At 42.4% G+C, this 144,179-nt stretch overlaps 3 protein-coding genes and 1 pseudogene across 3 annotated transcripts; 1 reads left to right on the forward strand and 3 right to left on the reverse strand.

The window, feature by feature from the left end:
- Window positions 1–4,384: 4,384 nt before the first annotated feature.
- Window positions 4,385–37,962, reverse strand: LOC120804903 (annotated as a pseudogene).
- A 383-nt stretch (window positions 37,963–38,345) lies between these two features.
- Window positions 38,346–40,161, forward strand: si:dkey-1k23.3 (heat shock protein beta-1). Its single transcript, XM_040154628.1, has 4 exons — window positions 38,346–38,712; window positions 39,098–39,161; window positions 39,396–39,516; window positions 39,628–40,161. The coding sequence occupies exons 1-4, from the start codon at window positions 38,346–38,348 to the stop codon at window positions 40,159–40,161; spliced, it is 1,086 nt and encodes a 361-aa protein (XP_040010562.1).
- A 1,873-nt stretch (window positions 40,162–42,034) lies between these two features.
- hspb8 (heat shock protein b8) lies at window positions 42,035–53,798 on the reverse strand. The gene is made up of 3 exons (XM_040155777.1): window positions 53,066–53,798; window positions 48,450–48,513; window positions 42,035–42,782 (listed from the first exon to the last, which is right to left on the reverse strand). Exons 1-3 carry the CDS (start codon window positions 53,493–53,495, stop codon window positions 42,608–42,610), a joined length of 669 nt encoding a protein of 222 aa, XP_040011711.1. The 5' UTR covers window positions 53,496–53,798; the 3' UTR covers window positions 42,035–42,607.
- A 3,652-nt stretch (window positions 53,799–57,450) lies between these two features.
- srrm4 (serine/arginine repetitive matrix 4) lies at window positions 57,451–115,131 on the reverse strand. Its single transcript, XM_040154629.1, has 13 exons — window positions 114,929–115,131; window positions 75,877–76,011; window positions 68,079–68,162; window positions 67,853–67,933; window positions 67,735–67,761; window positions 67,460–67,510; window positions 65,773–65,856; window positions 64,798–64,963; window positions 60,979–61,301; window positions 60,592–60,771; window positions 59,064–59,165; window positions 58,794–58,949; window positions 57,451–57,757 (listed from the first exon to the last, which is right to left on the reverse strand). The coding sequence occupies exons 1-13, from the start codon at window positions 115,129–115,131 to the stop codon at window positions 57,451–57,453; spliced, it is 1,899 nt and encodes a 632-aa protein (XP_040010563.1).
- Window positions 115,132–144,179: the final 29,048 nt, after the last annotated feature.

The following is a 144,179-nucleotide window of genomic DNA, read 5'->3' on the forward strand; positions in this document are numbered from 1 at the left end:
TCATAAAATATAAAAAAAAAAGCAACAGAGTCCGTTTATATTCCTGCCACTGACAGGAAATTATACAGGAAACTACTAAATTCACGACATATACAGAGAAAGGTAAGGTGATCAAGTACGGTCATGGTCGGATGTGAAATAATTGCCAGCGACCATAGAACGGCACGTTTTCACCACTGGTCCCACAACAGGTGGTCTCCCTCAGTGGGATCAGGTGTAAAAGTGTCATGTGGTTACTTTAAGCTAATGCTACACAGCTATTTTGGTCAGCGGTGAAGAAGACAGCCTTAAGTGCAGCTCGTGTGACTATGTGATAAGTCACTTTGAACTTGGGCAAAGTGACATTTGTCACCGTGACATGAAATAAAAGTCCAGTTAGTCACTGTTTTTTGTAGATCTCTGGAAAAACAAAGTAACCGGGTAGACATTTTGGAGCGGGCGCGTGACTCTGGGAACAGTGTATCGTGCCCCTAGCTGTTTGAGCAGTGATAAGAGAGCGTGTCTACATGTGTAAAGAGCCAGCTGTGGGGAATTTATCAGCAGGACAAAGGGCTGACCAAGGGGACATGCCGGAGCAGGAAACAACAATAAAGGAACTGACACAAGCATGTCATGTAGCCATCACAGCTTTTAAGTTTCAGGTGGTCTGCCATCAACTCACAATGAGTCTAACTAAAACCCAAGATCAATGCCCTGTCTTCCAACAATGCCAGCAAGCAACACAAAGGATTACAAAGAACATATTATCATATATACTGGTTTGAATGCGAAAATTGCAGAAGCACTACTGATAAAGTACCACAAGACCCCATATTTCACATCCCCTAGTGCCTGATTAGAAGCTGATTTCACTACAACTGATCTTTTTTACGTAATAGTTTCAAGATCCAGCTTTCTGTTGCACAACTTTTCACCATTAAGCAAACACTTCTTCTCCGTTCCTTTTCATGCAGCCAAATTCACTTTCACAGCTACGCGAGCATGTTGGAGCTGCCGCTGGTCAACCTGGAGAGTAAATATTGAATTTTCCTGTGGGCGACTCGGCTGCTGTGCCTCTGATATGATGTGGCGTGAAGAACACAAGGTTTTAAGATCAGGACACCTACTCGACTTCATCCTCCTCTGAATCCTGAGGCAAAAAAAACAAAAACAAACACAAAAAAACAAAACAAACTTCTGTCTTTCTGCATTAAACATGTTTTCTGGTGCATTTTAATGGATGATTTCAACAGATGTTCTTAATTCTTGCTGCTTGTAATGGTGGTGATCAAACAGTTTACGCTTGTTCCACTGTTAAACACATAACAAAAGCTTTCACCAAAATGGTAAGTAGATGCCTAAAGTTCTCTTAAAATGTAATTAATTTATTCTCCTACAACATTTAAGTTTTAGTTCAGTAAAAGTAGATTCAAGAACCGTCGGAGCTACACTGTTTTTTCTCTCTTAGCTCTTCTCTTTCTACATTAAAAATCACGTGTACTTTTAAGACACTTAATCCGGACACAGTGAGGTTCAGTGAATAGCTTTCAGAGTCTTGACTCAACAGCATCTACACCTCGGATATACAGTATACATCTGGGATGGACCGCAGCATGGTCACGCTCTACTGTGTCACCACCAGACCAGTTAGCAGCTGTTTTTTTTTTGGTTTTTTTGTTTAAAAAAAAAAAAAAGAAGTCCCACACAGTTGACTCAGTGTCCGCCCACTTGTTGCTTACATCTTTCATCATTCACAGCGGTTTGGCCCCGACAGCATGATTGATGACAAAGACACACAAGCAAAAACAGAATGATAATTTCTCAACACTTTGAAGGGATACTCTTGTGACTTAGCAGGTTACTTTCATAAAGTTTGGGGCTTGTGGGAGACAGCTTAAAGAAAAAAAGAGTGGTCAAAATCAAAGCAGCAGATTTAAGTATATCCTAACCTTGAGCCCCCTATTATGAGTTGTGTGCTACATTTCCCATAATGCAACTTGATATCTTTCATTGGCCCTACCCTGTCTTTCAAACTTGACACCCCCAGTTTGTGACACAGACTTTCTATTAAAAATTTGATAGCCCTTACCCCATTTACACCTGGCATTAAAATGCGTTCTGGGTGATGACATTGCAATCAGATAGGGTTGGACCACATGAACGTACAGGTGTAAATGCACCCAAGACGCGTCGAGGAGGGACTGTGAGCCGATCGGCCAGAACCACCTCCGGAGGTGGTCGGGGACGCATTGTGACCACATTGTGAGCACAAGCGTAATGTGCGATTGCGTTGTCAACGCACACACAACAACTGTGGGCGGAAGTGCGGAATCGCACGCGACTGTTCCGGCGTCACTGGCGAGGCGGCGGCTAGGCGGCTAGGCAGCTAGCAGCCATTAGTCAGGAAAAGCAGGCCTCGACTATGGACATTAATCAAGACAGTCGTGGATGGAATGAGGACGGGACCAAGTGTCTGCTTTCAGTTTGGTCCGACGAAAGCACCGTGCGAAACTTGGCAATTCACATCGCAACCGAGCCATTTGTGAAGCAATGGCTGAGAAAATAGTGGAGATTATGGCTCTTCTGTTCTTCTTCTTTCTCGTTGTTTTTTTTTTTTTTGGACCAAACGAGGAGGAGGACGTGACGTGAACTGGACAGAGCGATCGGATTTCAAATCGGATCTCGACGTGGACACTGGAGACACATATTAATACCAGGTGTAAATGTAGTCAGGCTAAAATCATATCTGGATACAAACTTGACGTGAGACGCATTTTAAATGCCAGCTGTAAATGGAGTCCCTGGTAACATCGCTGTGACCTCATCAGGGTTATTCCCCTCAGACTCCACAGCCGCTGAAGGCCATACACAACTGTTTTTACAGGCTTTGTAGGACTAAGGGCTTATTTACGGTCTGTAAGAACTAGCTTTTGCAAGACCTGCCGCGTCGACGATGTGTTCACACCTGATCCGAACTGCCGTGCCCGAAGACGGAGCGGAAAGCTGGTCATCATAGAGAGGTGGGAGATGCAACATCATTTAAAAACGGGGGGCGCGAAGGCGCACGTTTTTCAGACAGTCTCTCCGGGAAGATGTTTATAGTGTTACACTCGGTCGTTCAGATAAAATAGTGCTAGACATAGATGTTCAAACCCAGCGTACTTTCTCCCTTTCTTCACACAGCCGACCGGCCACATCGAGAAGTGGGTGTGAACGTCCAGTCGTCAGTTACGGAAAGTTACAGAAATGACGTCTCTGTGTCCGACGTCTGACAGATGTCAGAAAGGTGTTTGGGGGGGGGTTTCTGAAGTTTCGCGACCGCCCGACAAGAAGTGCGGACGGGGTATAAAACCTGCCTAACCATGAAGTGAGTGAACTGATCTTCATGTGTAAAATTGGTGGGGTGCTCCTTTAATGTTCATGCTGCATTAGATTAGGTTTCAAATCTCCATTTTGAGGGTAAAAACCACCCCAGCCAGTCAAATGACTATAGGCTATAGCATGCAAACTTAAACTTTTGGCCAGTAAGGTGTAATCGCAACCCCTTTAATTTAGAGTGAAAAGACTCAACCGCATTCATTTAACATCTGTCTTTTGGAAAAGAAACCTTTTCGCTTTAATCAGTGCGTCGACTTACACCAGCTTGCTCGTGCTCACTGCAACTAAGACTCATTTTTCAGCCGCACACCTCATTCTACATTTTACTTATGGGCATATCATACTAGTTTAAATTCACTGACCTGCAGCTACATTTATTAATCATTTTAAACATTTATTTATTTATTTGGCTATTTGCTACTGTGTCTTCCGTTTCATTTGGTCTAGACTTTGTGCCCTGAGGCATGAGCTCTAAAACCTGAGTGAGAAGCAAATGAAAGAATACTTGTTCCCCCTCATGTTTGCCTCTGACGCCCTGCACCCCCACCCACCCCACTACCTGGTGCTAAAGCCAGGGGGGTGTGGGGGTGGGTTCAACACGGCTCCCAGACTGTGTGGCATTCCTGAAATGTGTGCTAGCTCACTGCTGCCCCTGTTCCCAGCCCCCCCCCCTCTTCCCGGCAAGAAACTTTCCCCTTTCACTCTGTGCTGCTCCACCACCACTACACACACACACACACACACACACACACACACACACACACACACACACACGCTAAAGCGGATTACAGTACATCTTATCATAAATGGATAAGGAGGACTAGAAGTTACTCAAAGTCCTTGTCAAAAACAAGGGTTAAACATTTTGGCAAAAGGTTGTTTATCATGTTTGACAAACGTTATTTTTTACTGTATAAAAATGCATCTCAGCCGCATTAACTTCATACATTCACAGTAACAAGACATGATTTCAGACAGATTCCCTTTCAATTCCTCCAAAAGGCCGATGGAGGCAATAAAAAGGGAACTAGAGTTCATCATTCTTATCTGGAAGGCAGAGAGTCATGGGTCAGGCACTTTTTATTCGCAACCCCATCAGGAGGCGGAGCGAAGTTAAAACACTGACTCGAGTTGGTCTTTCCTTACAAGAAGGGGTGGGTTAAGACCATCTCTACGTATGTTGGCTCTGTGAAAGCAAAACTATTGGCAACCAAACCAAAGTACACCATGGAGCCCCAAGCTCCCACACAACTTTTCCCCCAAACACACTCATACACCAGCCATTCTAGACATCCCCCACCAACCCCCCTAAGCCCACCCGGGTTTCCTCCTGCTAATCCAGAAATGGAAACCAAACAAGTAATCTGTGGTCTGTTTGATTCAGTACTGAGCTTCGGAGAGCGTCGCTGCCACGTACACTCCTGATGGGGAACACAGAGAGAAAACTGCCAGTGCCCAATGCACCCCATTGACCCTTTAAATCACTAGCCCCTTTTATACAGCCTGTTCAAGGCAGGAGTGTTAGCAGGTACGAACATGGAATTTGTGTTTGTGTGTGTGTGTGTGTGTGTGTGTGTGTGTGTGTGTGTGTGTGGGGGGGGCTGCCTCTAAGCCGGCAGCGGAGGCAGACACAGAACCGGATCGACGTCTGCGATATAGTCGGATCTCTGTTTAGAAGGGGCAAGTGAGCCCCTCTTTACTGTCCTCAAGTGTTATTTATCAGTCGGCTCCCTGTCATTACCGCCCTCTGTTCTCTGCTTTTGAGTCTGGCAAGGATGTATTGCCCCTCATTTCTGAACCGGTAGGGGCGTGTTTCAGAGGGTCTGGAGTCTGTTAGTTTTGGAGCAAGGCTCATCCCTAATTGACGGTTTGGTAGGAGTGACCAGGAGTTTATTGTCGGGCTTTGGTTTGGGGGGGAAGAACAGAGGAGTTACATAAAATCCCACAATCTAATCTCTTTTATTCGTTCCCAGATCCTGTGGAAATACATGGTTAGAAGATATTCATGATGGGAAAAAAAAAAAAAAAAACACAAATTTTTAATCTGTTTCCCAACTGCGGTAAGAATTTGGCATCACACATTTTGTACAGCCGTCTCATCTCTGAATCTTGAACTTGTATAAACTGCAAAACCCTGCTTTTTGCAAACATACCACAATCTTGGAAATCGGCCTTCATGACCATATCTAGAGGATCTTTGCTCAAGCTCTGACATGGATGTGACTTTACTATTTCAATAAGAAAAGGGCTATTTTAAAAATAAATACTATCTTAAGTACTATGGCCACACACAGCTCAGGCAGACATGACCCCCACCCCCATCGGGAAGAGCAGGGGTCGAACCCTGATCGTCTGCTGCTCTGCAAAACCACTCAGCTTCGGCAAGCACCTGGCTCACCGCTCGCTCCTTAGACGCCGCCGCAGGCGGGCTTGCGCCGCAGAGTGGACAGCCTGATAGAAATGACGTGGGGTCAGATCCACTGACAACCTCATGCCGCAACACACGAGAATGCGGTGTATATTAGTGGGACATACGTATACCACATGTGCACATACGGATTCACAGATGTGCGCGAGCACAGAGCTGACCTCACCCGCGCCCCGGTGAACGCTCTCATCCCCTCAACTCCACATTCCACACTTGATAATGTCTTCACCAGGCTGCATACCACGTATTGTCGCTGTGCTTTGTCTTTTATTGTTGTCGTTGTTTGGAGCCTCTGTCTCTTGGGACTTGCAGGTCACATGGTGCGGAGGGGGGTGAGATGCGGTCGTGTGACACAGGGCTGGATACCTTCGGAGACCACTGTTTAACCCCTCCCCGGATGGGAGAAGGAAACTGAATGAAAAAAAAAAAAAAAAAAAAAAGGAACTGGAAGAACATGTCACCAAGCTCGCATTCGGCATGTGTTTATATTGCATTCGCACACTGCCTGTATTTAACTTAAATGTATTAAATGTGTGTTAAGCACGCGGACTGATAAAATAGCAATAGGTTGTTATAGGACTAGCAGTAGCAGCCCGGCGGATGTTTAGGATGTTAACCCTCAGAGTCAAAGTACAGCAGATAGTGATTGGGTTAAATTCTATCAAAAATGGTAAGATCACCTCATTTGACCGCATTTTTTTGACTAATAAAAAACGCTCATCCCAAGTGATGTATAGTCAAAATCATACAGTGTGATCCAAACACGCGATAGGCTTTGCAGCCACGGGACTTTAAGCACCATCAGTTGTGACAGTGAATGAATGAAGGGTGAAACAAAAATCAAGCATCGTTTGTGAGAACAGACTGAATTCTTGTCCCCGGAGCTATCATGAGCACGTAAATGTTAAGATGAGCTGAAATACCGAATACCATACAAATATTAGTTTGTATAATAGTTAGAAATTGTAGTAGTTAAAATTTTGGAAGAAAAAAAAACCAACAGTAGTTTTATATGAAATGATGCTTCTGAGAAACTCAGCCAAGTAATCATCATGCTAATACGTGAGCGTTAGCCTGGGAAAACTAGTAGAAAAAAATACTTTTCTCGGGGCTGGATGGTTGCCGAGACCAAAGGCAGCCCTCTCAGCCCCCGCGGCGTGGAGGCCTTGCTGTTGATTGGATTGGCTGACGGTTGACGGTGGCCTGGCAGGAAAGCTGGATGTAGCAAACACAAAGATAAACCCGCATTCACCGTTAGATTTATTGTTGTGATTGTGCCTACTCCCGGCTTTTTGCAAAGTTGAAAAAGTTGTTTAGGTTCACGAGCACATGCCAGGTCACATAAAAAAAAAAAAAAAGTATTCTATAGTATTTGTGTTGACAGAATTAAGACAGTGAGGTGTTTTTTGTTGCGTTAGCTCTGGACTCCAGCTAACTAGATTTCAAATTAAACAGTGAACATCGCCAAAACAAGGGTTGTTTACATCTACTTCGGCTGAGTTGCTACGTGTAGGAACTGTAACTATTTTTACGCATGACTTTAGTGGATCAAAATTTATGGCACAGGAATCGTATTTAACATCTGGTGTCAAATCTTTTGCAGTTGCTGACCCACAGACCGCAGGGGACACTTGGCGAATTCCCTGGTGCTGCAGCCTCGTTCAATGTTTGCTCATCTCAAGGGCTCTTTGCCTTCAGCCTGGTCTTTAAATACTTACACCCTGAAAAGTAAGTTTAAACTGTGTGTATATATATATATATATATTAATATAGAGTATAAAATACTTAAAGTACTTTTGAATCCACTTCTTTAATTCCTTTAATCATGAGTGCGCAGTATGGATCCGGCACACATTCAAAAACGGATATTAACAGAATGCGATATTTTACAGTAGACTAAGAAAAGTCACAAACTGTTTGTTACTGAACTAATTCATGTACATTTTTTTTGTCCCCTGCTGTAACGTATAAGTTATGGGTTGCGGATGCAGTCGCACCATTTGGCCTGAAAACGTATTGCCTTGGACTTGGGAGTCAGTTTTGCCGTCTGCCTTCTGGTGTCGAAGATTTGTTTTGGACTCAATTGTCGTCAGACTGGAACAGAGGACGGTTATAACAAGCAAGACTCGTTTAAGGAAGAGACTGTTAAAATAGGGAAAGGTCAAATGGGGTAAAAGCCTGATGCCTAACAAAACTGAGATCTTAGTCCCAATGTAAGTCTATGGGCTGTAGTATTAGAGACACTGGTTCTAATGGCGCCATTTGTTGTTGGTTTTCTATCTGAAAATGTAGCAATTAACAGGAAACACACTTTTACACGTGTTCTAATGATCCGGGTTTTCTTTCGAATGCCTTTTATGTGAGTCTGCGCCCCAACATATCCCTCTGCGGATGAATTTCTGAAGGCTAGTTGTTAGATTTGTCGTGCTGTTTATTCCGTTACGTGCCGTTAAAATTCATGTACATTTGCTGTGTTTATATAATTGATTATATGCATTTCGGCTGCGCGAGGCAAATGAAACGCATTTCTACGTGTACTACAAATATGGTGATTTTTTTTTTTTCGTGTTACAACTTTGCACTTTTAACGTCAAAATGTTGATGAGAAGACATTTTTTGGCACAAACCTAATAATTACTGAGAGCACCACTGGCAAAGAGAAACCAGTCATATGGCACACGTTATCAGTCACTGAATGGTGGTAATCATGTGATTACACCTTTAACACCCAAGGTAATTATCAGGCAGCAGAAAGCACCAATGAAATGCGTATGATAACATTTTACGATGTGCCCTTTTGTCCCTCATCCAAAACACAATCCCCCCCGATGCGTGGCAGCAAATTCCTGACATAGCCTTCCAGATCGCTGACTTTAAAGCTGCGAATAGGCCAGAGGAGGAAGGAAGACGAAGGGGGACTAAAATTAGAAACACAAACAGAAAGGTTGTCACCGCAGAGCGGGTGACAAGAGTACAGGTTGAGCCGCCCCTGCAGCTTTCTTTTCCCTGCTCCGTTAGCACAATCAGTCCAGGGACGCACAATAATGTCCTGGCCATGACAGGTTGGACCTTTGTCCTCTTTATGATTAACCGCTGTTGATCTGGGAAATAAAGGACTTGCTACTATTCCAGTTATTGCAGAAACCTGAATCGTAGTGGGAGCCCAGCTCTGAGGAACAACAGAGGACAGGGGTAGAATTCAAGGATTTATGGCTCTAGCCTGGTGATGATACTGGGCCGTAATCTTTATTATATGTTGATCAGTTTTCACAGTGTTGTTAGGCTAGTAAAACATTGATACTGGCGAGCAGAAACTTCTTTTTTTGAATATCTGGTGGACGTGGCAGTGTGTGAAGACCTAGAGATTAAAAAAAAAAAAAGTCATTCCTTTTATCTGTTCTCTGTTTCCCCTTCTCTCGCAGCAGCGCAGGTTTTTATTAATCTCTAACCTTTTCGAGCTCTAATCTTTCAACTCGGTGTCAGGAGAATGTTTCGCACAACCTAGAGATATTATTTATCATGTGCTGCGGAGTTGAAGGGAGGCAGGAGGGACATGAGGTCACGTGTACACGCCATCATCCGGGCGAGACATCGCTGCACTTATTCCACGGGCTCCCTCGCCACAGAGCCCTTCTCCGTTGCTGAAGGGCGACCCCCGCTGCAACCCACGCCGCGCCGGCCTGCCTCCATGTACAACTCAGTGTGATGCATTTGTCAGTGTGTAACACTTATTGTTGACCGCGCCGGTCATCTTGTACTCCTGCTCTACAGAGGGTCAGTTCACACGGTTTTTACGCTCTTATTTGGTTCCCTGACAACTTGAGGTTTGCTCAAATTCTCCCTCCCTAAACAAACAGCCTTAAAACATTTCTTTTTCTGTTATATTTCATCAATGAGTATCGCATCTCTTGCAACTGAATAATTTACGCACCCTCCTGTGGGCTTGTTGTCAATTGCTATTATCATTTTCTGCTCTTCTTTCCCTTGCCTTTTTAATTTTCATCTAAAAACACAATGAGTGTGAATATAAATAAAGATTGACTTCAATTTCGCCGGATAGACTCCGTGTTCTGGGTTGTCGGGACCCCACGAATGGGGTCTGGGGATAGATCTGATGGGCTATCAAGACGATACACCTTAACCCGATTCGAGCCAAAAAACCCAAAAAACCAGTATGTCTGCAGGTTGCGGTCAGTTTCTCGTCTCCTGCACCTTCATCAGACCTATGGTTTAATGTGCCCAAGAGATTCTGATCAAATTATGACAAATATGAGAAGAAAAGCTGCATAAATGTAAGAGATTGTAGAAATTTTAATAATGGTAATATAAGTGAGCCTAACTGTGCAAAAAAAAAACCCAAAAAACCCCACAACAGATTAGTGCTTGTGCAAATATTACAGCAATACCTGTAAAGTTACTATAGGTCAGAATGACTTACTGTCAAGACTGTTTCCATATATAATCTCATAGCGCCCCCGAGTGCTCGCATGTTGTTACTACACCACGAAAAAAAAAAAAACCGCTTGAGAAAAGTTGATCATCCCAACGTGTACCCCCACGGAGGCAGCAGCTAGAGGTTTATACATAGATGTCACACACACACACACACACACACACACACAGTGATGACACAGTAAATCTTCATGAAGCTTCCCGAGAGCATAAAGCATTCATTAAAAACGTTAAATGCCAGCCTAAATGATTCAACTTCTCTATGAGCTGTGACCAAATTAATCACAGTGTGGCAAATCGGGGAGATGAGGCGCCTATTAAAATGTATAGCACGGATTTCTCGCGAGGAGCAGCTATAAAAACCTGCAGCCAAAACTGTAATAGCCAATAACTTTTGCAAATTGGCTGGCTTTAGATTGAATAAATAGCGTTCTTATTTTAATTACCCCAAATGAATGGTTCGGATTAACTATCTGCTAAAGAAACTACTCGGGGAGACATTGAAATGCAAAGATAAATCTCTTAATTATTCAGAGTTTTACAGTTGCTTTTCTTCATCAAAGAGTTTGGAAAAAACTATTTATTTATTCTCTCGAAATTAAAAAAAAACAAACTCCTCTTTCAACTTCATTTACCAGGCAAAAACAATGTAGTGTGGGCAGAGCTGCGCATCTCCGGTGGCCAATTTCTGGATTTGAGACATAACTCTGGGGATTAGCTGGAAGAGCAGTTAATTGCTTTAAACCAATGACGCCGAATTAATCCTTTGATTTTTTGGACTCCTTTTGTGATTAGAGCGAGAGTGAGGGAAGAATGGAGGGGGGGGGGTAATGGAGAGGGAGAAGAAGAAACCACCACCTGACGACGACTCCGGCAGCGACGGCTAGGCCAACAGTCTCCCCATCAGGAGGTAATGATGTGAAACCTGTAATCTACAGGGGGCGGGAAGTGCTGAGGGAGATCAGATGACTAATTACACTCCGCTCTGAAGCCTGAAGCAGTGCACTCTGGGAGAGAGTGCAGGTCAGAGGAGGGCTGAGCCCCGGCAGGGAGGCTCCGATCATCCGGCCAAGCAGCGTATCGAACAGACCCAACTTATTTTAGTTTCCATTTTCTGACTCAGCAGGTGGTGGGTAAGTGTCTGTCTGTGTGTGTGTGCGTGTGTGTTCACAAGGTTGAACAGGGATCTCGGGTCCCATCATGTTGTTTTTATCCTATAAGGCTGCCTCCATCTCTATCTGCGAGAAGAGAGTGACTTCTTAAAGGTTTTGCCATCACTGTTTCATGTCAGAGAGCTGTTTCTATGACAACGGAGCTGGGATTTCTGCGAAACAAGAAAACCTGAGAAACGAGACCGTACCCTCACAGTGAGCGTCTCTGCGAAGAGAGACTGTTTCGGCTGATTCCTTTTTTCCTCCAGGTCCAGTTCAGGGGTTGAGTCCAGATCAACGCAGCGACTAGCAGAACCCCTGAGGTCATATTTTGGACACGGAAAGTCAAGTAGACCACGTGCTTGGTGTTCTAGCGGTTTAAATCACTGCTGCTGAGTGACTGACGATAACAGTGGCTAGGGATTCTGCCTGTTCCGCAATATCGGTGTCATGCTAGGAACATGGGAGGGGAAAGATAGCAGAAGTAACTTAGAAAAAAGCGTTATGGCGTTTTTAACCCCTTAACAAATTCCCCCATTATTGTGCACAAGCCCAAAAATAACGTACCAAAAATTGAAAGGTAACTCTTTATTTTTCATAACGAAAAGGTCAAGAGTGTAAGAGATATCGAACCAACGTTACAGAGGCACTAACATAGTAAAAATAAATACATATTTATTTATCGCCTATTTTTTTTGGCATAAAAAAGGGAATACGAGGCCTGTAGACCTTTTGGGTGGAAAGCACTTTGGAGCCACAAGTCTGAACCAATTGTGTCTCAACAGCTGTTGCAGTGATTTGATCCTAAAATGCTGTGAAGAGATAGAATTTGAGAGACTTAGGTCTGTCAAACAACGTGTAATTTGCCAAGATTGTGTGAAGATGGAGTTTGGAACAGACCAAAACACAACAACCAAAGCCGAAGCATCCCACCGGGGGGTGGACGGTGTATTTCGAAAGGTTAAAAACATCGACATCTATCACAACCTGCGCATTCGGAACTTTCGGAAGCGTTGCAAATACCACACTTGGGGGGGGACTGTTCATAAAATTTCAATACGACCTGCCGCTTGCACCATGCGTCGCAAAAGGCAGGAAGGGCCCACTGTGGAAAATTTCACGCACATACCCTGAGATAATGTTTAAGATGTGGTAATTACCAGGCCAAAAACAACTCTTGCGATTGGGAGGGGTTTGGGTACAGGTCAGGGTCAGGGTTCGGGGAATGAGCCCAGTCAACGTGACAGTGCTGACGGGAAAACGGACGGGGGTCTCTTCCGTGCTCTACAACCCCGCAGCAGGGAGGAGATGTGTCGGCGCATGCGGACCCCAGCCCTGTGTGCCGCCACACAGACTGAAAAAACCCGTGTCTGCGCTTTTCGGCAAAGTATTAAAGTGTGTCTCATAGTCAGACTACATTAACATTTGTCAGCGGCGTGGCAAACTAAACATTGATTTCTGTGGCCCCTCGTCTTACAGACTAACTTTCACAATTGCGTCACTCTTTGAGCTGCGCATTCGATTTTATGAGCCCGCCCGGACTCTTTTTATGAGCTGGGACGGTCAGCTGGGTCAGTCAGTAGGGGGTCAAAATATTCACCTCTCGCGTGGCTTTTGACTCCACCCATTGATGTTTAACCCCACCACTGTGACGGTTTTATTTGTTTCCCAGCATGTACCCGTCCGAAAAACGCTTGAATGGCTAAAATGTCAACTTACGCTCGAAAGGGAGGCCGGTCTGTCCCCTCTGCCGCTCCCGGTTACTCCGTGTCCTCCTGAGGGCCCGGGACCAGACTGTTTTCCTGGGTGAGGGCCGAGAGGGAGGCCAAAGCCGTGAACCAAGTCTTCCGGTAGGCGTGGAGGTGAGCAGAGGAGCTCTGAGGAGTTCTACGAGGCCTCTGGAAGGGAAAAGGGAGAGACAAACGTTTTTGGCTTGCGCTGTGGTAAATACTCCTGCATTGTGTATGATTCAAGTGTAGATTCATAGCTTTTTTTTTTAAATATATAGAAGTGAGGTACGTGTTTAATGACCAGGAAGCAGGTGTGCACACACACACAAACACACAGGAGTGACCAGCTATTATTCGTTGAGGTCACAAATGCAACAGACTTCAGACTTTCAACCCATAGAGGTCAGTACAACAAAGCTTTTCTGCCACTGAGGATTTACTATGGAGTTGCCATACAGGAGTTACATCCTTAATCCTAACCTGATCTTTATTTCAACCTCTGAATTATCCTTCCAAAAGGGGAATCCATCCTTAGTCGGCCTTATCATGTGACACAACTCTTTGTTATGTTTGTATGCATCGTCCGTTTGTGATGTGAAACGTGAAAATTTAAAAAAATGCATCATGTACTTGGGTTAGTCAGTTCCTACATTTCCCAGGTTGCCTTTTGACGCCCCCCTGCCCCCCCAATGCTAATCGTTACAAGCTTGCTGCTTTGAAAGGTGGACATATGTCATCTAAAAACAGTATAGCCAGCTACGCAGGCATGTGTCTGTAATTGCTACCACCCCCCTCAGTCAAAACAAGCCATCTCTAATGGCTGTATTATGTTTCTGTACACCGAGGCTACTGTTGACAGAGAATTTAATCCGCTATAATTGTGTCTTTTCTCCCTGTGTAACCGCTCTCGCAGTCAGTTCTGAGGGACTGACCAAAATCTTTTGTTTTTGCAACAAGATCCATTTTTGGCCACGCCAGAAACGTAGCGTGATGCCCAGCCATCTGTGTTCGGCCAGTTATTCATAAGAAGAAATAAGAAACAAACAACATAAAGCCCAGCAAGGGTGGAATGTTCCTATATTAACTGTTTTAAAAAAAATAAGAATCAATTTTCCTTAAAGCCTAAAGCACAGTTATTCATTTATACCTGCTCCTTCTGCGGATGTTTGATCCCCATAAGCTCAGAAACATGCAAACATAGACACATGCACAGGCAGGAGAGCTGACATGCAGCAGCTTGGCACACTCCCGTAGGTAGAGCCATCTCTCAACTGAGGAGGACTCATGGGCAACAGAAAGGAGCCAGACACGTCTCTCCCCCTCCCCTCCCTCCCCCTCTCTCCCACCTGTCCGTCAGAAAAGACTCGAGCCTTAAGTGTGTGTGATGCTCCCATCAGCCTAATTACCAGGGTGGAGTGAAGCACAACACTTCAGCAACAGCTCTCCAAATGTCCTCTACTGCCACACACTGCCATCCCCTACGGGATAAATGTGTGTGTGTGTGTGTGTGTGTGTGTGTGTGTGTGTGTGTGTGTGTGTGTGTGTGTGTGTGCCAAGGTGCTCTTTGCTTATTGAGTCAGTCTGTGGGCGTAGGCATTAACGTTTGACTGTTTAAATAAGTGTGCCTGTGCATCAAAAATTAACGTTTAGAGTTTATTAAACCGCGTTAACGTTCTCTCTCTCCCCCTGTGGGGGGGGGGCTTTGAAAGATAAGTTCTGGCCAAATTCTGACCTCCTGCCAAGATCCGAATTCGTCCAGAGCTCAGGAGATCGTTAAGAAGTACGTGGACGGCTGAGCCCTACGCCCATGCGCGGACGTGGGACGTGTCCTCCCATGACCACGCGCATTAATCCGCCGCCATGACAGCCGCCACTCTTCTGGGTGGGTGTTCCACACAGTTTTTTGCAATGCAGCCTCCGGTCGCCGCGGCACGAGCCAGGCCCGGCACTGATGCTGGGTGGTGAGGCCTGGTCCTCCGATCCACTTCCGGTGCGTCCCAAAAGGTGCCGGATGGGACTGATGTCAGGGCTCTGTGCAGGCCAGTGAAGTAAGGGGCCCTGGCACGTTGAAACAGGAAAGGACCCTCCCCAGACTGTTGCAGAAATGTTGGAAGCACCCTCTTGTCTAAAATATGGAGATTTTCTTTAAAGGGATAAGGCTGGTAATATTCTATATTTTTGTTATTGCCAAAAAAGCAGAGCCAACATTTTCATCTCTCAGTACTGTCCCTTTTTAAAAAGGCAAAATATTTTTCCTTAAACAGCTGGGCACTGTAGTTTTTTTTGTTTTTTTTTAAATCAAAGGGAGTAAACAGTCCATTTGTTGGGAACTATTTTCAGCCGCAGATTAATGCACATTTGGTGCTCTATAGTGAGTATTTATAGAGCGGCAGGATGGTCTATGTGGGATTGACTAAAATAAACTACAGTGCCTGTGTTAATGCCAATGAAGAAAAATGCCACCAGGTATTAAAAAAAAATGTGTTGCCACAGTGATGTGTTGCCATAGTTTGCGGACAACAGTGGAGCTCTGTGGCAAAGAGGAACAAGAAATCTCAGGCTTTGGGCAGATACTTGTTAGCAGGACCAAGTCATTGCTGGTTTCGGACTTCTCACGGAATTTGTTAACAATAAAGAGGGGGGGGAAAAATGAAAGCCCCAGACTTATCCTTTAATTTGAATTAAAGGCCTTAGCCCAAAACATGAAAAAAACAACAGTACACAAAAGTAAAAATAAATAATTAAGGAAATAACAATAAAATGAAGTAAAAATGAAATAGAGCAAATGAGAGTGAGGGATACCTTGGCTGAGACAAACTGCTCCCATTTGTTCTCAGTGGATCTCCCCTTGTTTCCCCCCCGGCGTCTTCATCGTGGTTGTGCCTCGGCCGGGGGTCTCTGCGAATGGAAAATAACAGCCGCCTTCGTGATACATTGATCACTCCGGTGACCTTCTGCGACTCGCTGCTAGTCGAGACCGGCCTTCGAGGCAGAGACAGCCCGAGAGTCGCTCCAGCAGCCATCAAAGTCATAATTCATCCTATCATAAAAAAAAACAAAACAAAACAAAACAAAACCGTACAGTGTTTGAGATTGATGCCCGGCATCCAAGCTGCCCACCTGGTGGAGGGCCCAGCAGTGTTGAACCTTGTGATAAGGTTTCATTTCATCATCTCCTTGTCTTCCTGTACAGTAATACCTCAGCTGGATCATTTGGCCTGTAAAGCTTAAGACTTTCTGGGAAATTGGATTTGAAGCTGAGTGAAGGCCCTGGAGGCTCAAACATGACGACGTCTGGGAACAAAAAAAAAAAAAATCTTCATGTAGCTCTTTCCCCTCCCTTTCCTTTCGTTCCTGCCTTTTCTTTTTCATTTTTCCATCAATTATTCAAGGCTTACAGTGGTGTGCAATAATATTTCTGTACGACATTCTACAAGGAGCCATTGTGACTGAATGAGGACCAGTCGCCTTTCAGCTTTATGAATTCATCAGTTCTCCCGGTCCAGGTCTCCTCTGACACTTGAGGAAGCTGCAGCGCTGCAGCCCTTATACTTCCTGCCTCTATTATTACCATCAAAAGCAACGGAAAAAGGAACCTGACAGATTGAGTGTAGGAGAAAGATCGTAAAGATCATCATACATCAATATCAAGGAAAGAAAAAAAAAAAAAAAAAGAGATGTAAAGAGGGAACCTTGGCAAGAACTGCCTTTGAGGAATTACAGTAGACTACAGATGCAATGTATCAGCAGTCCTGTGGGTTGTGGGGGGGGGGGCGATGGAAGAATGCAATCTCCTCGCTAAGCCTGGACCCCCTCCGGAGCTCGGGACTTTATATTTCATCCAGCACTGTCAGCCGGCGCCCGCGGCACCCGATCACCACCACCACCACCACCACCACCACCCTTCGTCACCGGGCCCTCTAGCGCACCGATCCGTCTCCTCAGGTGGCTTCGCTCAAGAACAGTGCGGCTCTGACGGAAGTTGCTCATCGGTCAGCCCGCAGAGGTCAGCGCCGTGATGAGCCAATGGGCTGATGGACAGGTCACTCATGCTGCTGCGTTTCAGCCCCTGGACTGAGGCTCCACGGAATCACGCTTTAACAGCATATGGCAGTTCATGTGCTACGTACGGTGCTTTTTTGAGAGCATGGAAACAATCGCTGCCATAATCCTAGTGCTCCATGTGCTTTTTGCCTCTCACTGCTCACTGTGAATGAGCACTGTCTTAAATCCTTGAAGGATTATTAATTCATAAACATATATGTTACACAGGTCAGGTTCTGAGAACACCTTCTCCCTGTGTAGGATGAAAAAGAGTTAAATCTTATTTGGTCCGTAAGAGCAAATCAACAAGAGGGTCTGATTAGGTGGGTTTTTATTTATTTATTTTTTTTTTACATAGAAATCTTAGGCAGCTTGAAAAGCCAACGCCGTATCCATGTATTTGCTCTAACTGATCTCTGGTCAGTTGAGTGTGTGGGTGGTAATAACCTTTGCGACCCCAGCAGGCGGTGAGGGGGCGCCAATTCTGCCGGAGCAATCGAGGATCAAGGCCTTCGGCGGCCGATTCCGACAGCAGAGCCGGCAGTAGATGACCTCCCTGCAACAGCACACAAAGACATGAACTTCAACATCTATCTGACGTTTGTTTGCCTGGAAGAGTCCTTCAGACAAACAGACACATCTGTATCATCCCCTTTCAATCCAGGCCTCTCAAGAAAACTCTCTCTTAACATCAAATATGTATGTACAGAACATTTTTTTCAGAAGGTGTCACGATTCCCGCTATTACCTTGGCACGAGAAAGTTCGGTAACCTCTGGTCAAAATCTCTGTTACTGTGAATAGTTGAGAGCGTAAAAGATCACCCGGATTTCCAAAAAGGCGTGAAGTTAGAGATGACACTTTTTTTCTTTCATATTTTCATATTTCAAGCAATGATTTTTTTTTAGATTTCCATCTTTTTACACTTTCTCAATAACAAGAAAAGGACAAACAAAAGTGTGGGCGTCCTGCACGGTCAGTACCTTAGAAACACCCTTTTGCAGGTATCACAGCTTGTAAATGCCTTTTGCAGCAGCTAAGTCTTTCAGTTCTTGTTTCGGGGATTTTTGCCCATGTCTCCCTTGCAAAAGGCTTCTAGTTCTGAGAGATTCTCGGGCTGTCCTGCATGCACTGCTCTGTTGAGGTTTATCCACAGATTTCAGCTTGCACCTCTCGAGGTAGTCCATTGTGGATTTTGAGGCGTGTTTAGGATCATTATCCCGTGGTGGAAGCGGTGCTCTCTTTGTCTTCAGTTCCCCCCCCCCCATTCTTCCCTCTGCCAGTGAAAAGTCCCCCGTGCCACTGGCTGCAACACAAGCCCAAAGCATGATCGATCCACCCCCGTGCTAAACAGTTGGAGAGGAGTTCATTTCATGAAATTCTGCACCAGACATTGACCATTGTGGCCAGAAAGTTCTACTTTAACTTCATCGGTCCACGGGACTTGTTTCCAAAATACGTCAGGTTCGTTTAGATGTTGCAAACGTCTGAAGCTGAATTTTGTGGTGAAGGACACGGGAAAGGTTTTCGTCTGATGACTCTTCCATGAAGGTAATAGTTGTGCAGGTGTCACCACTTCAGAGTCTGCTGCATCGTCCTGAAGGTCTTTTGCAGTCAAACGGGGGGTCCGACTTGCCTTTCTGGAAATTTCATGAGCAGCTCTCTCTGTAGTTTTCTCGCTCTTCCAAGCCTCAACTTGACCTCCGCTGTTCCTGTTAACTGCCATTTCTTAATTACATTACGAACTGAGGAAACAGGTGCCTAAAAGTACTTTGCTATCTCCTTATAACCTTCTCCGGCTTTGTGGGCATCAATTACTTTAATTTTCAGAGTGCTAGGCAGCTACTTAAAGGAGCCCATGGCTGCTGATTGATGGGACAAGGTTTGAGGAGTCAGAGTATTTATAAAGCTTTGAAATTTGCATCACTTGGCCTTTCCTAACGATGACTGCGAACAAGCTATAGCCCTAACGAGCTAATTAATGCCTGAGACCTTGGTGAAAGTTTTCGGAGCTCAAATCTCTCGGGATGCCCAAACTTTTGTGTGGTGCTCCTTTCCTGTTTTTCACCCTAAAAATTGTACAAAACAAAAAATAATACACTAATTTTGCTCGAAACGGTGAAAAGAATGTTCCATCTTTAACTTTATGCCTTTTGGAGATCAGTTCATTTTCTGCTCACTTAACTATTCAGAGCAACAGAACTTTTGAGCCGGGTGGCGCCAACTTTTTTCATGCTACTGTATATGAAATTATATATTCAGAGCAATATATAATCTAGGTGAAAGAGTAAAAGATTCTCTTGAAAAAAACTACCCGATTAAATAAACATAGACCGTTTGCATTGTACGGTATGTCTTTCTGAAGCTCTGCGTCGCTGCCACCAAGATAAATTGCAGTGGAGTTATTGTGTTTTATGAAATGCCTCTGATTCTGGTCCGCCCTGCAAAACCAATTACAGCCGACATCCTTCATTTCCAGGCGAGACTTTTATTGAAGGTAAAATGAGTGGATGGAAGCACTGACAGCGGAAGGCCCAACTCTTCAAGAGACGCTGTGGCGGGAACAAATGCAAAACATGCCATCTCTCTATAAGCTTGGTTACACTGTCACCTGCAGTCAAGCGGCGCTGTCCGTCACCCCGACACTTTCACGCTGGGAGGTTTTATGACCACATCCATTCCCCTGGTCTCTCCTAACACATCAAACGCAATATGAATTCCGCCTCCTTTTCTGCCTCGCTCCCCACTCCGCACAAATGCTGCTGCCCCGGGACGCTCCGAGCTCTTTTCATTATCGACGAGGCCATTTGTCTGCCGGGCGGATAGTCTGCTAGATTAGGATCTGTCAGATGTCAGGTAACAGGCCTTTGAACGGGGGTCGCTATTTTCCACGGGTCTTGCCAGAAAACAAGGCTGCGGTCTGTTAGCGGCAATAACACAGTGTCGGAGGAAATGCATGTTGAGTAGGAGCTGGTGTGTAATGAACGCAGGCTGTAGAGAAAATTTGTCCCCGTGGAATAGTGCGCAGACAAATGTTAAGCATGGAGGATTCCTGCCTCTGTGAAGATGAGGGAACACCTGCTTGCCTGTTAAGCATGTGTTATTAGTATGTAGATTATTATTAAACGGTACCATAGCGATGGGAGGCGGACAGACGAGTGACTCCGTTGCTCTTCCAAAAATGCCCGATGAAGTGAATCAGCACCGTTTGTAAATGCACCGATCAGTTAAATGAGGACCTTACTCGTGTCTGCAATGGCTTCATGCAGACCTGTGCACATGAGACTCGAGCTCTGGACTTAAGTCTGTTGGCAAAAATGAAGGCTTGACTTGGAGCTGACTACGCTGAGACTCGCTAAAAGGCCTTGGGCTAGTGGGATCGAATATTGGTATAAACTCTTATGGCTTAGACTTTGTTTCTCTTCGTCGACTTGAAGTTTGACCATTCTTTTGGCGAGTGGGCTCCTATTTCTTCTGTATGTCGTACTCTACTAGAACACTCATGAGGGGGCACGAACACACACACACACACTCACACACACACACACACACACACACACACACACACACACACACACACACACACACACACAAACACACACACACACAAACATATAACAAAAATAGAAAGGTGGAAAAAACTAGAAAAGAACATCTGAATATCTACAATTCCATGGCAACTGGGCAAAATCCACCTGCTGATTCAGACCATGTGGTACGATTGAAATCCCCAGAACAGCTACTAAATGGACTAAATGTGGTGAGACGGTTTTCTCGACCACTGTTTCTGAGAGCGGACTGAGAGCAGCTGCAGCGAACGTCAGCACTTACTAACTATCGATACACAGGTACAAATCAATCACAGGCCGGTTGAAAGCTGTTAATTTAATGTGTGTGAAACTACTGAAGACACACCAGCAACAACACTGTACTGTGATATCAAGCATTCATGAATTGTTAACACACGTCAAGGGCAGCATTAAAGTTATAAATAAAAACCCTTATATCAGCTCACATGTACATTATGGTGTATTATAAACCATATTAAAATTTTATGTCCTATTTATAAATGCTAGTCTTGTTCTAGACCTCTGCAGTATAATGAAAATTTATACTTAGGTGACGGCCATTTAATTCAATTATTACACATGAATGCTAAATGGGACAAAATAAGTGTTACCACGTTGGGCAAAACAAGTGCAAAAGAAATCTCGTCTGTTAAAAAGACTGCACAACAGGCATCTCCTAGTGTGAGAGCTGAAACGTTCCTGCTTTGCCATTTAATCCTTTTCAACCACGTTACACTTGTCCCGGCATAATGTGTGATATGCACTTTTGAGCGCTGCACTTTTGTTCAAAAGCTGGTCCTTGTGGATTGTAGGCGGCGTTGCCACCGAATCCTCTGTGCAAGATCAAAGCAACGCAGAGCCCTCGCAGAGCAGAAAAACCCTAAATGTTGTTTTTGTGAACGTGGGTTTTGAGTGTTTTTAGTGTCAGCCAAGTCTCTAACAAGGCAGATTTGTCAGGGAAAAACTTTTTCTGACACGTTTCTCAGAAAGGTTAGCGCCGGTTCACGCGGCATCAAAGGAGCCTGGTGTATGGAAGAAATACAAAATGAAAGCATCAGGAGTATATGTCATTGTTAGATGTTTTGCATTAAATATTCAGCCATATGCCTGTTTGTTTTTCTCTGATGTTTGCTGAGCTGTAGGGACACATCTGTTTGACATGAAACACACAGATGACTGACAGAAAAGTGCAGTGATTCCTTAAAATCAAATGCTTTTCAAAAGGTCTCACCTTGTTCCTTCACTGCGACGCAGGGTGTGGCCAGTCTTTTGAAAATGACCTCAAAACCCTATGCCCTCATTTAAACAAGGAGGGAATCCAGTTTGATCGTGATGATGGGAGCAGATATGCCCATGTTATAACCACAGGACACGGAGCGTACAGTTCAGATTTTTCCAGCTTTACCTCTATACACCACAACAACCGCACCTAAAAGCTGACACATGGTTACGTACAACACAACAACTGCGCGGGCACTGCTTGTTCGAATGTTATATACTGAACCTGACGGTTTGAGGGGCAAAGCAAAAGAGCAGCTGCGTCACACACAAAGGTAACGTACAACATGCAATAATTTGTACAACATACAACAGCCTCTATCCTTGGAAGAAGAATCCCTGTAGACCTGCAAGAGGTGGTCAAAGGTAGCCGCAGCACAAAGTTTAAATTCCCGCACACTGTCAGCACCAAGTTCATTGACATTCTATGCCTGACGTGCAGTGGGTCTACGACTGAAACTTAAAAAAAATATATTTTCTGGGCCTCTAATGCCTTTATAAGAAAGCTAGTAGCAGAGAGATGACAGGAAATGAGGGGAGTGAGAGATGGAGCCAGACATAAAACAAAGATCCCAGACTAGACGCAAGCCAGGGACGTTGCAGTTCGTAGTCGGCGCCTTAAACCTCTAGGCCACCAGGCTGCTTAGTGCCGACAGGCATTTAAACTTTCTTTTGCAATATTAAGAAAAAAGTATGTAAGTAAAGTAAATAAAGTATAAAATGAGGGAATCCAAAAAGTTTAGAAAGAGTTTTCCGGCAAAGTGCAACAGAGTTTGGAGCGAGGACCCTCGTTCCTGTAGAAATCTAACTCTAGTTCTTGTTCAGAGCAAAGTGAGAGTATACAGTATACATTGTACTGTATATCCTACGTGCTGTAATGAAGCTGATAAACTAAGCCAGAGGGAGACACTGCAAGACGAAATGAAACAGGACTGATGCGAGTTGTCGCCTCACCCCTCTGAATCGCTGCCTGAGTCAGAGGAGAAACCGGGAAGTCGTGGCTCCCTTCTTGGCCTCTCCTCCTCCGCCCCTGCTCCCCCTGTTCCTCTTCCTGCAGGAGGTGGACGTAGCTCTGGCCCCGCCCATGCCAAACGCCTGCAAAGCAGACACATACAAGTGACAGTCATAAATGCGTGGCGTCACCCGAGTGCTTTAATCAAGATATATGTTCACGTTCCAACAGCCAACATGACAGAAATGAAAAAGCAAAAAACAAAAAACAAAAACATAATGCACATAAACCACAAATGTCAAGCCTGCACATCAATCTCCCGCCTTCGTCAGAGACATAAAAATACCATCAAAGCTGGTGAGTTATGGTCAGAAGTACTCACACGTCATTAAAATGATCCCTCACAACCATGCAAGCACAAACACACACACACTGTAAATCATCCAATCAGAGCAGGCCAAAGCTGCAGGCAGGCACAAATGACACCTAACTAGAGCATTATGGGAGAAACGTGTTACATCTGGTCAGATTAATGACTTCGTTGCGGGCGGTCTGGTCTTAAACCATCACCTTTCCTCAAATACTGTTTCCTTGTTTTTCCTCATAGCGTACGCGTAATTACCTTTCGCATTAAAGCCGCCCTGGAAATTTGAAGGGCGCTCGCGCAGAAGCGACTGTTGAGGTGACTCTGCCAAGAGAGCGGCTGAGCTAACCCACCTCTGTGCTTCTCCTCGGCCGTTTCATGTGCGTGGCGTTCCCTCCCGTGAGTGGAGGGGCCAGAGAAAAGCAGGCCAAAGTGCAGGCCGCCGCGAAAGCTCGACGCTGGGGCTGGAGAGTCAAGGCGGCGTAGACCGCGCCGGCGGTATCGTCCTTTATTGTGCGGGAGAGACCGGGATTCAGGGCACAATACTGAAGAGGGCTGTGTGTGCTTTAAAATGAAATGACGGTCGTGTTTCGGCTTAGATGGATGTTGGTGGTGGAGCAAGCTCAGCATTCAACAGGATTTTCAATATATGACTGTGGCTCTAAGATAAGCAGACATCAAATCACACAGACAATATCCAGGGAATAATGTGGGGATATAATTCAATATTATTGTTTATATACTTTCAGCGAAACTGTATCGAGATGATATGAAAACTGTGTTGTGTTTCCCCATATTCTGATGTCGAAATGAATGTAATTAAGATAAATATAAAAACAACAATGAGTCGTTTACAGGTGCCAAGTAAAGTTTTTTAGCATTTTTTGATGAGTGGACCCCTATTTTGTTTCTCTATTGTGCTTTGCTAGCACACTCGTGAGGACAATGAGGACACGCACTGTGCTCACATTATTAGGTACAGCCGTAAAATCTAATGCGATCCAAAAAAAAGCAAATCGGCCATTAACTCTGCCTTTTACATGGCAAACGGTGTTTAGCTTTCACTGTTAGAGAGGTATTCATTTAACTATACGTTTATTGTTAAGAAGCTTAAGAGGCTTCAACTTCCTGATTGTAAAGATTACAAGACAACGACGAGGAGAGCGAGGGTCAGAGCCGCTTGACCTTTCCTTCCCAGGCGAACGAGGTTTTTCTACCAGGGTGAAACCAGACGAGCAAAGGCACAAACGCCCGCACGTTCCAACCCTCTGCTGCCGCGGTTCTTATTTGTTATCTGGCGAGCAGCTGGCTGGTAATATTTTGCCCACAAGTGGAGCCGAGCCCTTCAGCCTACGCGGGGGGGGGGGGCAGCGAGCACTCGTGTTCCAGCATGCTAATTTGGCTCCATTCGGCGATACACTGATATTACTTTATTAATCTTCAGATGTGACATCCAAGTCCAAAATACGGCAGTCTTAATTAAAGTGTGTTTTCTACCAGCATTGCTAATGACTCGTAGCTTCAAATGTGAAAAAAAAAAAAAAAAAAAAAAAAGTTTTTCCCTGGAGTAGCTGCCGGCTGCCAAGAGTGTGGGAGGTGGCTCAGTGACCTTGCCTCAGACGTGACTAATTCTGTTAGCTCTTTGTGCCAAAGTGACGCTTTCATTTTAGTTCATCTAATGTTTTTGTTTTTTTTTAAACTGGTTAATATCTTCTAACTTGCAGGCGAGTGGGTGCCTTTCTGCCTGCGTCTGATGCACCACATGCACAACTGTGTGTGACAACAGCACCGGCTGTGCCCAGAGTGTAGCGCGCAAGCGGAACAACTGTGTGCTGAGGGGAAATTTGGTAGTGGTAGGAGAAAAAGCTGCCGAGCCAGTGACAGTCACGGCTGCAGTATTGTGGCGTAACGAGAAAATAAAAAGGCACTGAGAAGAAGCAATGTATCATCGATACGCAAACAAAGAAACTTTCGTGTTTGAAAGCCAAGCGGCCCTGAGGTGAAACTCCATAATGCCTTTTCTCATCACCACCGTCCATCCTTCCGACGAAGGACAAGTTATCCTTCTTTTGTGAGTGTGAGTCATGACCACAAATTAGAGGACGGCTCCAAAAGCCCGTTGAAGACGGCAACGCTCGGGACGAGGATCTGATGGGTGGTTAGAAATTGATTGCAATCCCAAAGAAAATTTAGGCTTTTCTGCACAGGGTGGCGGTGGAGGGGGACAGATTTTAACAGATCAGATCATGGGAGTCTTTGGATGGCAGCTTGTTGCCAGGCAACAAAAGAGATAGGGTTCGTGGTAGGTGAAGATGAGAACAACTAAAATACTGTGGCTCTACTCTGAATCTACTCATTGCCTCTATTCTCTCCCGATCATAAACTCCTATATGTGAATTTTGAATGCCCATGTTACGATAAAAAGGCATCAGCACGGTGAGTTATTCGCAGGGTGTGATACACGAGCCCCCTGCAGTGTGACGTGGACGAGTTCAAAAGCATTTGACAATCAAATCCCGATTATGAATCTAGAATAAGAATGCAACTTGGAAAGCATTGTCCGTCAGAGAAACAGGACTCGCGGTATTGTGTCGACAAGACAGAGGCGATGGCAGAGCAAGCTGGTGCGGGCATAGATGACAGAGCACTACAGGCACGGGTAAGAGCCAAAAACAACCCATTATGCTTTGCAGCATCTACTGAGACAAAGCGGGAGGGAAACGGCAGGGAACGCAAAACCAAACTGGACTCTCACGGTAGCCGCGCACCGGGTCATTTGGCGGATCATTGTGTGCCAGAGGCGGGTAACTGCACGGATGGATCGGTAAAACCCATAGAAATCAGGCCCAAGATGCAAAGGGAGTTAAACAAAAAAAATACCGCGTGTACACGTGACGTAAATAACACGATGACTGAGGTGCGGGAACCAATCGCATTTGAGTGAATATCTTTATATCTGTGTCCTAATTTCCATCTCATCTTTAAATGGAAGAAAAAGAGCCAATTACTACGTCTGTGTCTGTCCTTTGGGATTTTCTGAAATTATGTGACAAATCCCTGTTCTACAGAGGAGGATTAGGGCCTTTTGAAGTACATTATTTGACATTATGAAATATTATTATCCCATTTTTCTGATATTTTTGTGCTTTTATCTTTTTTATGAATTCTGACTTTATTTAAAGAACTCGATTTATTTTCACATAGCACTACTCTTCCTCCTAATGAAGGTCTCCAGACGTGAAATTCTCGTCTTTACTGGGACGACGCACAGGTTATTGTACCTACGTATACCTTGGCCACGTAGAGACAAGGAAAGAGATGAGCTGTGTTCAAATCATCCGATTTTTCAAAAGCTGTCTTTGCAATCAGTTTAAACTGATGCGCTGCAGCGAATAATTTGCATATGGATATGTATGAAGTGTATAGCTGTAAGGGTCAGTTCCACTGAGTCACACAAACACACACACACACACACACACACACACACACACACACACACACACACACACACACACACACACACACACACACACACACACACACACATGCACGCAAATATCTCACAAGTGCAGTTGGATACAGTTAGTCTGGAAAATTCAAAGACCTCGCTGTCAAGGGGTCTCATAGGGATCATTTCTACACTAGGGTCATTCCGTGTTGGAGCAGATAAGGCTCCATCTCCATCTCACACTTTGTGCAGAACTAGTCTATATCATGAACGGGTCCCAAAACCAAGCCCTGTAAAATATTCAAATCCTGCGTTTTCTTATTTTTTAAGCCCTCGATATGGTTTCGGTTTTATAGCCTCAAAAAGGCCTTATCTGGGAAGCCGTGTTTGGGCATTAGTATATCGACCTGTATTGTTCCTAGCTTCACCAAACGTTCCAGGATGGAAGACAGACACGCTCTCTGTATACCAAAATCAATGAAAAGCTGCACCGCATGAAATTTTATTTTTATTAAAGGCCCTAGATTTGGAAAAAAGTGCTAAAATTCCTAAACGAGGGTGATATGGAGGGTACTACAAACCCACAATTTGCACCCATATGATATATAGATCGTTTTCTTTTCTTCAAACACAATCTTATTTATTTTGTTCCAAAATTTGAAGTCTCACCACCAATGGACATGAAGATATGAATTGGTGGCATATTTTGCTCATTGTCATAATGGAAGGTGGGGTAGCTAGTAGGAACACAAGAACGTACATGGGAATTGCTTGATGTATGGTATATTAAGGGTACAAAGTGCCGATGTCCTTCACTTTTTCCTCCATAGAAAAATAGACATAGATTTGAGAGATATTTTAACCATGGCAGAAAATCGTCAATTTCACGATTACATTTTTTTAATGCCTCACTGTATCCATAACAATTGGTTTCCTGTGTGAGAGGAATTGTAAGATAAACATATTTTCAGTATGTCGACTGGAACAGAGGACATTTGAGGTGGGAACTGTGTCTCTGGATATTGAAAATAAGTGAAATATTTTGATAAAACCTCCGGTATGAGGTGATATGAGTGTTAACGTAAATGGCCCTCTCAAGCGCCAGTGGGAGTACCTAAATGTGTTCCCGCAAAAAAGTTGGATGTGTTTATACACGTAATATTACAGTGTGCGTCTTAGAAAGCTATATGTCGAAACTGTACATGTTATGCATGTTGAAGGATGACCACACAGCGAAATCATCAATAAATGCCCTTACATGTTGTCAAGAAAATGCCAAGCATGTACTAGATTCAGTCCTGTTGTTAGTAGGTAAGTTATATGGTTACAGGATAAATAGTTTTCATCACATGTAATTTCTACATAAATTCGGTTATAAAGTTTTTTGATTTTTTTTTTTATTGAGCATCACTTTAAAAAAAAAAGAAAAACATGGAATATATAAATTTAACCATTCCACTCAATATAGCATCTATCAGAGTTAATTTCTTTTTTCCATAACGAGGCCATGACATCAAAGAATATACCGTAGTTTGTATTCAGGACCAACAGTAAAGCCAGCCCACAGAAAACATGTATGTCAGAGGCTGGGACACACGTAAGTAGAGATAATAAGGAAAGACCCCGCGTCCTCATTATGGACGGTTTTTATCCAGAGGTGAAACTGCCTTTAACTATGTGTAATTTTCTGTGAAGGTAACATGGAAGGACACTGGGACCTTGTGCACTAAATGACCATACATTAAGCCATTCCCATGTACATGTTTCTATTCCTACTAGCCTCCCCACACACCATTTTGGTCCTGTGAAAATGAGCGGAAAATGCTTCCATGCCCCCCCCCTCCTTTTTTTTTTTTAAAATTCATAATATCTTCATGTCCATTGCTGGTAGAGACCTCAAGTATTGGCACAAAATAATTAAAAGATTGTATTTGAAGAAAAAAATATTATCATATGGGTGAAAAAAAAATTGGGTTTGTAGTACCCACGATATCACAGGAATTTTAGCACTTTTTTCCCCAAATCTAGGGAAAACTTTTAATGGTTCAGTCATACTAAGAACATGTTTGCCTTCCATCCTACAAAATTTGGTGAAGCTAGGAATAATTCTATTCAAGATATCAATGCCCAAACGTGGCTTCCCGGATTAAGGTGTTTTGATAGTGTTTTGATAGTGTAAGAGTTAAAAAAATATCACGGGCCAAAAAAATATAAAAACATTGGAACTGAACAAAAACATTTTACAGGACTTAATTTTGGGACCCAAACAAACCACGCAGACAAACTTTGAACAAAATCTGAGACAGTGCTGAAACTCCCTTCCAGGATTCTGTCCGATATAACAGGCAGTGACCCAAAGTACCTTGAAGGAATAATTTGACACTTTAAGAAATACACTTGACTTTCTTGCTGTTTTGTCTGTTAGAAACAGAGCTGTAGTCCATGACGTGCTTAGCCTAGCTTAGCATAAAGACTGGATGGAAACAGCTAGTCTGACTCTCTCTCCCAGCACCTCTAAAGCTCACTAACGAACACGTTCCACCCTTTTTGTTTTCTTTTTTTTAAAAACGGTAAACAAACAGAAAAGTAAAATTGACAAGCTGTGGTTTTACAGGCAGTTACACGCTTCAACTACTCATGGCTGCTTCCTGTGCTTCCTTCCTAAACTAGGCTAAATGCCCCCTGGCTCTAGCTTCATACTTTGTGGGCAGTCATTTAAGAAAAAAAAAAAAGCAAATAAACAAAAACTATTCCTTTAATGAAAGCGACCTTTAAATGATCTGCAGAAACAAGGACATTGTTTAAGGAAAAAAACATGTTACTGTTTTCAGTTTTCCAGAAGTCATTTTTTTTCTGCCATTAGCAAAAAAAACCAAAAAACCAAAAACAAATTCCATTCATTCCAGTGTCCTGGAGTAGAAGCTGAAATTTCACTGGCAGATATCTTCTCGGTAGGATATCTAGGTAAATCCAGGTAACCGCAAGACAACACTAGAAAGAATGTGTTTTGTGTGATTTGGGTGAACCGACTCTTACTTACTTTGATGTTCGGCTGACCCGAATTCCTCCAAGCTTCCACCTTCAGTCAGTAATAAACTTTCAAATTTGCGGTGAGACGTCGAGCGCCAGATATGCCAAAGGGAACTGGCATTTCGCAAATCTATGACAAGTTTGGCAAATCACCTGAAAACTGCAAGTAACAGCTTAGCCGTCTTGCAACTGCTAGAATTCCCTTTTTTCACGCTAACAAAGTGTAACAAAGTCTGAATTTTACCCCGTCCGCATTTGGCACAGCCCTACCTCGGTGAGAGATGATAATGGTGATTATCTTGGTGGTTCATATTTGCATTTAGACATCTATCATGAAATACGGTATTGCTGAAAAACAGACCTCTGCGTTTCAAATGTTTCCACCTAAGTGCCCAGGCAGGAAAAAAAAACAAAAAACAAAGCTGATTAAGTCTAAGAGGTTCGCTCTGGCCAAAGAAGCAGTGAGACGAATGAGCTTTCAACATGTGAACTGACAGAAAATGGGCTGCCATTTGGCCTAAGAGCCATCACGGCCCCAAATCATTACTACTGTATTCACTTGCTGGGATAAACAGCCAGAATTCATCTGGTGGTTAGTTTCTCCTGCGAAAATGGCAACCTTTCCCCATAAAACCTGTATGAATAATTCAGCACTCTGGGCTCTATCAGAGGCTGTCAGAAATGTCAGCCGTTTGGAAGTACCCTTGGCTGCCCCCAGAGGATGTTGTCTCTACACCCTGTGGTGGGGTTAGGGGGTTGCGCAGACACACACGCACACACGCACACACACACACACACACACACACACACACACACACACACACACACACACACACATACACAGGACCAAATGCCACAGCTTTTTCAGTGCCAGGACTCCACTGCCTGCAGGACTCAGAAGCACTGAAAGCTGAGCGTACCTGCAGTGAGCAAACTGTTGCAGGCTTCATGAGCTCTGTTATTGTTAAATGTGACTTTTTCCATAAACAGGTGCAACTGCAATCCTCATCTGTTTCAGGGGAAATAGCAGCTAGTCACCACATATTTATATCAATTCTGTCTCCTGCAAAAAGGAAAGAAAAAAAAAAGGGATTTATTTTTTCCACGTTTGCCAAACACCCACAGATGTAACTCTCACCTGGTGCGGCCCAGATGCTTCCTCAAGGAAATTATATCTTCTCTTTTTCCATCCTGGATACGACAAACTGGAAAACTCTGCATAAAAACAAAGACATTAAAACAAAAGGACGAGTAGCTATTATCTTTTTTTCTTCTGAGTTGTTCTGGAGCTCAGAGCACCTCTTCACCCATGGAAGACTCTGCCGCATCCCCATGTGACCTCTGCAGAGGCAAATTGGGCAGCAGGCCAAGAGTGAAAACTGTTTCTAATATGACATTGCTTATGGAAATGACAGATAATCCAGCAATTATCTCTATATAATTATCTTCGATAAGTAAAAAAATAAATAAATAAATAAATAAAACCTCCTGATGCAAGATAAACTGGTGTTTCCTACAGTGTAAATTAGATAACAGGGTGTGAGGGGAGTATAAATGTTGGCTTAATGATTAACAGTCACATCTTTCTTCCTCCTGTGGAATCTGGAAGATTGCTGTAAATGGACCGGTCGCTTATCTTTGGTGGGTCGTCTGTAGTGGCCTATGAATAGATCAGAGAGAAAGCAAAAGAGGCATTAGCTGGATATTCCAGAGGATTTTTTTTATCTTCAGGTTTTTCCATTTTATTTCATTTTATTCTTTTAGGCATCTAAAGCCAAGGGACACAATGTTAAAGTGAGAAGTGAGAACACTTATTTCCATCAAGATCTCAAGCTGTTAAAAACAGAGACTTAGCTAAATTAAACGATGAAAATCCTTAAAAGTTAAAGACTTTGGTTTGAGTCTTTTTTGCTTTTCCAAAACCAAAAGCACGAGAGCGAAAGTGTAAGAATGGATCACAGCCTGTTTATCTGCTCTAGCCTGTTAACTAGCTTAGTACCTAAAGTAGTCACTCTGCACTACTTCTCTGGTCAAAGAACAAGTGATTAACTAACTAGGTTACGTTAGAATGTGGGGTCACGGTTTACGTTGAAGAAAAGCCCTGTGTGCGAATAACAAAGGCTAACATGGCCAACCTTGTCCTGTTCTCTATTGGATTTTGGAGAAACTTACTCTCCAGGAACCCCAGCTAATGCTACATGAAATACGGTAACGTTTGCCAAATACATTGGGTAGTCCTTAGCCTGAAAGCCGCGGTTTGAAGATACGAAAAGGTTATATCAGGAATGGAGCAGTCTAATTTTACGTTTTTCCTTCCAATACTAGGTCTAACTAACTGTACACTGCAATACTACAATAATGCCATTTCTTTTCTTTATTTTCCATGCCTTTTAAATGGATCGTGAGCTGATGAGGATGCTGAATTTTTGACATGCAGCCTTAGACTGTCTTTTCGCAGACCGGGACTGTTTTAAAACAAGATAGCTGGAAACATTATTAGAAAAAAATAAATCAGCAAGAAGCAGTGTTTTCAAACCAACTTACGAAGCTAATGTTAGCTTAATTTGCTAACCAGCTAAAGCTGAACAACACATGCCATTACAGCCAGCAAAACAGCTGCTGACTAGAAAGAAGAAGCCTGCTTTTGTCAAGCTCTTTTTTTTTTTTTTTTTCAAAATGAGCAAGAATTTCGATTGGTTGATTGACCCCTGGTGCCCTGTTGGGGGGGGTCATTTTTCAGGTTTTGCCTTTAATTTGTCACCCGTATGTTTGTGCCACGCGAGAATTGACAGCTTGATAGGTTTAGCAACAGTAACTGGGGGAGTAGACGTGATGTCTAGAAGTCCATCTTGCTTTTTTAGAATAGAAATTCCTCAGGAAAGTGCTCCTTAATTTGCAATAAAAACTTCAATTATAGTTGAGTGGCTCTACAAGGGTATCTAAAGTGCTGGCAAGTTAAATAAATTGCTTCTGTCTTGGCAGCATTTACTGCACCATCAACAAGAACGCTATTTTGTCTACCCAAGGGAGTCTTTCTCCCCTCAAGATAACAACTGGCACAACTTTTAATCGAGGCACCGCTCAAACTCTGACCATGGATCAATGACTTAAAAGTGAGCCAAAGATCATCTGTTGTTCCAAATCAGTCTTGTGCCTGCCTCATTTTATTCAAAACTCAACAGATTCACTTTAAGCTCCAGAAACCAAATTTTATACCCGAGTAATAGCATTCACAGTACTGGTGCGAATGCCTTTGTGGACATGCAAAAAGTTAATCTCTTAACCAGAACTGACCATGTGGTAGATCCGGTATGCTGTGGAGCCAAACGTACACACATTTCACATTTCAAATCCTAATGGGAGATCCCAAAGTTTCCAAATGTACCAAAATATGTTAAGCTGAATTTTGGTGGAAATGTGTACGATTCAAAACACATCTAGAATATGTAACTGAGTTTCAGTGAGTATAAAAATGATATATCTTGTAGATGGAACAAAGCGATACAGACCTTAAAGCTGGGGGAAAAGGGGAAAACTGTATGTTAAGGGGTTTTAACCCCATCGCATCAGCAGAAAACTGAGTTCCAGAGAGTAAAGGCTGAACCGTTGGTGGTTAATATTAAAAATGCTTCTCCCCTAAATGTCATGGCTTTTTTCAGATATAGAAAAGCTATAGATGAAATGGACAAGGATCAAGCCATAGCAAAAAATCTTCAAGCTGCAACATCCAAAGGACAAGAAAAGGTGTGGGAGAGTGTGGAAATGCCACAGCCGTCATATTTCACTGTGAGGCTTCTCCGAGCAGTCCTACCTATGCTCGGCCCCCGCTCCACCCCACTGTCTCTCTTCATCTTCCTCGACACCCTCCCTCTCCTCATCATCCCCTTGTCCCCACACGCTTCTGCTGATGGATGAGCTCATTTGCTGTAAATCTCTTTCGAGTCAAACTGGGACACTGTTGTTGCCTTTCTGCTACTCCAGTGGACACAGAGAATCGAGACCTCGCTGTATGAATACGATATGTGCCCGGATGAACGCACACAGAAAATGCATGGTCCATTCATACATGTAATGGAAAAACTGATTATGTTCGAAATGGCCTCTTAGCCTGTGTACTTCCAGCAACACCCAGGAGTAACACACCAGCACTGAACGATGTTGTTAGTATTGCATTTGTCTTAATAGCACCACAGAGAGCTGAATCAAAAGCATTGTAAATGCAATAAACGCAGAGCGGGAAACTGCAGAAGATGAGATTGCCTTGTTTTCCCTCTTTGGTGATTTACAGCGTATACGGGGCTTTTCCTATTCACTGTAGTCATAGAGACAAAGGATTGGCAACAGGCATGGCTAAGCCAATTCAGCCATGCATTTCTTCAAGCCATAGCGTCGCTTTATGTTAGATCAAAGTTCAAGCGTCGCTCCGTATTATTCCTGACTCATTGCTGGCTGCAGGAACTTGTAAAACGGCTCTCCAAAAATATATTTCAGAGATAAGCCAGTCCATTCTGATGTGTCAGTTTTGATACGGACCACGTTTCTCTATTTGCCGGCCAGCCGGCCTGCCTCAGCGACTGGGCCACCCTCGCAATAACTATGATGAATGCAGTGTCCACAGGAACAAACCAGCCATTTGACACTTCATCCCCCTTGATGCATTAGCTGCTAATATCCCATGGATCCATTGCCGGCTGTTTGAAGCCCTGTGATTTTCTGCGACTGGCCTCTGCAGGGCCCTCCGCTGAGCACAGGTGACTATAATCATCTTACGAAGGCAACGTCTTACTTCAGATGTATTTGTGAGGGGAGGCAGGCTTTTGGGAGATCATCTGTGTTAGTGATTAGGAAAACCAACTCTGCAGAGCCCACCGGGCCTTCAAATCTCAGAGATCTTCTCCAACTCGAATCACACTGAGGCCTATTAAAGTAAACTGGGTCATGGGTGTGTTTCTCGTCCTTAGAATTCAAGTCCGAAATGCGTTGCTGGGCTAGAAAATTTGATTTGTGACACAGATGTGCTTGAGAGCAGAGAAGGATCAGTGTCCGTTAAAAGTAGGTGAAGTGACTGGTCTTGGAAGGGACTACTCTGTGTAGCCCAGGGGGGGTGACTGGGGTGACTGATGAGAGATAGAAATCCTGCCATGAAATGTTAGTGATCACACACACACAGAGAGATGTGAAAATATCACTTGAGAGGGGCATTAGTAGTTCAAGGGGAGGAAAAGCAAGAGGGACCATGAAGACTTTCTGATCTCCCGCAGCTGCCAGATGGGATGGGATGAATCAGAAATTGGAAAAAAAGATAGCCGAGAGGGGAACAGAGTGTTTGGCATTTTTTATTTTGGGTGAGATGAATAGACTACCTGTGATCTTTGAAGTCTATCCTGATTCAAGACATCAAAATAATTTGGTGTGTCTCCAGGGGGGGTGGGGAAACTCATCCATGAGAGTATATTCTAAAGTCTCTCGTTCTCCTTTATACTCACATGCACACACAAACAAACAAACTGTATTGAAATGGACAAAAGTCAGTAACCCAGTTACCTTCCCCATGTGTTGTTGTCCCGTATTAAGGATCACTGGTGCGGTTTCCAGATGTGACGGCCATCTGGACGCTTCACTTGATCTCCAGGGAACTTCTTGGCTGCTCTGCTTCCGGCGGTCATGATTCTACCAGGGGTCTGGCTACTCCCCCCCTGGGACATCCTGCACTGCCCTGTGCGCGACGTTTCTGGTCACAAACTGAGATAGGTGTCAGCGTACCCAGATGAAGCGGATGCAGTGAAGACGTGTTTCGGTTAATCCCAAGTCTTATCCCTTGTCTGAATTAACGTTAATAAGTTAAAGTGCGAATACATTTTTTTAAAAATTCAGCTTCACGCGACCTCTGTTTCTCAAGGCTACGGTAAATGAAGCTCAGCCCACTAGGAAGTAAAAGTTACACTATGTGGCCAAAAGTATGTGGAAACTCCTGTTCATATAATGTACTTTTATTTACAGCGAAAACCCCTAATCAGCCAAAATTTTTACTGATATGAATGTCTGAGGCCCGTTTGTGGTGAGAGCCATTTACAACCCGAGTAATTTATCATGAGAAATTGTAAGAGGTGGAGGAAAGTTTGATTATAAGTATGATGGGCAAGGCTTTTTTTAAAATTTTTCTTTTTTTATAAATTGCAGACCCTATTCACAGCAGACAGCTTGACTGGAAAAGCACAAGTGCAATTAATTAACATTTATGATGGCTCTGTTCCATTAATCCCAGTACGCCTCACCAGGCAAGACCCTCAATGTGTCGCACCTAAGCGAATGGAATATTAATCATTATCAATATTACCAATTACACCTGTTTTTTTCCTACTGTGAGTAAGTCAGAACTAAGGCTGCAGAAGGAAAAGCTCAGGTGCTGCTGATAACTTTAACAATTTCTATTCAAGTGTCCCAGTGTGACAGTGAACCAAGCATGCACAATACCAGGACCCAATGTCTGTCACGAAAAAGGCCTGTTGTCCTCTAATTGTTGTCTCACACTCGTTACCGTGTGAGTCTTACAACCTGCAAACACACTTGACTGCTGAGTGACGCGTGCAGTGAATGCTTCCGCGTGGCTACATTAACCCTGTCTTCCCCAGAGATGATATCACTCACCTCTTAGATTGCAGACGTTACGCAACCCACGGTCCCGCCGAAAATAATGGGAAGATGCCGACATTGGCTGAAGAAAGCCAGAGCGCATGTGATATTTGGCTTTGTCATAATCACTGCATGAACTCAATCCAAATGAATAAATCAAGACAATGTTGCAGAATCAATAGCAGTTTTCCCTCTGTCCATTAATCTACCTTTTCACGCTTCATCTCTTCAGTCCATGCAGATGTGAGATCAACCTGGAAAGCTCTCAACCAACTAATTGTAAAAAAACACACCCTTATCGCCTTGTGACAAATTATCTTTTTTATGATGCAGACAAAGAAGAGTCTGGAAAAGTCGGGGAAGGACAGATACCAGAGTTTACTCTGCTGAGCTGGACCGACTCGAACCTCTGACACTAACTAACAACCAGACAAGAGGAACCAATCAGTGAAATCAGCTGCTGGTGTTTGCCATGGAAAAAATGCATGGGCATAGCTCGCAAGCGTTTAAATGCCGTTGTGTGTTACCGGCAGCTGGAAACTTTCACCGGGAAATTTCACCCCACTGAGCACATAGAAAAGCTTAGATTGAAGACAGTGAGATAACTAAAAAAAATCAGATTTAAAAAAATGGTCTAGTTACCATTTAATGTGATATTATTTACTTTAGAGGACATTCAGCTTTCCTTGTATCAGAAGGTCCTTGCTTCCTGTCAACAGTCGTATATTTTGATAGTGGGAACAACTTTGAGAAGAACTGACTTGGCCTGTACAATAATCATTCCTAACAAATTATAATTTTCCAAGTATCATCTTTGCAAAACAACCGAATTTCATTTCAGCCTCTCAAACTAGTTTTACACATCACCAAGAACACCTCATTGCGCCCGTGGGCATATGTGCCTCTAATGTGAGCCGGGTGGAAGCCTGCAATGATGGTTGAAGGAGAGGAACCATTTTTTTTCGGGCGACTCCGGCAGCAGCAGAGAATCCCAATTTAACCTCTCGCAGCGTCTCCTACAGACAGAATCAGTGGATGAGGCATCACAGAAAGTGTCAGAAACATCTGTTCAATCTGTTTTGTGCTCCAATGGACAGTATGCCAGGATCTAACACGGCTCTAAAAATGAAAAACTGACAAGTCTGTCACACTTGATAAAAGAGGGAACAATAATAATCCTGTTGAAACTGCCGAGTGAAAGAAAAATGGAGTGGAAGGGAGCTTTGTACACTCAATACACACACGCCACCGAAACGTTTCAGATAACACACAAAAAAGAGCATTTTCTGTCCCTCTCAGCCTCTAGCAGAGGTATTTCATGCTCCATACGAACTGTTGCCACTCTGTCCTTTGAGGGGGTGAAACACAGGGGGAGGAGACTCTATCACTGGCCCATGACAAGACTGAGGAGCCCAGTCACCACTGACAGAATAGAGTTCACCGGGATGTGAGAAGAACAGTCTTCAGGCTACAGATGCAACAGTTCAAACACAAACCGGCCTCAGCCAACAGCTCGCTATTTGCCATCGTGCCCTTAAAAGTTATAAATACAACTAATTAGTCTGCTGCCTTCTTCGGGCCGGCGAGAAGTAGCAGCCTTCCCTCCACACCCATCACCCCATGACCACACTCCCTTCTCGGGGGATCGTCATGAGTGCCTAATAAGTGCTAAAACAGACAGGAGCATTATATAAAGCCCCTCGGAGATTTCTCTGTTTCACCACACTCAGATTTCTTTTATCCTTCCCTCACTCATTAAGTTGATTTTAATTGCTGAAATTTCCGTGAGTTAACCCTGCGAGTCCAAAAGTTACTCGCTGACTGTCGTCAAAAAAGGGCTGCCATTTTTCGTCTCCTCCCTGGGTTTTTTTTTTCTTTTCTTTTGTGTGTTTGATTTTATTTCTTGAAACATGAGTGAACAGGCCAAAACAGAGCTGTCATGTGGGGAGTATGGCAGGGGTGGACCCTGGTCCCCCCAGAGAAAATGGTGGCAGTCCAGCCGGCTTTTCAATCAGGATGTTGGCCTGCCGCCTTTCCTGGAGCCGGGGGACGCTTGGTGGATGAATGTGGACTGGCTCCAGAGGAGCTTGGCAGCCTCTGCCTGGCCAGGGTACATGCCCGCTCCGCTGTTTGTGCCCTACATCTCTGGGTCGATGCATCACCCCGGCCAGAAGATTAGTAAGGAGCAGTTCAAGTGGAGGGTCAGCCTGGACGTGGCTCACTTCTCTGCCTCGGAGATTTCTCTCAGCGTCATAGATGGATTCCTGGAGATTGGAGGTACACCACATTGGCTTACGGCTCTGTAAATTAAACAGCTCTAAAAGTTAACTTTATTAACATTGCTAATTACTTTCACACACAGGATAGTTTCTACTCCTAATAAAATATTAATAAGGTTATATATCTAATATTATTATCTCAAAGAGTAACAGAGAACTAGATAGAGTTCTCTCAGTTCACAGAATAAACCCCTTAAAATTTAACACAGATGGAAAGGAAGCTGAATGTAACGAAATTAGAGGGCTGCTTAAATAATGTGCCCGGGGAAATTAAAATCACAGCTCTGTGGCAGAAATTAATTTCTGTGTTGAGTGGTGTCTCCGCGTTGCCTGATTCCTCTGTGTCCTCACATTCTTCCCCATAAACGGTAATCCATCCCCAGGAAAACACGAGGAGAGGCCAGACGAGCATGGATTTATTGCCAGATGTTTTACAAGGAAATACAGGTATGCAAAGTAAACACTGATCCTGATGTGCAGATGATGAAATATGCGCATAAGCTATTTTAAACACCGGCCAGCAGCCAAGAAGGCAGCACGGAGGGTCTGTTTTCAACACTATCTTATCTCTAAAATGCTAACTGAGCTGAAAAATTGGATGTTACCTACATCAGTTTCAGTATTTGCAGCACTGGCGCGTTGTTTGTGATGGCACTGTAAACGCGGCACTGTCACTTTCAGGCTCCCAGCTGAGATTGACGCTACCAAAATCATGTCCACGCTTTCTGTTGATGGTATCCTGACTGTGGAAGCTCCAGTTCCTGAAACCTCTGTTCCTGCTGCCAGCATCATTCCCATAAAGGTGATTAAAACTGGGAAGTTTATCTACATTTAAAGCAATATTTGAGCTTGCTCACCTTTATTTGTAGCAATTCACTGCTGACATTTCATACATATTTGTGCACAAATGCAGGTGGAGATGGAGGCTACTGGAGAAGAAGAAGAAAAACATGAGAAGGAAGAAACCCCTGAAACAGACCCGGATAGTAGCAGAGCACCAGAGGCTCCAGAGCTTCCGTCTGCAGAAGATCATGGGGAGGAGCCTCCACTAGAGGTCCATGGTGATCAGGCCCACCCTGACGGTGCCACATTTGGGCTTCAGCAGCAGGAAGAGAGGAGGGAAAAGGAGGAGGAGACCCATGAAGAGCCAGCTGGAGAGTCCCACCCTTCAGCGTCTGCAGATGGCAAAGGCACAGAGAGTCCTCAAGATTCTTCTAAGCACCATGAAGCCCCGGAAAGCCAAGAAAGCCCAGATACGGACGCGTCCAAACAGCCGGAACACAAAGAACCAGCCGTGGATGAAGAGATCCAGGTAATGGCAGGCTCAGTGGACGCTGCCGAGGAGATCACCCAGCCCGAGGAGCCGGAGCTGGGCAAAAGTCCACTGAGCGAGGTTCCGAGCCAGGAGCTGGAGGTTCCCGACATAAAACAAGAACACACCGAGTAGACGGAAACACAGTATTGCCAAAGTGGTACACACACCGCATTTTGACAAAATACTGAAGCAGCCTGCATAGCTCGCCTGGTCTAGAGATGCATTTTAGTCAATAGATGTCAAAGCCCTTTAACTTAGCTGTCTTTGGAGCTCCAATAAAGCCATAGCATGTGAAAACGTTATAAACCGTGTTGGTATCATTATGTCTACATTGCTTTTTACGTCCCCTCGGTTTTGACCTGAACTGAAGGGTATCTACGTGTGAATTTGCAGCTGTTTATAAATAAGCGCTCACATTCTTGAGCATTGTATTCACAGTTACCTCTGAAAATATGTGAGAGCAAACTTCAAAAAGTGATTATTTATTAGGCTTCCTCGGCCAAGAGGTTTTGACATTAATCACATACTATACGTGTGCACAGCTGTGCATTAGTCACTCCTACATGAGGAACTTGACAAAGGAGAAACTGGCGCGATTCCCATTATGCTGTTGCCATGGCAGCACAAGTCCACACATATCATGTAATATCAATAAACACAACGCTTCATGTGAGCCGGGCGCGTCACACAGAGCGTCGCCTTTGCGCAGCCAGAACTGTCGAGGCCTTTTGTTGATTCCACAGCGTCGTTCCAGTTTGGAAACTTTTAAAATCCAGACCGATCATCCCTCTCGATTCCAATACACAGAGAAGATTACATTATTTTTGCATCACACAACATGCAATGGAACTGCCCCCATTTTTGCACCCACATTCAAAAGCTCTGGCAGCGCTGCCCAAGTGTGCTCGGCCCATTCTTTAGAACACAGCAGTGCCCCTCTCACCCAGCGCTAAGCTCTCCGCTAATCCGCTGCCCAGTTCCCTCCCTTATCCAACAATAACACCACAGGCTCCCTGGATCCCTGGAACCAGGCCTGTGAGTGGCGCCGTTCTCAATAAAAGACACAGATGTTAAGACACACTGGGAGATTGGCTGGACATTTTTATTGCATCAGCCGATACAAAGACATCAACAGAAAAGAAGGCAGGAAACAAACGTCTTTTGCAAACAAGTCAGTCTGTCCGCTCCAACAATCATGCAGCCATCTTTCTGAATGCTCAAATAGAAAAGAAAAATTCAAACCATATTGCAAAACCTGGAACACCTCAGTTTAATATTTATAATGAATTGGTACATATTAAAGTATATTTACAATACACTTTGGTAGAATACAGTATTAATGCACACAATTCACCCTCTACTGAAGCCACAAAACTTGATTTTCTTGTCAGTTTAAGTGACATTCATTAACTAAAGGGATAAATAGTGGTAGAACTGAAGGAAGTCAAGGCACCCAAGTAAATAAAGGCACATGTCATTTTTTTTAAACCAAAGAAATCACAGACAACACGTTTGATGCAAAGATTGTTCCACTAAATGAACGTAATGTGAATATAAATACAAATATAAATTGGATTCTTTAGGAATTCGCATACACCGATCAGCCAAAACATTAAAACCAGTAACTGGTCTTAATGTTGTGGCTGATCGGTGTATATTGACCTACTCTTTATTGACAATGCTATGACTCATTATGCATTAGTGGCCCAAAAGCTCTTACGTGACCTCAGGATACACCTGAATACAATATTAAAGCTGCACAAGACAAGTTTACACACTGGGAGCTCCATAGCTGTTTTCGATCTTCAGTGCCCAGAAAACATGAAATGTTACGTCAGTTAAGTGCTGACAACATGATCATGTTTACCAATCCAGCTGGTCTGTGATCTTTTTGTAATAAAGGGAGTCACAGGGATTTTTTAAATTAAATTTAAATTAAAGGAGAAATAGAACTGAACTAGACAGAAAATTAATTGGTAACTATTTTAAGTCAATTAATCATTTAAGTCATTTTCTTAAACAAAAATGCCACAAAAAAAAAAAAATCAAAAAAAAAAGAAAGAAAAAATCAACTGGTTCCATTTTCTCTTTTGTGAATCTTAGTTTCAGTCTTCTGGTCAAACAAGATGAGGTAACTGAAGACACCTCCACCTTGGGCTTTGGGAAAAAGTGACTGTAGTTTTTACAATTTTCTGATGGTTTAAGGACAAACACACATAATTGAGAAAATATTCAGGAGATTAGCCAATAATGAAAATAACTGTTAGCTGCGGCCCGGTAGAGAAGCAAATGAAAAGTGAATCATTCGGTAATACTTGGGAAAAATCTGTGGTATCTCCATTAGTGGGAAGATGAGGCTCTTCATTGTTAAGGCTTGTAAAAATATATATATTTTCTACATAAAAGTCCTGCCTGGTGCAGCCTTAACATGAACAACTGGACTTACCAATCTCCTAGTATATCTTGCACATTTTATTTCCAGGTTTGTAACAACATGAAGCTGAAGGCCACAAATATCTTTTCAAACTTGTAATTGATTGTGCAGGGTGATCTGTCATGTTAGTCAGATGGCTGGGGTTTAGACCATGGGTGCCTCTTGGGGCTTGGGGACCTCCACCTCCTGCGTTTCGCCAGCCGGCGAGCCCTCGTTGCTGAAGAGGTAATATGGAGGCGTCTGCCGAGCTTCGATGATGAGGACGCCCTCAGGGGACAGAGAGGCGAAGACTGTCAGAGGGTCCACATCCACTGGGATCCTGATCAAACATAGAAGAAGGGGGTCAGAAGGCGTGTGTGTGTGTGTGTGTCTTTCACGCAAGGATAGAAGTTTACTGTCAGAGGGTTTACTTGGTGGAAAATGCAGTGTGCGTTCAGAATGTTGAAAAGCAGGAGTGGGAGGAACCAAAATAAGCAGAGCAGTGAGGAGAAACAGCCTAGAGAAACAGTTAAGTTCCTTCTCGGAGGTCATGAAAAACCCTGTGACATTTCACTCTATAAGAGCTGCTGTGCAAACACTGTTAAATGCTGGCTTTTTTTTTTTTTTATTGACACTTTGTCAATACCCATAAACAACCTCTAGTCGGATGATTTTTAGCGCTGTATGTTTAGGAGAGGAAAAAAAAAACAAACGACTTGGCTCAGGATTTAGACTGTTATTAAAAAGCGTTCACCCTGTCCATCTTGGCTAGCACTCCCTCTAGAGTCACAAAAACAATCTCAAACTCAGGAGATGAACCGAGAGCCATCAGGATTAAAAATCCTCCAGCTCTGCGACGAACAGGAGGGAAAGAAAACACACAGTCGATCCAGCTGTGAGGTTTGCAAAAATGAAGCCGGATTCAAATTAATGAGTGTCTGTCTGCGTATACTTTCCCTAATCTGCTGTTCCCACCCGTCATATAGGCAACGGCTAATTTTGTGTCAGGGACTTTTTGCCTCTTCGCTTCATTTTTTGAGATTTCTCATGCTGGAAATGTTATATTTTCCAGAGCAGAGTGGGATAATTGGCTCCCAAAATGTGCAGGAAAATACAAAGTGCTGATCGAAAATCAGCCAGAGCTGCAGTTTGTGAGGGCTTCATTTCATTATACTGTATATACACTTTGGGGACAGTGATATTTTATCATCTTAAATTAAATTAATCAAAGGGATTCATATGGAATTATCAAGTTAATTTCAAGCTTATTTTCAAAATAATACACGTGACATTTTGGAATGAAAGTCCTCCGAGACCTGCTGTAGAGGCAGACACACAGATAGATCCAGGCTACCTCAGTTCTCTGTCAGACAGCATGGCCAAATATGGGCACTGTGAGTTCTCTGTGTGAGCAGTCAAGTGTCCGCGGGAGTTAGTATAAACACCAGGCTGCCCTGTTCAGAGGAGGGGGATTGTGGGTCTGCCCTCCGAGGGTAGAAGCCAAGTCAGGTCTATTTGCTGTGGTCAAATATCACATACGGCACAGTGCTTCATTGAGCTTTAAAAAAGGTCCACTTCAACAGTAATCTCCAGACGCAGCCCAAGATCACAAAGAAGACATGGAAAAACCTCAACAATCGAATAAAGCTTGGGACAGGAAAATCAAATAGAGACCCCCCCCCCTCAAAGGGCTAGGGATGCTACAGGAGGCACATGCCGGAAAAAAGGCAATTATAAAAAATAAAGAGAAAGATGTAATAATAATAGAAATACGCAGTCCAACTCGAGGATTATAGTAAGTCCTATATAGATTAGACAATACCAATACAATACGTCCACTGAGATAAGTTGCGGGAAGTATGACCCTGAAAATGTCTTTGTTTCGAGGCCACGGGCAGTCAGGCGGGTGTAGGGTTGGGTGGGAGGGTAAGTGGAGCGGGGCAGCTCAGAGGTCGGGGGAGAGTTGGCTTTAAAAGACAGAGGAGGAACATGTATATAGAATACTTTAGATGTAGTAGAGACCATCATCAAATGTTCTAATTTAAATGGTCAGGTTTTTTCAAGAAAGTGCAACGTCTGTCATCAACTTTACGATAACAGGACTATGAGTCTACAGCTATGCTAGCAGTTCTGGGCGTCATAGACATAGTCATAGTGGTGCTTACATCAGAATGCTAACGTGCTCACCGTGATAATGCTAACGTGCTAATGCTTAGGAGATATATATATATATATATATATATATATATATATATATATATATATATATATATATATATATATAAATAAATAAAACTACAGCTGAGGCTGATGGGAATGTCATTACTTGTATTTGGTCAGAAAAAGCAAAAAAAGTATCGGACAAATTAAAATTTTGGCCTGATGATGGCGCCGGAGAAAAAAAATCAAGAGAGGCACCAAAGTTTTTACAGTTCATCCTACGGGGGAAATTGTGTACCAAATCTCAACCACAAATGTAAATTTCACGGTGGCGCTAAAGGAAAATTCCGGGGATCACAGATCAGTGGGATTCATCCTCTGGGAACCATGAATGTCTGTACCAAATTCTGTGCTGATCCATCCACTGTGACTTTGAGATATCTTCACTAATTTAGCAAAAGCTTTGACCCGCTGTTGGTCCATTCATTAGTTGTCAAGCTATTTCCCTCCTGACCACTAAAGTCAACCTCACGGTACGGCTAGATGAAAAGTCACCGCTGTGATGACAGTCCATCCGGGGGAGGGCATGAATCTGTATACCAAAGTTCATGACAAGCCACCCGATATGTGTTGAGACATTTCACTGAAAACCATTACTGTTAACCTCATGGTGACGCTAGACGTAATGTCGGGGGTTCGGCAAAATCCTTAGGATTAACCCTGTTGCATAAATGACTGCACGTTATTTCAATCTATTAAGTAGTTGTTGGGATATTTCAGTCTGGACGAAAGTTGCGGACCAACCGACTGATGCTGCCACGGCGCCAAGGTGGCTGGTACTTATCTACTGTTTAGTGTAATATATTGGGGAAAAAATTTAATTTAAAACTAGTATTTGAAGTTGGTGCAAGCCAGTATTGATGTTTGATATTTTTTGTATCAATTCCCAGCTCTAGCCGCACACACACCTCTACACATGTGTCAGTATCTCAGCCCCCCAACCTCCCTTCAAGGACCAAATTGCCACGAACCAAAGTTGCTCCTTCTGACAAAGTCAAATCACTCAGCTGGTCCATTACATGGTGACTCCGGTGGAAATCTTATCTATCCAGCTTGTGGAGTTTATTTACCTCTGGCAAGCGCACATTTTATCCCAGACATTGATTTTGTACAGCTGCCAAAACACTGTCCAATATGCTTTTCCCCCCACAGACATGGTGAGGCAGAGAGAGAGACAGGACAGTGAGGCCTGACAGGGTGTGTTGGTGTGTGTGTGTGTGTGTGTGTGTGTGTGTGTGTGCATGCGTTCAGGGAGAGTGTGCGGTGTGCAAAGCATATGACCCATACGCTCCTTCCCACACACCCAGACACAGTACACATGTGGACTGAGTCAGCCCAGTGATATCATATCTCTCATGAGAATAGAAACAGAGGCGGAACATGAGGTTACTGAATAACAACACTTCCACATGCAAGCAGACAGGGCACATCGTGTTGCAGCTGCGCTTACGTGACCCGAGGTTAGAAAGTTACCTTCGCCCTCAGAGCTGATTTAACAACGTACTGGGTTAATAAATCACATATTTATCGCTTGTTTGGAACAGAAACATTTACTCCAGGAATTTGTTGCACTGTTTACTGTAAGCACCAATCTCGCACGGTCCATGATTACGTTCTATCAGTCTATTAATTCCTGTTATTAACCGTTGTCTGTTAACTGTTTTTCAGGAGCATCTGCTGTCCCCCCCTGCCCCTGGTGCATGGAGTTGCTGCACTAAGGGCGGCGGAGCATCTGTTGCACCTGTTGTTGCTGTGGTGGGAAGCAACATTTAACTTTACTTAAGTAAACACCGGAGGTACTTTTATGCTTCTACTCTACTAGAGCGAGCGAAATATTTGTACTTTTTAAGCCACTACATTTATCTGCGAGCTTTAGTTACTAGTTTCTTTGCAGAGAAGGACTTTAAATATGACACACACTAAATGTTTAGCTCATAAAATATATTATAAATCGCTATAAATTTAAATACCCAGTCCCAGTTTAACCAGCTACAACATTAAAATGCCTCCATACTCGTTAATGCATCAGTGATAATAACCCGATAATATAACGACATAACAATATTACACATCTTTTTAAAAAGTGATACAGAAAGAAGAAGAAACGGAATAAAAAAGCAGAAGCACTTCAATTAAAAGCTCAGCCAAACAAAAGAATGTCTACTCCGCACTATCTCTATCCCCCTCTCTTGCTCTCTCTTTCATACAGCCAGTGGATTTGAGTATCGAGGGCAGTTATTTATATACGACCCGTCCCTCCTCCACCACCGCTCCCTCCTCTATATGCTCAGTCTGTCACTGGCTTTAGGTTTTGCTCTGCCGGGGAGCACGGGCCCGATCTGGAGGCTTTCCAATTAAAAAGGACTGCGATATGAACAGCGCGGGGCTAGCACAACCGCTGACTAATTAGCCAACAGGAAATTAACGGAACTGGAGCGACGCGCCAGCGAGACGGCGATTCACACCCGCGATTAGCGCTGCTGTTTGAAGTCTTCCCACTACCCCAATTAAACGGGCAGAGGCGGAGAGCCGGGCAGGTCGCGGAAACTTCCAGGGCCCGTTTGTTCTCGGATGACTTACAACGCGAATACTGCTCCACACACCAGTACTTATCCATGTAGTGCCTGCTTCAGTATTCTAGTGTTCCTAAGTGTCGTTTTTGTCAGAGGCAACTGCTTGTAGCTGACAGGTTTTGACTGGAGACTTGTTTGTCCACTCAGAGCTGACAGGACTCTGGAGCAGCTGTTCAAAACTATTTTAAGTAAGAGAAGTGGACATAGTATTGGCTTGTACATTCTTAGGAGATAAATAAACTTCAGTGAGACATCCAGGGTGTTGTCATGTTGCTGAGTAAGGAAATGTGTGTGTGCTTGTGTGTGTGTGTATGTATGTGTGTGTATATATATATTTATACACACTCTTCTATTTAAGAATTCACCATAATGTCCTGCCCTTCTTCCAGGTTTGCTGCTGATAATAATAATAAGTTTGAACGTCAAGCAAAAGAGACTGAAGCTCCACTGAACTTTGGCCACATAGCCTTTATCAAAACCTCACTGGAGCAGTTATTGGCAACTGATGAATCATTTTTGTTGTATCTTAGTTTTGGCCACTATGTGCAGAATTTATATGAGATTTTTTTACAGCGTTTAAATCCCCCTGATTGATTAGGCTTTATAGTGTTTGTAAAAGGAGTGACCAATCCAAGTGAAAATTGCTGCAGCCAATTTGTTTCTTTCAGCAGGCGCCAGAAAAAGTTAAAATATACAATCAGAGGAAATAAACATCATTTTTTGTAGCAGAGATTATTTTTTTTATTATTTTCTACCCTGGTACTTATCTCTTGTAGTCATATGTGCAATGGCTTAAACTAATAAAATTTAAGGATATGAAGATAAATATGTAATTTCATCACAGTGGTGCACAGTAAAGTGGTCAGTTTAATTTAACACCGCCACCATAAAAGTCTTCACTCTGGTGGCATTTCTATTAGTTCACAACTAGTAGAGATAATTCAGCAGTTTTCGTAGTCCTCAAAGGAAACCTCAGAGTCATATAAACTCAGTGGGTGGACAAGCAGTAATCGTTATTTTGACAAAAAAAAAAAAAAAAAGAATGCTAAGTTATCATAAATAACTAGATCTGGAATATGTATATCACACATATGGTGAAAACTGAAGCCCTTCGTGTTAATACTGTGCAGAAAGCCAGTGGGGAAAACGAGAAAAAAGGGAGTGTTCAGCTATCACTCACTGTGATACACAGACTTCACTGAAATTATACTCACTGTATCTTCTTTGTGAAATTCTTTGTCACTATGCCTCCTTCTTCCTGCTTCTCTTCATGTTTCCCTGTTTGGAAAAAAACAAAACAAAACAAAAAGAACATCAGCAAATAAGTGAGTGAGGCGAGTAACCTTACATGACTCCGGAGATGATGAGGTTCAACACTGTGCCGCGGTTAATCGAGGACACGCCTATGACTCTTTGAATCTATCCAACAGCTTCAGTAGGGATGTAAGTGAAGAAGGTGTTGATGTAACTGAGATCGAAAAAAAAAAAATGTCATGTGGCAAACACAGTTCTCCATTGCTCAATCCCAACAGTGTTTTTGTTTTGAGAGCTTTAGGGTGGGTTGCAATGAACATGCAGAGATAGTGAAACACCCATTTATTCCCTTTAGCTGCTTTCGGGAATGGGTCTCCTGTAGAAAGACACTCACACATGTTGGTCTGAAGCTGGGGAGAACAGCTAGGCCTGGAAAGCCCCCCTCCGACTTTTCCCCCAGGCTCTGTTTATGGAAGCTCTATCTCTCAGGCTTGCTAGCAGCTGCTCCGGGGCTGCTAAATGTCAACGCCACCGCGAGCAGCATGGCCTGCCCCACCCCTCAACCCCCGGCTCGACTATGCGCTACCTTATACCCCCACAGTGACGTCTCTGCCTGCCGAAAGTGCTGGACTGAACCGGAGGTCGAGGGCCGGAATCAAAACTCCAGAGAGAACCGAGCTAAGATCACCAGTTGAAGTCATGAGATTGTTATGAAAACCTCATCGTGACTTCAGACGTAAAACTGGCTCCTTGATTCTATCCCTGAGATACTTCATGAATAACAGAGGTTTGGTTGGAGAGTAGTCCAACAAGGCGCTGCCTCTCCTTGTTTTCAAGTCTCTTACGACAGAGGCCAAATTCCAGATGCTCTGTGTAATACTGTATGTTCTGGGAGGAGAGATGGCAGATGGTGCCTTATCGTTATGGATGAGGTTTTCGGTCTGCACAGGTATCAAGGACAGACCTGTATTTTTCATAATTGCAGATGGAGGAAGCAGCTTTTTGATATTTATCACTGGGGGAGGCATGCACTGTGTTTCCTTCTATCAGTGCAGCGAGCCGCAAACAGTGATCAAAGTCATGAATCACTTGGCTGCTTTAAAACATGTGGTTCAGTTAAGTTCAAAGATTTTTGGTCACTCAGGGGAAAATTTTGGTTATCTCACCAAAAAAAACCAACATTGACAGCTGGTGGAAGATGGGTTGCTCTTTTGACCCAAAAATCCGCCCCAGCTCACTTGCTAAGAGGTTTCCGCCTTTCCTCATGACAGTCGACAGTCCTTATTCGATGAACAATGTGAACAAATGACCGACGTTGCATTTTTTCTTGTGAGAGCAGTCTCTGTTCTTCAGCAACCACCTATCTGCCTCAGGGGCAATGAAAGCCCCGTATTCATTGTATGTCAGCCGGTTTGTGTAAATTTGATCAACTGCAAATGTCCTTCGAGATGCGCACTACTAAAGCAGGGTGTCAACTGAAATGATTACAGGATAATTCTGGTTTATTTCAACGTGGTGTATTTCCCGTAAATGTGTCTCTTGTTGCTCTATGGTCCGTGCTAACTTCACCACCTCCATTTTTGAGATTCGGGGAAACAAGGCCTCGCACAAAACGGCAAATATTGGGGCAACCAGCACGAGCGTCCTACGGATTTACAAATAAACCTTTCAAATGTTTGTGTCTGAGTCCGATCCAAAGTAAACACTGAATATTGCCGCTAACAGCCATCATGTCTAACTTATAGGGATCTGGGGCAACTCGCCGGCTGACCTATTTACCCTGCATAACACTAATCCGAGATGTCACATTCTTTTCATTTTTGAATAAATTTTTACAGCCGGTCCAGGAATATAACCAGATGCTAGCGTTTGCTGGTGGGGACAAATATTGCAATCCCTCACACAGCATTTAACATGCTGTAATCACTTTTTCTTACCCTATGGAGGGCTGAGCATTTGTCCAGTTGGCCTCTGTCTCCTGTATCTTTTGGTTAAATGTCTCCGGGAGGACAACGTTGATTAGCACTTCAAAATCAGTCCTTGTAGTTACACCGCTGGAATTACCATAATCCGTGGAGACGTGCATTTTTTCTGGTTCCCGAGGCTGTCTTTCAGGATGCTCCCGTTTCCTTTCTGCCTGTTTGTTTTAGTTCCTTGTCCGTTTACTCTGGTTCATATAAATACAGTCGACCACCACAGTGAAATGACTCACCCTCGTAATAATCCACGGCAGAATTCGCCACCGCATTTAGCTTTAGCTGAGTTTCCTCAGAATGCAGTATAACAGCAGCGAGAGTCGAGCCTCACACGTGTAAACAAACTGGTGTGTGCGGATGAATAAGCAGGGTGATCAGGTCAGCCGCCAAGTTGCCCCAGCCGTAGATCCCTATAAGTTAGCCCTATGGCCATTCCTAGCTGCTATGTTCTGCTCTGGATCAAACTCAGAGACAAACATTTGAAAAATTCTTTGGAAAGCTCTAGGACGCTCCCGCTGGTTGCCCCAGTATACACTGTTTTGAATAAGTCCCTTTTCCCCCGAACCTCATCAATGGAGGTGGTGAGTGCAAAGATAGCACGACCCACAGCGTCACAATAGCCACATTTATGGGAAATACACCAAGTTGAAATTAACCAGACTTACCGTTTAAAGATCAACTTAACGCTGCATTTTAGCCGAAACATGCCGTCTTCAAATATTGAAAGCATGCAAAATCCATTGTAAAAATGTACACGTCCTCAATCCTAAATAAATTTGTGTTTAACCATTGGGGGCCCACGGGTAAAACTTGCCATTTACGGGGCTATTCCAGCCGTACCTGTCTGCAACTGAGTTGACACGTTATGATTGTCACCGTGGATTTAACCGTCATTCAGCAAGCCTTTCAAAAGGAAAGAAACGCTGCTGTAAATGCTGTACATCACGGCTGCGTTAAAAGGCTTCCTTGTTGAAGTTTTATTAAGTCGCGCACCGAACACCTCAAACACGCTCGTGTCAAACTCCCCGTCATACTTTTAGAACAAGGGGCCGAGTCGCTGTGGCAGGCAGGCCCAACATGGCGCTGACTGAATGACCCAACTGGCATACCAACAATGTGTTTATAAAAAACACAGAGTACGGGGTCCTGCTGTCCTCTGTGTCCTCCTTAGTCCCGGGTATCCCTGGAATTTCAACCTCGTCTTTTGATGCGTCGACTTGAGGAAGCAAGTTTCCACAACTTACTCCCATAATAAGTGACGAGCTAAAACACGACACCCGCAGACACAAAAGCTGCACGCAGACTGCAGGGTTAAAGCGAGGTCCTATTTCCAGAACATTCTCTTCGGTGTTTAATAGCAGCAAGTGGCCTGTCTTATTGTAAACAGAGACTGTTGTCACGGGCCTTGCCTTAAATCTAAATCGAGCTCATGGGTGACTGAGGGAATGATTCTCCAGGAATCTGAAACAGGTGTCTAAGCTTGAGGATCTGCCTGCCAACGTGCGAGTCCCAGTCCCCTGAAATCCGTCCAGCGCTTCCATATCAAGAATCATTAACGCAGGGACCACGTTATACCACAAAGGCGATCACTGTGCTGCTTCAAAGTGAAAGGGATGATATCTCTTGGCCAGATCAGTATGAGGATCCTGAGATACCTGCCCATCAGGGTGTTGTGTTGTTGTGTGACTGACGCTGTACTGCTACCTTCTGAATGCCCAATTTTGAAATGTTTTTTACTTGTGCACAGGGAGGAATGCTGTTCTTTTCCGCAGCCTTTATGTCTCACATGAGGATTTGTCTTGCCCGTTTGACACATTTTGTCTAAATGTGACCATTTGATGAAACGTTAAGTAAAAGTACGAAAGACAATGAAGGGATAAGCCGTGCTGTAGTGAGGAGTTTTAGAAATATTGAGGTCAGGAGTCCAAATTCCCTCAGTGAAATCCTACCTTGCTATGAAGAAAATTGGACTACAGCCACCAAGAAAAGTAATTTTGTTCTACTACTTTTTTATTTTATTTTTTTATTTTGTTAAAATATACTGTAACTGTTCAGTTATATTTTTCCGTGACCTTTAATCTGACTAAATTTATGTCTCAGGGCTGCATGAAAACTGTCCACACTCTGCCAGAAACGCATTTCTCGCAGAGAAAGCAGTGGGCCTACCAGTCTTTGCCTAAAAAGTCATATTTAAAGTCTAAAGAATAGCAGAATAGAATAGAAAGATACCATGTGCCCCCTCCATGTGCTTATACAATGTAAACCCTCGAATTCTCGTAAACAACACAAAGGACGTGACCCCAGTGTGTTGGATCGTACCCCCGTCGAAATGCACTTTGGAAAGCAGGTGTTGTTTTTAAATGTGCTCTGCGAATAAACCTGGATTGAGAACTTCTCATATCAGTATGAACTGATGGTCGCTTTGACCTCCAGAAAATCCATCCCAAGACACCATCACAACCGTCCCAAATACCAAAAGTAACGTTAACCTTCCCATTAAAGGCCCCGTTTCCCCAGTGGACTCGATTATAAAGACACGCATGCTCCCAAAGAAAGTGGTTAAATTGAGTTCAGATCTCTGCAGCGGCTTCTCAACTCACCTGACACTTCTACAAACCCGTCTCTCGTTTTGACGTGTAATTCCTCTGGTTTGAAGCTGTGGACGTTCACGCAAACTTTCCAGGGCTCCCCCCCGGTGGTGGTGGGGGAGCTCCGGGAGGAGGGCTCCCCCCCGTACCTGCTGGTGTACAGCGCGGGGCCTCCCGTGGACTGGCGCTGGGGGAAGCCTGAGCGTAAGCTGCCGCCGAAGGGCGAGGAACTGAGGCGCGTGCTTAGCCGGCCCGGCCGAGCCCAGCCCGTCCAGTCCATCGACAGGTCGTCGGGGAACGGCGGCATCCCAAAGTCATCGTCCATAAACCGAGACGCGAGCTGATCCCTGAACGGAGACTGGTCCCTGAACGGCGACTCTCCAAACGGATCCCTGGGAAACCTCTGCCGGCTTCCCATAGTGTAGAAGTCTCCCTCTGCCATATCCAGCTGAGTTCAAAACCAGAAAGAGTTCGCCTTTTTGTACCAAAGCAACCCGCAACCAAAAGTTTTTTCTTTTCTTTTCTTTTCTTTTCTTGTTTTTTTGAATCAGAAATTCCCTACGCCTCTGTGGTAAAACTTTATCTCTTTCGGATTACGCGCATCACCGTCACGCAAATCAGTCCCCTTTTCGATCCAACAACAAACGGCCGAGGCGCGCATCAAGTTTCTTAGACCTCCAAGTGAACTGACCTAACTCCTTCTGGCGGCGGGTTTTATACCGGACCCCGGTTTCCCAGACGGTGAGTCGGCACAGAGCAAGTGTCCGGAAAGTGCTGGGTGGATCTGGAGAGCACTCACACTGCAAAAAAAAAAAAAAAAAAAAAAAAAAAAAATCCATTTCAGAAGTTAATAGTAAAAACTTCAAATCTTTATTGTAGAAAAATGAGATAAAAGAAAAGACTTGTTCCATGTGAATTAACATTCTCAGCTGTGTATTCGGGTCGAAACACACGAAAAGGTCTGAATCAAGAGTAAACGACTCGCCGATGTGGATATTTTTTTGCAGTGTAGGCGCAACAGCTGAACACAGACCAGCCTCCCCCGTTACCAAATTAAGTTACTGTCCACATGTCACTCATGCACAGTTGGAGCCCCCCCCACCTTCCTCCCCGCTTGGTGACTCACTGTCTTTTTAATAGAAAATAACGCAGAGCTTCGTGTCAAACACGCTGAAGTCACGGCACGGATCAGTCGGCACGGCTAAGAAGTCAGCTTTGCGAAGGGTGGCCCCGATTGACGGCGGTGAATGAGTGTGTGTTTCTCGGCCGGGACACAAAACAAGACTGCGGTGGCGTTTCACTCAGAACATGACTTTTATAGAGCTCTTTCTGAACACGCAGGGGGAGGGGAAGCGGATTTCATGGGGTTACGGCGGGGACACTTCAATTTCCAGGTGACACGTTATTACAATGTGGAGTTCACACTGACACCAGATAAACTGTGACAGCATGACAAACATATGCTTTTGCAATAAGCGCCTTCATATGCAAAAAAAAAAAAGGGGGAGGGGGAATGCATCATTTAACACGGAAACAGTTTCTTTCACTATCACTATATGACCTTGTTATTGAACTTTTCAAAATGACAGAAGACATGATCAGAGGGATCTGATACACAGAGACATCTAGAGTCCACCGGTTGATGCCCATCCTGTCTCCATCTCCCGGCTTCACTGGTCAAGGCGTCATACCCATGCCAACACTTTTAACAACCAGCGCAAGGCCCGAGTCACATTCTGTGGAGCAAAACGATCACAGCTTTTGTACAATTTACACAACGCAGATGCATATCAAGACCACAGTAATCACACGTTCAAAATGAAATTGCACAAGAACGGATGTAAACTTTTACATTTGGGGGGTTGGGGGAGAGGGACGATGGCCCCGGGTGCCCGTCAAGAAAGATTATCAACATGACCGCACAAATCATCCGCTGGCACTCAGTCAACACCGGTTGACACGAGTCATCATCAGGTTATAGTTTATGGAGGGCTCCTGTGCCAGGTCCCGTCCTCTTCCAGCGTCATGTTTCCCTCCCCCTCATCCGTCCAATTTAGTTGACAGTCAGGGAAATAAGCTGAGAGTATTGAGTGCATAGGGAACAGTCTGTCAGGGCCCGGAGCAGTTACACAGGCAGGGTGATGGATTGGAAATGACTGAGGAACGTAACTCTCTTAATTATACGGAGAAGGCAGTTTCAAACTTTTTGCATCTTCAGAATCTGGAGTCAAAGCATCCCTCGAAATAAGGTTTAAAGAAGTAGTTTAGACATTTTGGGAAACATGCTCATTGGCTTCCTTGCCGGATTGGAGGAGGAGATCGATGCCGGCCTCGTGTCCGTGTGATAAGTGTGAACTTACGATCAGCGGCTGGTAACTAAGGCTAACTTAGCCTTAGCGAAAAAGAATGGAAACAGGTGTAAAGAGCCAGGCTGGCTCTGTCTGGAGGTAACGAAATCTCACCAGTTACCTCACTAATTAATAGTGACATACCAAAACTGAAGAGCACAAAACATCAGGCTGTGGCTCTACAGGGGTTGTGTGTCCGACTGTGTGTCTGACCCCCCCCCCCCCAGGCAAAACCACAACTTGTCGTTTTAAACTAAGCATAACAGCAGATTTTGTTGCCTTCAACTCCTTCCCCGTTTCCCGACTTTATGCTAAGCTAAGCTAACCGTCTGTAGCTTCGTAGTTAGCAAACAGGGGTCACCGATCTTCTCGTCTGACTCTCGGCAAGAAATCAAATGAAGATGTTTCCCAAAACAGAAGCTCAGAAGGGAAGGATCTTTTCTGCCACTCCAGTTTTGGCTCTTCCGTCTTTCGAACATCTGCTTCTACTTTGAGGTTCATGTGTGAGTTAGGTGCCAAAAACCGAGGCAATAAATTAGAACAAACCAAAGATAAATTACAGCAGCGTCATGATAACTATAAATTGACAGTGTTGCATAGAAAGTTTGACCACTACTGAGAGGGACTAGAAACCAATAAATATTAAATAAGTAATAAATATTTATGGTGCTGCACAATTCAAAACTTGACCTTCCACTGTGATGTAACTCTAGAACAAAAACACAGCTGATATACGTGTTTTGTTCCAATGTTGTAGGAAGGGAACATTGTTCACGTAAATAAATGATGTTCATAAATTCAGGCTAATTTTCAACATGCTGCAACCGAATGAGGTACAGCTTTTTCTTCCTGTGCTCCACAGGAATCAAATAAAGACAAATCAGACTGATACACACATATACAGTATATTAACTACAGCCCAGGTTGTTAATTTAAGCTTTGAAATAGATAAAACGTATATTATCTTTGCCTTTAAGTATCCTTTTCCCAAAACAAATTCATTACATGTCTTATTTGCCACGTATTGTCGAGAAAAAAAAAAATACCTCCTCTGACTCCGTGAACCCTCTGTCAAAAGAAATCCCCCTCTCTGCTCCTGCGCAACGTTTCGATTGCTTTCTGTTGTATTACATGGACTGACATTTCAATTGTTCCCCACTTGATCAGAGGATAAATTAATTTGACATTTGGGCTGACAGGCAGTTTGCTCACCATCAGGCCACCCTTTCCGTCTCATTTTTCAGAGGAAACACGTTTGTTCTCCGCCTTGTGAAGTGCCGAGATCAGAGCAATAAACCTTTTCCGTCTTTCTGATAACGATCCCTCTGAAGCCATTTGTAGACGGTTGGATCAAAGGGCTCAAATGTTAAAAGATCTGGGACATATATGCCTGACATGGGACGGTAAAGGTCTGATGTCCTGTTAAACTTTGCCACTCGTTTGTGAAGTATTGAACTGGTGCGTCTGCATTTGCATACGGCCAAAACAAAAATTGCAAAAATAAAAAAAATAGACTGGGATTTAAGCCATTTACATCCTTATTGCGTTGTATCATTATCGTGATCGTTGCACCATATTGTTAACCATTTTAAATAACCGTCGCTTTTCCAATAAATATCAAGTTTATAATTTTAAAGCATTAATTTAAAAGAATAATTTAATGGAGAGTTCACAGACATAAAAAAAGGAACAGTGATGTTGGTTGACTAATACAGGAATAGTGTTTCTTTGTACTTTGTTAAATTTCTAAGGTAAATATCTAACAGATGAACAGTCGCAGGCCACTGTGAGTGCTGATGCATGAGGATGCAGTACAAGAACAAAAGAAACAAGCAAAAAGACATTCAGTCTCCAGGGGATCTTAGTGGTCAGAGTGAACAAGACTGCCTCAATCGAAAGCCGTGGTCGGACCCCTGATGGGACATTTCCACTCAAGTGTCAAAGCGGAGCACGGAGAGGCACACAGCCGATTGCCCCAACATCCACTGTCCTCGCTGTCAAGTGGAAACCCTGACCGGCGCTTCAGGCCTTCAGTGTTCCCTGGGAAACTTAATGCCTGGTTTTGTTGCGTTTGTTCAACGAACTGCGACTCCGGCTGCGACTGCGGGTCCCAAAGATTGAGTCCCAGGATGAACTGCGACTGTAGCTCCTGTAGGAGGAGTAACTTTGGCTCCGGCTCCGACTCCGGCTCCGGCTCCGGCTATGGCTCCGGCTCCTGCTCCTGCTCCTGCTCACGCTGTGAATTGGGCTGCGAGAGTGGCTGCGGGTGAAGAGGCTGCTCCAGGACGACACGCTGGTGGACCGACTGCTAGATGAAGGACTGGGTCGGAAGTAAGGGATGGGTCGCTTCCTGGCACTGTGGAGAGCCAAAAAGGTAAGTGCTGTGAAACTGACAAACAGGAACGTAAGACAATTAAAGCTGCAATGTGTATATTTTACTAAATCTTAAAGCTACACTTATCAGTACGTGTAATCTGAAAGGGGCCACTCATTCTGACGAACACGCAACAAATTATCATCCGACCCTATGGTCCCCCTCAGGTCTACTGAGCAGTTTGGCGTCTTTCAGATGCACTTTCAACGTTTTGGTTCCCTTTCATCACTCTCATCGTTGTTGTTTTCAACTCACCAAGTGGCCAAAGACTCAACCCCAAATGAAAGCTAATGCCGCTCTGCGTCCGCTTGATGGAAATAGACAACTGGTTGCAAACAAGAAGTTCCTGTATAAATATTGTAGGTTGATAATTTTGTAAATGTGCTTACAGCTTGTTGCACGGCCTCTTAGTGGCCAAAAATATCAATTCAAGCAGGCTGAAAGCCAATAGAATTTTTTTTTGGCCAATCACCCAAACAAACAAACAAAAAACCCACTAAAACGCTCTGTATAGATGAAGGGAGCCGCAAAGTTGTATGAAAATTCTTTGACACACAGTCATTTGGCCCATAATTAATGTACAAATATTGACAAGTGCAGCTTTAAAACAATATAGATTAGTGGAGCAATAACTACATAAAAGTTGTTATTGTAATCTCTCTGTGTCATGTGTTCTTTTGTGCATATTTCTTGGTGTATATCATTGTGAAATGAAAGAAAACTAAAGCTAACTGTGAGGCAGACAAGGTCTGTTCTTGTTGTTTTTTTACATTTCAGATTGCCCGTGTTTGCCATCTGTTCCTTTAGCACCTGTGGTGGCTTTAAAGCTGACGATTATCTCTTCCTCTGGCTAAATGCCATTTCAAAGTAAACAGCTCATCAACACGAGGGAAAGATTTCAGCCTGGGACCTGTCCAAATGAAGGGGCGCCGGATGGGACCGGCGATGCAGTTTTTTCTGGCTTTAGGCATAAAAGCGTATATTGTAGCTATAAATAACTGGGCTGGGAGAGCTGTACCTTGTGATTCGGCGTGCTTCCAGATGGCTTGGGGAGTCTCTCCTCCTTTTCTTCATGGGGGAGTAGGATTTGCGTCTTCGTCTCTTGCCACTAACCTTATGTGCATGCTTCACATCTGTCTCTCTGAAGCTATGGGCTCTCTTTCTGTCTCGTAGTCTGGGAAGTAGACATAACAGTGTGAAAATGTAATCACCAACAATGTAAATATCTGTGTTCCTGCAAAGCACAAAGGAGGAGACATTAGCGTCTGGAACATTTCGTAAAGTTCACCTGTCAGCACTGTATCTGGAGAAGCTTCCTCTGGAGCTCAGGCTGGCGACGCTGCCTCGTCGCCTCATGTCAGCTGAATAACTCGGAGAGCGCGAGTGCGAGCTGGCAACAAGAGAAATGACAATGACAAATCCCCATGGAACTTAGCTAAGCAGCTGCAGTTGTGATTCATGTTATGATTTATGCAGATTCCCACCTCGACAACAGGCTGGCCTGAAAATGCAACTCAGAGGCTGTCTACAGGAAGGGACAGAGCAGACTCTGCTCCTTGAGGAAGCTTAGCCTAATGTGGAAGCTTAATGTGTTGCAGCCAAATGTTGCAGATCTTCGCCCAGTCTGCTGTGGCAAGTGCAATATTCTTCACTGCATTCTGCTGCGTCCGCAGCATCAGAACCAGTGACACCAAGAACCTCTGAACAAATTGATCAGGGAGGCCGTGCTCTGCGCTGGGCACGTCCCTGGAGACCTTGGAGTTGGTCGTGGAGGGGAGCACGTCGCACAAACTGTTGAACATCGTGGAGAACATTTCGCATCCCCTCCGTGACCTTCTGGTCAGTCAGAGACTCCTTCAGCTCCGCCGTGACAAGGAACCCTACAGGAAGTCGTTCCTGCCAGCTGCCATCACTCTGTACACTGATTCTCCTGTGTGTCGGGAAACGGGACTCCTCTGACAGAATCATTCTCCTTGTAAAGCACAGACTGCTCACCTGGACTTTTATGACTTTTATTTATGTTATGTTCTGTTATATATCAGATTATTCTGATCTTTCAAGGTTGCGCGGCTCTATATACTGAATGTAATCACCCGACTTACACTAATATCCAGCGTATTATGGCGTATTATATTACCACCATTGCACAGGGTATATTCGCCACACAGTACAGCTATGGGTCTATCTTTAGTCTACTTCTTTTTCTATTATTAATATATATTTTTTTAATTTCATACTTATTTAGTCTAATTAGTTATTGTACAGAATTGAGCTTTTACTTGCATTGATTATTATTTACCTACCTCGTTACTATCTATCTATCTATCTATGTTAGCGTGGCAACATGCTCACAGTGACAATGCTAACAAGCTGTTTAGCAAGTACAAAGTTCACCATGTTAGCATGCTAACATTTGCTAAGTAGCCCTCAACACAAAGTACAACTGAAGCTGATGGGAATGTCATTAGTTTTGCAGGTAAACCATAGTACTGAAATCTTGGCCCGATGGTGGCGCTAGACGAAAAGTCAGGGGATCAACAAAGTTAATTTTAATTTATTATGAGGGGAACATGATCGTATGAAACAAATGTAATGCCGATGCATCCAAAAATCCAGGCATCTCACTCAAAAAGAAGTCAGGAAGAAGTCAGTGGATCACCAAAGTCTTTAAGATTCATCGTCCAGGAACCGTAAATATCTGTACCAATTTTTTTGTAAAAGTGGATATAAGTGTAAGTGATGCAAAGAAAAGTGCTAAATGAACAAAGTTATCATTAAAGTTATTACTATGTCCAACATGTAAGTAGTTAACCCACCTGCAAGATGACAGCGACGGGCTTCGAGAGTAGCGTCCGCAGTATCTGGAACTCCCCGAGGATCTGCTGGATGACCGGGTTTTCAGTCGCCTTCGCGATGACTTGCTCATCTTCTGTGAACAGCCGGAAGTCTCTGGAGGTCCCACAACTTCTACCCGACACCCCAAGGTTATCTGCTCTCTGCAAAGAAAACATTAAGATTCCTCGCTGCTTTGCGTGATAAGGCCCAATCCTTTGTTGTTTTTAGGAAACGCTCTCCATTATTCTCCCTCAAAAGATGAATATTTCACAAGAGGAAACAGAGCATGGAAACACAGTACGAACGGCCTGCAGTTTTCCTAGGAAGCATTGATTCAGATGGATTATTTATTATGAACAGAACATTACCTCTTGCTGTTTCCACTGAAAAGGGTTGCAGACAAGCCTTCCTCTCTGTACGCTTTGCATAAGGAAGCGTAGCTGGTCACAGAGTTTCCTGAATCTGAGGCATTGTCTCTGTCAGTGAACTTCAGCTTCTCTGGAGAGGCCAGGCGTCGACAATGGCTCCTCTTGTTGTCAGTGACACTCGCCCGAGAAACACCAGTTTTGCTCGATGGCGGTGAAGACGTGTCATTCCCAGAATCGTAATCGTGCGGACCTTCGGTATGGCTCGAGAAATGCTGAGACCCTTTTCCGTGTAAGAGCTCGCTTCCAGGTTTTGACGACAAAATCTGCAAAGAGACAAAGAGGCTGCAGCTTAAAACCAAGCGTGTGTTGATAAATGGAACCTGCTACCTGTTTTGATGCATTGTGAATACTCTAGTAAAAAAGCACATATTCCCTTGAAAACACAGAGAAGAGATTTCTTTTTCTTTTTTTTTTGGGACAGAAAACTTTGAGAAAGATAAAGACATCATGCAAATTTGAAGCATGCGATTAATCTCAGAAGAAAGTTGGAACTCAACTAAAGTCAGAGAAATAAACAAGAAAGAAATTTAGATAAAGTAAGTCTAAACTAAAATAATTATATGAAAGGAACAAAAAAAGAGCAGAGAACAAAGAAAAACTATGTGTGGAAAAATCTACCGGCTCTAACTCCAGTGACGAGAAAAAGAGTAAACAATAGCCCCATTGAAAAGCCTCATTTAAAGAACATTGAACAAACATCACAAAAATGGGTATTATGTAGAAATGAAAAGGATTGCAGACAAAGAGAGATCCCATCAGTCTAACTAAGAAAGCCCTCAGAATAGGACAGATGACTGTGCTCTTTCCCCTGTGAAAAGTAAATAATTAGCCTGCACCGACCTACAAGTAAATCCCTAAATCTGCGGATAGCATCGACTTACCAATCAAGATTTCCTCCTTAAGTAGGTAAGGTGTAAGAAAAAGGGAAGAGCGGGCAACATAAGTGCATCATTAGAGTCGTAAATTGCAAGAAAAAGACAATAACCCTCTCTTCAAACCCAGAGCCAGTTAGACGTATATTGGCATGTTCCTTTTTCTGTCCTTAATGGTGCATTGTTTCGGAGTTTTTCGGGAGCGAGAGTACTCTAAACGTGTGCTTGTATGTGAGTACAACTATTGCACACTGAATTTAGGTAGTTTTTTTGTACGGCAAAACGTCCACAGATGGAAGAAGATACTGACTCTCCGAGAATCATAGGTGATTAATCTTAATAAAATGATAATGTCTCTTAACGTAGTGATTACCAGACACTCAAAGGTTTATCCAGTCTGTCCTCCCGAAGACTTTCCATTATCTAGTCTACAGGTGACACAACAGACCAACCCTGAGGGAAATTAAAGAAATCTTTGTACTTCTACCATCCTCTCTACCAGCCGCATCTACACACAATCTGTGTGTACTCAGGAGTAAGAATTTTTCACTTACAGAAAGACAAATTTTAAATAGAGACATTCTTCAATGTCAACTCGAGATTTCTTGACAAGGCTGCTTTCAAAAAATCATTTCATCTCTGCCTTGGTGTTTTTTGCAAATTATTTTTGTGTGATTTCTTTTTGCTTTTGTCGCCACCACGAAAGAAATTCACCAGTTCACCCATTGTATTTACAGAAAAGTTGACATATTGTATAATCAGCCACATTAATGTCGATTTTTCATGTTTTGTGGATTTTTCTGTCCAGTCATACCTACCTTTCCCTTTATGGTTTGCTTTTTATTGGGAAAGAAATATTAAGGAAAGATCATTTTGCATTACTCTTTTAAATCAAATCAGAACCCGTAAATAAATGCAAACACCACTGAATAATTCTGACACAGTAAAGCTGACCCCCTTGGTGACCAACTGTGAAGTCCTCCTGAAAGTCTTTGGGATATTGAATGCCATGGCATGATTCAAAATATAGATTAATTTATTGAATTTCAATTAAAACCCTTTGGTGTGTAATTAAAAACATCTGTCTGTTCAATTAGCATAATGTAATGACTGCTGGAGAAAAATTAAATACCTTTTATGCTCCAATAAGCATGAGACAATGAGTTTAAGGCCATAGCTGTATTTATGATGCTCTTTGGGAGAACATAATTTAAAAAAAAAAAAAAAATAAAGGAAAACCAACCTGCAATAAACAGCAAGATTTTAAAATTCAAAGTCTGTTGTCTAGAAGTTGTCAATCACACTTTAAAGATGTTTGTTTTCTCTTAGTTGCAACTTCAAGTCATCTCTGCAATCTGAACAACTGAAGCTGTCTGCTGGCAGTATAATGTAAAACAGATGCAATGACCGGAGGGAGCTGAGACGGGCCAAATTGAAAAGGAAATACCCCCCCCCTTTTTGTTTCATGTCAAAGCAGGTTCCTGGAAAAATGTTAGTATGTGAATATTTATAGACAAAATACGGTAAAAACATCATCTCTGTGCACATCAGGACAAGATGCACCTGGGTCTTATTCACCCCTTTAAACAGGAGGGTTACATTAGGTCGGCCCACGTCAGTAAACAGAAAGGACCCGACCTAACCGGAACTCTAAAGCTTTCCTATTGTTGTTTTGGTCCAAAGGGGCAAGTAAAAACGCATAATTACTCCTTCAAAGTGAATATTGTTCGTCTTTACTTCCTAGTTCAACCCGTCTCCCTAATGATTATGTTAAAGTTGGACAAGGATATGTTTGTATCCAATGCCCACGTTGGGTGACACTGGCTTTTTCATGAATATCGTCTGGCAGACACTGATTTATCTTTTGGTCTGTGTTCCATCTCTAACCGTCCCTAACCTGAGTGTCTGCACAACTGCGGTCTGCAGATCCACTTTTGATGACAAGACAGTAAACAAGTGCTTGCCGCCTGCTGCTTGCAGATCACAGGCTGACAAACAAATGCAGAGTGGTAACAACATTGTCTTTTTTTTTTTTTTTTTTAGGTTCATTTCTGTTCATTAAAAACCAAAAATGCATCCCTTCCTGTGCAGCATTACACTTTTGCAACCTGTGTGATGCCCAGTACACCCCAGATAAAAATAGGCAACTCTGAATGTTCTTTAAACTCAGCTACAGGCTTCGTTACCTCCTGTAGGAATCAACTACAAACCCAGTAAACATATAAAACATTTTTAAAGTCAACACATAAAGCTTTAACAAAGCATTTTATATTCCTGATATTTACCATGTCTGTGATGCACACAGTTGGTTAAAATAGTTAATTAAAAACATTAGCAACGAATGAAATATTGATAAGGTTATAAATAATACCTTTAATAAGGGAAAACAAATGCATAGTGAGAAATAGCTCTTGAAAATAAAGTATTTGTTGTTGGTGTTAACTTTCATTTGGATTTGACGCTTTCTTTTTCAACAAGAGGGAAAATTAGCTTTCAAGACACTGTATTCACATCGCTGTAATTTAGAGAACGTGTCATATTTCCCAGTTTCTCCAGTGGTACTGTTATTATTATGGGGTGGTCTTCTCTACCAAGTACTGGACGCCGTTACTTTGAAAAACAGAAAAATACGAATTGACAAAATTACGGCAGAGTCAGGCCATGTACAGTTTTTTTGATTTTGTAAGTATTCATCCCTTAGAGGATAGCTGTATGGGTTTATACATACCATTTTCTGAAAAATATTGTTTTGTTTTTTTTCCCAAACCCAACCGCCTCACTGTAGGCATTTTATTTTTGACGGACAATAAATTCTTTTACATGGCCATAACTGAGAAAATCAAACTGAGCCACTGGCAGCATCGTTAGAGTCCTGGAGGGTACTTACGGTGCCTGTTGAGAGGATGGAGCGATATTTTGGGGCCGTTTTACACACAGATTTGGTTGCAGGTCTCCACTTAAAGTCTGTGTGGTGGAGCGCTCCATCGGTTTCCGCTCCAACGGCTGCCAGGTCTCCTAGTGCCTGATGTACCACAGATTTTTGCAGACGGTTTCTGTGGGAAAATGCCGCATTTAGTTATAATGACACCACATCATGACGTAGAAGCTTCTTTTCTCTTGCACTTAAAAGTAAAGTGGCATTTATGCACAATAAACGTCAGTGAAGGATGTGAATTCGCACCGGCGACATTTTCTTCTATTCTGGTGTTTTGACGTCCTTGATAATTTGATCGATATAACCCTGGAAAAGTTGTACAGGAACGCTCTCTTGACCGAAATCCCAGCAGCGAAGATCAGCTGATTGGATTTCGGCTGTACAAAGCCGTTGGAAAAAAAAAAAACGGGATTTAAAGCTCACTGTGTCTTGATTTTAATTGTGATGTCCTCTGATTAATATCCCAAGGAAGCTCACCGTAATTAGATTTCAAAACGGTAATTTCAGAATATTTTCCATAGGATTTAAACTCGAAAAACTGGACCTCAGTTGGAGTTCAAGCTGAAGTGAGTTTTGCCTGGTCTCATGTTTTTTGGGCTCTTCCCGAGGATGCCTTTCTGGCTCTAAACGCAGCGCACTGCTTGAGATCATCACACTATCAACCCTGTTCAGTATAATCCATAAAAACTGTCTTTCATATTATCACATGTCCAAAATTTTGCAATATGTCATTATAATTGAGTGCATCGGTCTGTGGAGTGAATTTTGGGCCCATTTCCTGTGAAGGACTGATAAGGGCTGGTCGTGGCTGAGATCAGGAAGTCACCTCTGCCTTATCAGTCATCGCCGTGGTGTGACCAAGAACTCGGCAGACACCTGGGGCTGATAAGATAAACCGAGGGAGTGGGGGGGGGACGGGTCCCTTACCTGTCCTCTGTGGAAGAATGGCAGGAAGAACTGTCCGACTCTGACCTCCGATAGCGTCGTCTTCGCCGTGAGTGAGTCCGGGAGCTGGGGGAGGCGATGGGGAGAGCAGAGGAGAAGCGACACAAGTGGATAAACAGCTACGAGTACTAGAGACGCGGCGACTGACAGAAAATATATGCCAGTTATTTTTTATAAGCGGTTAATCGTTCGTGTTATTTACCGAGGACAAATTCCAGCTTTTCAACTGCGAGGACCAGACGCTTCCATCTTTTTAATACCACTGTAAATTGATTACATTTGTAGATAATGGTCAGACAAATCAAAAATTGTGTAGATTTTCGGGCTGTGGAAATTTGTAGCGATTTTTTTTTTTCACCATTTGTTTGCATTTTATAGATTAAAAGATGATTCAGGTTCATTAGAACTTGGGTCTTATTTTCTATGGGTTCCAATAACACAATAGTCACTGAATGAATTTCTGAGAACGGGGAACGTGGCAACATTGCCACACCAAGATGCAACAGTTCAAGAAACGAGGTCGGTCAGAAATTCAGACAGGTTGGAAAACAAGTTTAGTCGGATGATCAAAACCGCAGAAAGTACTGTGGGTCAAAGTTGAACCAGGAAGTTGGTCTGTAAACTTTGAGAGATGCAGCGAACAACTGGACTGACGAACCTCTTAATCACCTTTGTTTTCTCTCCCTAATCACTCGGGCTCACCTGGGGTGCCCTGGTGGCCTCTGTCGTAGGCTCTGACCATGAAACACAATGTCCGAGGTTTGTGTTCGACACGTGTACATACGTACAGTATGTCGTATATCATTCGCCATCTGGGGCTCACCACCATTTCTTGCCAGCTGTCGAATAAAGCTAAAAGTTTTAAAGTTTAAAACCGGGAAAATCTGATAATTTTAGGAAAGTGTGTTGTATCTGAAATCACAGTCAGGCTGATTAAATGAACCGAAGCAAATCACAAAATTGCTGGCAACGAAGTCTAAAACTAGGAAAATAAGATGTACCCAAGATATGATAAAGTGCAATTATTGTTTATCCAATTCATCTTACTACAGATACTATGGATAAATGAATCAAAAATTATATCATCATTAGTCATCATAAATTCCAGCCCTGTAGAGTTCATCTCCGCCTCTCTGTGTTAAAGGCCCTGAAAACCTCAGCTTCCCACTATGTGACAGGGGTCCTGATTTATATGAACCGTAGAGAGCACATCAGAGAAGGTGGGAGTATAAGGGAACAGCAAAGGCATGAAGGCCACAAAAGAAGAGAGAGGAGAGAGTGGTAGTGAGCTTGAAAGCAGCGGTTCCTGTTGAAGTAAGCAGCGACTCTGTGCTTACAAACAACGGCCCGCTCTTCCCAATTCAAACTATAAAACGTTGCAAGATCACAGCATGAAATTGGTTTCTCTTACCCTCTTTCACCCACTTTCCTCTTTTTGAGGCTCAAGCATTCAATCTGTTTTCCTCCTTGCCCGTTTTTTTTTTTTTCACACACTGCTCAAAAATTGGAAGCTGCATGTTTCTGAATTGACCCATCCTGCCCCTGACTTAAGAGCATTTTTGGAGGATCCTCTCTCTTTCTTCCTCGGCAATGGGTCTTCTGAAAAGGTTGGATGGTTGCGTTGGATTTGTAGAGTACATGATTCTGATGCAACAATGCACAGACTGACCTTTTCTTGTGCTTGCGCTCGTCCCGCCTCTTGTGTTTTAAACTGGAGGAGCTGGTGGGAAAGAGAATAGAACCATGAGTGAGGAGTTTTAAGACTGGCAAAGCCTGATCTAAAAAGTCTTACTGAAAGCAGGGGCTGATGTAACACCAAATTCAAGACGGGATTATGTATGCAGGCGAGAACCGTTTGCCCTGTAAGTTTACTCTTGTAATAAAACATTAAAAGAGCCACAGCCACAAGACATGCACAAAATCTTGCAATAATCATATACGTACCTGTGTTTTGACTTCTTGGAGGTATACCTGGAATAGTGAAAAAATACGGTTTGGGTGACTCAAAAAAATAAACGTCATGTGGCTTTTTTCGAATATTGTTACAGTAAGCAAGAGCTACCTATGCCGTTTGTTTTTCTTGGAGCTCTTCTTCTTCTTCTTTTTCTTCTTCCTCAGTGGCGACAGGCTCTGGGAAGGAGACCTACGGCAGGGGAACAGATGAACATGAACTCTGGAGAGTACCAAGAATTCTCCTGCACACCTTTCGGTTTATTGACTTCAGGAAACGTGACGAAAGGGCCCAACAGTACACCTCAAGGCAGAGTCATCTCACTTTGGGAACTGACCTTTTCCTTTTCCTCCTCCGTTCAGACTTTCTCTTCTTCTTCTTCCCCTTGGGACGTGGGGAGAGTTCCTCATCAAAGGAGGGGCTGCAAGCAGAGACAGAGCACAGGGGACACTTCTATATTAAATCTAGTGAAGGGACATTAGATGTTAAATTTCAGCTGCAAGAATCTGGCAGGGTCAGCAGCAAATTTTCGGAGAGCGAATTACAGCTTCTGAATCCCAGTATCTGGACTTTTGGAATCTGATTTACACTGTATACTGTCCACCTGATACATGTGAGTCCGACATTCACGCCCTTTTAGCCGTGTTTGCTGAAAGCTGCTGTCTGCTGCGGTCAAAAATGACTCAGTGAGAGCGGTGAGGGCAAAACAGCTAAACAATGAGCTGAAACTCGGCTTCAGTCCTCCACAGCTGCGTTGGTTCATCTCAACGAGCGACCCCTTTCACACTGTCGCACTGTTTTCACATTTGATGCATTGTTATTACATAAAACTTTAACTGTCACCACATTAACCATACCTTAATCACAGTTTATTTTCCATAACCACAATCTTTCCAAAACCTAAACCATACCATAGCTGCCAGGCAGAGATACGGTGGAAAGCAACACATTTAAACATTGATCCTGGATGTAAAAAACAGCAACGTATAACATATATATTGAAGACTTTGAGGGAATTTAATAAAAGCTATTAAGTATATTTTATCATAATTAGTACATGAATCTTTTAATTATGGCCAAAAACGTGTTTTGTGAGGTCTCAGTGACCTTGACCTTTGACCTTTGAGCACAAAATTCTAATCAGTTCATCCTTGAATCCAAGTGGACGTTTGTGCCAGATGTAATGAAATTCCCTCCAGGCGTTCCTGATACTGTATCTCACGTTCAGAAGACTGGGGGGGACATGAGGGGCCCAGTGACCTTGACCTTTGACCCTTGGCCTCCAAAATCGAATCGATTCATACTCGATTCCATGTGAACGTTTGTGCCGAATTGGAAGAAATTCCCTCAAGTCCAACTAGTGTCCCTGAATGTGACAACGAAAAAATTGAACTGCTTCCTACCGAAAAAGAACACTCCGTGTGAAAACAGCTGACAGTGGGATTTGTCAGCTTTAAACATCATTGTTCAACGTTATGAGCACAACTAATGAAATTCCATTCAAGTGAGAACAATTTTTTTTCCTCCATACTTTGGGTGAACTGACCCTGTAACACAAGACATAAATTACCCATGTTTTGAAGTACTGACTTGGGAATGAGCACAGTTTGTATTAATAGCTACAATAATACGGGATTCCACAGTGTGCGAACTTACACAGGAACACGCTCTTCGCCTCCTCTTATTTATTGGATAGAGAAGTGTTGCTTACAGTTTTATCTGCGCATTTCACGCCAAGTGTGAAACCCGCTCTATAAAAGTCTACATGAAAATCTACATCAAATACTGGTGGACCTGGATCCAAAGGATTAAATATTTCCGAGTCCAAAATGGGAGTTATTTAGGTTGGAGATACTACTTGTTAAGAAAGACACCGAGTACAACAAAAAAATACTGTATATTCTTGTGGAGTTTGCTGTCATGTTTTTCCTGGATTCGTTGCAAACAAATAACCCAGAGCAGAACGGGTGGGGTAAAATAATCCACATGACTCATCACTGGCATCACATAACAGCACATGAATGCATCCTGATTCCCTCTCACAACAATCGCAAGCAAGATTATCTGTGAGCCAAACATCCCATATGAGATGAGCCCATCACAACAGAATGATGAAATCCTATCCAGACTGGTATAAAGCACAAAACAGATCGCGCGCCAGTGAGCCTCACCGAGGTGAAGACTGGTGACGACAACACGCTCGTGTGTTACATCCCATCCACTGGCAGGTATGCCCCCTAGCTAGCTTCACAGCGCAGAGCCCTCTGCGTGTAGCCTTCGAATACTCGAACTCACACTTCGTCAGTTTGACTGAGTAAGTGTGTTAAGGACAGTGCTGAAGGAAGGAGTTCGTAGTCCTAAAAGAGCACTCCAGTGTTTTAGTGTGGCTATTTAATTCCTTTAGGGGGCTTGCTTTTCTTAAATGTTCGTGAAAGAACCAAAACATCCCCTACACTCATTGACTTTGGAAGTAGGGGTGCACCAAACTTGTGTCTTTAAAAATAAAGGCCTGGTGATTAAATTTGTCTGAATTTCATTTCTGTCGTTGATATTCCCTTACAACCAAAGAAATCATAGAAAGCCTGGCTCCTCCTGTAGACGTCACGCATTGCATGTTAGAACTTTTGACGCGCACGCGTGCAAACGTTGACCTGGTTGGCTAGCAAGTGGGGTCAAATCAGGCCAGTGGACACTTCTAGGAAATGTGACAAAAGCAGATATTTGATCTCTTTTTTAAAACCTCCTTCTGAGCCAACTAAGCACCTGAGTGAGAGAGAGACAGGAACCACAGCTGACAAGTTGACACCTGCCCCTCCCGGATCTGTGCCGGCGCACCGACAGCAGCAGGGGCAGCTGCAGACTGCCCCGCTCGGCGGTACTGCTCTTCCTACCCTGTCTCCTGAGGCTACTCAAAAGGCAGGCGCAGTCTGGCAAATGCAGTAAAAGGCTAAAAAATACTCAAGTAACAGTAAAAGTACAGTTCTGAAAAGTGTGCACCATCTGAGCTAACTGCAGGTACCTACTTCTCTATTTTTCCCTATTTTCATTTTGCCTCATGTTGCGTTTCACAAAATGTATTTTTGAGATATATGACTATATGAATAGCTAGCCTTCATGGCAGTAGTGGACTGTAGTTCGAAGTATATTCGTAATATTCGTACCTTCAAGGGCCTATGATTTTCCTAATGACTTCTGATTTTCCATTTTTTATAAAAGGATTTTATTAAGTTTTTATTTAGGTATTTTTCATCGAGGATTCATGATTGATGCACTGTCCAGGGTGGGGAACCATGGAAGAAGTGATAATGGTGCGAGTGGTGACGTGGTCCATGGTATGCCCCATGAACCCCCACTTTTTTAGGCCCTACCTACCTTGGAAATGCCTATAGCTTTCAAACTCCAGGCTTCCGGTTTCTCAATCAGGCTTTCTGTAAAAAAATTGTAGTCTGTAATCCCAAACCAAAATCAATCAAGTAATGTCACTTAGGGGAATTTTATTAGACTTGACAAAGCTCCTTCTGAGCCATAGAGGACATTATACAGCAAATGTTGTAGTCTGAGAAGTATTCCTCATCACTCGTAACTTGACTTAGATGTGAAAAAAATTGATGGAATATCCCTTTAACATTAAATAGGTCAGAAATGTACGCTCAGTAGCCAGTTTATTAGGTACACCTAGCTAAGACCAATGCAGTCTAATACAACAGTCCTGGAGTATATCCTACCCTCATGGGGGTTATAACGGTCAGTTTTTGCTGACACTGTTGTAGACAGGTGTTGATTCAATTGTATGATAATTATGGGGCCTGTAGTTTGCGATGCTGTTGTAAGAACATGTTTTACTCAGGCTCCCTTAGCCCTGAAATAGATCTACATGATAGCGCCACTTGTAGATGCAGAAGATTTGTGGCACATTTGCATGCCTTTGTAGTTCACGGACACTGCACGCCTGCACACATTTTCCCCTGCAGCGACACACATACTCATGCTAGCCTGAGATATTCTTGTCCTCCACCCGCTCTTCTCCGAAAGTACGAATTCATCATTGCAGTGAAAAGAAACATGTCAGATTCCATCTGTTGACCAGCTTGATTGCTGTCCAGAAGTCCAATTATTTGCTTTGAAAATGACAGATGTGGAAAAGGAAATGAAGGCCTTTGAAGCGCCGCAGGCTCGTCGGAGGGGCCTGTGGCGCAGAACCGGCTTGCTGGAACTCATAAGATGCAAAGGCAGGAGGGAGTGAGCCAGCATGTAGGGTGATACAGAGCAAGGAAGAAATCTGCAAGAGGATGCTTTTGACTGCGATTCACTCAAGCAGCCTCACCTTGGCTTTACCAAGGAGGTGTGAATATCATGAAGGCGTGATGAAGTGTTCGCATCATTCGTGGCAGGGTAGAGTGAGCTACTAAAATGGAGGAAAAACCGATCGTTGCAATCAGCGGGTTCCCGAATGTTTACAATACAACTTTGACAAGTTACTGGTATTTGGATGAGAAAAAAAAAAAAAAATACACAGAAGCTAAATTACTGTCGCACCCGCAAGCTCAGGAGAGATCCAAGAGAGCCTGCCACTATGAATCCGTCAACAAGACGTGAGGCTACAACAAATGCGCTTTGAAATGTGGTCCTTTAAAATTTAATTTTCTCCATATTAATGACAAAAATGGGTAAATCAGCATTCTCCACAGAGAAAAAAAGTTTGGAATAATACAAAAACTAAAACCGGAATATACTATGAGAGATAACAGATTTTGTACGCTGCATGGTTTCACTGAGAATAAAACTAAGCATTAAAGATGAACTCATTTTCTGAAAAAATATTTTCATTGCACAGAATTAGGCTTAGCTGGGCTCTGGGCGGAATACATCAAAAATGCCTATAAACCTCAGATGTGTAAGACACATTTTTAAGCCCTTTCAAGCTTACTAGAGGGTAACCGCTTGCCATTTATCCGTCAAATTCTAGGAAGTGTAGCAGGTCACGAACAGCAGGTCACGCACGCAGGTGAGTGTGATCAGACCCGGGTCCAAACAGCGAGCTGCACTCCTCTTTGATACATGCAACCGCAGAGCCCTGGAGACCATGTGCCTGTTTTCTTGGGGTGCAGGAGACTGTCTTGCCATAATAAATGGCCTGGGTTGGTGCAGTCGGGGGTTCGGGAGCATTAGGAACTGAAATGCATTAGGGCTGATTAGACAGACCAAGCCCAAGTACCCTCTCCTAGTAATGAGAATGCTTTGTCACTCATTAACACCTCTGCCATTCTAGCCTTGTAGAAAAAGAGCACAAGGCGGGAATTTGCATTTTTTTTTTTTTTCCCTGCAAGCAGACACAGTTTCTTTCGATGAGGTGGAGGGAATGAAAGGGAGAATGAGAGAGCAGTCAACTAGCAGCTACACTGGGAATGGTGATTGTGTGGAACAATGGTGTATGAAATAGGGATTTGGGGACATCTGATGTGAATGTGCTCAATGCTGAACGCAGCCTAATTTCCTGAAGAGCATGTTGATCCCCCCCCGCCGCAAACATGCAGGAATGAATATATACATGTGCCTACATCCTAGATATCTCATCATTTAAAAAATATATCACTTGTTTGGTGTCAGGCACTGGTTTGTGTTCCTATTGACTGTATTGCGTTCAGTACAGTCACGATCAGGTGGATTTCAAACGTTTTTAGTTGGGTTCAGGTGGGGTTTTCAGGCAATTATATTGGTTTACTAACAACAGCTTTCTAAAAGCCACTCACAGTAGCCAACATACTTTTTCTAGAGGGAAGCCGGTGTCAGTGTCTTGTGGTTTCATGTCATAATTAACGCTGGTTGCTCTGCTAAATTGGGCTGCGGCCGGCCAATTAGCAAGATAACAATCTCAAGAGCAAATGCCTTTCTCAACAGAGAAGATTTCTCTCCAGCAACAACTCGCAGGGCTTTGTGAGCTCGTACGGCTTTGAGACAAATAATTTGGAGACGAATCTACCTCAATAGCCGCTTTTACTAAATGGAAATGAATAAACAGAAACACATTTTTTTTTTTTTTTTTCACGTATCTCTGCTCCTCTTGCTCGCATTCTATGCATTCGTTTTGAAACCAGTGAACCTGCTGGGAGATGTGTGATGCATCTGCGTCGCCTCAGTATGCCTCTGTCAAGGTTGGTTGTGGCTGCTCTGTCTCCCCAGGCTTACCTCCTCCACTGCTGACCTCCTGGTAAAAGGCGATGATTAGCCAGGTGCCTGTTGGTGTCTGTTGCATGTGAACGATCTCCCAGACGTGGGCGAGACCTACTTCTTCAATGCATTCTATTAGTAATTGGTGTATATTTGCAATTCAGAGTATAGTTTATAATATTTTAACAATGTCTACTACAAATTAAGTTCATATACTTATAATTTCTATTGCAAAATATATTTTGTGGGAAAAAACTACTGTCTGGATTATGTTCAGTGGCAACATTTTTCAAGTGAGGGCTGCCTTTCCTTTTGTTTACAGCCACGGATTTGTATGACGGGTGGATGGTGGTCAGGGTGGATGGTGGGCAAGCATAGTACCAGAGACCAGGATTTGTTTTCTGAGTACCGAATGTGGTACCAACAAGAGCATTTTGGTTTAAAATCTGGGACAGCCTGTGGTTTATGTTGACTTCTCCACTAGAAAAACAAAGAGCAAGATTCCACCTGACTCCACTATTAGTGCAACCTCTTCTGGTAACGCGCAGGTCGCACACATTCAAGGGCACATTCCTGGCAGACTACTTTGTAGCATGAACGACATAACCCCACAGTTGTAAAACCCTGTCCTGTAGAATTAAACACTGATGTGCGGCGCTTTGGTGTCAGATAAACCTTCAAACACATCAATGCAAACGGGATTTCCTGGATCATGTTTCATCTTCCTAGTGCAACACTACCACACCAGCGCAGCCCCTTGCATTATTCATCGTTTTCAATCTGAATGAGGCCTTAGCATTAAGAGGCGCACTGTGTATGATTTGTTTTTTAATCTTTACCTGTCGTAGTCTAAATCACGGAGAAGGGGCTGCAGTGGAATGAAGGTATCACCGTTGGGGCACAGAACCTCGCCTGAAGTACAGAGCATCTCTGGTAACTTCAGAATAAATTAATACACTTTCACAAAACATAATATTAAGCTTCGAGGAAAAGAAGCAGAGTTGCAACGTAAGACGGAAAAGACAGGCGTATTTAATGAGTATGGCGATAACTAAACTACTGACTAATATCATAAATAGACGCAAAGTGCCATTTCGGTATCCTGCCTTTGGCATAAAAGCTGGTAAACGGGAGCGCGCTGTGTCCGCTTTACTGATGACACCTTCTGTCATTCTTCAGTTTCTGCCGTTTGGAGATGCAGACAAGTCCTCTAGCGTAGATTCAACTCACACGAAAAAAGCTCTCCGTTTCAAGGATAACAAACACCATAAATCCTGCTCTCCGTGCTTTTTCCTATGTCGTGTCGTTTCTTGCACGCAGGAACCAGAAAAATGATTATATTAACATTAAATTCAAAAACAAAGAGAAGCAGCCGGCGGGTAAAGTTCACCCAAAGAGGAAGTGATTCGTGTTTATGATCCTCTCTAACGCTTCAAATGCGGCTTCAGTCGTGTTTTACAAATCACTGGCTGCTTGCCTGCTGTGTATCTGCAAAGGCTTTGAAGGTGTCAGATTAATTAAGAAGTTTTGAAAAAAAAAAAAAAAAAGCGACTTCTGGTTCAAGGTGTGAAAGCGAGTATCTGAATGACACAGTGTATAATTCCTCACAACATGTTTGTATTTCTCCACCGGGCCCGACCTGATAAGACTGTTTACCTTCCACATGCCAGAATATAGAGATTAGCTCCATTTTCTCACTTAGAGTCAAGCCCTGAAGGAGTTTTAGTGTACTGTTAAAAGACTTTATCATCAGCACTGTAATCTACAAAAGCACCTCCAGAATCAAATAACAGCTTATACTATTCATCATCAGGAACGTTTCACTCTGATCTACAATCCTGCAACTTTAAAGGATATTGATTTCTTGACTTTCTTTACAAGCACTTGTTCTTTGAGCTCAGAAAACAGTCTTGATGGTTTTCGAGTGTTGCTGCTTGGCATTTGTGAAGGCATGAAGACTAACTCACCTCCTGACCCTGCGATGACCGTGGTGTCTGCGTCCTTTGCCTTTGATGCAGCCATTTCGGTCGGCAGTGTCGGCCCTGGTGACCGCCGCTTTCCTCTCATCAGTCTTTAGCGGCTGACAGGCTGTTATTTCTGAGCTGTGAGGAAAGCAAAAAAAAAAAAAGCAGAAAAGCAAAAAAGAAAAAAGGAAGAAAAGGATTTAGTTTTTTTGCTCTTGAGCTTTCCCATTAGAACTTTACCGAGTGATTTTTCTAGTTGTCCACACAGTTAATGCTCCCATCACACAATAGTGAGGGGGGGATTTAACATGCTTGGTTAGCCCTACTCCCTCTGGTCTACTGGGTATGTGTTTTATTCCCCTCCATTGCTCCCTGCCAGCCGCTCTCCGGGAAAATTGGAGGTCAGCCATCTACCATTCAAATTGAGGTGTCAATTGAAATGTAGTTATTTACATGCCTCAGTTGCCCTGGCATTTGGGGAAAAAATGGTGTTTTCTATCTTGCGTTGGGTAGATGCGGCCACGGGAGATGCACGGTCATAAGAAAAGTTCTACTTGAATTTTGCCCCCCCCCCCGTTTCTGATAAATCAGAGCTTATACAGTGTTAGTTATCAACATGTATACACAGGCATAAAAGCAAAATCAATAAAAACTAGAAGTCACATCCCCACGGCCTCTTGTTTAAACATATATTCTGCAGTTTTAAAAATGAGGCTAATTATGTCTGGCTTCCGAATAATGCTTCTATACTGTAAGTCCGGTGTTTACTCATTCATCTGCTTCCACCTGAACCTCCCAAACACCTCCACCAATAGTCAAATGCGGCTGCAGAACGAATGACTAAATAGAGTGAATGATTAGATGTGAGGGCACCGTTCTAGCCCTGCTTATTATGCTCTGTTTTAGTCATGGGAGATTTGAGCGTAATTACACATTCTCCTCTTCTACGAGTGGCTCCTGTCTGATTGTAATGAGAAGATAATCAGAGCCAGAGATTAGGCCGTCAACGCCGCGGCCTCCTCCTCCTCCTCCTCTACCCCCAGCGACGAGCAGGCAGGAACCGTCGCTTTCTATCACTTCACCTTCATTTTCCTCTGCTTCTCCGCATAAGAGGGAGTGCCCCCCGGCAGGGAACTAATAATGTAAGACGGCAGACTGGGTGCTCCAACATGACCGAGTGTTTGAAAGGTAATAGAGGTGATAAAGACAGCCACCGGAAGGATAATTAGTCTGATCAAGGAGGCTGATGGAAGGGAACCTTTGAATATACCAGTGATTTGTCTAAAGTTCTCCCAGTGCTGCTGGAGATACAAATAAAGGTCTGCTTATATTGTCTTCTGAATAGTTTTTGAAAGTGTTTGAGATGACAAACTAAGAAATTTGATCATCTGATCACATTGATCCATCATTAGTGTTGAATTTTGAAACTGATGGAGCACAGTTTGCATTGTCTGACCTCATCTTATTTCAAGACTGTTGGGATTAGAGTTGCAACAATTATCCAATTAAACAATTGGTCAATCTAAGGAAAATTAATCAATAGCAATTTTGATTATAGATAATTCTTTAAGTCATTTATCAACCAAAAATTCCAAACTTCCTTTGTTTCGAGCTTCTTAATGTAACGCTTTGCAGTTTTTCTTTGTTATACACGTTTGCGGACTGAATATTTTGATGGAAATTAAGTGATTTGATCGAAAACTGCAACAACAGCCACTTAATGGACCTTGTGGTGAGGCTGTTTTCTCAACTGAATCTCTTTGGGTTTTGGACTGATGGTTGAACAAAACAAGCACAATAACAAGCCATGCGTTGGGCATTTACCACTAGTTTTGGACATTTGATATACTAAACAAAAGATTTATGAAAAATAACTGATCGATCAATCAAAACATTCAAACGTTTCATTTGTTTCAGGCCTAGTTGGTATTCACTTACGATGTAAGGGAGTGAAATGTCACTGGCCGGACAGTTTCAGTAACCATTCCATGGGCTGTTTATCAGTGTGTACCGACAACACACAAACAAACCAGTCAGTCAACACAAATCACTTAATGGAACATTGAGGTAGTTCAAGCAGACATAGAAATTGTTTATAAGTCACATGTTCCACACTATGGAATCATATGAACACACATGGTCACAACCTATCTCTGATACAGATCTGAACCATATATATAATTTACTGGACACAGGAGAGCAGAAGGCTGAAGCATTTCCACTGTCGGACGCTCCGCTCTCTCTCCCTGAAAAAAGCCGGAGGTGGAAAGTGGCCCAGTGCTCCTCTTCCTGGCCCCCTCTCGGCTTGTTTGTTATTTACTGTCACTCTAAGAGCCGCGGTTGATGAGTTCTAAATGAAATCGATTTCGCTATCACGGATGCACATTCCCTTGATCCGGCCCTGCAATTTCTGGCCGAAACTTTCCAAGCTATAAGCACCTGGATTTATCGTAGGTTGTTTTTATCTGTCAAATAGCACTCCCCGCTCTCTCACTCTCACACACACACACACACACACACACATACACACACATACATACACTCTCATCCACTCTCGAGCGCGGACAATCCTTTTGTAGTTGTTATTCATCACCAGGCAGCGGTTGTAGGTATTTAAAGGGACAATTCAAAGCACCAAACTGACAAAAAAGGTTTGAATGAACGCAAATACTGAGCGGATTAAGTGAGAGTACTTGATGACAAAGAATTACGTGGACACTAATCTGCCAAAATCCCGACTGGATTTGTTTACCATAAAACAGGTAAAATGAAGTCATAGACTGGGATCAGCTCCGTTATAATCCCCGCTGAAATATGGCATGATGACAATGCCACTGACTGAAACCATTGTCTGTGTACAGCGACGCTGCAGATACAGGTAGCATCCTCCTAAAATTTTTGACCTCTCATGACCTCCCTCTTCGTACCTGCCGCACCGTACATCTATGCATCGGCACGGCTCCCTTGGTGAGGAGCAATGTTGTCACTGGAGCCTGACAGAGGTGACCATGATCGTGCTGTGATGAGCTCTTGTTTCTCCCCTTGATACAGTGGGCGCGTCCAACTCCTGTCACAGGGCCCCCCCCCCCGGCTCCGCTGTACACCGCTGCTGCTCACCGTGGACGGGTAACGTGCACTGACAGATGGTGAACAAATACACGTCGCAAACAGCAAGACAGTGCTTTTTTCAAGATGGCGAGGATGTGATTTTCACCTCTGTGCGTTCCCAGATTTGGATGGAGAGATGGAAGCTATGCAGGGTGTGTGTGTCTGTGTGTGTTTATATGCTAATACTTTTCTTTGCCAAATACATCTAGGAGGAAATCGTATCGCTCCTCGGATTCATTAAATTAACAATGTTTTTTTTTCCAACTCAGGAATTTTGACGCTCTTACACTCGGCTACTAAAACATAAAACGATCTAAACCAACAATGAGGTGATCCTACCAACAATTGTTGTCTGTGTATATTCTGGGATATAGCTTATTTCTCTATGTCACGGAGGTCCATTGTTTTCAACAGAGTATTAAAAACAAATCAAGTAGCCACACGCTGGACAACATGTTCCTTCATTACCAGGAAAAAAACAACCCCTTTGGTTTATTAACACCACAGTTCCCAGCTGTTTTAAAAAAAATTGACATATTCAGTAGGAACAAATGGGTCTGGGGTGCCATGAAGAGCAGGGGAACAGACAGCCTGGGGAAGTGGGAAAGTATTGAGAGGCGGACTAATACTTTGTTAGGTTTTTTTAATTCGATTTGCTGACAAAAACTCGAAACACAGAATAACACCAGACGTATCCTTTAAGCTAGTAAAAGTGGTTTAGGTTAAAAATTGAAATATAATGGGTTGTGCTTTAAGTCACAGTTGAATTTTCAGTAATTAACCAAGACACAATCTTTCCTCAACTTTAAACAAATCTTTTCGTTGTTATTAATGCTTTAGATTCAACAAGTGACTATTGTATGGAAAACAAATTAAATATGAGCATTTAGCAGTTTTGTCAAGTCTGGTAATTTAAACATTTCCTTGTTAGATTGATTTTTTTATTTTTTTTTAAATCAATGTGGCCTCATGTTTCCTGATTAGTGGACAGTTGGAAAATTGTAATAAATAATAATTTATGGCATTTATCGAGCAAAAATGCCAAACATTTTTAGTTTCAGCCTCTCAGATGTGATGATTTGATGGTTTTCTTCCTCATATATCATAGTGAAGTGGCTATCTTTGGATCTTGGCAATTTGAAGACATTACCTTGGGCTTTAGAAAATGGTGACTTGCATTTTTCTGCCCTTTTCTCTTTGTTGACTACATGATCAATCAATTAATTGAGAAAATAACTTCCAGATTTAAAATAGATATAAAATAATTGTTAGTTACAGCCCTAAATGAGTTGTAAGTGAACAGAACTTTTAGGAGACAGTGTTGGTTTATACTCTAAGTATGCACAGGACTAATGATATGTCACATTATCAACAGGTCTATTTGGCCCAAAAAAAAGAAGATAAAAGAGAGGGGAAAAGCAGAACATGTTAAACCTTGTCACTTTTTTCTATCTAACCAGCTGCTTGTCTTTTGACCCTCCAGGTCTGTGCTGAGATATTCATAAAGCATCAACAGCCCGAGCCACAGGAGGATCATCATAGTTTGTGTACAGTTTCATTGTCCACACCCCATTTACGATGTAAAATTGAGATAAACTGCTACAATAGCTGCCAGGAGCTGCTCAGTAATCTGCCAGCTGCTTTGCAGAACACATCGCTGTCGGCGGGGCTCAGGCTCACAACATCAGCCGACACCTCACAGGTGTGCGAGAAGCACCCAGGCAGCCATTAGCCTCACCAGCGAAAACAGTGCTGCACTCCTCCGATGTTTGCATTAAAAATGGGTTAAAATCACACCGCCGATTAACACAGATTAAACCCTCAGCCGCCCCAATTACATTCTTCTAGATATGTTTTCATCTGCACTCTGCTATTTCAAATCAAGTGTTTACTCGAAGCATGTGGGCAAAACTGCCTGACAGTCAGCTTCAGCTGGGGTGCTCGAGTGTGTGCACAGCTGGATGAATCTGGAGGATCTACGGGGACACAGCACAACACACAGCACTCGAACGCAACCTTTTCCTTCCAACTCTTGTGTCTACAGATGCCCCACTGTGACAGAATGAGATCGTACAGGATAGAGTTGAGAGACACTCGAGGGGCATTTCTGCATTTTCTATCCTGTGATCTCATCTGTTCTCCCTCTCAGCTGTGTCTTGGTCTCACAGCGTAGAGTGTACCCTCATAACCTTTGCTTCCAGGGTCCAGTAAGTTTGATTCATTAAGTTTAATTTTGCACGTTTGCACCTCACGCGTACACTTTCTCATGGTTCAACTTTGTGAAAATATATTCTACATTAGAAGATGGTATTGTATCCTCCATGTTTTAAATGGATCGGTGGTTCCCATCCCCTTTGGCTTGGGACCCCTTAAAGGAATAAATCAACACTTTGGGAAATATGCTTTTCCTCAGAGGGATTCTTAGAGGTCTGAGAGGTAAAAGTATCAAGTGTTTCAGAGGAAAAGAAAAAATGGGGGAAAAAAACATACAAAATGTACATGATTTTGCGTAACAGAATTATTTTTTGGTCTTTCTAATCCCTTTAATCATCTTGTGACCCCTCTGAGTGATGTTTAGCGCCCTATGTGGCACCCAAGCCTCCAGACTGGGAACCATTGGAATAAGTGATACCTGAACTCCAAATATTTTCATGAGTAATGGTTTCAGTGGATAGATTCGGGTTCTAAACATGATACGTATGGTGTTTTAGATGCGTCTCCACTGTGCTAAGAGCAAAATTCCAATGTCTGATATGAAAACTTTCAAATATAAAGACACCGAATATCAGTACAAAGTATGTGACTTCAATTTTATTTTCAGTGACTTCACTTTAAAAACACAGATATGGGTTCCAGCCTCCTAAAAGTCGACATTTATCGAGCCTTCTCGTCATTTCGGTTGCCATGCCATCCTCACAGGTGCTCTGTCCTGCTGAGTGCCAAGCGGACTCACGCCCTAATTGAGCAAGTGAATAACAAACTGTGGCAAATGAGCTAGAGGATATACATGGAAGCATCAATACAGCTGACCTACAGCAACAACAGGAAAACAACATCGGGGGATCGATGGATGGTACGTCACTTTGAGAGGACCTAACAAGGGGACGGAGAATTTAAAGCCAAAGAAAATTTAGTTTTCAATATTTTCTTTCTAGATTTGTTGAGCCCAATCTTGAACCCACCTTGATTTAAAACTCAATGAAGTTGTCATGTTGAAAACACAGATCAAAGTTTGGCTATTTTCATGCTAGTAATCATTTAGTAATGGCTGACATGAGCCGAAGAAGTCTTAAAAGAAACTTTCCTTCTACTTTAAGTATATTGGAAAAAAGATTTCCTCAGGGTGTCATTACTCTCTACAGAGGAGTGGCTCTCAGTCTAACAGTCCAAACATCCTGATTATTCAAAGTAGAGGGTTGCCAGATTGCCCAAATTGGCACTTAAGGAGCTCTGTTCCATGATACAACCTCATAAACACGTCAAGCCTATCGGAGCTTATAATGCAGACTGAGGAAGGACCTGCATGACCTTCATCTTCTCAGGAATCAGGAGACATTTCTGTAAGTCACAGTAAAGTGTGCACAGCTGGGATGCTTTTATTTACTTATTTATTTATTTTTTTCCCATTTCTGCAGATGATTTAAGAGTTCCCCAGCCACTCGTGAGGTTCAGGGAGGCTAATAAAGTTTTCATTATCCCTGACAGAGCGACCAGGAACAATTGATTGTCGTTATTACAGGAGTGATGATAGTTGAGATCATTACCATGGAAAGAGATGATCCTCTACCACAATTAAAAACCACAACAAGGTGGTCTTGAGGCACTTTGCTTTAATTTACACGGAGAGTGTTAATCCAACTTTCGGACCTGAGTCAAGAACAATTTTATCACCACCCAAAGGCCACAAGCGAGCAATTAAACCCAAACAAAGTGAATCAAACACATCCCTCACAAGGCCGACTCTTAATACACTCAGAGCCTGTGTAAACTTTTCAATGCAAAGTGGATACTTTTAGGTGAAGTGTCATTTAGTACATGTTAAGAAACACAGGTTTGCAGTCAAACAGTCTCAGTCAATTAGGCACATGAGCAAAAGCTCCAAAACCTTGATCACCAAAGCTGCCTTCAAAACTTGAGGAAAATTTAATTAGGACTCTGTACTAAAAGCTTCAGACTCATGACATGTGGACATTTAGGAAGTACTTAAATTTAAATGCGCTTCTGAATGAGCTGGCGTTCTTAGTAAAGTATAGTCTAAGATATGAGACTATGGAACACGACGTTGCCATGAAATTAATCCAGTTTGCATCGCTGCTCTTGTGGAGAGCGATCAGGGGGGTTGTCAGGTCCCCTGGAACAAGTCTGTTCATGTTAAAGTGCTGTTTCTTTTCTTATAGGTAGAATAACCACTTCATGTATTCCCTTCGCAGCTGAGGTAATGTTTCTCCCAAATGTGCACAGATGGGTAATAGATTTGGGTGACATTCCCCCCTGCCAGATTAAATTGCAAGGATGGATGCAAATCCTTTTGGGCGGCTGAGATCAGCCCCAAATTGGGTGCCTCTTCTTCCTTACAATGTATGATGGGAAGGCAGAATGATATAAGTGAACATCAAAGATTTAATGGCTGTTCAGCCCCAGTCAGGAGGTATCAGTGGCTTCAGGCAATTTTCCGTCTTTGCTAGTTTGCTCAAAATCTGACATCCAACTCCAGCCTGAGGGTTTGATGGTGCATTACACTGTAATTATGTAATGATGGGCGTATGTTTTCTGTTTTTGTATTTTAATTTCAAGGTTCATGATTTATCTGTAATGTATTCAACAACAACTTCCAACAGTTGTCACTTAGGGCTCGATGAATTGTATCAACAAAGCGTGAAGGAAAGTAATTGCTGTAAGTAAATATACTCAAGTATTACACCTGTCAGTTTTGAGGCTCTGGTACTTTACTTAAGTATTTCCATTTTATGCTACTTTATGCTTCTGTTCCACTAAATTTCAGAGGGAACTACTATACTTTTTCCTCTACTTCATTTTTTAAATAGCTGTAGTTATTAGGATTCTCCACAAAAACATGCATGATAAGCTTGAAGAATATTTTAATCATCATTTTAACCAGTACCTCTCAACACTTTTGGCTTGTAAAAAGCAGTTGAGGCCTCTTGTCGCATCTCAGATGTCCATCAGTTGTTAGCAGTTTCACCAGAGAGATATTTTCCCTCTAAACTTCTCAGGCGGTCTCCTTTATATAAATGTCTGAGGCCAAACAAGGTGAAATTATTCAATATTTCAAAAAAAGACAAAAATAAGAGATATATCCATGCAATAAAATTCAAACGTGTGTCAAAAAGGTTGGAAACTACTGAACTAAACTAGCAAACTCTATATAAAGTAGTTAAAACCAGCTCCACCTTGACCAGCTGCAACAGTAAAATGCGGCTTACACTGTACACAGTATTAACAATATGCGTAATAATGTCATATAAAATAATACGTCATTCAACAGTAGTTTTATTTTTGATATTTTAGGTCAATTTTGCAGATTATACTTTTACTTAAGTCAAATTTTAAATGCAAGACATTTACTTGTAAACGAGTATTATGTTGTATTGTAGTATTATATTCTTCCACCACTGTCATTGAGGTAAATATTCATAAATCCAATCAGAATAACACATCGTCTTTGAATATGTAAGAAGCTGAACACCCTCACCTCACTATCAACCAATCAGCAATAGCGAGTCCTTTACCCTTCTAACGGGCTGCGAGCCAGAGTGACTTTGAAGACAAGTGAGGTTGCTTTATTCAATTATTGCGTCCTGATGATAAAATGGGAGCAACATAATGGCTTGATTAATTTCCTTATCACGGTGAGCACAAAGAGTAATTACAACCAAATCCACTGCTTGGTGAACCACACATCAATCAAATTAAAGCAGTCTCCACTCGGCAGCAATCACTTTCAAACAGAACAAATGAGTCGATTGGCTCAGACCTCCGCCTCTGGCCAGGGAAGTGTTTACCTAAGAACTGTAACTCCAAGCAAAGGTTGCTCAGGGTGATTACAAAGCTCTGAACATGCCAGAAATCTTAATAGAAATTGTGTATAAACAATTACTATGTCAGTGTGAGTATGCCTGGGCACAACCTGGGTGAATGTATTTGCCTAAAGCGGGTCATTAAAGCTCACGAAAACCAGCAAGAAAACTGTGTGAATGTGAGCCTGCCGTCAAATGTCAATGCATCAATAACGCAGGAGCAACTCCACGACCTCAAATCACATCCACATTACACTGAAAAAGAAAATCCTACTGCATGAGCATCAGCAGAACTTCCTCACTATCAGCTCTATAAAAATAGCCAGGTAGGCAGGTAATCAGATTTTTTGTCTTAAAATACTGCACATTAAGAAAAGAATCCACCACTTTTAGGGTGCAAATTAATGAAAGTGCTAATCCTGGTTACCACAAAAAGTGTAAGTGCATATGTAAAACCAGACCGCTCTATCCCCAACGCTGGTCTCTGAGTTAAAGTACTGAAGTCAGAAGATCTCATTAAAATTAAAATAACTCTAGATGTTCCTCTCCAGAGTTATGCAAATGAGAACTGTAATATCAACTGGAAGATGAACCCTTTTGGAAATAAATTAATTTTTTTAGCCAGTGAATCATAGCCTAAAGGCTTCATTTGACTTGGGTAAACCTGCTGGATTTCATTGGCAGCTCTTTCTATTTGCCGTCTCTCAGTAGAGCTAAAATCAAATCAAATCACAGTGCTGGCGTTAATATTCACAAGAGCTGTTAGCATTGTGTATCATTATAGACGAGAGGAGGAGGAGGGGAGGACTTGCAAGAAGGAATGTTGAGGAACATAACAACTTCGTGTGATTTGTGTAGAAAATGTCTTATTGGATGGTGACATGTCAACTATGGTCACATGTACAGCATGTGCCATTGCTGTCTGCATGGTTATATTTTGCCGGTAGGGGAGTTCATGTCAGAGTTGAGGCAGCAACACTTCCCTGTGAAGGACGCTGGAGCCCAGGGCTCTGAAGGAGATCCATTCCCTATAGCTGCCTCTTTACATTTCACTCCTGTTACAAGCTACTCTGGCCTGCGAAGCAGAATGTTGCTCAACGTTTATTTCAGTTTGGAGCACGGCGCCCAGGCCACCGTGGAAATCAGCAGCAGTTCAGTTCCGACAGCAGAACCACGGGATTTTCACACGAGCCTAAAGACTGGGCCCCCGGCAAACAGCTATGTGCACAACTAAGCTCGCCTGACTCTTGATCAGCCCAAAACCTCACATGAATTCCAACATGGTGGCGCTGCCATCATCATCACTGGCATCGTCGTCATTAAGCCCTTTGTGGTCAAAATCAACGATGCATCATGTGATCCTCTTAGACCAGGCTGTGAACATCTAAACTGCTAGTGTTTGTTCTCTTTCATGCATCACCAAACGTTACGTGTGCATCAAATACTTGCTTCCAAGTGAAGTTAAAAGTGATTAGAGGGTTTTTTGTGTGATGGCGGAGGGAGGCGAGCAGGCAAAGTTGAGTTTAATTAGCAGCTTGTGAGACGCACTTCCTCGTTGCACTTCTTCCTGTGTGAAGGAGATTACTGAAGAGCTTTTCTGCAGATGCTAATGTATGTGGAGAGCAGCGAGCAGTAATCATTGTGCACCCTTTGTTTAATTAGCACAAATATGACACCAGAGATGAACAACCTGCCAGGAGGAAGCTGTTGATGAAAAAGCCCCTGGATGATTGGCAGAAAGTGTTCCTGCAGAGTTTGACCAAAGAAGAGGACAAAGAGTCTTGAAACCTTCAAGAAAAATTGGATCAGGGAAATGGGCCTGCAAGTCTAGGCTGTGAAAGGGGATTTATTTTTCCCAGTGAGGTCTAATTTGCTCTCACAAACAGGCAGCTGACAGGTGGGTTCAAGATTGGGCATTTCAGTTGCTCCATTTTAGTGTGAATTTTGGGCCTGTGTGAAAAAAACGATATTTTTGTGAGAAACTAAACAAATATTATCAACTTCTGCAGCACACCTCTCCCAATTAACAGTGAGAACAGACAGAAAATAAAAGTGCCATCTGGCTGAAACTTAATCAGCCAATTAAACAAGTAATATTTACCAGCAACTGCAAAGAAAATCGTAAATAACTTTTTCTGTGACACTGAAGCTAATTTAAAATCTGCTTTGACAGACCAGCAGCCATAGTTCTGTGCATTAAGGACCTTCTGAGCTGCTTTTTCCCACTTCTGCCTCCAATTATCCACCATCACATTTCCTTGTAGTTGTTCTGTCAGGAATAAATCCCAGCTTTAACTTAAGGGTGTCTCCACACACACCGTCTGGATGCACACACCTCGATGGGCGAACAGACTGGGACCCTACATTTTGCTGTTTCAGTCTTCCCCTTCTGCCCTTAATGAGCTGCTAGAGTTCCACACTAATTTGTGTCAGTAAACACACCAGGTTTGCAGCCGGCCATGACAGGCGGAATGAAACTCAATGGGCCCATCGACACTTTGGTGGGGTAGAGAGAGTGAGGGAACTCTGACAAGATCTAGGAATGCCGGTAATTATAAAAGAGGTTCAGAATGGACAAACATGTTCAATGACTTTCGACTTTCCATCTCTTTTTCTTTTTCCTCCACTGCATCGTTTGCTTTGTCGCCCCCTTCCAATGCAAAGAAAAAAAAGCCGTGTGAATTATTCACAAAGCCCTGCTCATGACCGCGTTTCACAAGATCTTGCCAACTCATTCGATAATAAGTGTCAGGAGAATAGAAACCGGACTAGAATTTTCCATCCAGTGCATTGATGTGCCCTCATGCTGGAGAAGCAGCGTGCAATCTGGTACAGGCTGGGGTGAGGCTTAAAAAGTAACACCTGGATTCCCAGATAATGGTGTGTTTTCGTTATCTGTGTCTTCTCCCTCCTGTCAGTTTCCACGGTCCACAGTAGAATAATTACAAATAGACACGTGTAACATAAATTACCTCTTGGCCAGAAAACATCTAACAGTGAGGTTGATGACTGGATTCATGGAATTCAGGTTAATCTAAATTGCTGCTGGCTTACCACAGAGAAAGACGACTTTTCTAAACCAAGAAACGTGTTCATGAAACTATAGTTCTTAAAGTAGAATGGCACCAAAAACTGGAAGTTAAATACACAGCACCATCACTGAGGTTAGCACCGAGGCTGTACAACATAAGACATAAATGGCATCACAATCCTTGAATTACCTGACATCTGCCCTTTTTCCACTCACCTGTGCTCATTATAGTTTTCACACTGCGCTCTCTGTCTTATCGTGCAGGCTTTGGCGTGGAGACACGAACAGGTAACCTATCCCCGCGATCCTTCCTCCTGTTCTTGTCCCTGCTCCGTCTTTGCCACCCACCAGGTGTGGCTCACAGGCAGATGGAGGCGCGGCATCAAAGCAGATCAACCACCGTTTTGAATCTATAAGTGCGCCTCAGTGGCATCGTACACAGTCTCCAGCCAACTGACTAACTAACTTCCCACTTTCCTTGTATCGTTCCTACAGGCGTGTTCGCTTTTGGTTCTGTGCTGCTCTAACCCATGTATATGCTCTAACCTTCTGTCTCTGTCTATTTGAGAAGATAAGTCTCGGTTTTAGATCTCCCCAGTCCCACAACACCCGCTGTCTGGGGTCTGTGAAAGTCAGGACCTCCCCCCACGTCCACTGCTACACCCTGTAGTCTGTTACATGGGCCATGGGTGTCATATCCCTCCATGTAATCTCTATTTCTCCATCTCCCTCTCTGCTTTTTCCCTGTAGTTTTTTCTGTTAACTGGGTTCCATTCTTTGTCCCTCACATTGTCTCCGGCTCTGCAGTGTATCTCCAGTTATATCTCCCTCCGGTGTACTTAGCGACATTGTCTGTAGCGGTAATCTCACAGCACTCTTTGCACCATCGCCACCACTGTCTTACACCCCATCACATTTAAAATAATCATCTTAAAAATGGAGCAGGGCATGCAGAATGTAACTACTACAGTGAGCAATCAAGACACCCGCTGACTTCCCCTTCCTCCACCCACCTCTTCCCTCGATGCTAATCAGAGATCTGATTTTAAGACAGAAATGCCGTGAGGCTGTCAAAGATAAGCAGAGCAGACTACACAGTATGCTACATTCAGAGGAGGCATGGCGGTTCCGTGATCCGAGATCGGCTCATCCCGACAGTCTGTTAACAAGGAAAAAACCCTCATTATCAGCTGGAGTGGTGTTTACCTTTGACCTTTCTTGGGAGAGGTGCCCTTTTAAGGACTCTCAGAAAAGTTTGATCTTGTCAGCACCTGTGTTGCTAGGTTATCTACCTTGGATTGTTTAACTACTTTCCTGCAAGACAGGATACGATAAACTTCACCCGGACCTTAATTCTGGCTGGAGATCAGACAAGTTCTAATTTCCTGAGATAAAATTGAACTTTATTTAATGTTTATTTATTTACTTATTTATTTGTTTAATATTGCTTTGTTTAGATATTTCTTTTACTGTAGGTTATCGTGGAAAGCCTTGCATGAACTATTGTTTTAATTTGAGATGAAACGCTCAGTCATTAAATTTACACATGCGTAATTTTTCAAGCAAAAATGCCAAAAATTGACTTGATTTTCTGTTTTTCATAATCTTATGTGATGGTAAGCTGAATATCTTTGGGTTTGGACTGTTGGTCGGACAAAACAAGACACTTGTTGACATCATCTGAGCTCTATTTCCTACTATTTCCTGACAATTTATGGACCAAATGATTCATTGATTAATTGAGAAATGAATTAGAGATTAATTGATGATGAAAATAATCATTATTTGCAGAGCTGTGGGCTAATTCAGCAATTGCCCCGCATTTTAAACAACAGGTTTTTATTTTTTGTTTTTCTCCTTAAAATAGTACCAGCAGGGATGGATGTTAGCATAGTGGCTGGAACCAGGGGTTCAGGAAATAAAGGACCGGTGCTTGAATTTTTCTGGCTTTTCATTTCTGTCTTTGATATTTCCTTACAACATAAATAATATATGCTTTCATAGCCTAGTGATGTGATTGTCTGAAATGAGAAGCCGGGATCTTTGCATGTTAGAACTTTTGACGCGCACGCGCGCAAACGTTGACCTGGTTGGCTAGCAAGTGGGGTCAAATTAGGCGAGTGGACGCTTCAAGGAAATGTGACAAGAGCAGATATTTGATCTCTTTTTTAAAACCTCCCTCTGAGCCAACAAAGCACCTGAGTGAGAGAGAGACAGAAACCACAGATGACAAGTTGACACCTGCCCCTCCCGGATCTGTGCCGATGCACCGACAGCAGCAGGGGCAGCAGCAGACTGCCCTACTCGGCGGTACTGCTCTTCCTACCCCGCCTCCTGAGTCTGGCAAATGTAGCGAAGTAAAAGACTAAAAACAATACACGAGTAAAATTCTGAAGTGTCCAAATGTGCAAGTTTCCGTGCACCGGCTGAGCTAACGGCAGGTACCCGCTTTGCTATTTTCACCTATTTTTGTTGGTCCTCGTGTTCATTTCCACGCAATTTAATTTGAGATATATGACTATATAAAGCCTTCATTCATGAGTGGTCTCTTGTTCAAGGTAGGCTACAAGTATTTGTACCTAGTGACTTTTCATTTTGCAGTTTTTATTAAAGTTTCATGATCAATGATTGATACGAGCATGTGAGACATGGGAAGGCTATGCCTGTTCATTATGAACCATTATATCTGTCATAGGGATGCTTTGTAAACATTTCATCCTACTTTTTAGCTCTCTTAATGGCTGTACACTTCTCAAATTATTTGGTATTTGAAATTAGAGCCTGCGGTCGAGGCTCGTTAATGGCTCAGTCTTATCACCACGAAAGAAGCGATAACGGTGCGAGGGGTGAAGTAGTCCATGCCATGGCATGGCATTCTCTCCATCCATGCCATTGCATTATTCCAAATTAAAACCACTCAACAAAAAAAAAAAAACAACATACACTTTACACATTTACTCAGAAAAAAAAAAGATCTTCATGTTACTATAAATCCAATCAAATGCAGTGACAGACACCTCTTTTTTTTTTTCTTGTAAATCAACTATGTTCCACAGCACAGCTCTACATACTTCCTCCCTGGAGGGTTTCTAACCTGCTCCTGGTGATGGCTGGAGGTGACCTCGGTCCATGTTGGTACACATAATTATCATTTCCCTACGGGGGAACCATGGATCAATGAGGGAGTGACCTTCCCCTCCCTACGCACCTTCTTCAAAGTCGGATAATAAATTGGTTCATCTCGCCTCCCCTACTGTCCGTGTTATTTAGAGGGCTATCTGAGGGAGTCCATTACCTTTTTATGGAAAGGAGGTTCATTCAATTTGCCGGTGACCCAATAAGAAGTTCTGTATGGATGCATGGCGAGGGGGATCAAGGGCAAGTGAATTATTCCATTATCTCTAATGTGTGGGAAGGCAAAAGCCGTCAAGGTCCTGAGGGGATTTATTTAGCTACGTATCCTCTGTTCCTCAGGGGGAAAAAATGAGAGTAAATAAAAAGTGACAAATAGGCCCCTTTATGCTTATTCATGGCTGTTTTAATCTAATTTAGGAATGTATTCCTCTTGAAATATGATTAATTGTAGTTTTGTAATGAAGAAAAAACGTTCCCGTGAGTTTAACCTCATCAAAAGGTATTTTACCTTCTCTGGATTTATATTTTTACATAATAATTATCAAAACTTTCGATTCATTTTAAACGCCATCAATCAAATGAATACAACTTGATGACTACTTGACACTGATGTTTCTTTTGTACAAATATTTTCTGTCCTTCCACCTGTTTATTGTACTGAAAATACAAAATAAAATTCTTAAAACAAACAATACGCGCGGCACTTCTAGTTTCATTTTCATCCAGTCATGCCATCAGCATCACAGCTCGGCCCTGATATTCTTTTAACTCTTAGGTTATAGATGAACAGAAAACTGTTATGACATGTCATTGGAAAGCATCGCAGTCACATGGCTTGAAATGACTGGCTTAATTAAAGAGTCTTCTTATATTTGGCTTAAACCTTATTAAAGGATAATCCCCCTCAAAGTCAAAGGTGGTGTTTAAAGGATTCACCGTGTGACATAGTCAGGCTGCATGTACTGTACCGCATTAATGCGGATATAATGAGTGGAATAAACTTTAGAGCAACATGCACATATGGTCTGGTATTGTCGCTTAATAGTAGTAGTTTGTATAGAACCCAAATGAATGTAGTTTGTTGTGTTCACAGCTGTCTGGTCATTACGTAGGATGGTTACAGAACTAACGTCAACCACTGGGGGAAGGTTTTATGATTAAAGATACATCAGTATTTTCACAAATGAAACATCTATCCTTGAACACTATAATACTGTCACAACAACAATTTCTGGAAACACTCTTTTCATGGTGATGTATGTTTCTCATTTTCGAGGTTTCCCCCAAGATTTATTTTGGCAAGGCCAAAAGCACCCAAGTCTAGGCGCATCTTGCCTTGTGATAAATTTAGATATCCGATTTTGGCCCAAACAACAGCCACATTCATTGAAAATAAGACATTTGCAGTGTGAAATGGCACCTCTGATCCTTCCCCCTGACGTCTAATGCTTTATTTCGTAAAAAAAATATATTCACTTTTATGACGTCAGTGGAGATTTTGGCTCTGTTTTTAAAACCCTGTCAGGAACCCAAATTTCACAGAACTGACCGAGTGTAAATGCAAAATCAAATGTCAGGAGATTAAAAAGCCCTACACATGGAAGAGGGAATTACATTTTGGGAATTAAGCTTATTTGTTTTCTTGCTGAGAGTTAGATCCAGATGGGAAGATTGATACCACTCTCACGTCTTAGCATTAAGCTCTCACTTGGTCTCTTGGTTATTGAAGATCCTTGCGGTAAATGTAGGAGCACCCAGCACTCGCACACTATAAAATGAATAAAAATATAAATTTGTATTTTCCTTTATCAATACCAAATGATAAAAAAATGTCCTGCCAGTTGAGGTACAACATTTCTAATGCAATAACTCTCAAGGAGAAAACAGATTTCATCAAATGCAACAGGACGCACAGTGTGCAGGAATACTGAGCATATTGAATCCTGATCTATTTTTGAGAGCTCTCTGAAAGCATCACTTCTTCATAACATAGGTAAACAGGCGTAATATTAAAAATTGCATATTTCATATCGTTTTCCAATGTGCAGGACATATTGGGAAATAAGAAATGCTCAAAAATAACCCCTTAAGGCATGTATGACGCACCCGGCGCAAAGCCTGTCAGCTGCTTCAAACGGCATCAGTGTCTTGACGGCATGTTTTTTGTCACCTTGCCGGCAAACATTTTCCGGAGAGAAAAATATTAGCGAGGGAATGTCGCAGTAATAGTGACTCGGGAGAGGGGAGTCCATTCTGTGTTCTCAGGGGAACTGGCGGAGACCAGTTTAAAAGAGGGTGAGTCTGATCCAGCACTGTTTTGAGCGGAAGCAGATTATGAAAAACAGAAAAGGCCTGATGAAAAGTGTGTACTGCCACTGCAATACAGTATGTTGTGAAATGAAAATGGATAAATAACCCTGTCAACCTCTGTATCCCTGACTACAAAACCTCTATATCCCTTACTACAAAAATAAAAATCTGCAAGTTGTTACTTAATATATTTAAAACGTTATATTACCTAAAATAACTATGTTTACATGTACACAAGTAAGCAAGATATTGGGAAAAATCTGGTTAAACCAGATATTTGGAGAAGGTGTTCCCACACAGCAGTAACCTTGTTACTGTAAAAACTATGCAGCTGGTGAGTAATCATATTTCTCTCCACACTTACAACCATATTTCGAATCAAGGCTGTCGTATTTTGAATGTAATAGTGATAAAAGACGATGCTTTCAGATTGTTTGTTTTGGGTATACAATTTACTCTGATGGCAGAGGTAGGGAGAGAGCATAAAGTTTGCACATATGTCTCAGAATTTTAAATAATCCACTATTTGAATGTGGAAATTGACTCATTGACTTTTAGAAGACATTTTTTAACAAGAGTTTGGATAGCGGGATGCACCGTGACTAATGGTGTTTCCTTCTGCCACTTCGATTCTTTCGCTGCTTCAAGTCTTTGTCACGCACACGTGCTCTTGTGAAAACCCTGGTCGTAGAAAACTGGCCAAGTGCGATCAAAAAGTTCAGCAACAGCACCTGCATCAAGCAACAACTGTACCCGATTTAAATTTGGCCAACATCCCCTTCAAAGTAGTCACCTTAATCAGCGATACACCGCTCTCAGCGCTCCTGCCAAGCTTGGAACTGTCCCTGGAAGTCCCATTCTGCAAAAACTTCAAACACCATATGCAACTCACGCTGGATCTCCTCCGCCGTGTGAAATCGGCGCCCCCTCAGCTTGAATTTCATTTTTGGGGAAGAAGAAGAAGTCGTAGAGAGCCAAATTAGGCAAATAGGGCAGTAGGGGAGCGACGATTGTTTTGGTGCGTAGAAAAAATCGGACACTTGAACTTCACAACTCGTTCAATTTTCTTGGACATTTTTAGGGGTTGTTCTCATGCAGGGTCGCCCTGACCTCTCGTCGTCTGTCAGTAACGTTCTGCCCCTCTTGAAACGCAAATGTCACTCAAAACACCTCACCTGGCTCATTGCTTGATTGCCGTAGGCCTTTTGAAGCATTTCACGGGTCTCTGCTGCCGATTTCCTGAGTTTGACACAGAATTTGACGTTTGCTTTCTGCTCAAGTTTGAGGTCCACGGTGGAATTGCAAATGCGCACCTGCAAGCGGTCACAAAAACGCATCTAACATTGGTCCCAATGTTGATCGAATGACTAAACGCAGAATACTGACTCACGGAAGTTATTGCTCGCACCAGCTGTAAGCACATTAGCGGGCAGCGCTACAGTCTTGGAACTTTTTTGATTGCAACTCGTACATGGCAAATTAGGTGGTTGGAACAGGATCATCATCTGTTTTAAAAGGAGAAAAATACTGCAGAGTTCAATTAACACTTGATTATTGTTATCAGGGAACCTGTGACTTCATCTAAATACAGTCAGAAAAAATTCCCTCAAATTTCAACTTCACAAATCGAAGATGTGGTAGATTTGCACAGAATTAAAATCACCATAAATCTCTGAAATTATTGCAAAACCATCTCACGTCCCCAAACAATATTGGTTCTGTGGGAACGGGGAAAGGGGCTTTAGGCCAGGATTAAGGCTGATAGCACAGGCGGTCATCCACGATGATGACCTGAGGGTTAAGAAGGTACGTTGCGAACTGGCTTTTAAATTTGACTCCTTCAATCTGATGTACCCCAACCTTGGGGGCTTTCAGTCAATCAGTGCACCAGTCTGGCAGCCAGGCTGGAGGACTGTCCCCTCGCCTCAGAGTTTATGAGAAAAGATAGGGTGTCTGTGAGATTATTCCTCCTTTCCAATACCATATTAGCCCCTAATCTCCTGCCTCTCTCGGTCCATTCTCAACAGGATGAGGTGTTGTTAAGGGCAACGACAGATGGAGAGAGGGATGGTGGAGGACTTTGCTGGAGAAGGAGTAAATATGTCAATCACTCAAAGCACTGAGAGGTTTTCTTGAAGAGGAGGAGGAGGGTCAACAAGCCAGCTGCCTCTCTTCCGCTCCAGTGTCTCAACATCCAAAGCATTCATCATATATATTATAAATACTACACCAGAACACACATCTGACGGACAGCTATTCTGCAGAGTAAGCTTAAATTTAATATTTTCTTATCAACATACACACACACACACACACACACACACACACACACACACACACACACACACACACACACACACACACACACTGGTTTTGAATCATGTGTACCACCTGTATTTTTTTTTTTTTAAAAACCCTGCAGTTCAAAAGCATTTTTCATCAGATTGAATGAGGCAAATGTGCATAAATTCAAGTGGATTAAAAATACTCCATCTCGCTCTTTGACTGTAATGTTGATATCTTCGTGCATTAAGTTTGCCCTTCAGCCATCATGAGAAGGATTATGCCACCAGTCAGGATCTATTTGTTTACGCAAATCATTCACTTGATATGCTGTATGATATGCACCCCCCCCCCCTTGGCTGAGTATATCAAACAGGATGAAGGCGTCCTGTAGTCAAACTGTAGCTGGCAGCTCGATGTCCATCACATGATATAATGCACTGTGCTGTATTCTACGGTAGTAAGTTCTGAAATAATATCCAGATATAGACAATGTGGGTTAATGTGGAAGTTGATTAGATTAGGCAGATGTTCTGCAACTCCAGTCCATGAGGCATCATGATTATTGAAAATATGGTTCAGATTCTTTCTATTTTAAACCTCTTTGCCAAAGGTTCCAAAGGTCCCCAATGCAAGAAAAGAAAAATCAAGAAGTAAAACTTCTAGCACAGCCTTAATAATTTAGCAGCCGGCCACAGAACTAGAAACTCATTTAGATGAGGACAAAAGGCACTCATACATCGTCCTGGTCGGATCAAAGGCAAATCATTAATTGTGAGCCCACCGTTGTAGTCAGATCTGATGTTTTATTGAGAATAGATTTCCTTAAAGTGTCCTCAGACACAAAGAGAGTGCTGAGACAAAGCAATTCTATTTCTCCTACAAGGGCACTGCGGAGCCCAAGTTTAAATTGAATGCCCCAAAAATAACCGTTTAATTATGTCGCTATCAGAGAGGCTTTCATGTTTTCCAAATGAATCGAGCCGAGTGCGATAACCAATTCTTTCATCGATGCAAAACGAAAAAAAAAAAAAAAAGTCCGCCCCCCTCTATCAAAAATGATACGGTGCCAAGGAAATTAGCTCATATGCCAGAGACATTAATTATATTTCTTATAATTAGGTAGAATATCCCCAGATCACCCCGATCCCTGACAGATAAATTTAATTAGCGGACAAATTCAACTGCACGTGCAGCGTTCTTATCTTTATAGGGCAGTCCTTCGGAGGTTGGAATTTGTCTTAGTTTTTAACGTTTTACTGTCAAGGTGTGGTCAAAGACAAATTTCCCCCACGGCACACAGTGAAGCTGTATTGTACTGTAGATTTGCATCACACGGTTGTAATCCTTTTTGAAGGACCATTTAAACTGAGGGATTACACTTGAATCAAACATGCATAAATAGCAGTATATGCTTATATACATGTGACTCCATGGGACTATCAATCACCAACAAATTCTCAGATGTTTTCATTTCTAAATATTAACAGTACTCCAACACAGCCGGTGACTTCGACTTGAATTGTGCTTGTTAGAGCAAATCTGTCATCGAGTGAATGAGCTTGTGATTCATTTCATTAGGGCTGCCTATAGCTAATGAACTACTGGCACTGAATATATAACAGTTTTCCTCTCCAGGATAAGGAACAGGGCTGACTGTGATGGCTGAAAACTTAATTGAAATTTGACTTTGGAGGACTTGCCTGGCTAATGACACGATGCTTAATCAATTCCTAGATTATTTATACAGTAGATTTACAAGACAAACAAGACATGATGGTCCAGTAAATTGAGGGCACTTCACAAACGTGGTCTCGAGTTGCTGAAATCCAAGAACGGCAACACAGAATATGAAATTACACATGGAAAAAAGGCTACTTTATGCCAAAACAAGACTAAGTACCTACAGCCATGTTAGCAGCTCTATTACGCTACACTTAGGCATAGCAGAGCTTTGAGCTAAATGCTAATATCAGCATGCTAACATGCTGGCAATCACAATGCAAACATGTTGATGTCAAACGGGGATAACGTTTACCATATAACACGGTAACCAAGGCTGATTAGCACTAAACACCGAGATGACTGACACTGATGAAAATGTCATTATTTTTGCAAATATTTGGTCATAAACTTAAGTGTTGGACAAATTTAAATTTTGACCTGATGATGGGCTAGAGAACCAGTTAAGGGAGCATAAAAGTTATTACACTTGGGTGGGGGGGGGTTGAATGTCTGTACCAAATCTTTATGGCAATCCTTTTAATAGTTGTCAAGACAATTCAAGACTCTAAACCAGAAATATGAATCTCATGGTGGCGCCAGAGGCAAAAAGTCAAGTGATCATGAAAATCTTTAGGGTTTATCGCAGTGGGAACCACAAATTCACTCCATAGTTGTTGAGATATTTCAGTGTGATCGACCAACAGGGATGGCCCTCCATAGCACCATGCCGCTAGGATTTTAGGTCAACATAGGTTCAACTCATCTTACTACTAACCAACTTTAACTAACAAAAATAAGTACTCACAACAACACTGAATACAGCAATGCCATAAACTATATGGAAAACAAAATAATTCATATAACATTCCTTTCATTAACATGCCTGACTGACTAGTTCATCATCAAACTCTTAAACTAAAAAAAAAAAAAAAAAGGTAATTGAGTGGATGAATCAGAAATGCATCTGCAAAGTCATTTCCGCACTCATGACATCCATAGCAACCAAACTGCTTACACTGACCACATTTAACATATGTCTAATGACTGAGCAGTCCACAAAGCTGCTACCAAACTTAATTAAGGAAAGAAATGAGCCATTTCCAGAAACCAGAGAAACGGCACCAGTCTTGTGGCGTTTGGCCAGTATGCTGATGTCATGTAAAAATGCGAACTTTCTTAAATGATTTTCTGCAAATAGAAAAATTGCTTGGTAGACCTGTACTTTGTTGAAGTCATTATAATTTGAGAGATCTTCCACTTATCGATGACAAAGAGGTTTGTTGTTAGTCATTTGGGGCTGTTATAAGGTAGTGATGGTTAAGAAATTATGTTTTTCTAACAATTGTTAGAAAAAATAGTGTGATATTAAGGAGTCTAAAAGAGGTGGTCCAAGTTTGCTAAAAGGATCATAACTCCTATCTCTTCTCCGTTTGATTTGGCCTGACAAAACAGGAGATTTCTACTCTACTTCCTTCTCACCCTGGGAACAACGACAAACCTGTCAACTCCGTTTAGGTCCTAATCAGTTCTCCGTGGGATGTGCCGTCTACTGGAATGTCACTGGGAATAACACTCACGCTGGGAGGAAGCACACTGGGAAGATGAGGCTTTGAACAACAAGTCTGTACCGTCTGCACAGCTCTCTACCCGGCGACACTGTCACTCTTTGACCTCGACGCCGACCTTCACATGGCAGTTGCTCAGAATGAGCTTGTTGTTTGTCCGATGTGTGCCTCTGAAATTTGATCTAAAGCTCTACAACAGAGCTTTATACATTAGTGAGTCCAAATAGCAATGATTATATTTTTATATCAAGAAACTGTGTTGTGTCATAAGCAAACTGCATCTGTGACTTTTTTTTTTTTTTTTTTAAATACCTTTAAGCAATTCGTCGCTTAAGGTGGACGGAAAAATTTACATACGCAGCACCAAAATTTTGTTGAGGCAAACTGAGTAAACTTACTTCATCGCAGCCCAACTTAATTATTTGGACATAAAAGAAAGGAAGCATTTTAAGGTCCGGTCAGATTCGAAAGGGACGAATCCTCACAAAACAGCCAGTGCTAGAGGTTTGATTGGTAGCTGGTAGTGAACTACTGTAGCTGGTGAACTAATGGCTAGCACATACTCAAGCTGGGAACGTGCTCTCATTTAAGATCATATCATTTGAGAGTAATCGAAGAGGGGGGAAAAAGGTCTCCAAGCTAGCCGGCTTGCTAACTTTCACTTGGCGTGCTGTCAGTTAGCGAGCTTATTAGTTCATACTTCTGTCTCACTACTGTCTGAAAACCATTCCGCTCTTGTGGAGCAAACGTTTGTACTCCAAGGGAGGAGGTTAAGTCAAAATGGATGGTGTAACACCACTAATAAGCTACGATAGTTTTCTTTTTTCTGGGCCCTACAGTTCTCTAGGTCAGCCCTGTCAAGAAAGCTTGGTAATGGTTAACTGCACAAATTCACATGTTAAGGTTCACCAAAGCCGAGCTCCACGCAAAACATTTGTGCAGATTTACTTTGTCCCTGTGAGCAAATCCACTGAATTTTCTTGATTTTTGCCACAAAACGTCACCATTTTTAAACGTGTGACTGAACAAAACTCACATATTCATTTACTTATTACTTCTCACAGTCTCTAACTTGCTCACTAAGCCAATCTGAGGGCAAAAGAACAACAGGAAATACTTTTATTACATTTACCCGAACTAATCTGGCTTTAATTCGAGAAAACAGGCAGATATTTACTGTAACTGATTTTCTGAAGTGACAGAAAACAGACTGATCTGATATAATTCACATACTTCCCCTTTGTGACAGTGCTAAACTGTGAAGGGTGCTTCACTGTCAATGACACTGTGAGTCCTTGTTACATTAAAATATTCCCTCAAGCAGTTATAACTGCAGTAATGACTGGCTGTTATATGCTGGGAGTGTCTTAAAATTGTGCTAGTACTGATCGACAACGCCGTCAACCCCTCTGACATAATACAGTCATTTTACTGCTAAAAGGTAGTAAAAATTATATTATCGTTTTAAAAAAGCATGCAGAAGAAATTAATCCTGGCGGGCAGGTCAATTTTTATGCTATAACGGTATAAGAATGTTAAAGCACAACTCTAAAAAATGGATTCATTATTTATAACTGAATATTGTAAAAACAGGAATAATAAAATAATGAGGCTAAATGTTAGGACTACTTAACTGGAATCATAGGTTTAGTGTCATAAATTCGTAATGTAGGCATTTTGTGGCTGTTTCATTGATTGAAAAGGGCAAAAACAGCTAAAAAAAACAACCATTTCAAACTTTAAACAAAGCCACTGTATCCGGACACAACTTCACCAGAAACTTTGCAAGTAGCAAGTGCAAGGTAAACCTGTCTTTGCCCTGGAGAGAACCCTGAAGGTGTCGTGGTTTGAAATCGCTTGTCATTGTCTGACATTTCGTGTCGTGAAGCCGTAGCAGAGGTGAGAGCGAGATGGAAGGAAGGAAGTAATGCGGCGGGCCAAATAATTCCTCCACTCCCATCTGCGATTGCATTTGTGACATCAACCCCGCCACAGTTTGCACCCTTACCCCTGCATCTGTTATGCAAATGGCGGCAATTTCACATGAATGGCAGATCGTCTTCCTGAAATGAGGATGCGCAAAAAGTGAAAATGAAAAATGGAGGAGGAGGTTGAGATGTGGGAGCCAGTCAGCCTTGAAATGATTTAATTTAAGTGATGAGGAGTTGACTTTGATAGGTTTGCATTTTAATAATGAATACTATGACCGCTTCAGGGATGCAGTCACAAAGAAGTAGCATACTTTGCAAAAAAAAAAAAAACTGATAACGACAAGGCTGACAGTCAGTCACTGTAAGACAAACTGTAAGGCTGACACTTGTTGTCTAAATATGTTTTAGTGTGTTTATGTGGACCTATAGTAAATAAGATGCTCCTGGAAGTTTTTTGACTCCGGTATTAATTTTGCTGCCAGGGGAAAAAGGCCTCAGCCTGTAATGTAGGATTTTTCAGATTTTCCAATATGCCAACTCTAGGGTGTGTATGCATTTTTAATGAGGCCTTTGCCTCGGTGCGATCTGAGACTGAAAACGATTTCAGCCTGCTGTCATTATGAGTGATTGTGCTACCTCATGGTACATTCCAGTTGGATGTGGCAATAACTATCTGTCTATCCCCCAAAGCATCACTGATCTTATTATGATTATGACTCTTTCAGCCACCATATATTCAAAACCTGTCGCATTAGGTTGCTCACGCCGAGGTGCTTACAAAGTTGTAAGTCATCACACAAGAGTATACGGTTATTTTTGTGTTGTCTGGTCTCTTTAGAAAATGAAAAAAACAATTCATATAACAGTAATACAACTTTTAATCTCAACTTCCCATCCTTCAGCAGGGCAGAGCAAAAGATTTTTTGGACAGCTGGCAGTAAAAGCTGCATGTCGAAGAGAAGTAAACAAGTACATACTGTAGGTTTCATAAGTAAATTAGAAGTATTAGCAGGAACCCGCAACTATTTGGTAAAGGTTATGGAAGTTTGTGGTCATGGTGTAAGGAAACCAGCGCCGACTACTGGTAGGAGACAAGACGCAAGAGGATGTCTCCATTGTCAAAGTCACACAGCCTTTGATCGTAGTAATCATTTAAAACAGCAAACTTTCACAGCAAGTCAGTTCAGTTTATTAGTGCGTGCTGATCTGTTGTGTCAAGTTCAACTTTGGTGCTTTTTTTGTGCCATTTACCAGTAGCAAGCCCTCTTGACTCTGACCTTTGAGGGAACAGAGAGTGGGAGAGTCCAAAAGAGAGGTAACCATCATAGACTATTAGCTGTGTTGCACCATACTTACTTATATATCCCTGCTCAGTATAAACAGATCAAGGAAGAGGCATGTTTTGCAGATAGTTTGGTGTCGATGGTACAAATATGTCTCCCGAATAAACTGTGTGGACTTACTGGCCAATATAGTTAGCTTACCCAGGTAGCGAATTTAGTTTGCCGAACGACAGCAAGCCAGCTAGCTTGGATTAGCCCGCGAGTTACGTTAGCTTGTCAACTGGTGGGTGGTCACCAAGCTTCTGGCGCCACCTTTCGGACAAGCTTTCTGGCGGGACCAGGGCACTGACTACATTTTTAATGTTGTCTAAAGGTTTGCTTAAATCGGTAGATGCAATCGGCAGAGGCCGATTTTTTTTCAGACTCTCGAATTATAGCATTTATGTGTGTAGGCTTTAAAAATTAGGCTTTGAAAGAAAAAAAAACCCTCCATATATTATCATATTTTACATTGGTATGCAAAGTCTATCTGCTGTGGCTTCCTTATAATTCACACTTGTTTTTGTTTCCCCTTCGGTGTGATGCTTCTTTGCTGCAGCCCCGACGGTTAACAGTTAAAGTTGAGAGTGGGCTCATAGCTTTTTCATGTCTGGGGACACCCCTGCTTCGCGGAGATCTAATAGGTCGTAATGAGCGAGCCGTCCCTCTCTGAGCCGCCACACTCACTGGTAATGAATCGCTCAAAGGAATAGGTCATCTCTTACTGTCTGTAAGATTTACTACTGTCCATTTCATGTGGTGTCAGTGGAGGACAAAGGAGTGCTTCACCTTCTCTCTCATCTATTATGAGTTTATTCAATGCTGTACATAATGTTCCTACACGTAATTCAATTCCCTTTAGTCGAGACTCAACAAAGGATTCCTATTCACAGGCTGGAACGGGATATTCAGAAAAATGAAATAACCTTGGCTGCTCCACCGTCCTGAAATGGACAATCTCAAAATGTCACTCACAGTCTCCCTTCTTACTTCTTTATTTCCTTCCTTTTCATTTTTATCTGCTTTCTGTCTTCTTTGTCAGACAAATATAACAGTCAAGCCTTGGACTGCTGTTATATTGATTTCCATCCTCCCTCTTTATTGAAAATAATAGATATTTTCTCCTTTTCATTTCTCATTTTCCTTTCCCCTCTCTCTTCTCTATGTCACCTTGTTTATTTAACAAAGTACAGAAGGCATACATAAAGCTGCTTGCTGGTCACACCGTGTCAATCCACACTAAGCGTCTCTCACACAACCTTGAACACATATCTGTGTTAGACAAATTGTAAGGAACTGAAGCAAGTTTGTGTTCTTTTGCTTTTTTTAGCTTATTCAGTTGAGTCAGCTTTAACCTTGTTGTGTACTGGTTCTTCAGGGTCAGAAAAGTATGCAATATCTTCTTTTAAAGTCTTTGAGCAAGGTTAAACTATGCAGCGGCCACAAGAAACAAAAGTTTACTGAAGTATTTGAGGCAACGTCTGTCTGTATGTGTTGCTCACAACCCCAAATAAAGTGGAGCGGTCAGAGCGTGATAGGAAAGCAGCTCATAAAGATAGGAAATGCTTAATGGTGTTCGAAAGATTAAAGCTAGTGTTTCTTGACAGTTTCTCTAAAAACAAACAAACAAACAAACAAACAAACAAACAAAAAACACAGAGCCTCAGAGTCTGTATCAACCAAAGCACTGAGAAAATATTTCACTTTTTACGGGAGAAATCAGTCTTTACATTTCAGAAATGTTTTCCACCTTTTTGTCTCCAACTGTCAAATTTATTCTTGTAGAGGTGTTGCATTCGGCAAACTGACAAAATGACAGGCACACACGCACACACACACACACACACACACACACACACACACACACACATCTTGTGAACAAGCAACACAATTTACTATGTTAATGGACTTAAATGCCATGTGTCTTTTTAAATGTCAGTGCACTCGATTTTAACATAAAGTAAGTGCAACCAGGTGTGGAATAGACCCATACTGCTCCAGTTCAGTCAAGATTTGTGAACAAGAACGGCTCAAATACCAATGAACAAGACAATAACTTTCAAAGAGGGCTAATGTTTTTGTTTGTTTTTCTGTTGTGACTATGGTATTACGTTAAATCAGGCGTAAAAATTCAGGCTCAAACTAAATCATTTCCTCCCTTCCCTGCCACTGGAGCAGAAAATTTCCCTTTACAGCATGACAGAATACATTCTCGTCTCATGTTTTACTGATGCTGATTGAACATCTACATGTTTGCTTTGTACACAGCTTCAACAAAATATCTTTTGTTGTCTTAGTGTCATTGTCACTGCTCAGAGTTGGACAGTAGGCTTACTGAACAACCTTAGTACAAAGAAGACCTACTGATACTTTGAGTATTTATCTTTCATGTGTTCTACAGCATCTCCAAGGGAATTACTCAACTTTTCACTCCACTTTACCTTTACATTTGGTGTCAAAAACTCATGACATATGAAATATGCTGCATAATTGAATGTTTAAATTAATGACAGAAGTGGGGTTTGTTTTCATTTTCAGTGTCTTAGACAAATGAGGTCAGTATGTCGTCATTAGAACAAATCAGAATACGATACGCTGTCACCAAAACAATCTTTTATACAGTATTTAAAATCAAAGTCTATTTCTGTGCCTGATCTCGAGCGCTTATTTTAATCACTTTACTTTTATGCCTAATTAGTTTTACATGACATTAAACCGGTGAGGAACTGCTCTTCACAATGAATATTGATATGCTTTTAACACGTTAGTATTAGGACTTTTGATGATTAATGTAAAGATTGTGGATATAATGAGGAGATCTTTCTCGTGATGATTTTTGTCTAGTGTACAAATTACATTATATAAAATACGCCAAGACACGATTAATAAATGTTATACAGTAGGGAACCATTAAAGGGAGCTATAATTCAGGGTTTTTAAAAAAAATTGTATTCTATTTTACATTTTATTTTTTTAATGCAGAGCAAAGATCTATTAATAAGTCGGTAATAAAAACAGTACAGGTATAATAAATATTAAATTCGAAAAAAAAGAAAAAAAAAACATGACATGGACATCCCTAACTGAAAATTGGACACTTGCAACACTTGCACCTCAGTAAAGAAATGAAAGCCTACTTGGGATGTAGAGGACTCAAAGATATGCCTTTAAAGATCATCCCATTCCTGACTAATATTGGAATCGTACAGGGATATGAATCACATATGGTTACATACCATACGCTCCAAATAAACATCATATCCTAAATATAAACCAGGATAACATGAATGGCAGGAATAGTACTGTCAGAAAAGTTCAATTTAGTTCAATTAGGATAAAATATCACAAGTTCGTTGGGTATAAAGCAATAGAAGTAGTAGCAGTAGCAGTAGCAGCAGTGAATGTCTGGCCTAGGGCTACAAAATAGCCAGAAATGGGCCTGGCCCCTGTCAGACTGTCATCACACTTGACCTGCAGATTCGCAACCAAGTCTTTTGTCCCCGAGAAAACGAGAAAAAATAATTACTGAACTACATAAAATGTTGCGCATGGAAAATGTGATATTCGGGACATGAGAGTTCAAAGTGGCCAGCAGCTTCAGGAAGAAGGCAGTGTGTGGCATTTTCCTCACAGAGGTGGATCACAGGCTGGAGACTGTGATCCCTGAGGGGGAAATTTCACAGGAGCTCTCTGAGCCGGGGTTTGAGGGAAAGGGTTAACTCTCAGCTCTTTGCTTTCATCTTCAAAAATGCTGCTGCTGCTGTTCAGCTCTGGAGGAATTATCACGCTGAACCACCCCCCATGGCGCAATGTGTGTCAGTCTCCCTATGTACTGAATGTGCATGCCCATACAGTATTTGTCCAAGTGTTTGCCCTCATGTGAGTATAGCAAGTAGTATAGTATATAGTATATCTGCAAACGCAAGCAGTTTGTGGCCATGTATTCTGCTGTATTTGTTCCTATGAGAGATGAGGTCCTCACTTCCTCAAGGTTGGTTACTATTATGGTTATTATATTAGAATATATTATGATGGGGGTTAAGGGTCAGGTTAAGGCGATATACTTGCTGCCAAAACCAAGATAGATAAATATTGGTGGGTTTAAACATATCAAGAGGCATGTTAGAAAAAAAAAAAAAGAAGTGCTTCAATGTCTCTAAATCTTAGAAAATCATAAATATGAAGTGTTCCTCTGTGATACAGTGTCTCCATTTACTGGTTTTGTTTCTGCGCTAACATTTTCTACTCAACTCTTCAAAATGTCTCGCAGAACAAATTTATGTTGTCCTTGTCTGTGTGATGGCTTCAAACCGCTTTTAATCTGTCACATTTACCCAAGCTATCGTTGTCACTCCTTCTCTGCAACTGTTGTTTGTCTCTCAGCTGATGTCATTTCTATTTCTGTTTTTTCCAGGTAACAGCCACTTCTCTATATTGCCTTCATGCTGCCTGCCCGGCAATAAGAGTAAAAACAATGAACAGTATGAAACTGCAATGATTGCAGATAGATTTGAATGAGTTGATTCTATTTAGGCATGTTCCTCTTCATTGCTAGCATTTTGATGCCCTAAGGGGTTTTTGATGCACTCAGCCACTGAATACAGTAATAATAATGTGTATATATGTGTGTATGTGAGTGTACAAACAAGGATTCAGTGCAGTTCTACCCTCTGATTCATAACCCCCAACGAACACACAACCTTAAATCTTTTCAGGAGTGTGTGCATAAGACAGAGAGATTGGCTGGATTTCGATTATCAAAGAGCTTTTGAGCTCTCCATTCACAGGGACTCGCTGCTTTTCGGGCCCACCCAGCATTGCCCGTCATGCGTGGGCTATATTAAACATCAATCACAAGTTAGCACTCAAGAGCAGCATATCATCTCCGAGAATCAGTAGGTGAGTCATTAAAGCTAAAGTTGTTTCTCACAGTGTCAGCCTCGGCCTTCTGTGACGCAAAGACAAGAGGGAAATTTGGAAATGTCAAAGTGAGTTTTAAAACGAGAAATATCACCTTTTGAAGGAATGGTTGAGTCATTGGCATTTATCAACAACACCTTAACCCTTCCCGTCTCTGGTATATTACGGTCGTTTCGTGCTACGGGCCAGTGAATGTCTCTCTTATTTTGCCTTTAATGTGCTGCCTTTCCGTCTGTCGGTTTTCTGGGCCTGTTTTACACGGTGAACAAAACTTCTCACTGAATCTTCTACCAGATCATACACATTTTTTGCAAAATGAAAAATGTTGATTTTTATCTCTCCAGGATATGCTGCAGCAGTACTTTGGTGGGATTAAACTCCCACGCAACCCTACCCTGCAGGTGACGAGAAATATGGACAATCGGTGTTGCTAACTGGAACCGTAGAAGCAGGCCGGCCGGCTGACCTCTGCAGGTTGCCTTCACGTAGACCACATCAAAGCACCACTTCATTTCCACTACAAACAGCTCAAAGAATTTATGATAGCCTGTGTTGTGATTTAAAGTGATGGAGCGAAAATATTCCTTTTTCTTTCACTCATTAAACCTGTGTGAGAAACACACTGCAGCGCTAATAAAGTGAGACTCTGCAAGTTCTAAAACAATAATTAACACGATTTTCGTCTCGCAAATGAAAAGTTTGACTCTTAGGGGAAACCCACCCTCACCCTGCTCAGTTCAAAACACTGTCTTTTGCTGCTAAAGCTTTAGTCTAACAAATATTAGGTAAATATCGCTGAATTAATGGACATGGACTGAATCAGTTCACTGACTTTATGACTCTTTTCTACTTTTGCCACTGCTGCAGTACAGATTTGGATTTAGTGTCATCTGGTAATTGTCACTTGTAGATGCAGTGGTTGCTAATTAGCAAAAATTTAACAGTTTCACTTTTAATAGGTCTCATAAAAGTCCCCCATTCCACAACTACTCTGCAACAATCCCCCTCTTGTACAGCAGCATTAATTGTAGGATAACATTATCCCACAAAAGGTCTAAATGCAGGAGATCCAGAGAGACCCATATCACTGCTGCTTTCGAAAAACGTTCTGGTATTTAATGACTGAAAATTGGAAATAATTAGATTTTTTTTAATCATTCCCCTCAGAGTTGGCGCCACAGTGCAGTAATATAGCAAATTGGGGAAATTTGGGATGTTCTACACATCTTAGTATCATATTTCCTCCAAAAAAAAACAAAAAACGGTTGTCAATTAAAAGCCAGGTCTGCCACAATGGACGGAGGCGTGGTTGACACGAAAAAATACAGATCAGGCGAAAAACAAGGGTGGATAAAATCCTGGCACCTGTCATATAATGTGCATGCCGGTACGGGACTGGTCATACTACACACAAGTTAAACTGATTGTGTTTTTAGATTTATATGCCATTGATGATAAGTTCACTTTTAAGAATACACTTTTAGAAGGCAAATCCTGGTACTGTTAGTCAGCTCTTTAAAATTTCACTGAACCTGCGATACTCTAATCTATTGTTATACACTTTGTTTTCAGAGCACATTTCCAAGAAATGTACCTGGAATGTTTTACAGGGTTCAGACTGACACGACGCCTTGAGCGTTTGATTCAGTCGTTCTGATCCACTTTGCTTTGTCATCCTTTAATCCCGTCTGGCTGTTGTTGCAGATGGTATGCCTGCAAATGTTTCACAATAAAAGAAAACCAACGGTTTCTGTCCACCGAAACCTTAGAGGGCTTTTAATTTGAAATCGTCACAGAGCGCGTCGAGTTTGTGTTAACAGCCTAATGCGGTGACCTTAACAGGGCAAACGGGGGCGGATCAAAACAAGGCATCCCGACTGAAATGTGACCAGTTATACTTATCAAACATAAGGAATTAGAGATAAAGGCCTGGTACCTTCTGCAGCTGAGGTATTTAAGACCCTGGTCACTATTTGAGAAAATACAGTGCTTAAGAAACCCGTCAAAACCCCACTGGACCAACTCAAAAATGCTTGATCTTCAAGCTACAACCAGCTGACGTTTTTGCCATAGGTCGTCACCCTAACAACAAACTAGCAGTCTTAGCTTCAGTATTACACCATCCTTCCTCTAACAACACAAAGCCCTCTGCCAAGAATCTATGTGTGCTTTTGTCTTGTTTTTTTGGCATTTAAGGAATATTGTCAAAATCTGTCCATCTCAGAACTTCAGACACTGAATCCATCCTACATACTGTTATTTTTTTATCACAGTTACGATAACTGTTATGGTCTCCTAGCAGACATAAATGCAGCAGCTAGACAACTAACAAGAACCAAGAAAAGAGAACACATAACTTCCCCAAAACGTCTTTCCATTAGCGACCTGTTTTTACCGTGTCTTACTTAAATATCATCACCATTTCTTATTATCTCGGTTTCTTTAAACGCCTCCTAACGCACAGCTACATGCTGCAACAGTGCATCAGGTGTTAATCATGAGGCACCGGTTTGATTCAAACGGATTTGCCGTTCAGAAAATCAAGATCAAAGATAAATCCACCAATTAACATCTCTGCAACAGCTCCAGTTCCTGTGGCATACAAAAATGCATCTTGCTGTAAAGCACACTGGAACGCTGCATCAATTCTTAAGCCACAGTCACTGCTTTGATTCAAGTGGATTGGCTACGCGGGAATCGATACGAAATGTGAACCCTTAAGGTGATAAGTCCGATTCCTGCCTGGGGAGTCGGCACCTTCTCCCACTCGGCATGCCTCCGCCGCTGCAGCCTGCGCGCTCTCAACGACATGACACGGACGCAGAGAGGGCGAGTTAACGCACACTGGAGAGACACTGAGGGAAGGAAGGAGAGAGATACGGATGTTGGGCGAGGGAGGGAAGTCGGGTAAAGATGCTCGGCGATGAAGAGAGCAGAGGCACAGACAGAGAGATGTTTAGCAGCAGACGAACCCCTCGGCCATCACTAAATGATGTTTGTCATTCTTGCAGAGAGAGAAGGAGAGAGGGATGCTTTGTCCCAGGGGGAGCTCCGACTGCTACTGCTTGATGTTATTCAGACTCTCTCTCCTGTTTTCATTTATTCCCGCTCTCGCATTTGTATGCCTGTATTTAAATGTACGTTAGGAGGCTGTGTCTTCTCTTATGCTTTGGCGGCACAGAGGGTGGATGCAAAAAACAACAACATCTGCTTAAAGGATAATTCCTTCTTATTCATTGGAAGCGCTTGGCTACATCACTAAAAAATTCCTGTTGATGGAAGTTTTTCTGCACATTGGTTTGTTACAGAAATGCACCTTGGGATTCATAATTACCTTCTGATCCTGTGTTTTACACACACACACACACACACACACGCCTGTACCTTTGACTTTTTCTTAATCAAAGAAAGATATATTTTAACACACAGTCGTTGACCTTTTGTTGTGATGATTCAGTCAAGAGGGTTTGACGTCCATCCAGGCCGTAGAACGGCTCCAACTATGAGCCACGTAACTGTATATGGAACGAAAATGAATGTGACTTTTACATCAGGAAACTGGGAGCAACCTGAACAGCTCCACCAGCTTTGAAACCCGACAGTGTTACTGACATTTCAGCTGCACCCACTTGTAGTTTTACCTCGAAATGACACGGCTTAGATTATCTAGCATGTTTACAGTCTGTCTGAACTAACGTGTTTTTTGCCCTGTCAGACTCTGTTGTAGCGATGTTGCTCTATTCCCAGATCTTGGTGAGTACATTTTCCCCATAACCGAATTTCCAAAGCAATAAGAAGGAAATGAGGATACAATAAACTGTAATAATCCTTAACTATTATACAAGTCCATATAACAGCCCTGCAATAAGATCAACTTTTGGTGAAAGACAGTTTCTAAGATGTGTTGATTTGACTTTAGCCTTTTACATTATTGATTAATCTGTTAATTATTTTTTGTACAAACATTTGGTCTGTGAAACGTCAAAACATAAATTAAAAAAATCACAACTTTGCATAGCCCAAGGTGGCGTCTTCAAATGTCTGGTTTTGTCCAACTCAGCCAGTCCGAACCTCAAAGATATTCAGTTTACAGTGGCATATGGCTAAGAAAAGCTGGAAATCCACTCATAAGAAAAGCTGGAGCCTGAGAATATGGAGCATGTTTTCACTATTTATGCTGGAAAAATACTATTAATCAATAATCAAAAAAGCTGCTAATTTATTTTTCTGTCGACCCAGTAATCAGTTAATCGTTTCAGCTATATTAGACTTTATAGTCAGTTCTGAGGCTGCAGTTGGATTGTGTTACATTCTGTACTAAAGAGTTCCTGTTATTTGTCCACACTGCTGTATATTCCCACTGGTGCTGTCAGCGCACAAGCCCCTCCAAACCCTTTTCTTCTCTTCCTCCTTAAACCAGCATCTGCTGAGGTAAGAGGCCTGAATCCCCCTACCACACACACACACACACACACACACACACACACACACACACACACACACACACACACACACACACACACACACACACACACACACATTTATCCCGTAGGGGATGGCACTTGCTTTGCACTCTCTGGAGCCTGCCATCTGCCACAGAGTTGGACAAGACCCCACTAACACGGCAGCAACACACAAACACACATTCACACACACACACACACACACACACACACACACACACACACACACACACACACACACACACACACACACACACACACACGCATTCACACAGACACACAAGTTTACACCCTCATTTCAAACCCCTTGCAATTGCTGGAAAACATCTCCAGTACAGATGCACAAGAATGCACACAAATACACACACACACACACACACACACACACACACACACACACACACACAAATACACGCACACACACACACACACACACACACACACACACACACACACACACACACACACACACACTCGACACAACCCAAAGTTAGCCAGGCTGCATTTTTAATGAGGAGCCCCCCCACCCCGTGAACAAAACAGCTTGCAGGGTTATAATGGTTTCAAGCAAAGCCCCACCCCGCTGCACAGAGCCAGTGAACTCCTCCCCTCCTCTGTGTGACTGGCCTGAAGAGGAGGAGACAGAGAGGAAAGAGAGGGGAGGACAGAGGGAGAACAACAAACTAATTACTCCTCTGTGGCTCTCGGGCCCCTCCAGCATTTTCATTTCAGGAGTGGAAGAGCGAGAGAAGGAGGCAAACGGAAAGGAAAAGGAGAGGACGGTGCAAACAGAAAAAAGACCCATGCTGAGTGAACATGAAAACCTCTCCCTCTGTCTCCTCTCTTCTTTCCCTCTCTGCTTGTTGGACACGATGCCCCCTCGCTTTCGCTGCAATTGTTCATCACCCCTCAGTTATCCACAGCGAATAATGATGTTTCCTCTTGGAGATAAAGAGGCAAAGGAGCAAGCCTAAGGCCATGCATTCTGATAGTCTAAGCATTCCCCACTCACACTCTGCTCCGGCAAAATCAACAGTGCAGCAAGGAGGGAGAGAGAGGACGCCTGAGCCTTCTCCTGCATCCCTGTTCTCTGGGTGTTGTGTTTGTTTGTCGCGTTTCACTCATTATTTACAATCTGTACCGCCCAAAAGTCTCTCTGCATTTCTCCCTCCTGCAAATGTACAAAGTCGGCAAGAGAGAGGAACAGTGGACGACGGGGAAGCTGCTGCCGTCTTTCACAAACAGACCCGGGCGAATTAGCAGCATTATGTCGGCTCTCTGGGGACGTTCGTTCTCGCCTGCCCCTGCCACGCTGCCATCATCATCGTCACTGTCACCCGGACGATGCCCGTGGAGGGGCAGAGCCACTTGAGGAGAGCTTTCTTCCCAGAGAAGCTAAAGCCGAAGAGACAACCGGGCCCCGCTCCAGAGGCTATTTCAAAAGGGCTGCTCTGTTCATGGCAGCCAGCCACATTACATCTCATTTTTTTTCGTGGGTCCATTTGTTTTGTTTCTAATTTTTTTTTTTTTTTTGCCAGGTTTCTCCAAACAGATTAAAATGGTTGATTGCCAGGAAAATTGGGGCTGCAGTTATTTGGTTTGATCGCTGAGCTGGCGCACAATGAAATAAAGGCATATTTGATCCAATTCCTGCAATAAAAAGTGTTTTTTTAATCATATCCTACAAGCTGATAAAAACCTTTATAACCAGGCCATTTGCAGCATTATGGTCCTGCTGTAATAGAAGCCATTAAATACACATTATCTGGTTCAGTGTGTCTTTCTGCTGCCTGTGCCGATGTAGGATGAAATGGACCATTCTAATCCTCATTAACATAGCTAATTTCACACGAGAAAGTTGATAGTGGGTGTCAAAACCATTCAAAGGTCACCCAAGCAGGCTACATCATCTGATGTAAAAGTACGCATGCACAAATGTGCATGTGTGTAAGTTGGGTCATGTAAATCTTCAACCTGTTTGAACATTAATCATCTGCTGTTACATACACTGCAAGCCTTGCTCAAAGACGAAGCAGTGTCATCGTTGCTGACGTGTAGCGTCTGACGAATACGGCACGGCAGACAGAGCAGCGCCTGATAAAAAGGGAAAAGTTGTCAAACGGCCAGCAAAGGGCGGTTGATCTCGCAGACAGGAGCAAAGATGCGATAAAAAAAGAAGGGGAAAGTTCATCTTTCCCCTCCCCTTCGTGGCTGTAAGCGCTACAGCTAACCTTTGGTCGGGCGGATGGAAGTGGGGGAACAAACACGTGACGTGTTGCTCCTTCAGCGGAGACACTGGCAGAAAGCCATGTCACAGGGAGATAAGGGGACAAGTCTGACATTAGAGGCATGAAGACGCTGCCACGTGACCTTTGCAAGGGGACAATTAACTGAGCGTCACACTCTTCAAGCCAGCTGTGTTTGGCTGTATGTCACATATGTCTGGCTACACACATACGCTGAGAGGTGATACGAATGTGTACAAATGTCTGGGTCACAAATGGGCTGAAATTGGACATAGAAAAATTTTATGTACGAATGACAGTTTTATGAATGTAACCTATACGTAGACATGTGGGTGACAATCAACTGCTCTTTCAACAGCATTTGACCTTTTATATTTCAAATAGACAGGTCCTAGCTGAACACCCAAATACAGTCACTGAAATGCTGTTGAAACAATGGTTTCCTATACACCAAATGAAAATAAATTATCATATTTTTCATTCAAATTTATCCCAGTTTTCAACAACTACATGTCTCTTGACCTGCTAATTACAAAACGCGTGCTCGTTGGGACTAGACTGACATTTTGGGAGATTTTGTCAACTTGCTGTTGTTGTGATGAGACAATTGGCAGAAAATCCAAGACCAAATATGGATTTGTAAAAGAAAACTGTTATGTTAGATGCAAGGACCTTTGGGAATTGAAGGTCCTGTATGCTAATGGTCGAGAATGAGGACCCACAGTGATATCTAGGTGACGGAAAGGATCGTTTTGGTGGCTCTAGCTTCAGTAAATCCAGAAAAACAGCTAACATTCTCAGCAATCGCTCCACAACCGCTCACTGATGTTTTATGTCAATTGAGTTTCTTGCTCAACAACAAAAGCTTGACCATCCTTGGCAACGCTCGCCAATGCAGCCGGACAGAAACATTTATTTCAGAAAAAAAATACAAGGTGTGTTTGTTCTTGGATTGTAATCAGAAAGTAGAGAACTCACTCAGTCACCCTCCTGCGGGCAGTGATGCTGGCCACAATGACACTCTCTGGTCTTGGGGTGGCCACAGCCTTGAAAGTGCCCTTCCAAAACTTCTCAAAGAGCAGCTTTTCTCCCAGCTGCTGGAGGTTGGCTGTGCCGTCCTGCGATCCCAGCGACGGAGAGGGGCCACAGGGGCCGAGCTGGAGTGAACACGGGGGCTGCATCTGTGGTCCTTGATCTCCAAACCAGGTCGGCTTCAGTCCCTCATCCGAGTCTCTGCCTACTCATGGAGAGCACACAGTCCCACTGGTTGTTGCTCAGGAGCTGTCCAAGTACTGAATCAAACCGTTCAGTTGTGCACCGTCTTCTCCTCTCACAGCAGCAGGTCAATGTGTCAGCGCGTCTGTCTGCTCTTCGCTCTTGAGCGGGAGCGTGGGGAGAGGGACAAAAGCTGACCCTCTCCAACTGGAGGCTGGGTATTGTTCTCCCAGATGAGGGAAGGAGGGGTGGGGGAGATTGTGTTTCTCTCTCCCTCCGCCTCTCCTCTTCTATAACATCTGCTGCTTTTTGGGATGGGGTCTGGGTCGGGGTAGGGAGTCGGAGCGCTCTTTTTTTTCCCCCCACGCGCGCTCCCGTCGGCAGCTTCACACTGAATTAGGCGTCACTCACAGGAAACAAAAGCATGTTTCAGCCCCCGAGCGGTGGGAGATGCCAGAGTGCAGTGCTTTGGTTGTGGAGATGACTGGACGCCCACGCGCGGTGGCCGAGGACTGAGCAGGTAGTGAGGCAAGTGTGGCGGCGTGTCTGAGGATGAATGTGCGTGTGTGAGAGTGCGAGAGTGAGAATCGAGTGAGGAGCTCAGCGGAGAGCGGCTTGTTTTGTGTCTCTCAGCCTCTGACGTCAAAGTTGGGGGCTGGACCCTTGGGAGAGGGACACCTTCTGCCACCCTCTCTCTCTCTTTTTATCTGTGTCTCTGTGTTACACTTGTCTCACTCGACTATACCACTGACAAGTTTCGCTTCTCATCCCGACGCGTTTCTCTTTCTTTGTTCCTTTGTGTCCTCCTTTTATTTCTTTTTTCCTTCCTCCCTTCATTGCTGCCTTAATCTTTCTTCCTTCCTTTCTTCCATCAGTATCTTCTGTAACTCCTTCCAATCGTCATTTCTTTGTTTTATGTCAGCGCTAGAGCTGGAATGGTTAGCCAATTAATCGATTACTTTATCAACAGAAAATTAAATGGCAGCTATCTCGATAATCCTTTATTCATTTGAGACTTTGTTTTTCTTTTTTGCAAAGACTCCAAACATTCTCTGATTCCAGCCTCTCCAATGTGAAGATTTGCTGCTTTTCTCGGTTTCATCTCATTTTAAACTGAATATCAATAGGTTTGGACTGGTGGTCAGACAAAACAACACATTTGTAGACGGGCTCTGGAAAACTGTGATGTGATCTTCCCACTGTTTTCTGAAGGCCAAACAATTAATCGACAGAATAATGAGCAAATTAAACGATAATGAAAATAATAATGTTAAGTTACAATGTTTATTTTGGTGTTTTCAATAAATGCTCGTCTTGCTTTCTTGCCTTTAAGACTTGCATTTACTTTAAAATATATTTTTTTAGACAAGGTAAGGTAAGGTTTTATTTTACAGGCCTGTCAATTCCTAATAATTTCATGAAAGTTCAATGAAAGAACCATGTAGTTTGGTAGTAATTACAGGAAAAACAGAAAAAGTTCTGAAACTGTTATTTAAGTTTGTTCAGTTCGTCGTGCTGAGTTTATTATTGACTTCCAAATGAATTTCCATTGAAGAAATTGCTCCATTTAAACCCCAGTGAATATTTATAAGTGTTTAATTTATGACTGGAAACCTCATTTGTGCTGAATTGTATTTTGGTTTGTCGACACGTTTCACATTTTGCATGTTTAGCTCACCGGCTATCCTCTGACCAAAAGTCGCAAGTGCCCGCGTAGCATTTAGAAATAACTGGTGTAACCAACTGGTCACCCACTATGTTACCTGTAAAGCCAATTAAGTGGTAGTGACAGAAGCCAAACCCGTCTGCTACCTTTGGCTTTTTCCAATCTTCCCAGTGAACCTTTCTGTAATGTGTAATGTTGTTGTTCATTATTGCTTTGTGATGTATTGGCTTTTTTCCCCCCTGTTATACTGAGCCTTCTCTATCTACCACTTGACTAATGTTGATGATAAGCAAGTCCAATTTTCAATAAGGACCAATAAATGTTTTCGTCATCACATCATCTTTTTACACCCGTAGCCGCGCTGGGGGCAAGGTTATAGAATACTGAATGTTAAATGTATATAAGTGTTAATAAAATAATTGGGCTGTCTTACAAATCTTGTACAATCCAATGCAACAACACCACAAAACATCATCTTGAAAAATTGACTAAAGAGTTGGATCATCGACATTTTCATCCAGTAGCTGAACATTTTCAGCTTCATGAATGGGGTTTATTTATCGAGGAGGCATCGTATAGGGTGCAAGGTGCTTTTCTTATTTTCTGTAACCCCGGAATATGCGGTTATTGATATGTCTACTCGACGTGTAGTCTGCAATATGTTGTAAAACTGAGTAGGCCTTTCTCTCTTTCTTGTCCTCTCCCCTCACTCTCACACACACACACACACACACACACACAAACACACACTCCATCAGCGTCTTGGACAAAAAGGCTGAGTATATCAGCATAACAAAAGGCTTGGCCCAGTGAGGACCAGCCGGAGCATGTGGCTGACACAAACCTCCCCCGGGGGTTTCAGCTCTTTCCTGTCGTCAGATACCTCCTCCTCTTCTCTCCACTCGACATGACACATTTTGTAACACAGAGCAACTGCCCAACGGTCCCCTCCCCAACCCCATCTCCTTTTTCGCTCTGCTTCTTTTCTCGCTGTCTCTAATACTGCATATCATCCGCTGCTTGCCACCGCTGTAACGAGTGGGACTCCAGCTTGGAAATCTCAGGACGGATTATTTGATGTAGGTAAAACTACTACAGGGCTTTGCCACCCTGTTTAGGCTACAACAGAGAAGTCTGTGTAATACCTTAAAGGATACATACTGTACTATTTATAGACTTGTGGCATTGCTTATAAGCTGTCACATGAGGCAGCAAACTTAGATGAGACTGTATATTGACAGCCATCATGTAGAACAACCTCACTTTTCTTACTGTAACATTTGTTTCTGCATAGGCAGAGGCGTATTGATAAAATATTTCCAAGGAAATTCTATGACTGCTCTCCGAAATACTAATCTGTGATATTTTCATGTACATTCTTTAGGTGTCTGTTTTGTGTCTGTGTCACCAACTGTAACAAACCCTTTTCTGTTCATGACAGCTTTTACCCAACGTTCGCTGTTCGAAAGCTTTTACGATTATGTCTGTTGTACGCACCGGTTGAAAGATAGCTGCTGACAAGATGATGAAAACCTTGGTTTTTTCACACTTTAACCCATTAGCTCTGAATCATATTATAAATCACAGTCTTTGCATTATTGCCAAATATTTTCCAAAGCATACCATATATTTTTAGATTGAATTCCAATTTTCTAGGCAGCATCAGGCTTGGCAATCATACTATGAAAATCTATCTTCAAAGTCTCCATCACAATGAACAAAAACAATCTTTCTTATTTTATGGTCATGCAGTTGTTGACTGCCAGAAAGCATGGCATTGATCACAAAAAATAGGGCTGTAAGTAGGTAACAATTATTTTTTTTCATTATTGATTTATCTGACACTTTTTCTTTGGTCTTTTAAATATCAATAAATAATAAAATGCCTATCCTAACTTCCAAGAACGACAATTGCTGTATAGTTCAAGCAACAGCAGCACAAAAATCGTAAAAATGTAATATGCTAATTAGCATATTCGTGATGTCACTGCATCGTATTTGCATTCGGCCTGGTGTTTCAGCCCTTTATCTGTTTGCTTCTCTCCTACTCTCTGTGCTCACATATACAGTAATCTGATACAGCCAAATTCTCAATAAAGCTGTTGCTGCTAATTTACATTTACATGTTTTTCGGTTTCTGTTGTCAGAAAACAGAACAAGTATGAAATAGTCACTGAAACGCAGCCCATTACGACTACATGTTAACCAGCAGTCGATTCCAAGCCATTTCCAAGCTGCTGCTCTGCACTGTTTAAAATCCTGATTTTATAACCGCGACGAGAATTAGGAAGAAATCACCATACACATAAGTTAAAGACAACGGCCGTGATGTGATTTCAGCTATATTTACTTGTAAAATGGTCACTAAGAGAGAAAGTTAGACGCTCATTCACATCTATGTCAGCTGCAGTGTGGTCAGTTGAATGTGAAGCATTTAAAGGTGTCCCTGCGGAGGGAAAGTCCGAGTTCACGCTCACAGGACAATACTGGGGACTCTCTTGTACAGAAAGTAGCTCAGGTTTGTCCAAAATGTTTTTAGAATTGTTGCTAGATGCTTTTTTGAAAAAAAGTTGCTGAAAGGGTGTGAAAAGTCTGTAAATCTAGCGACAAAGGCGCTAAATTGGCAACACTGCTTGTAAACGCCCCCTGATGACGCAGTAGAAACTGTTCAGCCAATCGGGAAACTCCAAACACAAACCATGAGCGCAACAACAAAAAGATATGGTAAAATGCTACTTTGTCATTTCTTGTGTTACTCTTGGATGTGCCTTGAACACAGCAACAGAGTGTGTTTCCAAAAGAGCCCCTACATACAACTGCATTAGTACGTGACAACAGCACATACACATACAATGTTCATTGAGATGGACTATTGACTCAAGCGTGTTTCAGTTCTCCCCCGGTTAAATTTCATGGAATATTAAAATAAATTCATACCAATGGCTGACTGTAAGATGTGGTGTTAGGGTGGATTTAAGGTTTTGCATTAGGGGTTAGGCATTGCACATAGCCTCAATAACTACAGGCTGATGTGCACCACTCAAAAAATGGAGACCAAAAGTACAGTGGCTGGTGAGCCAGGGTTTGTATTTTCTCAAACGTGTTTATAATGATGGCAGAGAATGTCGAAAATAAAGGCAACATCAAGCAGGTTAGAGAAAGGCTCTGTGAGTGTAGAGCAATTTCCATTAGAAACCTTCGGCGTGCTGCAATTGTCACTCTCTATCACATTCATGAAAAAACAGTAGCCACAAATACTTTGGCTATGAATGACAGTATGGCAGTAGGCTCCTTTTCAATTGTGAATTAGTTGTGAGTCGACTAGTCAGCAGTGATTTTAAGAATCCATTCATCATTAAATTCATTTATCAAATGAAAATGCTGAACATTAGTTGATTCCATCTATGGTAATATCAGGTTTTGCTGATTTTCTCTATAGGATGTCATTCTTAACTGAATACCCTCTGGATATCTGAATATCGTCACCTTGGGTTAGGGTTACAGAATTTGCGATTGTTCACAAAAAATGATCAATACATTATTTGATAAAGAAAGTAACAGGTAGTTGCAGCCGTACTCCAGATCACAAAGTGAATGTAAATGCAATTGCTGTGGAACATATAATTTTAGCAAGACACAACCTGATAATTGGGCACATTGTTCAAGTGATGTGGTCGTACTATGACAGTCCATGCATGAAATCGGACCTTATGTAAATTATCTGTAAATCAATTTCTACTATAAAAGGCAGGACCAGTGTGCACGTTGACGCCAAAATATAAATCTAGCTTTAATCTAAAACGTTAAAGGTTGAAAACTGGTCAGCATAATACAAATCACATGTTTTGTAGTTTACAGATGAAATCATGCTTGTGTGAAATGTGAAATTCAGACACACTGATTACAGACTGGGGATGTCACGAGAGCCGATCCCTCGGTACCGAGCCGAAGGCAAAATTCTGAAAACGTGACGGTACCCTAGGTACCGTAGATGTGATTCTTCCGGGACTGACGGGGGCAGCACAATAACCCTAAGGAACTCCAGTCTCATGTGGAACACGAAAATTAAGAAGAATAAGGAGGGCAGACACAGTGCGGGTGCAACAACAGGTCCGCCCTGACTTGTGGAAAAACATCATAACTTTAGTAGGCTACCGTCATTACCATTCAGTCTGCCAAAATATAACGTTGACTTTTCAAATAAATATTTTCACACTGTTGGTCTGTCACCATGTTAGTCAATGTTAATCAAATTTTGTATCAAGAATGGAGAAATTTCAATGCTACTGGTTCAAACTGCCAGATTTCTGGCTTTTAGACATCCCTATCGCAGATTATAAATTAATCTGCCCTGGATGATTTTGACCGGGCATTTCTACATATGAGAATCAGCACAATATTTTGTTTCCATACAGGATAAACCCGGATAATCACAATACAATATTCCCAAGATGTGAGTGTAAACAAGGTGTCATAAAAAAAAAGTTTTCACGCACTGTGCTGACAACATTGTGATGCGAACTTCTTTCCCCTGATGAGGAGGTGTAGGCGTGAGTGTGAATTAATACCTCTGCCTGCTAATAGGTATGCATAAAGACAAGGCACGGTACCTCGTTCGGATTAATAATGCATACATTAGCTGATAACACGAAACCTTGATGTAGAACAATGCCAGCTACTTAATGATAAGTGGCTGCTTCATCAGTGTGCTATGCATAAAGATGCAGCGGAGGCACTCAGGAATCAAACCACAGGGCAGAGACGAGCCGGTCCAGCGGAACACGGAGCATGTTCCATTTATGGTGGGGAATATCAAATAGAGGTTTCCGCCGTGAGCTGGAGTCGAGGTTATATTGGTGGGCTGTGTCGGGGGCAACGGGCGGGACTTCCTCCCGCTGAGTGTTGCTATGAAGTGCTTTCGCTAGCCGCGGTTTTTATATGGAAAGCTGAGCTGAAGGACACAATCTGCTGCGGAAAAAGTAATTAAACTGCGGAGAGACAATCATGTCATGTTTTAGCCTGGGTATTTTCATGGAGAGAACTGCACCCAGTGACAGCGATTGGTTTTGAAGTGATACATGGCATCACATGCATATAGTATAAGAGACTTCACACTGTTCATCATGATTGGTACTATTAATGTGTCTGTGGTAAAGACTTCACCTCAATATAGCATCAAAAGCCGAAATCATGTCTGATTGAGGTATTTTGCATCCAGCTCTAGGCAACATCAACAAACTGATGCTTGTTAACAAAGCAGCGGAACTGTCCTCTGCAATTTTCTGGTTCTAGCTGATACACTTTAGCCACAGGTAAGCACGGAGTCCATCATTTCAAAGTAAATCACAAATTACTTGGATTTTTTTTTTTTTAAAGAAGCAGAGGGAATAAATGAAAAATTATTGGCGGGGCTGGATGGTTTTGCACTGTCAGATCTCAAGCTGACAGTAATTGCAGTTGTTAAAGCACATGGATTCATCTTTATGGATTTTTCTTTAGTCGCAAATCTATACAACAACAAAGGAAAAGCAAATTGTTCGGAGAGGTAATGTTCCTTTCTCTTTACCGATGAGAGTTCAAGTCAGTAAGTTTCTTTTTGTGCTGCTTCTGCCACTGATGCATAATTTGAAAGTTATTTTTGTTCTGGTGAAACTCGCATTTAAAAAAAGCAGTGACGCTATACTTCATCCTTCCTTTAAAACCCCGAGAAGTATTTTCTTTTCATAGCATTGTTCATTTCGCTTTCATTGTCCCTTTCAGCACACCTCCACAAAAACTTCAACAGAACTCAACCAATGGTATTATCTGGGGATAAGCTGTCACCAAATCATTCAGGACAGCCAGCCTTACTTTTTAAAAAGTTTTGACGGTACGTTTCTTGGCTCTGTATGTTTCGTTATAAGTTTAGGATAGAGTTGCGAACTTTACAGTTCCGCTAATTACCCCACAAAAACTTTAAAAAATGTGAAACTTACGTAATATGTGCAGTTTCCATAGTTGACAATTTCCTGGTTTCTGAACATTTGTGATTCATGTTGTTGTCACAGAGTGATTAAGCAAATGCTTGTTTGCCTTTTTCCTTTATTCTCCCTGGTCTGATCCCGCCAAGTGTACATCTGTCCAAGTCCAGGTGCTGCCTTAGGAAGTCTAGCACAAGCTCATCTCAGCTCAAGCCGCACCTGCACTGCTTTTTGTCTCATCATTCTCCGGGGAGAAAAGGTAGTTGACGTAAGCTGCGGTGCTCGCTTCCACAGAACAGATCAGAGGGGGAGCGGGAGAAAGGTTTGTTAAGTTTATTGTGTAGAGAAGCCGCTATTCATTTAATATGATAAACTGACTCAAATGATCTCTGACATGGCAAAGTCAACATTTTTATGTTATAACAGGCTCGGATGATGTTTGCAGTGTCTACCGTGTCACAAACCTGTGAACCAGAGAAATGAGCTTTGCAGTCCTGCGACAAGTACATGTCAATAAATTCTCAGCGTGACTGTGTCTTGGTATGTAGGATCAAAAGGAAAAAAAAAAAAAAAAAAAAATCCCAACAGTTCAATGGAACAGCAATTGTTTTTTTCATCCTTTCAAAAAAGTTTTACACAGCTGAAAAGTCTTGAACTGTTTTAATCAATATCTTGATTATGAGCTCTTGTTCACAAAGTAGTTTACATCAATCCGTGGCCCATTTTTCTCAGCTTTAGCAGCCTTCTCGCACTGCCTTGGCTTTAAAGAAAATAAGACAACTTGTGCAAAGTAGCAATACACCATATGTAGAAAGACTCTAAAGATAGAGTATCATCTAACCTATAATAATACATCATAATGTATTTGTTGATGATATTTTGTGTTATTAATCTGAATCTGCAAAGTCACTGATAATTTAAGTTATCAAACAACTGTAATGAAGTCACAAATTAAATATTTTGCCACTGAATTGTGGGGTGGAAAATGAAAATACTTAGGTACAAGTACCTCAAAACTGTACTCTAGTAAAGTACTTGGGTAAATATACTTAGTACTTGTGCAGGGTTACTTAATCAGGGTTTGATCATGTCTAGACAGACTGCCTGATTGGTGGCCCCTAAACATTTGGTGCCCCCGCCCCCCCCAACATCGCCAATAATGAAACTATGCACTCAGGTAATGACTGCATGCACAGTCGTAACGATCGTCCCTCACCTCCAGTTGAGACGGAGTTTGAAAAATGTTTGACAGGATTAATAATAAATCTCTCTTCAGTAAAACTTTGAGGCTCCTCCTTCAATTATAAACTAGAAATGAATTTTAAAGTAGAACCAACAAATTACAGAATAAAGCCAGGCATGCACTGTTTCTGTGTTATAGGGTGGCTGCCAACAAAAACAGAGGCTCTTTGATTTGTTTAATGGTTTACTCCGAATCCCCTCATTAACATGTAAACCTCAAATTCGAGGTGCTACGGCTTGGGCTGCTCAAACCTGATAAGATATTTCATTTTCAGGCTATTGCAATTTTGGAATGACTTCCATGAAAGTGGCATTTTGATTCCCCCCACACCGCCACCGGTACCTGAAAGTAAACAGACCTGGTCCAACTCTGTTGTGTGACGTGGCACTGGGGGGGGGGGCAAGGCATGAGGATGATGTCTGTCAAAAGCAGAATTAACAGAGCGGAGTGCATTACAAACCACTGCACAGTGAACGCAGCAGCGGGAAGCAAATACTGTTGATACTAATGCTGCAGCATCCAAACACAGACATAGATGTATAACAGCACTACTATCCCAATGAGGGATTTATCTTTACGGGAAATCGGTGGAGACGGACAGGGAATGTAGTAGGATATGTTGCTTTACTGAATATTTCTATTAGCATATAATTCAGAATATAAATAAATCCCCATCTCCTTATCAGCACGGTCCCACAGAGAGGGATGGAGACATGCAGAAAAGTGTCTCAGCTTTAGAAATATTGGATAAAACCAGCAAAGCAGTCAGCCGCTCAGTGTAATTAACCATCAAGCTGTAGCTCGTAGCTCCTCTTCCTCCGTCTAGGTGCAGAGATAAAATATAGATAATTCCTCGCGCCTAACCTGAGTCTCCATTGCAGGGGTGGTTGTCACCATAGAAACTTAATGCTTAATGCACGTTAGGAATAATAAAAACGAGAAAACTGCCAGTTTTAATCTGTATGTTAACCAAAGAGCGAACAACAGAAAGGCTGAAATCACACTGAGAGCGACAGTCATTTATGATGGCAGATAGAAAAGTTATTCGGATTTATTTAAACAAAACAATTATAGTTGCTGAGACGTTTGAATGGAAAACAGTTTTAAATAAAATAAGCAAAGAGGCACCACAAACTTGAGGGAACCTGTGCAATAAGGCTTGTACATCAGAGCAGCCGTTGCAAAAAATAACAGTTCAATAAAACACCCCAGGAGGACAATTCTTTTTCCATGGTAGTATCTGTCGTCCTCGTGTGACTGACATCTGCGCACATTCTACCAGCGATCAATACATCGTGTTGCCCTGATAAGCAAAGACTGCCGTCCAGGTAAACAGGCGAGATGACTCCCTGCAGCCATTGAAAGGACATGACCGGGGGGGATTTCTGAAAAAAATGATCTTTTCTCAGAGCTAATATCAGCAAGTGCGTGGCTTCGGAATGAACACCACATATATCATGTGTTTTTTCAAATAGTCACCAACAGTAAGGTGGGAAACCATTACTAACAATCGAAAAGGTGACATCGTTGGTGCTTCTTGTCCTCACCAGGCACGTCTGCAGCAGTAATCATTTAGAAAATAACTGACACTAATGTATTTCATTTTGTTGAAGGAGGCATCATGACTGCAGAAAATACAAACCTCAGTCGGAGCTGGAATTTAATTTCCTCTCACTCACAAGTGCAGGAAATCAGATCCGGTTACGGCGCTACACGTGACAGAATGAAAAAACAATAATTAACTCGAGCTTCGAACCCAACCAATAAATCGACCGATATTATCTTACCACAGATATATAGGCATGGGTGCATATGTAAGACAATAAATAATGAGATTTTACGGTACAGATATGCCAAAAATATGTGTGTTTACACATGTTATGTTACGTGTTTACCCAAAACCAAAACTAGCGGCCGATATATCATTATTGGATTTTTAAAAGTGTCAAATATCCCGAATGTCCTGATCAGCTTCAACTCTGTCCCTCTCTGGCTGCTACCATTACATAACAGACATGGCAGACTAATATATTTTATTTCGTGACTCAGCGCAGTTGTAAGCCAGCCAGGCAGGTGAAGAGGCAGGAACGGCCGTGTGAAGGAGAGACCCAGCCGCACGGGGCAAGGGTAAGAGGACACTTCCATCTTGCCGAATTAAATCACGAGTCCGCATCAGGGCAAATAGACCGCGGGCTTGGAGGACGACTCTGTGTATCAGACCTGCTTTTCCTGGGTCCCGAGGATACATAATAACACTCATCCATGGTGATTGTCATGCTGGGTCGTGGAACGTTACACAGAGCCCCTAAAGACAAGCCGAGGGTCGCCTCATGAGCCGCCATCTGAAAGCGGTCACGTCGTGAGGCTCGCACGGAATTTGAAGACTTTTGGCACAAAGGGAGGAAATTATTTATGTGTCTTGTGTAGTAAAAATCTAACGTTCAAAGTTGAGCAGATGCTTTTTAAAGGGCCTGTCATCATTTTCAGTAGATAAATCCCTGATTTATCAAGTTTACGGACTAACCCAAAACTGCTGTTGATTACGTGCATTTATACTTTATTACAGGGTACTTGCAGGCTACAAATGAGACTCTATAACAGCTAAATTTATTAGGTGTGAATGGATAACTTTTTTAGTGGGTTTCTGTACTTATATATATACTCACAGGCTACTCAGCATGGCCAAAAAAAAAAAAAAAAGCTAGCTCCGCAAGCTAGCCTACTTGACAATGCAATTGTTGCTCCACTCGACCTGCAGCGCTGCCTTCCAACTGAGTTCATCTATAAATACAGTTGGCAATTAAGAGTAGGCGCAAGGTGATGCCACACGTCGAAGGTTCATTTGCAGAGTGAGACTTTCTGCTGCCCCGACAGGACTGGCTGGGACTAGGGCCAAGAGTCTGTCACTCTCAGTGTCAGTGTTTCTATTATGAACTGTAGGAAAGTAGAAGGCTTTGAATATAAAACTTGTTTCATTGTTGTTTTAACTTGGTATTTGCATTAGGAATACTTAAATACTAAGGAGGTTCATTCTTGCTACTTTAGTTAAGAGCAGACACAAGATGGTTTAAGTCAACTGATTACATGTCATGTAACTCTCACCTCTGCATCTTCGGTGTAGCAAGCAGGAACACTAGACAGCAGTAAAAGTAAAGGCTCACTGATATGTACCGGAAAACTGATACAATGCATGAAATATGGAAAAAAAAAGCAAAAATCCGGATGGCTGTCGGAAATCGATCTCGGCATTCCTGTGACCCTCAGCGTGAGCATATCTTTCCCTAGTCACATATCTTCCTCGCGACATCTAAGACCAAAAGAAATGTGTCCATCACTGACCAACATTTACAGTGCATCACCAGTCTTCATAGCGTGAAGCAGTACCATAAAACATGCCGGTGGCACCGAAACCTCAAACGATATTTTTTAAACATTTAATAAGTGCGCGCTGAGACTAACTTTAGCGAGAGGAGCGGTTAGCATAAGGCGAGTGATGTTACCGTTAGCAGCCAATGCGACTTCCAACTGGTCCAACTCCTATCAGTTACTGAAGCCATGCAGCATTTTATTTACTGTTACATGTAGGTCTGTAACTAATGATCACTTTCGTCATTGATTAATCTCCTGTTCTCTAGATTAATCTTCTATAAAACATGAGAAAATGGTGAAAAATGCCCATGACAATATCTTACAGCACAAACAACAGGGTGATGTCAAACGCCTTGTTGTCTCTAAGTGACCATCCCAAAAATTTTCATTTCCAATTTAAGACCAAGAAAAGAAGCAAATTCTCACATTTAAAAACCTAGAACCATCAAATATTTGGCAATTTTGTTTGAAAATGACTTAAGCGATTATTTGATTAATGAAATAGTTGCTGATTGACTAATTAATTGACTAATCATTGCAGTTATACGAGCCCATACGGCGCCATTGAAAATACAACTCAGAAAGATGACAGTGACCCATGAAGTTTGGTAAACGATAGCCAGTCTGCATTATTTTAATGGAAAATTCCCCCTCAGGGATTGGCTAAAAAGTTCTCCAGTACATCAGCTGCCTGTAGTTATTATTGTGTGTGTGTGGCACAACACAGAATTTTCTTTTTGAGAAAAATAACTGAATGTCACAAATGTATCCGTTTTCTGTCGGATCATGGACTGTGTATCTAGACACATATCAAATCATCTGACAGGGAGAAACACACACCCCTAGTAGTTGCCTGTTTTTGGCAGGACCATCCGTGAGTGACTGACTCCCTGAGTGAGTGAGTGAGTGAGTGAGTGAGTGAGTGATAAAATTACGCTATTGGATAGCTGAATGCCGCGTGACTGAGCGCTGACATTAACCCATTGGTCGGCATTTTCACATCCCTTTACTCGCTTTTCCCACCCGGCAAAAAATCTAGCGACTTTTTGGACAAACCTGAGCTACTTTCCGTAGAAGATAGTCGCCAGTGTTGCCCCGCGAGCTCGAGGTCGGGCTTTCCCCTCCGCAGGTACACTTCTCTATACGTCACATTCAACTAACCGCACGGCAGCTGCACAGACGTGAATTAGCTTCTAACTTTCTCTCTGAGTGACCATTTTACAAGCAAATATAGCTGAAATCACAGCACATGTCTTGTCTTTAACCTACGTGTGTGGTGATTTTTTTCAGACGTCGTCGTGGTTATAAAATCAGGATTTTAGCAGAGCAGAGCAGCTTGGAAGTGACTGCTGGGTAACATGTAGTCTTAATGGGCAGTGTTTCAGTCACTGTTTCATACTTCTTCCGTTGTCTGATAACAGAAACAGAAAAACATGTATATGTAATTGAGAACAGCTTTGTTGGGATGTTCGTCTGTATTAAAATACTGTATATGTGAGCGGAGACAGAGAGAAGACAAACAGATAAAGGCGGTCCAACCATATACTAGGTTTTGACGTAGTCTTGTTTTTTATTTGTTTTTGGCAGCAAGAGCATTATATCTGCGCTAACCCAACCTCTAAGTCTGAAACATACACCACACACTCCGTGCAATAATTCATACACTGCCTACAACCCCTGAGGAATTCACATAAATGAGATAATATGAAACACACTTGCCACAAAAAGAGGGAGCTTTTGCAACAAAAATTTAATGAGCTTTAGCCGTGAATAAATAATCCCTGCTCTGCAGCATGCAGCACATTTGATTGCATTACTTATCAACTTGTCAGAGAAATCCATAGTTGGACAACAAAGAATTTCCCACACCAAACACTGTCTCTTATGGAGCTCAGTTCCATAACAGCTGTGTTTGTCAGATCGTCGTAATTCTTGTTTATCTTATTTAAAATTATTCATCCACATAGAATAGAATATGTGGCTGGGAGATAAAGAGAGGGAGGAAAACAGACAGAAGAGTGACAGTGATGGTGTGAACACAGACAGAGGCAGAGAGAGTAAAACGCGTTCCAGTCAAACAGAGAGGCAGGCAGAGACCAGGGAAAAGAGAAATTCCTCCAGGCTATGCCTTTTTCAAGTCACTCCTGTTGGCAGTCAGACTCTGCCCTGTTTGCCACTGTCTTTATAAACGGCAAAATCAATACGGCTGCTGCTCTGACCCCGGTGCTGGAGGAACCCATCGGTGGATTCACTTACAAAACAGGCTGCTCGGGAAGTGCACAGCCCGGTGCAGGAGCAACAAAGTTTTCAAAAGGGACGGGTTTTGAAATTCGAGCTCTAAAAGAACATTTTTTAAAAGTAATACACTGCATGTTCCAACCTGATGTAGTAGTCTCGCATAAAGATGGCTTGAATGTGAATGTAGTAGCGTCCACAGAAGCCATGCAGCTGAATACATGCCTTTCACAGCTGCACTGAAAGAACATTTTTTAAAGAGGGAGATGACAATATCAATCTCGTGTCCAAGGAAATGTTTCCTGTAAATACTGCCTCTAAAACTGCAAGTTCTGTTTGTGTACGGATTAAACAGGGAAGATGCAACTTGTTAATTGGTGTACTTCACAGGACTTTTTAAAAAAATTAAACTTAGGACAGAGCCAGACGAGCTGTCACCCATCGCTTCCAGTCTTTATGGTAAGCTATTCTAACCCTGACCTGGCTCCAGCTCTGAACTTAACACACAGACGAGAAAGTTGTATCCATCTTTTAGTCTCAATCTCAGAGAGAAAACAAAGAAGTCTTATTATTACCTTTATTTCTCAAAACGATGAACTCTCCCTTTAATTGGCTCCAAATGCCAGCAAGCGGTAAAGGTTTTGTGCAAAATTTGACAATTGAAATTGGGTGTAATCAACTGTCCATATTGCCCCCCCATGTACAGTATACAAATAGTGGTGGAGACACCTTTCGATATAAAGCAGCCCAAAACGAGTCTGCCATGAACTACAGCCTCAAAAATGACAACAGAGTCAACACTTCTCTTATAGTGTCCACAAAAAGTAAATATTAAAAATGTCCAAACAGGGACTGCTTGAGTGAATGGCATTAGATCCTACAGGCATAAGTTGTAGCGTATACAGAATTACAACACGAAATCAGCAAACAGCACTCAACACACTGTATTTAACAGTGTGCTCTGTTTTTTTTTTTTGTTATTGTTTTTTTCAAAGAAAAAAGAACACTCAAAATATCTAACAGGCTTTGGTTCGGGGGAGGCTTTGCTTTGCATTTTGCTTTCAAATCTTAAAATGTGTCACTTTTTGAGCCTCTCCTACCAGTGAATATAGCCTAGACCTGTATATTACTTGGGGTAAAGAAAATGAAACTAGATGTTGTGTATGTAGATGAGTGTGCACTCTGTTTTTTTTTTTTTTTTAAATATGTGTTGTGCATTTTAAGTGTTTATGTCAGCATGCTAACAAACTCACCGACAACACTAATATGCCGATGTGCAGCAGGTATAAATGTTCACCTTGCCGACCATCTTAAAGGTGCCCTGAGTTTTTTTAGTAAACAAGCGTACCTTATGTTTACATTCTCTGGTGCTCACAAAACACACTGTGTGCACCCTCGAGATCAAGCAGGTCTGGTGAATGCATTTCCTTCCTCATGAAACATTTGCTTTACCGTTTTAAATTCTGTATCCTCGCAGTCTTCTTCACAGGCCTCGTTGGTGTATTGCTGCGTTTCTTAGCCCATAGATGCCAACCTGTAGATCAGTGGAATAGTGTTAAACCACTCGTGGGAATGTGTATAGTCTCACCCACGTGCGTGTGCACGAGGCAAACGAAACAGGAGCCCTCTCATAAATAAAACGCTACTAGCAGTCAAAAACTCCACAGGCTACCTTTAATTTAGTCTGTTAGCATGCGAACATTTCCTAATGCGAAACACAACGTACAGCCGAGGCTGATGGGAATTATGAGACAAAGTCAGATTTTGACCTGATGATGAATGGTATCTTTATATATATAAAAAGACTCAATCCCATACACAGTCAAGATATTTCACTTTGAACCCCAAGATGAAAACCTCATGGTGGCACTACAGTAAAATTCAGGGGGACCACTGCAGACAGTACACCTCATTCTCCGAGGATCATGAATGTCTGTACACAATTTGGAACAAAGTGCCAAACGCAGCTTTAATTTTTGTATGTAAAGACAGTTTCACCGAGACATCAGGGCACACTGCACTCAAAACCACCTGATAAACTCTAGTTGCAAATCACAGTGGTACCTAAGCTTGTAAACGGTGACTAGGACCTGAAATCAAAGACAGCTGTGGCAGGGTGCAGTGTGTGTGTGTGTGTGTGTGTGTGTGTGTGTGTGTGTGTGTGTGTGTGTGTGTGTGTGTGTGTGTGTGTGTGCGCGTTGTGCCCAACACCTTCCTGAGATGTCATCTGACAGCGCAGGGTAGCTAGATGACGAGCACGGCAGCCCTCGTCTCCAGGACAGCGAACAGCGGAGGCAAAGAGCAAAACAGGAACCAGCAGACAAACACAGTCTGATGGCCTCAGCTTCATTCTGCCAATCTTTGCTCCCCAAAAATAACCATCTGACTTTCATACCTTCCCTCCTTGACATAAAACAAGATCCACTCCCAATACGCCGACGAGAGTCTGCCGATTTATTTTTGCTTACGCGCCTATAAAATCAACTCTTATGCAAGTGCTCCAGATTAGAAGCGCTCAGAGGGGTTGAGAGTCCATTGTGACAGTTCTGTGCACTGAGGGAAGAAAAAAAGAAAAGAGGAAGATGATCATGACTTGACTGAACCCACTGTAGATGATGGGTCTCTTGGCCTGAGGCACGAGTGTTGTATGTGCTTGTGCGTGCGTGCGTGCGTGTGTGCGTGTGTGTGTGTGTGTGTGCACGCGCTTTCATTGAAGTGCACCCTCGTTCTGTGCCGACTAAATCCTTGTAATGGAGCTCTTACGCAAGAAGAACTCAATAGGAGAGGACACTCACAGAAGATGGCCCCGTAAGAAAAATAATTTGAAGGCAAATCGCTTTTATGTGTGGTTTCTCTTTGAAATGCATCGTGGGCAATGAGGTACTTTGTCCTTCTCCGCGCAAATGGCCTTTACCCACCAGACATCACTAACCTCTGGACTGCCTTGCAGAAAGCACTAATGGTGTGTTCATCACTATATCTTGGGGGAAAATCTGATTTTAGGGAGCCCACTGGTGTTCTCCAGCAGAGTTAAGTAGGTTTAATAATATTTGATTTTAGAAATCCTGATGAAGGAAAATGTCTTTTTATCTCGCTTCAAGCACCCCGTCAAACGCAAGATTTATTATTTGGTGTATCTGACTGCATTTTACTGCACACAAGAGACACGGAGGGATGCAGGCATTGAAGGCATTCCATTAGCCTGGGTTCTACATCAGAAAAAAAAAAAAACTATTTTAGGCCTACAAGGCAATTTATGGTTAGAAAGCTTTCTTTAAACTGGATCAGTTAGTTGTAATCAGATGCAGTGACCAATGTCAATGATATACTAATATAAGCTGATATACTGATTTACAAAAACATCACTGGAATCTCATAACATGTCACCTGAGCACCGTCCACAATCTCAAGTTGTTTGCAGCGCAACAACGAGGCTCTGAGATTGTCGCAACTGTATCCCATTGAAAAATGACAAGATTGTGGCTTTTGTGCCACATATTTCCTTTAATGTGGACAGACATCAGAATCTGGATAGACTGCAGACAAGCCCAGATTCCGAGAGCATTTTGGCCTTAGTATAAAATGCTCTCTGGCAGATGGAGAGAAACAGGAGGTGCTGTAGCTTCAGCATAGTCAACGTAATGATAATCCTGCTTCAGATGCAAATTGTTCTCTGAATACTTACATGAATAAATACTGGAAGTCCGTAGTCGCATGCTTGACAATTTTAATAACAACATGTTCAGGTGCACTATTACAGATGATGGTGCTGGGAAAATATGTCTGCGCTCTTTTTGCATATTGTCTGAGGGACCAGAAAAGTCAATACAAACAGTGGGGATTCATAACAAACATCGTGAGATGAGGAAAACAAACATTATGCTACCAGCAGTTTCCCTTTGATCAAATGGCCAAATCAAATTGAGCAAAACAGAATGTGTATTTTCTGCAAATTGTATTTTCTGATATAATTAATTTGTGTTCAATAATAAAACAGAGCTCTATGTATTCCCCTTTTGTGATGGTTTGTTCATGGTATAAACAAACACTGGAGGTAGATGGTAAAGCTGTGCTTTAGCTTTGTTACCCACCTTTACATCACTTTAGCTGTTTGTTTAGAATGTGACCATAAAGCTCATGAAAGATGTCTTTTTTTTCCCTGGAGTGTTTATCTGACACAAGGTTTGGTTGATTTCATTTAATAAAAATTAAATTCTGGGAGAAGCAACATTTCTCATCTTTTTTATAGGCCTAAGATTTCTCTATACCTTCCCACATGAATAAAAATCAAGACTAAGATAAGAATAAAACCTCTAAATACATTATATTATTAAAAAAAATACGTATTCTATGTATATGCCTTCTACTGAATATTTTACCCTGAAACGAATTCAAGTTTTACTGTTTCAAAAATGATTAATTATGGAAAACAACACACTGTACGCTGAAAGTTTGGTTCCTATCATCAGAAGCTGAGGACGCCGCACAATTGCGTGTGAGAGTGTGTGTTTATTTGGCCATTAGACTCAGCGTGATTTGGCACTCTTCTAAATTACAGTGCGGAGCTAAAAAGGAACACCTCACGATGTATAATGCAATTCAAAGCAACACACAAAACCACAAACTGCAGCTTCAAAAAAATGTGGTGTTATAACGTGGTGGATTCAGCACCTCTCTGGTATTATTAGGCCTTTTTTTTTTTTCCTTCTCATAGCTACTTGAAGAAAATATTGTGAGGATGTACGGGTGAATTTAAAGGCTGTGGTGGCGAAGCCAGGGGTGAAGGAGGAAAGAGTGTGGGCTGTTCTTTGAAGGAATCATAGCATGGTTTAATGTTTATGTGCCGCGTGGATCCCTCGGAAAACCCTGGCCGCTCTTTCAGGGCTATGGTAAATGAAAGCAATATTTCCCTTTTTTTCTTCAAAAAGGTATTTCTTTACTAAAGGCAACAGCCTGCAAAGGACAGAATCACATCTTACTTAACAAGTGGTCCATGACTTAAATAGGAGGTTGCGAAGGGGATGAGAGAATACAGTACACGTGAGAGACGTGGATGAAAACGCTGGGTTCGCTTTTCAACTGGGAGAATTTCCCCAACAACTGCTTAATTGTTGAAGTTGTGATGCCAAAATGCTCATGCCAATTGCAAAAAAAAAAACCCCAATGACAACAGCGACTAGAAGGGCACTCGGAGAGCGCGGACATTGGCCAAGGACAGTGACAAACAACATACACCAGACTTCAGAGAAAAAAAAATTCAAATTCATAGTAAATGGTCCGGATCTGCGCCACAAATTTAATGGGTTCCTCCCTGGCCCATGCCCCATCCCTCCACCAAGTTCGGTGAAAATCGGTTGAGTACTTTTTGGTTAATCCTGCTGACAAACAAAGCCACAAACAGACGGGGGTGAAAGCGAAACCTCCTTGGCGGAGGTAACAGGTAAATGTGGTCAGACCTCTCAGTAAATTGACAAGCCACGATGCACATTACAGTGGTACAGTGAACAGAATATTAATGTGAAACTGTTTTATTGTATTTAAGGACTTCTATTTTAAAGCACTGTGGGCTGATTCTCATGTCAAATGTTTTCCCAATTTGTACAAAGACAGATTATTTGTACAGGACTCATACAACTGATGAACAACTCACGACTTCCTTCATTCCTAAGACAAATTTGGTGAATGCGACCAGTTCTATTAAATTGCTCGTACGTGCCGCTTCTTGCTTGAGCCCAATGTTCTAACATTTTTAAGAGATACAAGCAGCACTGTACTGTACTGCATGTGCCGAGTCGAGAAACTTAACATTTCTTGCTGGTCGTGCCATGAAGTGATTCACTTGCGTTCAACTGTTGTGCAGTGATTGGTTCAGAGACTCAAGTGGGGACCTGCTTTGCCTTCACATTGACGCTGCATCGGTTGCCATGGGATTAATGATATGCTGCAGCTCTGCGGGAAGAAAAAAAAAAAAACTAATGCTATTGTTGCATGCTGTTCATTATAATTAGCTTTAGATTGCCTCTGTTCTCTGAGGGCATGAAACAATTGGAGTGTTTTTGAGCTGTTTCTGAAATTTTCTTCACCGATGGATACCTTTCTATCCAAGCAACAGTATAAATTCTTAAATTTAATGTATACCAATGTTTGCACACATAAACAGCGGGTTTACTGTCACAAATATATAGCGACAGCGACTCAGGATGACACAAGAGCCACATTTTTTCGAGGTAATAACACGAATTATTAATAAGCACAGGCTATCTGCTCCTCACAGACTTCAGACTATGGTACATGATATGCTACGAGTAGCTGAGCCTGCAGTGCTGTATAAGCATATTACAGTCAAGAAGGTACAATATTTAGAGAAGGTTATTGCTTGTCAAAGCATATAGCCATGGAAGACTATTCTCCCAACCCTCACGGTTGTTATCTCTGACCAGTGATACATACGACCGTCATTAAGTTCGGTCTTAAAGAGCATGGATGGGTTCTGAAGATGTGGAAAGGCAGCATGAAGGAAAAATAGCTACTTTTTGTCAAGACCCATGTAAATACACTGGTCATTAGGTTCAGTACTGAACGTAAAATTGTGTATTTCCTGAAACGAGATAAATCAAGGAAATGGGATGATAAATTTTCCCTTTTTCAACTCAATATGTGTTGTACCTGCTACAATTCTGTCCATATTCATAATGCGACCTTTTTACGCTTTCATCGTGACATTGCGAAATGTTCCAGAGATTTTTGCGTCTTCAACCAAAAATACTATTTAAAGAACGAACAGGCTCTACACACTATAGATCAACTGAGTGCTATAGGCACCAAACACTGTTCGGCGTTAATACATTTCAGTAAAATTGGTTTAATAAAGATGCTGGATCAAGAAAACCAACCGATTACTGAGTTATGAGAATTTGAGTGCGACAGCCCCACCAAGGAGCAAAGTTTGTTTAAAGCTGGTATGCCGGGTAGGACAGTAAAAACTTAAGAGGGCACTGGATTTGGTATTTGGTACTTGGTACTTACTTCAACACTGGCACTTTTACTTCATCTTAAGCAACGACCAGAAAATCAGATATAGTAAAAAATGGAATAGTTCAAACACTTGAACAAGCAATTGCAGGGGCAGTTGTTCAGGCACAGGCTTGGATCAGTTGATGAACGGGAGCAATGGCAGCTAATGGACAGGTGAGGAATGGCAGATGAAACCGCCAGATGCTGACCATGTAGATTTGTTTTCATCTGATCAAATTTAAGATTAAGAATGGGGATGTCATCCCCCTGCACACCTTGTTGGCTACAGAACCTGGCGACGACCACGAAAAATAGGGGGAAGAATCATGGCCATGACAATGCTGTTGTCGACGTGCAGATGGAACTAGAGCTGCAACAATTAGTCGATTAATTGATTTTTTAAATGCAAGAAAATTTTTTGATATTAGTTTTGAACTATTTAGATGATTGATTACTCATTTAAGCCCATTATTAAGAAAAAAATACCAAACATTTAATATGTCCACCTTCTACAATGTGAGCATTTACTGCTTCTCCTTGTCTTATATTATAATAAACTCAATATCTTTGGGTTTTGGACTATTGGTCGGACAAACCATCTGATGAGATCACCATGGCTTAAAGGAAATTGTGGACATTTTTCACAGTTTTCTGATGTTTTATAGACCATAAGATTAAACGAGAAAATAATCAGCAGATTAACCGATACCATAAATAATCGTTAGTTGAAGACCTAGATTTAAAAGCTCTTTAATCAACGTATTGTCATAAAAAATATTAAATTAACTGCTCCTCGCAACCACGGCTTTAGCTTTTTTGTTGATTGAAAACGAAATCAGCAGGAGTTCATTGTTATTTCGTAGGTTAATAGGTACCTATGTACATGTGAAATATGAGCTTTTCTACTTCACTGGTCACCGAAATACAGTACTGTGCAAACGTTTTAGGCATTAAAAGTAAAGTGAGGTACTTGGCAAGAGGCCAGGTCGAAACATCTCGAAGAACTTGCCACAGTTCTTCAGTAGATTTAGGCTTTCTCAATTGCCTCTGTGTCTTCAGGTAATCCCAGACTGACTAGGTACTGTACCCAACAAGGAGAGTCATTTATCTACTGGGGATCCAGCACCTTTCAAATAAATCCAATGTGTAGAAAGGGCCTTCCTCGATGCCTTAGCAGCTTAAAAAGAAGAAAAACAAAAAAACAACAACAACAAAAAAAAACAACGACATCCTTCTTGCTCTGCTCATTCTAAACTATACGTATAATTGCACTACTTGATGTCTAAATACAGATACAGAAGCCTAGCGGGGCGCCTATTCTCCTCGTGGATAATGACAGTGTGCACATTAATTTTCTTATCCCAGGCACAGATCACATGTTTCACAGAGAATGGGGTGATTTGGAAGCAAAACCAAAAAAAGTTTATGTTTGTTGTTGTAAATTGTGCTAATTGCTACTCTGCAGAACCATGGGGGGAAATCTATGATAGAATTTGTTCTGGGATTAGAGGGGCATTAAGTGATCTATAACTCCTATCCTATTTGTCGGTGACTTGTTGAAACTGCAACATGACTGGGATGTCTGGCAATTTTTCCCCCCTCTACTGCCTCATTTGCAGCAGGTTATACTGACAACCAGACACTCCACATCGCCATTAGACCCCTGCCAGACCAGCCATGACTCAAGACCCGGCTAATTAGGCTTGGTCAACACCGACCAAAGGATCGCAGCAGCATAAATATAGCTTGACTCCTCTCAACCCCAACGCCCCCAGTGTGTAGTTCGGGCTTTCTGTTAGAATTTAAAGTCTCAAGACCAAGCCGAGGTAACCGACCGAGTAGTATGCTACTCAGACAGGTCCGTGCGAAAGAAAGTGACCTAATGCAAAAAAAACCAAAAAAAAAACAGGGTTGAATTCCCACAAATTGTCAGCAGTACATTTCATCAGTCACAATATGAACCAAATTTTACACTACCAAGCAAACCCGACATCAATTACTGATTAAAGACATCGCTAAAATGAGACAAACACTTATTTTCATGACCCACAGAATACAACAGACAAATGGAAAAAAAAAAAAAAAAAAAAACTAGATGGGCAATACAAAACAAGTATTAATAGAATTCATCTTGGTGCCGTGTTTTGTTGACAACTGCAACAACAAAGTGTTTTGAATCCCCTACCGCTTCAATTCGCGCCCCCGACTGGCTTCTTCTCCATAGCAACGGCACCCGCTGCTCATGTGTACTGTAGTACCTAGACCCACACGCCATGCCGAAATGATGGACAAAAATGAGATTTCTCCGAAATGAAGCTGAAATAATTCAAACTGGCCATGACATAGGCATATATGATCGTTACTCTAGCCGGGAGAGTCCTGTGTTTCTTTGCTAAGTAACATTAAGGATATCGTTTAAAAGAAAAATTTTAAATGGGAATACAGAACGGGGGAGAAACCCTTGCAAAACCTGCACCCGCTCCCACTTTGCGGCTCTATTAAGAAAGGAACTGTCATTAACCAGAGTGACTACACATTCTGTCCTTGAGTTAAGCCCAGTTGTGAGCTGGGAGACTGTAGTGGAGGAGGAAAGACCTCAGAAGGTGGACAGCTGGCTTCCAGCCTACAGTATTTTCAACTGCAATTTCTAATAAACAGGCTATAATTTAAGGTTGGAGAGAGAGCAGAGCGGGGCTTCTGTATGGAAACATAGCAACGTTGCAAATCTACAACAAATCCAGAAACTTGACTGCAGTTATGAAAGTAGCTAGCTAACCCCCCCCCAGTCCAACCCCTTGAGAATGTGTAGCTTCCTCATTGGAAACCTTAATGGTCTCAGTATGCAGTACAGGTGGAGGTATATAGTGCCTCCCTGACGAGAGTCCCCAACTGTGGTGCATGAAATGGCTTTGAAGCACTTCCCGTAATTGTTTGCGCTTCACACGGAGAAGGAAAGCAAACATTTGTCCCATCTGTCCCATGAAAGGCGTCTTTCGGCTGTCTTCTTTTCACATCCCGTGTTTCTAAAGATCCCAAATATAAAAATTAGCCCGGATCCTGTGTCCTTGTCTTTGAGGCCAGGGGTTTATGATTCAATCGGGGAAGGTCTGCAGTCAAACAGGAGCTCATGTTAGGTAGTCTACTATTCATCAAACACCTTGTTTACGATACTTTTTTCTGGCCCCGCTTGCCCTCACACAGCAAGGCAGAAACTAATGAGTCAGTCCTTTTACTTTCTGGCTCTTATCATCCCAGAGATGTACTGCAATAAAAGACAACCCTGCAAGAATATTACCGTGCTCACAAGAAAGATACGGAGGAAAAAAGGGAAGCAAAAAGTAACTCAACTCCAAAGTAGTTTGCACACAATGAGCAGTTCCTGACACAGTTCCTGTGTTTGAGAGATACGCTGCCAACCACAGTGATATTTAATCATCAACAAAATTCAGCACTACCCTACCTATATACTGTGTTTTTCTTGAAACCCGTCGAGTAGCTACTGTAACTTACAGCGGCAACCGACTCTTGCCGATTGTTCGTTTCATTCTCAACTCTGCCACACGTTCAACCAGTAATGGCGCATCCACTTTCTCTGGCTTGCGGTTTTGTATCTTCTGCCGTATGAACTTTTGGATTTCACTTTTAAGTTCAGATTTGTGACTTTCTGTTCACAGAGAAGAATTTCTGAACCTACCCCTAACTGAACTAGTACCATCATTTATTTTGGAGAAAAACCTACCCTTATTTGCGACACCAGATTTTTTGGTCACTACTCCAGTCGGCTTTATCTCTGCACCTAAAATTTAACTAAAATCAAATGAAGCTTTACTTGTGTAGAACTTTTACAACAAGACCGAAACGTCCGAAACAAGGTTTCTCCATGTTTGGAAACCCTCTTTTCCTCGTGCCTTGAACTGTCACCGAGGCATATCCTTGGCTTGCGCGTGCTGAATTGGCAGAGGCATTTCATTGTTGTCCCAGCGTAAATCCCAGATAATGGGAAATAAGCATTTAATAGTTTGCTTTGCGATTCTCCCCCCCGTTCGTGTGTTTGACGAAGCAGGGGCGGCAGGTGGAAAGAGACTCTGGAGCCTGACTGTTGAACATTTTATGAACTATGCTGATGCTGGTTCGACTTCCCTTTCATTTTAACATCTTGTGCGCCCACCAGCACCAAAGGCTTTGTAGTTCATAATACCCTCTTGGTGACCTGCCATTGGAGACTGCTTTAAATTCACCACTCCACATATTCGCATTCCATGGCTTTATTTATTTTTTCTTACGTTTTCATATAAACAAGTATCTGTTTTGTGGCTGTTACTGACTGATAAAACACAGCGATGACTCAGCCATTAAACAGTTCCTGGAAGCATTTACTTTTGGTGTTTTAAGCAAATAGTGTCTGCGGGAAAACCATCTGGTGTGTGGCATCCAGGCAGGGTTTTTGAAATAAACAGAGGAAAAAATAAAACAAGGAAGTTAGCCTGGCCAGTTGTAGCCACCGTGCAGGTAAAAGATTAGTCCGCAGGTTTATTCAGTAAGAAATAAGCAGATGACGGTCGCATTCAGTGTTTCTAAACACCCCCTCTAAGAAGGCATTTCAGCTACTCAGAGCTGGAATTACAACAAAAACATCCGCTTTTTGTCAGACAGAGATTAGGCAAATATTTGCATCCACAATATCAACAGTCCACCTCCCCCGTTGCTACCTTTGCCAGCGGTATGCATCACATTTGTGTCCCACATTATACAATCTTACCTTTTAATATTCACAAGAAATCCTCATGGTAGCTGCTCGGAAATAACTTAATTCAGACTCCAACTGCTGTATAATTCTGGATCTCGAAATGCAATTAACACAGGGGCCAGCCCTATTATTTCTTGGCAGTCGTAAAGCATTTCTCCGAAATTAGAAGATTGGCTGATATGAGGAGCCATAAGCTGTCCTGTGTATATTAGGTGCAGCATTTACTGCGAGTACCTGTAACTGTGTCTGTGGGAGGAGGAAGGGTGGGCTACATTCTTGTCGCAGTGAGTGGTGGAGCATCCATCTTCCTCCCTGAAAGTTCATGCGGTTCTCACTGAAGAGGAAATTACTGTTGAGTTATCAGTTATTATTATTGAGTCTTAATTTAATGGTATAATGCTACTGAGTGTGGTGGGGATGAGATCCAGAGAAGCATTGCGATATGTTCATTATATAGGTAGACTCCGCGTTTAAATGCATTTTTGAAAATCAATTTAAAAAGTGTCACACTCATTCACCTAGATCAGAAACCTCTGCTGCGGCTGAGACAAATGTTCCAGCCCCACTAAATGAAATCTGCTTGGTTCCTCCTTTGTTCTTAATTGAAATGATGGAGCTGTGTGTTTACAGCTCTCCAGAGAGACATTTAACAGAGAAATAGTGAGAGACAAGGTGCTCAGCAGTGTCAGATCCATTACTGCTCCACTACCCTCATCTCTTTGGAGTAGAGTGATCACAAGCCGGGGCAGGTTGGTAAACATGAGAGTGTTGTGGCAGCCGCTCACGTCATCCTACCGGAAGCTGCTCCGGAAACACGGCAGAACAATGGGCAAACTTTTCAAAAATGATTTTAGCGCTAAGACCGCAGAAATCGGAGCGAGACAAAACGCAATGCAAATACTCGGATAGCAGCAAGAACAGTCAGTGCTGACAAATGCCTGACGCGGAATCATTAGCCGTGCGAACGGCGATGCAGTGTCTGCCAGTTAGGTTTCCGGTCCACTCTGGCCCATTAGTCGGTCAGGGGTTGGCCAGGGAATGTCTCAACATCTACCGGATAGATTGCTGTGAAATTAGTTCCACCCATTCATGTTCCCCAAAGGTGGAACTGTGTGTAACTGTACTGAATGTATTGGAAAAAGTTGTGCCTATGTACGGCTTCACAGAGCTGCGTGAGGTAATTGTCTTACTGAAACAGCAAAGTCATTTCCACGTGATAACAGTTTCATTGTCCTGTTAACTGAAGTACACAAAATAATGTTCATATGAAGATTATAAATAAATAGAATAATTAACATTACCTCAAGAAAACTCAAACTATAACTCAAATTGGTCCTCACAAAGATAGACACACACACACACACACACACACACACACACACACACACACACACACACACACACACACACACACACACACACACACATTCAGCGGTGCAGAAACTATGTTCTTTCCTATTAATTAGAATAGAGATAAGATGCATCTCTGCCCTTAATTAAAATAGCAGAACCCTCATGAATTTGCTCAGCGTTCTGCCAACTTTTCAAGTTAATAACTTTAACCTTCATGAACAACAGAGGCACTGGTCGTTTCGTTACGAAATCAATCTCGCATATCTGTTGGGGAGACTGGAATCTGATGAAAAGATGTAGCACAGGTTATGACATTTAAAATAGACTGGATCTGCCGCTCAAAATGAACATTTGGAATTCAAGCCTGAAACTACGTACAAACTTACCTTACTTAATGGTTTCCAACCAGGAGTATGAAAGTCAGACATTCTCAATGCCACTGAAGGTATCTGAGCCCATTCGACAACACTCATGTGCCACGTATCCAAGCAACCTTCTGTGGTTTCCATCAGCCTTTTTAAAAAAAAAATAAAAAACAAAAACTTGTACGTACGTCTAAGTGTTTTTTTCCTCTGGCTACAGAATATGAATGGATGTGCGCACAACAGAAAACATTCATATTCTGTACGTGTGTGTTTGTGGGTTTTTTTATTTTTATTTCCGGTGGCACTCGGGTGGAAAGTCAGCCCCAGTAAGTACCCATCCTCTTTCTTTAGGGTTATGAATTTTCAGATGGACAGATGGGTTGTTCGCTTCTCAGCCTCCTTGTGTACAATACAAACAGGCGGTGAAGTAGCAGAGAAGAAATCGAACATTGACTTCCACCAAGAAAAGCTGGACAGTGATAGGTTCCATTGCTGTTTTTTTTGCTTGAATACTGTTAATGTAGGTGAAATTTCCTATCTCATATTGCTCCTATGTTACCTTTATAGTCTGTTCCCCATATGCATCTAAGTTTGTCCTCCATGCCCTCACACTGTGAGTGGAAAAGTTTCACTTTGTACGCCTGGTGTGTGAGAATCTTCCTCCCCGCGCAGGAGCCCGTTGTTGTTTATCAGTGTCAGGATGTGATAAACCATGGGCTGACTAACTTGTTCAGTAAACCGCCTCATACCTTATTTTCTGGATAGGTGAGTCTTATCCGTAAATACCTTTGCTTGACTCTGCGGGGGGGGGGGGGTCTTTCTGTTTGTGCAGACCCTGATTATACCTCGTCTCTGTGCAGGCAGTCTGACCCCACAACAGTTAACTACATACATTTAATAACCCCCCGGGAGGTTGCAAAGCAAAACTTTAAAGCAAACTTCATATACAGTGTTAAAAACAGCTCTATGATGTACCTCTTACGTCTCTGTGAATCTTGCTTTTAGTGCGTACTCTAGCGATGACAGGTGGAACATCATCAGGGTCAGGGAAGAAAGAACAAG

The sequence above is a fragment of the Xiphias gladius genome, chromosome 19, assembly GCF_016859285.1.
Source record: "Xiphias gladius isolate SHS-SW01 ecotype Sanya breed wild chromosome 19, ASM1685928v1, whole genome shotgun sequence".
In the NCBI taxonomy this organism is placed as follows: Eukaryota; Metazoa; Chordata; class Actinopteri; order Istiophoriformes; family Xiphiidae; genus Xiphias; species Xiphias gladius.

Coding starts and splice junctions, on each gene's coding strand:
- si:dkey-1k23.3 (XM_040154628.1), top strand. CDS start 38,346: ATGAGTGAACAGGCCAAAACAGAGCTGTCATGTGGGGAGTATGGCAGG. Junction 38,713..39,097: donor TGGATTCCTGGAGATTGGAG/GTACACCACATT, acceptor ATCCATCCCCAG/GAAAACACGAGGAGAGGCCA. Junction 39,517..39,627: donor CCAGCATCATTCCCATAAAG/GTGATTAAAACT, acceptor GCACAAATGCAG/GTGGAGATGGAGGCTACTGG.
- hspb8 (XM_040155777.1), bottom strand. CDS start 53,495: ATGGCAGAGGGAGACTTCTACACTATGGGAAGCCGGCAGAGGTTTCCC. Junction 48,514..53,065: donor CGGGTTTGTAGAAGTGTCAG/GTGAGTTGAGAA, acceptor TTTTCCAAACAG/GGAAACATGAAGAGAAGCAG. Junction 42,783..48,449: donor AATTTCACAAAGAAGATACA/GTGAGTATAATT, acceptor ATGTTTGATCAG/GATCCCAGTGGATGTGGACC.
- srrm4 (XM_040154629.1), bottom strand. CDS start 115,131: ATGCAGCCCCCGTGTTCACTCCAGCTCGGCCCCTGTGGCCCCTCTCCG. Junction 64,964..65,772: donor CATTCTTCCACAGAGGACAG/GTAAGGGACCCG, acceptor ATTTTCCCACAG/AAACCGTCTGCAAAAATCTG. Junction 57,758..58,793: donor GAAGCACGCCGAATCACAAG/GTACAGCTCTCC, acceptor GGCTCTCCACAG/TGCCAGGAAGCGACCCATCC.